Source organism: Pinus tabuliformis, chromosome J (assembly GCF_031772625.1).
Source record: "Pinus tabuliformis cultivar Carrire ecotype Pingquan chromosome J, CPIR1, whole genome shotgun sequence".
Lineage (NCBI taxonomy): Eukaryota > Viridiplantae > Streptophyta > Pinopsida > Pinales > Pinaceae > Pinus > Pinus tabuliformis.
Window position 1 is genome coordinate 1833798 of NC_142295.1, and position 144179 is coordinate 1977976.

At 38.4% G+C, this 144179-nt stretch overlaps 1 protein-coding gene across 2 annotated transcripts; it reads left to right on the forward strand.

Annotated features, from left to right (window-relative positions):
- The first annotated feature begins 25618 nt into the window (after window positions 1–25618).
- LOC149225123 (Acyl-CoA N-acyltransferases (NAT) superfamily protein) lies at window positions 25619–106874 on the forward strand. Of its 2 annotated transcripts, XM_089376924.1 has the most exons (4): window positions 25619–25842; window positions 72630–73026; window positions 106123–106393; window positions 106503–106874. In XM_089376924.1, exons 1-4 carry the CDS (start codon window positions 25710–25712, stop codon window positions 106503–106505), a joined length of 804 nt encoding a protein of 267 aa, XP_089233050.1. In that variant the 5' UTR covers window positions 25619–25709; the 3' UTR covers window positions 106506–106874. The 2 variants fall into 2 exon arrangements, with proteins under 2 accessions (XP_089233050.1, XP_089233049.1); XM_089376923.1 differs by having other exon boundaries at window positions 25620–25842; window positions 106123–106874.
- Window positions 106875–144179: the final 37305 nt, after the last annotated feature.

Consider the following 144179-nt stretch of genomic DNA (forward strand, 5'->3'; position numbering starts at 1 on the left):
TTGAGTTTTCTCCATCATCTCACCTTGTATCTGACAGGGGGGAAATGATGGTCATCTACAAGCTTCAAAGTCACATCAAGTGAGCCTGAGCCACAACCTGCCACACCAGTTCCAGAGTTGTAGCCAGAGACAAAGATGCCCCTGAACATGCCTTCAGTTGGAAATCTGGGACACTTTCTCTAGCAGAAGACTTCAGCTTCTTGCCAGTTTTGGAAGAATTCCAGGAACAAAATTGAGAACACTTCCTCTAGCAGAAGACTCCAGCTTCTTGCTAGTTTTGGAAGAGTTCCAGGAATTGCATTAAGCATTCTAGAGTTGTTGGTCATCCTTAAACCATCACAAGTTGAGACTTCCCTTTTCAGGTTGAAGTTCTCCCTTTTATGCGGGGTGAGACCTCCCTTTGATGGTTGAAGGTTTCCCTCTTTAAAACAATAGGATCACTTCCTCTAGCAGAAGACTTCAGCTTCTTGCCAGTTTTGGAAGAGTTCCGGGAACTGCACTAAGCGTTCCAGTGTTGGCGGTCATCCTTAAACCACTGCCCTTTATACCAACATTTCATAGAGCACATTCAGCCTAGTGTTGCCATGCATTTTTTGCACATTTTGTATTACAGCTCTCTTCTTGGACTCATACATAACCCTTCGGATTAAGGGGGGGAATGTTGGACACCTAATCCTAAATGGGTTAGTGTGGAAGCTGAATAGACTAAGTAGTCCAAGAGACCTTGGGATGTGAAACCCAACGATCACAACAATGTACTATAAAATGTATATCAGTTGTTAATAAAAATTGTACTGCATGTTTTATCTTTCATATTTTCTCTTGCTGCTCATGTGTGTTTAACAATTTTTAAGGAAAAATTGCTGAACAAACTTTATATTTATGTCGAACGCACCCCAGAAGAGAAAACCAAAGCATTTCACCCATGTCTGCGGTGTATGACTGCTTAGGTGCAACAGTTTTCGACCATTTGGGCCTGCGTTGGTCCTAGGGTGAAATTTTGGAACCCCAGAGCCTTCAAAAACTCATAAAATTTGCATGAAATCATAAAATGGAACCACAGAAAGAAAGATAAATGTTTTAGCTCCTACCTGGAAGCGACGATACTCGAAATCGTCCACTAGATTGGTCGCAATTAGTTGCAGAAGATCGAGGGAAAAAGTACTCAGAACTCTCACTATTGAAGGTAAATGTGAAATGGTATGAACAATCATTTTTGAGTATATATGGTCATATTTCTAATTATTTTATTCATATTTTATGTTGTAACCTAGTCGTGATTCATTTTTACTATGAAATAGGTATGTTTAATCCTTTCTGTGTTGTTATGAGTAGGTTGACAACTATTAATGGATTTTGTTGTGCTTTAAACAGGTTATTTTGACCAAAGAGTACACTTTTATCTCTTTTTCGGGCTCTTTAAAACTACGAAAAAGGAACCCCTTGGAGTCCTATTTTAGCTCTTTTTAGACTCCCAAAACATGAAAATATTGTTGAGCGCTTAACTTTTCGAATTTTTAAAAGTAAACGAAAATACGTTTACTCAGTATAAGTTTACCCCTTTTCCGGACTGAGATAGACTAACTACGAAAAATGAATACCTTAGTCGAGCATGGCTAAGAGGTTCTCTTGGGTATTGTTTTTTGCCTTTTTGGACCTAAGGGAATACCAACGAAAAGGAACATCTGGAGTTTTCTTTTTCGCCTCTTTTTCAAACTCTTTAAACATGAAAAAGAAGTCGAGTTTTCACCCTCGCTGGACTCATAAAAAAATCAAACAACAATGGACTTGTCGATCATGACGGGACTGAACCACTCCTTCTCTAGGTTCGTTAAATATTCTCATAGGGATTCATTTGAAGGATGGAGTTATCAAGCATATGTTATCCTCCTCAAGCTTTTAAAAAAATAAAGAGGTACTAACCAATATGGTTGGGGAAATTGGGAAAACAGGGTACTCCATTTGTTAATGGCAGTGAGTCGCTCTTGAACACGACATTCTTCCACTTCATCTCCGTGGCTGTTGGGTTGGGTAATCTGCTTGTCTTTCAGTTCATCATACCCTGACAGAACCCCCATTTCAGTTTTGGTTTTATTGTACCTTGGAAGATAACCTCTGGCTGAGGAGAGGTCAATGCCCAAAACATTTATTAAGAACAATGAGGAAATAAGTTTGTTGACCCATTGTTTAAAACCCCAGAAATTATAATTATATAGATAGTGTTTCTTAGTCTTCTATGGGAAAAACAATCTTTCAAAGTGGCCTTTTGATCTTGAATACAATTTTAATGGTAATATAGTGAGAAAAGATAATGGAAAGCTTTTAACAACAGGCTGCTTAGTGAAAAATCTTTTGTCATTAACCTCAGAAGAAATATGTAGTTAATATGGAATGAAATACAGAAAAGAGGAGCACATGATTAAGGTTCTTTTAACTTTAACTCACAAGAATTAAATTTTGAAGAACTGTAAAGTTAAAGGCCAACAACTTCATTACTCTCTTCAATAGAAAAAAACATAAGTTGAAAGATAACAAGAAACACATATCATACTCAATAGGTGTCTGGAATCACTTTGAAATCTTTATTCAAATCCACAAGAAGATTGAGAATACAAGTAGTTTATGTTTTTGAGGTCCAAAACTCTGAACCTCATTTCTCCTTCTGAATTGAATTTTATACAAAATTTAAAAAATGGACAGTTATGAAATTGTAAACTACCAAAACTTCTAACCTCCTAAATTACTTTGAAATTTCTTATTCTTTCGAACATTACATTCTTGAAAGAAGAAAACATAAATGCATCATTTCACAAATATTGAAAAAGATAGTTGCACGATAGGTGGCATCGATTAACTGAGTAAGCTGGTACTCTGGTGCAATTGAAGATCCAACTTATGCACTTGTTGCTGTTGGTGACATCCATTCTCTGCATTTTTTCCATAATTTGAAGAATAGGCCTGACCTCCTAAGAAAAAGTATCTAAAGGGAAATAAGTGGGTTCCAAAGGCAAATGCATCCCAACGGGCACTAAAAAGACAATTAATTGAGCATAATTTGACCTATATAGATTTTGAAAGGCAGACAACAGGATTTCCTTTGAGAAAGAAGTGTAGGAATTTGAAAAAGGAAAACACAATGCTTATTGAATCAAAAGGGAAGACACTTGGAAGATATTTTCTGTTAGGCCCCTATAATACTAGTGATTCCCCCATTACTGTTGTCATTGTATCCCTTATTGTTATTATTGTGCCCCTATTGTCCCCATATTGTTATTAGTATGCCCCATAGAAACCCACTATTGTTATTTTTGTGCCCTTATGTTATGTCGACTTGATTATATTGTGACCCCTTAGACTCCTATATATAGAAGGGAGGTTTAGTCATTTGTATCATCCAAGAATTGTTCATTTCTGTAATGTAAAGGAGGTTGACCCCTCAGAGAGGTTGAATTCTAAGGCTTTGATCTATCTTTTCTATCTTTTTGTGAGCTAGTTTCCTAACATTTGGCATCGGAGCTTTGAATTCTAGGGTTTCGCTGCTCCAAACATGCCATCGTGGAATTTTCACTATAACTTTTTTCTGCGATGTTTCAGAAGCTACAAAAAAAGCCCGTTTTACCCGAAATCGTTTTGAACTTCGGGTCCAAATTTCAGAGCTTGTCTCGTTATATTTACAAAGATATGATCTGAGGAAGTTAGGATTTTTGTAAACTCCCAAATTACATTTCAAATAGGTGACCTGGGGAAAATCGTCATAACTTTTGCTTTGAGCATTAGATTGAAATTTCAAAATAATTTTCAGAAAGAGGACGACCTGTAGTTTTCTGTGTGTTAGTTTCAGGTACTAAGGTCGAAATAGTGACACATGGCATGTTGTACAAGTTCGCTCTACCGAACTAGTCTATAATCAGGTCACCATGGGAGATTTGGCATAACTCTTCAATGGAGAATCCAATCTTGATTAGACTTGCAGGGTTAGAAAGAAGACTCAAAGGGTTACCGCAGGACATGGTTTCAGATATTCGAGATCCACAGTTATAGAGATACAACGGATTCAATATCGAGCTCTTACAAAGTGAAAAACAAAAGGTGTGTAGTTTTTTTAAATTTTGCATAAGATTGGTTTGAAAATTTAGTTTGAAGGAATTCAAAGGGAATAGTGAAGAATTATTAGCATTAATTAATGCCCTGAAGAAAGAAAATGGAAACACCTAGTAAGCAACCTGAAAGCTCTAGCATGACTCGTGAAGAAGAGGAAGAAATGCAACATGATATATCAAAATTACAAGACCAAGTACAACAAATTTCACTATCACTAAAGGTAAATGAAGCCAAGATGAATGACATGGAAGCTAATATGAATGTCATGCAAGTTAATATGGATGGCGTGGAAGCTAAGATGGATGGCATAGACGCTAAGATGAATGGCATGGACGCTAAGATGGAAGAATTGAAGATAAATTTGAATAACTTGCTACAAGAAATGGTCACTAATGGTGAAAGGGTAGTAAAGGAAACTCATGATGAGAACAAAAGAAATGTTAATCATGGTTTCATAGACTCTAATGTTGGATTGAAGACCCACCATGTTCTAAAAATCTATATGAGGAAGTTTGATGGTAAGGATCCCGGAACATGGATACTACAGATGAAACAATTTTTCGATCTCCATAATGTGCAAAACACACAAAAGGTACGTATTGAAACTTTATATTTGGAACCAAATCAGTTTGTATGGTATCGATGGCTTTGCTCTCATAAACAAATTGTCACTTGGGCAATTTTTACGAAAGAAATGATAGAACATTATGAGGATACAAAAAGCAACACCTTTTTTAGTTAATTGATAAATCTCAAACAAAAGGGTTCAATGATGGAGCACATTGAGGATTCCAAAAATTGAACATAAGGGTAAATGATATTCCAGAGGAGCATAGGATTGATGTGTTCATAGGGACTTTAAAGGATAATATCCAACATGAGGTTCGCCTTTGGGAACCTAATTCATTGGAGAAGGCATTCAGGTTATCAAGAAGAATGGAAAGCAAAATTATGGCAACCAGGAAGCCTATCACTCAAAACTATAAATATGGAAGTGTTGTTGCACCTAGCCTTCCACAACCTACAAGGTTGACACCACAACAATTGGAAGAAAAAAGAGAAAAAGGGCTTTGTTACAGTTGTGATAGCAAATACACTAAAGGTCATAAGTATGATGACAAGAAATTATTCTACATAGATTGTGAAGAGGAGGAAGAAAAGGAACAAGAAATGTCAAAAGAAGAGGATATACTCCAGGAACAAACCCTAGATAAAGAAGAAATGAATCCAACCATATCTTGTAATGCATTGGCTGGAATTACCGCTCCTCAAACTATCAAGATAGAAGGACATATCAAGAAGAAAATGGTAATAGTGTTGATTGATTCGGGAAGTACCCATAATTTTATTCATTGTAAGATAGTAAAGGAATTGAATTGCTTCCTATATCTAGCACCAAAGTGTCAAGTGATGGTTGCAAGTGGAGGAACCATAAATTTCTCTAGAAAGTGCCATAATATCAAGTTATCCATGGGAGAATATGTATTGAATAGCCCAATGCTTTCCATTCCAATGGGTGGTGTTGATGTTGTACTAGGAGTCCAATGGCTATAATCCTTGGGTACAATAGATTTTAATTGTCAAGAACTTTTCATGAAATTTTGTGCGGAAGGAAAGGAAGTTGAATTAAGGGGTATTGTAGGGAAACTGGGAAAGATAATTAGCTCTAACGGTATGACAAAGCTTCTAAAGAAGGAACAACAAGGTGTAAGTGCACAATTATGTTCGATAGACATTCCCACATCGAAATCATCTATTTCTCCATATCTCCAAAAATTCTTGGACAATCATTCCAAGGTATTTGAGACTCCCAAAGGTCTACCACCTATTCGTGATCATGATCATGCTATTCATTTGATTCCAGGAAGTGTTCCTCCAAACATCATGCCATACAGATATCCATATGCCCAAAAGAGTGAAATTGAACGTATGGTTGCAAAAATGCTAGAGGTTGGTATAATTCAACCTAGTCAAAGTTCTTTCTCTGCTCCAGTAGTATTGGTGCACAAGAAGGATGGATCATGGCACATGTGTTCGGATTATAGGGAGCTCAACAAGCTCACTATTAAAGATAAATTTCCCATTCCTATCATTGATGAATTAATGGATGAATTGCATGGATCAATTTACTTCACCAAGTTGGATCTTCGTTCAACATATCATCAAATCAGAATGAAGACTGAAGACATTCTGAAAACAACATTTAGAACTCATGAGGGTCATTATGAATTTTTGGTCATGCCTTTTGCCCTTACCAATGCACCTTCTACATTTCAAGGTTTGATGAATTCCATTTTCAAACCCTTCCTTAGAGAATTTTTGTTAGTATTTTTTGATGATATACTAATCTACAGCAAGTCTTGGAAGGATCATGTTGAACATGTTGACATGGTGCTCAAACTATTGGAGGAGAAACAATTATATGCAAAAATCTCCAAATGTTTCTTTAGGGTACAAGAGGTGGAATATCTGGGTCATATTGTATCTCATGGAGGTGTTAAGGTAGACCCTAGCAAAATTAAAGCCATTAAGGAATGGAAAATCCCCACATCCATAAAGCATCTGCGAGGACTTTTTATCGCAAGTTTGTTAAGAATTATGGGAGAATAGCAACACCTCTAACAACATTATTGAAGAAAGATGCATTTTAATGGACTCCAGAAGCAACAAAGGCCTTCGAACATCCTAAAGAGGCAATGTGCCAAGCACCGGTCTTAGCTACACTGGACTTCATAAAAACCTTTATTATGGAATGTGATGCTTTGGGAGATGGAATTGGTGTTGTTTTAATGCACGATGAAAGACCCATTGCTTTCTAAAGTCATCCAATCAAGGGAAAGTATTTACACAAAGCTATTTATGAGAAGAAAATGTTGGCAATACTACATGCACTCAAGAAAGGGAGACCCTACCTAATGGGAAGACACTTCAAGGTAAAAACGGATCATGATAGTCTTAAATACTTTTTAGAAAAAATATTATCCTCTGAACAGCAACAAAAATGGGTTACAAAGATGTTGGGTTATGACTTTGAAATCATCTACAAAAAAGGGAAGAAAAATGTTGTGGCAGATGCACTCTCAAGAAAGGATGAGGACGTGGAAGCATTGGTGTGTGCCATTTATATTATCCAACCAGATTGGATAAACGAAGCAAGGGAGGAATGGAAGAATGATGAAGAAGTGTGGGCACTCATTCGAAATTTACAACAAGATCCTAGCAAATCTAATACATTTAGCTGGAAAATGATTCGTTATGGTACAAAGATCGCTTATACCTATGTAAGAATTCCCAACTCAAACAAAAGATTCTTATGGAATTCCACACTTCTCCCTTAGGAGGGCACTCAGGATTTTTAAAAACTTACCACAGGGTTAAGAAGGAATTTTTTGGGATGAGCTTAAATCAGATATTCAAAAGTTTGCGTCAGAATGTTTGGTTTGCCAACAAAATAAAGTTGAAACAATTAAGACCCTAGGACTATTACAACCTTTATCCATTCCAAGCCAATGTTGGGAGGAGGTTTCAATGGATTTTATCACAGGTTTATCCAAGTCCGAAAGAAAGAGTGTCATCATGGTGGTAGTTGACAGACTTACTAAGTATGCACAATTTTGTGCATTATCACATATATTTATAGCCAATACAGTTTCTATTGCATTTATGGAAACAATTCAAAAGCTACATGGAAACCCAAAGATTATTGTAAGTGACAAAGATCCCATTTTCACTGGAAATTTTTGGACATAATTATTTTCTTGTCTCGGTACTCAGTTAGCTCATAGCTCATCTTATCATCCTCAATCTGATGGGCAAACTGAGATAGTAAACAAATGTTTGGAAGGATGTCTTCTTTGCTTTGTATTTGATAAACAGACACAATGGGTCAAATGGTTGCCTCTGGCTGAATGGTGGTATAACACTTCCTTCCATGTTGCAGCAAAAATGACCCATTTATGGCACTTTATGGATATCATCCACCATCCATCACATCATATTTAAAAGAAAATTCTAAGGTTCAAGCAGTGGAACATCACATCGAGCATCAACAACAAGTTCTCTGACTCTTAAAGGATAACCTCACGTTGGCGCAGAATAGAATGAAACAACAGGCAGATCAACATCACAGCAAAAGAAGTTTTGATGTAGGTGACTGGGTATTCCTATGACTACAGCCATATAAACAAATGTCCCTCAAGCAAGCTAAGAAGGATAATAAATTATCACCAAAGTATTATCGTCGATACAAGGTGTTGCAAAAGATTGGTACTATGGCATACAAATTGGAGCTTCCTGCAGCTTCCCGAGTGCACCCAGTTTTCCATGTTTCATGTGTAAAAAAGGTTATAGGTGACAAGCTCCCAATTGAAAAAATATTGCCAGAACTTAACGAGGAAGGAAAAATCATATTGGAACTGGAAGCAGTCACAGAAACAAGAACTCGATAGCTACGAAATCAATCAATTTCGGAGTATCTCATTAAGTTGAAGAACTTATCCGCTGAAGATTTCACATGGGAGGATGAGAATTTTATACAGAAGCATCCAAAACTACTCAAGTGTTGAGGACAATGTTTTTTGGAAGGAGAGGGGCATGTTAGGCCCCTATAATACTAGTGATTCCCCCATTACTATTGTCATTGTATCCCTTATTGTTATTATTGTGCCCCTATTGTCCCCATATTGTTATTAGTATGCCCCATATAAATCCGCTATTGTTATTTTTGTGCACTTATGTTATTGGATGGATTATATTGTGACCCCTTAGACTCCTATATATAGAAGGGAGGTTTAGTCATTTGTATCATCGAAGAATTGTTCATTTGTGTAATGTAAAGGAGGTTGCCCCCTCGAAGAGGTTGAATTCTAAGGCATTGATCTATCTTTTCTATCTTTTTGTGAGCTAGTTTCCTAACATTCTCCCCCAATTTGTTCATGACAAAGCATTTCAGGGGACACAGGGCATAGACTAGCTAATAGACGAATTATGGGAAAACATATGTTTGAGGAATCATTGCAACTTAAAAGCCAGACCTAACAGTAGTAGCATATACATGAGACTTTGCTTGGTTAAGTAGGACATGCTCATGAAATTCTATGAAATCAATGGAGCAAATTGGGTCAAATATGTCCCTTTCGGTGTACATTAATGGAATATGAGAAGAATAACCTGTTAGAATGGATTTCTTGGACATTTTGACAGCTAGGATGCAAGAGATGTCGTGCAAATACCTGATTAACGACGATTGATGCTAACTAGAGCTATAATTTGTACAATCTCAATCCACCAAAGCAGGAGCAAGGAATAATGATAAATGGATGGGCTGGAGTAATAGGATTTATGGGAAAAACATGAGGGAAAACGAAAATAAATGTTTATGTGGGGTGTTTGAATTGATGACATGGTGACAAGATGGATGAGGTGACGGGTGACGTGGTTGATGAGGTGTCAGAGGGATAATAGTGACAGGACGATGACAAAACAGTGACATAACAACTAGATAATAACCATGCTCAATTGCCGACGTATTACGAGCACACACTCCCATACAGAGGAAATCCAATGAAGTCCCCCCATAATGCATATAAACCATTGATCTGTCCCCAACGGAGATCTTTGAAAATCTTTACAGAGGCACTCAGTGGGCTAATTGTCGGGCATGTAGTGCCGTCGGGTTTGCTCCATCCAATGGGCCCCGCTTGTACTCTTCATCACGCCTAGCAAATCAAATGACATTTAAGCTCTGTCAAACTTTGGTGAATGGGGACCCATCGTAATTTATTTACTTTTAATTTTGCATTAGAACTTGATGAACGCCACTTAATCCACCATTAAAAATTAATTAAAATTCAAAATCAAAACCTTTGCTTTTGATTTTCTTCTCTTTTGTTTTTTTTTTTTAAGTATATGTATATATATATATATATATATATACATGGAGAAAAGTAAAACGAGCTACAAGAATTTCAATGTTGCCAACTCCATTCAGTGTCGCCGTTGTGTTCAAGGGAAGCCATTCAACTTATATTTGTTGCAATACTCTTAAGCCTTCATTATGTGTTTGCCTTTCCTGATCCAGTTTCATATCAACATCATTCCGTCTCAATCATGATACCCGTTTCATGTCGTTGATGGGGGATACGTCAAGGCCATCCTGCGACGGCTTACTTCCTATCGACATCAACACATTATACAGGAAGTTGACTTAGAAACACCCATCGGTACCTTGGTGCTTGCATACATCAATGGCTAGTTTCCTTGCTCTTGATGCCATGTTCACACCATTGGCCTTCGACTGAAAGATTCAGTGTAGTGTTCGACATCAACTCATTTATTCACACTAGACAGATTGTACTTGAGTACCTTGAGAGTCATTAACATCATCGGTGGTTTCTCTCGCATCTGTTAATGACTTACATCATTAGCCGGTAATTATATGGTGTCTACCATGTTCGACTTCAACTCCTTGATTCAAATGGTTTGACTCGTAAGTTGGTTGGTCGTGTGAACGAGGTAGAAGACCCCAGATCTAGTTTCTGCCATCTGGGATGCGATTTCAGGATTATACAAGCTCACTATGTATGATGACTATGATCATACTCACAATCATCTAGTCATGGGTCCACCATCAGTCATTAGTGGACATGTCTTTTGATCATTATACATGTAATGCTAGCTTATGTGTTAAGTATGGGTATGCCTGCCTCAGCAAAAGGATGTCATGATGTAAATGTATTGTAATAGAAAATGATCTCGTCGGTTGTTCTTGATCCCAACTTGTCACAAGGTAAAGCACTCCAGTCATCAGTCATCATCTCTAACTTTGCGCTTGAGGTTGCACTCTATTATAGGCAAATTTGTCACATTCGATCAATAGGCCTCCTAATGGGATCAATCAACATCCTATTCCCCCTTTACATCATCATTGCACAAAGCCCTATGGATGCCTCTCTCATTCCCCATAGTTTCTATTATATACCTAGGGGGGATAATATGGGGTACAAGGGGAAGTACCCAAGGGAATAATGTAATAATGGGATGGGCCATAGTAATAAATAAGGTGGTTAACCCGTATCATGTAAGGGACCACAAGTAGTTAGTAATAATGTAATGGGCCCATGGTATTAGTTCGATGGTATGAGGGAACCATGGTAATGACCCATGGTATTGTATGTATGAGGCCTATATAGAGGCTAGAGACTCCACATTGAGAGGTGTTGAGGATTATTGTATGAACATGCTTATGGCTTGTGGAGTGTTCTCCTTCCTTAAGGAGTGAATGTATGGTGTTGCCCTACCATAAGGGTTTGATCAATAAAACGAATCATTCTATCTGTTTCATTCTTGTTATTCTTGGGTTTATTTCTATTTGTCATATATTTTCAGGTCAGAGCTATAACAAGTGGTATCAGAGCACTTTCTTGGGCAAAAGTGGAGAATTTTTTTTAGGTTTTGCAGGATTTCTAGGGCGACGAGTTTGCAGATCAGATCTGTATATTTTGGGGAAAAATATGCAAAATGTAATTGTAGATCTAAATTCTTTGTGAAAAAATACCCGATTTCAAAAAAAAAAATCGGCCGAATCGGAGTCCGGATGAAGGAGATATCGCTAATCTAAAAATCAATGGTGTTGTAGACATTTTTTCAGGGCAACGAGTTTGCGGCGCAGATCTGTACATTTTGGGGAAAAACTACAAAATCTAATTGCAGATCTGAATTCTTTGTAAAAAATACCCGATTTCAAAAAAAAAATCAGTCGAATCGGAGTCCGGATGAGGGAGATATCGCTGATTTAAAATCAACTCTTTTTTCAGAAATTTTGGTGACGACGGGAGAGTTGCAGCGCAAATCTGAAATTCCAGTGCCTGGCTCAAGATTTCTATCACATGGGCAGATGCAAAATGGTTGTTCCATTTCTGAAAACAGGTCATAATAGAGATTCTGAGCAATATTGACGGAATTGTGACCATTTCAAATTTTCGCCAAGTAAGTGAATTTTTCTCAAACCCTCTTCATGGAAAATTTTACAGGAAAAGATGATAGCCCTACTATTGAAAGATTCATACAAAAACTAAAGAGCATATATGGGGTATTTTGGAAGTCTATAGTACCAATTGGTTTGAAAGAAGAGGCCGCCATATGGTGGAACTCACTTGGCATCAAAGACTTGTCCAAATTTTCGAATGAAGAATTGGAAAAACTCCTTATGGACAAATGGTCTCAGGCTAGAAAACAAGATAAGGGGAAACATGTGGGGTTATTTCCTACTGGTATATCCTTATTACAGGTTCATGGATTGATTCAAAAGGAGAAGATCATTGTTTCTATAAATCCTAGTTGCAAGCATAATGTTATCAATGTTAATTTGGCAAAAAAATTGCAAGTTCCAACAAAACACATTGAAAACACACAGGTGGATGATGAGGATGTTCAAGTGTATAAGGATTTGAAGATTTCTATGGATAAGTATGTGTTGCATGGTGATTTTTATACTTCAGAGATGGATAATATGGATGTTGTTTTGGGATATCCTTGGATGGAATCTGTGAGTACTATCAATATTAATGTGCAGAAGAAATTCTTGAAGCTTTGGTATAAAAAGAAGAAAATTACATTACAGGATATTTCCATCAATAAACAGGTAGAGTCCAAGGAGGCTGAAGCAGAAGATGTTCCAGGGACTGACATATCAGATGATGAGCCAGTGATGATCGACAATCAAACACAAACAGAGGCTGAAGCAGAAAAGGTTACAGGTGCTGATACATCAGATGAGGGCTCAGTGGTTGAAGTAATATTGGAAGATAAGACACCACAACAGGCACCACAACATGCACCAGATAACAGTCAGGCTCCAGTAAGGGGTGAATTAAAGAAAAAGACACCGTGGGTTAAAACTTCAACATATCATCACCCACATCACCCCGCAAGACAACCAACAAGATGGCAACCAATTAACCACAAGGACAACAACCCCCACATGATAGATAGAGAGGAGCGAAGATCCACCTACTACACATCAACACAGAAAAGCTGCCACGGTCAACTTCCATCTCAAGCGAGCGAGGCACTAGCGAGATTGAGGGTTCACTTTTCTCTTGGATGGCTAGATGCATGTGCATGGTACCAGTGGACTACTCTTTTGAGTAGATCTTATTATTTGTGTTCTTCCCATGTTTCTGGGACGAAACATGCTAAGGGGGGTGGAATGTTATATACCTAGGGGGGATAATATGGGGTACAAAGGGAGGTACCCAAGGGAATAATGTAATAATGGGATGGGCCATAGTAATAAATAAGGTGGTTAACCTATATCATGTAAGGGACAACAAGTAGTTAGTAATAATGTAATGGGCCCATGGTATTAGTTCGATGGTATGAGGGAACCATGGTAATGACCCATGGTATTGTATGGATGAGGCCTATATAGAGGCTAGAGACTCCACATTGAGAGGTGTCGAGGATTATTGTATGAGCAGGCATATGGCTTGTGGAGTGTTCTCTTTCCTTAAGGAGTGAATGTATGGTGTTGCCCTACCATAAGGTTTGATCAATAAAGTGAATCATTCTATCTATTTCATTCTTGTTATTCTTGGGTTTATTTCTATTTCTCATATATTTTCAGGTCAGATCTATAACAGTTTCTGCCCTTAACTACATCATCTGAGCCAGTTTTAGGACCAACGCTCCTTGACCTCTTGCTGGACTGCATTCACCTATATGTTGCTCCACTGTGGCCTGCGTTGATCACCTACAGGTTGCTCCCCTTTGCACCTGCGTTGGTTCTAGAAATTCAGGAAAAAGAGAGAGAATCCCGAAGCCTCCATTTCTAGAAGCTTCCAAGATTTGTTGTAACCATTTACCTCAAATAAAACTTTCGAATCCTATCCTATCCTACCTTGGAGTTTCCATCCCTTATCCTTAGATCTCATCCTCCCATCAAGAGTGGATCTCAATCCCAAGATTGGTAAAAGGATAAGAACTCCCAACTTACCTCACTCTTCTATATATTTACAACCTTCCATATGCAAGGGGTTGGCTTTTAGAGAGTGATTCTACCCTTATGTTGTTGTTGTGAGAGTTATTTTTTCATGCATTTAGGGTGATTGGAGGTACACTTTGTGACAAAGGAAGGACAAGTCAACAACTTGGAGGAGATCTTCTATAAGATCAACACCTATCTATGGTTGTAACTTACTCCATTTATATCAATACAAAGAATTATTTGTTTTCCAATATGTGATGTCGTTATTTCATGTATTTCAATACCATTTTGATATGTTGAATAAAGTAGATAGATGATGCTACATAGATCTCGTAGTTTCTTGGCTTGTGTTGTCTAGTTGTGCATGTTCTAATTTTGGCAGTTGGAGCTAGGATTGGAGCATTCAAGCCAAAGAAAGAGCGAAACATATGGCAAATTCCAAGTAGGTTTCATCCCTTCATCTACTTACTCTAAGGAAACCATTGGGTCCTTTGCCTTTCTGTTGTTCTAGGTTAGCCACCAAACCTAGGGGAGATACTTTTGTCCGCAATCGTAAATCTCGCATAACAGTGGAGATGCCAAGAACTTTAGATAGGAAATCATTTATGCACTGGCATGATTGACTAGCTAATTCATCACCTTGTAGGTAGTTCTTGTAACATTTTAGAAGAAATAGTTTTGATTCATTTTCTCATGTTGGTCACCTCTAATGTGGATTTTGGGTCTTTCCATTCCCAACATTGGTGATTTTTTGACAATGCCATTTGACGATGAGTTTGGTGGGGGTTTTTGAAGCTAAGCTAGAGGCTTTTTTTGATTTCTAAGACTAAGGCTTCCACTCAAACTTAGCTATTAATATGTCTATTTAAAAAGTGTATAGATACCATTGAGAAGTTACGTTCATGGTTAACTTAGTGGATTAAAATATTCACTCTTATTGTAAAGAGAATGACTTATTACAACAAAGTATTTATCCCAACCAACCTTACAAAGGGGCATTTTAATATAAATATTCTAAACCTAAATATTTATTTCAATATTTATTAAACAAAGTATTTATTCTTTATACCCAACGTACCTTTTCAAAGACATATACTTTCAACGCATTCGTTTTCTTTATTTTCTTATTATCCCTGCCGCCCACGACACGGTATAGCGCATTTGTTTTGTGTTAAATATTGAATTAATTTTGTAATTATTTTTCTGCATCGATGTGTTAAGTGAATACAATGTATGATCTGCCCTCGCATCAAATCAAATAAAAATGATAATATTTTGGTTAAGCCGCAAGTTGCAACCTTTTTACTGTTTTCTATCGAAATTGCTAAATCACAATTCAATAGGAGGTTAAGTATATAATTATTTTAAAATTAAACTACAATCTATTTACTCATAATTAAATAAACAACGCTTATGATAGTCTGAGAATGTTGACACTGCAATAATCTTGTCCCTCTGCAAATTTTAGATGGGTCGAATGAATTTATCTTGACGTTTTGCATTTGTGTTGTTTATCAGTTTGGTCCATTGACCAAGAAGTAATTATGTGCAAATTTAAACCAAGATTTGACAGTACAAAATTAAAAATTGCACTGTACATGTGAATGGTGAGATATATCTCATCTCTTATGCTAAATCTAACATTGTATTTATAGTAAAATGCGCGGATCTTAAACTTCCATGAAGATTAATATACTCAACAACGTATATATCTTTTATTTACATTTATGCACAATTCTTGGCAAGCTAATATCATTAATAGTAAAAGGCTTTGTACGATCCTCCCTTGAACATTACTAATACTAAACAACTTAAAAGGATGATCATAATCAAAATAAATATACTTCAAAAAGCAAAGCTTGACAAAATATTGAGAGAGATGATGCTTGTCCTTTATTACTCTCAAATTTAAACTAAATTATAATATATACATTGTTAGCAACTTTCAAGAATATTTGTTGCTTAGAAATATGGACATTACTCTTTATTTAATTTATTTCGAATTTTCTTTGGCTCATAAGCTATATATTCTTTAGCTATGTTTGTGGTCAATGATCTCAACATCTTAAACACTTCAATACTAAAACACATTTTAGTATCTTTCTCAATAAGCCTCCTTTATATTCCATCCAAGGAATTATAATGTATAAGTGCATCCAAGGAATTATAAAGTATAAGTGCATCCAAATATTTGTAATGATTTTTTATTTCTTCTTTGTTCTTCTACTCATTAATGCAAACAAATTTCATTAAATTTATAATGTAATGAATAAAAAAATTATAAATTTATTATCCTTTCATATTATTTTAGTCATTGTAGTTGGTGAACTTTATCATCAATCATATTATATTATAGTATTGAATTTATTATTAAAGCTTATGGTGATATATTTTTTTTTAATCATTGTAGTTGGTAAACTTTATCATCAATCATATTATTTTAATCATTGTAGTTGGTGAACTTTGTGAATTTTATCATCACTCATATTATAATATTGAAGTTATTATTAAAGCTTATGGTAATAAAGTTATTTTTAAGATTGAAAATTGACCTATGTTATAATGTAATATTAAAATTTATATTTTAAATATTTTATTTTTCATTTATTTTTTTTTCCAAGGAAAAAATACCACGCTTTTCTATTAATGAAGTAATAAAAAAGCTACAAAAAGGAATGCGTTAACATTCAGCCTCTGTTTGCAAGGTCCACAGAGAAATTTATCTCTGTTGAGTTATCATAGATGTCCATGTCTTTCTTGACCAAAGGACTTTTTGAGTCCTCCTAGATTTCAGCCTGAAACGGCCATATCAAAAATAGAAGTTCAGAAACATCCACTAGAGATCTTGGGCCTCCTTTTTTACGGGAACACAGCCCAATACAAAAAAAACTATGAGTTTTAAAAAAAAACTTAAAGCCGAAACTTTGAACCAAACAGTCGGTCCAAAACACAGTATCATCTATAAACGAAACATCACAAAGATGTATGAAATACAAAAAGACTAAGGAAAAGGTGGGTGATCCGACACACGGATCAGGTCCTGAGATTGCTCCGTTATCCTCCAAACTCCCAGAACTTGCTGCAGACCTGTTTTAGAATACCGGTCGGCTTCTTCATTATTTTCCCTGTAGATATGAGCAATGGAGAAGTTATTGAAATGAGACTTTAAACTTTTTACTTCTTCCAGCAGGGGGAACAACATATAATTTCTGCATATAAATTTCTCATTGACCCAATGAATCACATTTGCCGAGTCGCCAAAAATCTGAACAGTGAGGATGTTTCTATGGATGAGCCAGCACAGGAGAAGTTTTAAGGCAGATAATTCTGCGAAATTGTTTGTGCCCGACCCAAGTCCTACAGAGGCTTTTAAGGAATGTGAAGGAGAGAGATGTATAATGATTCCGGCCCCAGTGACATTATTTTGGGCAGCTCCGTCAAAAAAAGCATAGGGGATGCCCTCTCTGATATTAAAATCTGCCCGCCTGTTTGAAGAAGTAGAGGCCTCAGGTTCAGGGAGACTAGCATAAATAGCTGATGCTTGAAGAGCAATAACATGTGCAGGGGTGAGCTTCTCGTTGAAAATGCATCCATTTCGGGAGATCCAAATACCCCAACAAACAATGGGCGGAAGATTTCTCAAATTTTTATCGGGGTAGTGATCCCACCAATAATCCCAAGCAGCAGATAAAGTATTCCCTTCCCATCTCCCTGAGAATTTCAGAAGTTTGAAAATCTCCTCCCAAACTGCCCTGGAGAAAGGACACCTGACAAAAAGATGGTGAATCGATTCTGAGGCTTCCTTACAAAGGGGACATCTGCTTGGCCCCAATTGGAAACGGGCTTGTAGAATGTCCCAAGTGGGAATTTTATTTTTTAGCGCACACCAAAGAAATAATCTGGCTTTTTTAGGACATTTTAATTTGAAGAGGGGCTTTGCCCACCAAACCGGGGGTTCCCACCCTTTTCTACTCATCAAAAAACCATATCCGGCCTTTGGAGAGTAACGGCCTGTTTCTGCATGAGCCCAGACCAGTGAATCATGAACATCCTTTAATCTGAGATTCGATCGTTTAAGTTCTTGGATGAAAGCATTCCATTCTTCTTGCCAACGAAAATCCAGATCCAAGTCTTCAGCTGATTTCCATCCCTGTCCCCAAATTGAAGATAATCCCGGGTTTGCAATCTGAGAAAGCTGATTGATTCCTTTAGAGGCTAGGTGTTCCAGCAACCCAGGAGAAAGAGCAAATAATTCATTACACCCCACCCAAGGGTCCTTTCCAATTCGCACACATTCACCATTCCCCACCTGCCAAGCTAATCCTTGTTCAATGATTTTAAAGGCGTCCACTGTTGCCTTCCAAATGACCGAGCAATTTCTCCCTTTTTTGTTTGGGCTTCTTATCCAGTCTTCCAATGGGGTTGGATCAATATATTTCCTTTTAACAACCCTGGTCCAGAGGTTTTCAGCTACAACAATTCGCCAACCTGATTTTGCCGCCAAGGATTGGCAGAAATCCACCAGCTGTTTTACTCCCCATCCTCCCCACTCCTTCGGTCTAGCAATCTTGTCCCAGGCGACCCAGGGGAGCACAGCATTTTCCTTTGAGCCTGACCACAAAAATCTGCTACAAATCTGCCTGATTTTATGAATAATTCCTCTGGGAATCCATGTCAGAGCTGCCCAGAACACAGGGATGGCTTGAAGGACTGAATTGACCAAAGTCAGTCTGCCGGCTCGAGAGAGCCACTTATAGCTCCAATGCGAAATCCTCTGTTCAATCTTAGTCACTAACCAGAACCAATCTTGTTTGTGATAAGATGATGGTTTCAGCCAAAACCCCAGGTATTTGAAAGGCTCATCCATCGGACAGGTTTCAAATGGCATGATGGAAGTAATTGCACTTACCTCATGTCTATTGAAGCCCTCCAAAATGTAATGAGATTTTCTGTGATTAACTTGAAGTCCCGTAGCTTTCAGAAATAGGTCAATAATATCTTTAAGAACTTTTACCTCATCTAGGTTCCCATTTAAGAATAACAAAATATCATCAACAAACAATAGGTGAGAAATGAATAAATTTACAGCAACCTCCAAACCTGTAAACAAGCCCGCCTGTTTTGCTTTTAAGATCAGTCTGCTCAACCCCTCTGCAGCCAGGAGAAAGAGCAGAGGAGACAGCGGGCACCCTTGTCTCAGACCTCGCTGGCTTTTGAAAAACTGGGAGGCCGCCCCATTTATCAGTACCGCAAAATTGACATTTGAAATACACCCCATAATCCAATTTATAAACTCTACTTTGAACCCCAGGTGGGTCAGAAGTAATCTTAAATACGACCAGTCAATCCTGTCATAGGCCTTAGACAGGTCAATTTTTAGAACAGCCCCTTTCTTCTTTGCTTGTCTGATACTGTGGATGGTTTCCTGTGCAACTCCAATTGCTTCGTGAATTTGCCGACCATCCAGGAACCCGAACTGTTCACTTGAGATATACTCAGATAGATAGGGCTTCAGGCGTACTGCAATGATCTTTGCAATAATCTTATAAATAGTATTGCAGAGGGAGATAGGCTTGAAGTCTTCAAAAGAGGAGGGGTTCTCATTTTTTGGAATAAGTGCTATGAAGGTGGAATTGAAAGAGCTGAAGATTTCTCCTTTCATTCTAGACTCCTCCACCACCTCGGTAAGCTCATCACCAATAATATCAAAAAAATGAGTGAAAAGTTCTATCGTCCAGCCATCCGGTCCCGGGCTTTTATCCTTAGGCATTGTCTTTATAATACGCTCGACTTCCTCCTTGTCCACTTCCCTAAAGAGAAGCTCTGCATCTTCTTCATCCACCATCCTTGGAAATGCTTGAGCTGTTCTAATAATTTCCGCCAAGGAGATCCCCCCTGGATTTGAAAAGAGGGCTTGAAAATGATTCTTCCCTAAAGAAGAAATTGCTTCAAAAGAGGACACTTCCCTTCCATCTGGGTCTCTCATCTTCCAAATGGTGTTTGCTATTTTTCGCCCTCTTGCATAATTATGAAAAAACTTTGTATTTTCATCCCCTGCTTTTAGCCAAATGGCCCTACTTTTCAGCCTCCACTCCTCTTCTTTCTCCAACAAAATCTTTGCTTTACCTTTTTCTAAAGACAGAATTTTCTCTTTTGTTTCCTGGGACGCATAGGCATCTGAATCAGGGTCTTCAAGAACCCCAATAGCCTCCTCAATCTTTACCAGCTCCTCATTCTGTTTCCTTCTTCTCTCAGCAGCCCAATCAATGGTTGCTCTCTTAAGTCTCTTCAGATTTTCCATAAAATGACCTCCTTTGCTGACCTGAGAATTCGGCCCCAAATTTCTCCAGGTGCTTTTGAACAGTTGTTGGTAAGACTCCTCCTGAAGCCAGGAGGCATTAAATTTGAAAGGGGAAGCCGGCTTTGCAGGGGGCTTAGTGAGTTCGAGGTATATTGGAAAGTGATCCGAGTTTCCCCCCTCACCCACCCATTGACGGAACAAAGGGATAAAAGTCGCCATCGTTTCATTGATGAGGAAACGATCCAACCTCTTAGCTACCCTATCTTCGTCCGTTCTTCTGTTCCTCCAAGTCGGCTTTGTCTTTATAATATTTACATCAATCAGCTTTGCACTCTGAAGGGCCTTTGAGAAGAAATCTGATAATGGATCTTCCCTCACGGATGGTCCCCAAGCTTCCGCCAGTCCCAAGGAGAAATTTAAATCCCCCCCAATCACCAAATTTTTGTTCCTTAGGATCTCTTTTGCCAAAAAATTATTCCAAAAAGAAACTCTACCCTGGCAAGGACCATAGATGTTAATAAGCAGCAGTGGCTGGTCAAACTCAGACGATAGAGCCTCCAAACCCAAAACATGATCCGAGCCCCAAATGCTTTGGATCTTTAACCTCCCGGTTTTGAAACCTATAGCAAGTCCTCCAGAATGACCAGCAGCGTCGAGAGCAGTAAAGGACCAACCCGGTAAGAGGGAGCACATAGAAGATTCAACATCGATTCCCTTACCCAAGGTTTCCTGAAGAAAAACAACATCCGGATGATGACGAGAAATGAGGTCTTTCAGTGCTAGTTTTTTGGGCTTACTAGCTAAACCCCTACAATTCCAGGACATACAGATCATTTAAGAACCGCCTCAGGGGTTTTCGCTGCTCTAAGCGCCCCAGGAATCGTCATTTGCTTCCCATCAGCCACATCAAACTTTGCCTTGACTTGAGTCTTTGATAACAAAGATTTTCTACCTCTACCTTTCTTTGAAGGACCCCTAGAAGACTCAGGACTTAGACCACCCACAGATTCCTGAAAATCATTGGTGAGAGGAGAGGGCTTATGGAGGGACCTTAGGTTATAGGTACGAGAGACAGAAGGACAACCCTTTCCCATAATATTCTTTGGAAACACCTCACTGTTCAGATTTAAGGACGGGATGGCTTCCGACAGACACTCTATGTTATGTGAGAGATCTTCTGAGTTTTGTAACTTAAAAGAGGTTGCCACATAATCATCATTGCACGAAACAGAATTAACAGGGGACAAAAAAGAAGGGGGCTGCATACCGGGAGCTGGATCCTCCAAAGGACCAGCCTTCTCAGCCGCAGGGGTCTCCCGACCTGATTGATCATCCGGTCGATGGTTGAGGCACTCCTCCTTCTGCTGCACATCCTCTTCCCCTTGTGAGGAGGGAACTTCGAACTGGAGATTCTCCTCAGGGACTTCCTCATTTTTCTTTTGGGATTTGGGTGATCCCAGCAAGTCCGCCCATTCCTCCTCCTTCTGATGAAATCCCCTTCTTCTTTTCCCCAAAGGGCAGTCCCTCGCTAAATGCCCGTATTCATGGCAAACATGACATCTGAAAGGAAAGAGTTCATAATCCAGTAATTGTTCATAGACAAACTCCTTGTATTGCAGAGGAAAAGATTCCACTAGTCCTTCGGAGGGATTGAGTCTAACCAGGATCCTTGCAACTCCTCTTTCAAAAGTATGGAGATAGGATCTATCCACATCCAGAAAAGTACCCAAATGATTCCCTATCGATTTGAAGACTGAGTCCACCCATAAATGTGGCGGGAGATTTGGGGCCCGAACCCAAACAGGAATTTCATCAACTTTCTCCTTTGCTGCATCAAACATGGGGGTCCAGCGTTTGAAAAAGACCGGTCTGCTCCCGAACGCCCAATTCCGAGCTTCCACCCATTCCATGGCTTCCTTAGAATCGAATTTCACCCTGAACCATCCTTTAAGCAGCGTATCCGTTCTGAAAGACTTTGCTGGGGTCTCCAACCATTGGCTCTCAGCCCATTGTCTTAGGAATTTTCCAGATACGTACCTCCCTCTTGCTCTGCCCACAAGAGTGCACTCGGCAACCTCCAAAGCTTCTTCGACCTGGACATCCATGCCCAAAACCAGATTTGAAACCCGCTTCCTTTTCCACGCTTTCGCCTTCTTTCTCTTATCCTCTATTTTCTCGGATGCCGGCTCCGGGCTCTTTCTGACAGTAGGCGAAGGTAGATCGCCTTCCTCCTGCCCTAAGGTTTTCCCCTTGTCCTTAGGGTTTTGGAATTCATTGGCCAGTGAGGAATCAACCAGACCCTCCACAGGACTGCCCGCTTCTCCTAGGGCCGAGTGTCCCTCATGCAAAGAATTTTCGCACTGCTTATGGTTTAAGAAGACCCCCTCATGCATAGAATGGAACTGACCCGCATTACCCTCATCCCTTTCAAGAAGACCCGGCAGACGGTCCTTCGAAATCAGATTTCTTTTTACATTCTCCAGGGAGGGCTGTTCTCCCCCAACTTTCCCCACACTCTGAACGCCACCCACCGATCTCCATACTCCATGAAGTTGGGGCGAGTTGATTATATCCTCGAGACCGCCCGATGAAACAAAATTTTTTGACGGAGAGGAGGACTTACCAACGGGGGAGGTGCCGACCTTCTCCTTCTGTATGCCGAGGTAATGGTGAGGGCTTAAAGGCTCCGTGAGTCTTCCTCCACCCCCATAGCTGCTTGAGAGTTCCAAGCTCTCTTCCAGAAGCCCCTTCACCGGGTTATGCCGCCACGAGACACCTGCCGGAAAAAACACACCAGGGAAACTGTTCGGTTGCCCAATAATTTCATTAATACTCTTCTCCGTGACTTCCTTGCCCCAAACAGTGAGAATATCTTCAGGAGCCGGGTCCAGTGCAACCGCATCATTTGAATTTACCATGGTTAAAAACGCTCCGTAAAAAACTGTAACCGACCTACGCTCGAAGCCCGAAGAGGAAACTGTCCAAAACCGCCACCGGGTGCCGTTTCAGGGTAATACCACCAAGTTTGAAGACCTTCACGAGATTGAAACCGTGACCAAACCGTCGTGTTCAGGAAACCGGAAGAGCAGCTGCAGGGCAGGGAAAACTCCGTTTGTCGCTGTCGTAGAGACCACTTTCCAACCTGCTCCCAGCTGTCACTAACTGCCGAAACCTGCCTTTGCCGTCCTTGATGGAGATGCCAGCTAGCCCGTAGCCTGTACTCTCTCTGTCCTCTCTGCGCCATCTGCTTCAGCTAGACCCTAGGCCTAGGGTTCCTGGATCAAACCCTAGCGGCGCCATCCGACCATGTCCGATCAATCGGCTCATGATGCATTTTGTTGATGGGAATGAGATTAATTTGCCTTACTTTCTACTTCAAAGTCTTAAGAAAATGTCATTTAGCATACAGAGAGAGTCTAGGTCCATTGATAACTCTCTTTATCATCACAGACTCATCAAAATCTTTGTAGAAGCACATTTGGAATCCAAAGGAGATAGTTGGCCTATTTTTCATTTATAAAATTAAAATATTTTTATTTTATTAAAATTGTGTTTTAAATAAATAAATTTAAAAAAATTAAAAGTATTTAATTTATAATTTTAATCATTTTTAACCAAATTTTAAATAAAATTAATAAAAAATGTATGTGGAAAAATCTAAAATTTAAATTTAAATTATATTTTCAACTCTTTTTTTAAATGATTTTTTTTCAAATTCAATACAATAAAAAAATTAACTGCAATTAAAATTTACTATATATAGTTGTCAAGATTTATTTAAAAACATTATTTATTTATGAGTGGAGATTTGCATAGTTATTCATATTGTCAAAATCTTTCTACAGAGTTCACATCCAAAAGATTCTGACACTTATTTATTTATTTTTCAATGGCTTCATGCAAAAAGTGAATCAAATGATTTTTTTTTAGCTATAGAAAGAAGAAAGAAGAAATAAATTATTTTAACTCTAGGAGGCTAAAGATAGCCTGTGGGACAGATTGCTTCTTCATCTGCTTGATGTATTAGGCCCTTTTCCTGTAAAGCTTCACAATAAATGCTCCTAGTTTCTCGATAAACCCCTCGGCTAAAGAGATTATCTCAAGAGCTAGCTGCAAGCATATCTGCATAACTTTCCCTGTTGTCTTGGAAGGCCTCACATTCTAAAATGAAATGATTTTCTGTTTCCACTTTTCCGGAAGAATAAAAAATGCATACTCTTTCCTAAATGCATACTCTTTCCTCCCACACTTCTTTTGGCCTTTTCCAGTGCCCTGTTTCACAACAGAGTTCATGAGAATTAGTCCTTAACTGAGCAATAAGAATTTTGGCTCTCCAAAAGATATTGACCTCTATGTATGCTTTTGGTTGATAACTATATCTAAACTAAGCAACATAGAACACTAGCTATGCGACCTTGTTATTCTCACATACATAATCCATTCAAAAAAGAAAAATACAAAACAAAACAAAACAAATAAATATAATTACTTTGTACCAAAAGACAAAGCAAATAAGCATAATCACTTTCTCTAATACAACATTATATTCTTGTATTATAAACCAAGCAAATAAACATAATCACTTTCTCTATACACCATTATATTCTTGTATTATAAACCAAGCAAATAAACATAATCACTTTCTCTAATACACCATTATATTCTTGTATTATATTCTTTCTCTAATACACCATTATATTCTTATGAATAGTATTACTTCTTTAAATGTCCCATTAACATAAAGATCATATATTATATTGAATTTTATATATTATTTATATTATTAAATATTACTGTAATTTAACAAAATGGTTTTTTTTTTTAACACACAATTTTTGATAAAATTATAATGTTTCTCTATTTAATTTTTGTTTTTACCTGAAAAATAAATTTAACATCTTTAAAATTTTCAATCACTCAAATCAGGTAAACTTATTAACTTAAAACTACATTTTCAATATTCCTAAGGAAATTTGAGATAAAAATAAAAAACAAAAAATTGGAAAAAAGAGGAAGTAATGTCATTAAATTTGCAAAAACGAAAAGCAAAATACACAAACATAATTACTCGACAATCAAACCATCAACAAATTTCAACTGAGGCTATACCAGTCACGTAAAATGTAATACCAAAATGCATGTACGCACAAAACATGACTTTAATACCCTGATGGTTTTGTGGCCCAAATGGCACATGGTAATAAGCTAGTAGAGTACTCCAGAATATCCCATTTCAGCTAAAAACAAAAGCTGCAGCGCATTATGTATGGAGTGAGCGAAGAACTCCAGCAGCAGCACAATAAAATCTCGCATTAATACGCAATGCAAACCGTCCTTTCATTGTCTGTAAGCCTATGCGTACCCCATGCTCATCTGCCATATGTTCATCCAAAGCCTCCAGCACATAAATCTCCATGGAATACATCGAACCTCTGGCACCGGTCACCTGTAGAAGGTAAGCAAAGATGAACTTGTCTGTTTTATTACATCAATTGGGTTTTCTAGCCAGCTTCGAATACCTATCCTTGACGCAGTCAATCCAGAGATCTGTAATAGTTTAAGTTTGTTATGTTGGCACCACTTTCGTTTTAAGTGTAATTGGATTTCTGGGAAGGTCAAATTTTTCATTTTTAATTCACGCAGTGGAGAGATCTGCGAATAAAACATGTAGTTGCCGGTGATCTTATCCTATAATTGGGCTCCGAACATCCCATATTCGTTGCACCCAATATTCATGTCTCTGCTGTCAACAATTTTTCTGTGAAGTGCTCCGACAGAGGAACATGCCCGGTCCTCAGCGAGCTTGTGGGGCGTACCACAGTGAGAATGTAATCAAAACCAATGAGGACTCGCATCTGGTATCATCCTTTTGAAACTTATGTCACACTCAGGTGGGGCGTATCACAGTGAGAATGGAACCTGGTGGATTGCTTAAAAACACACACACTGTCAACCCCGGCTTATGAACCAAAACCCTATTTGTATTCATTTAGGTTTGGCAACTGTCTTTAGGTTTTCTTGAAATGCTTCCTTTTTAGCTCTATCAGCATTACAATTGACCCAATATCAGGCACCACACTTGATCTGTTTACATTGGCAAGACAACTTTAAAATGATAAATTGATCACGGGCACTTTCTGGCTAAACTGTTAAAGGCAGGGCTTACTCTCCCGCCAAATTTACTCAGTACTTGTGCCCGACCCCAACCTGTTATTCTTGATGGGCGCCCTAACATGCCACTGCTTTTATCACTAAGCTTTGTTTCTGTTACCCACCAAAGTGGGTAACCCCTAGGAGAAATTCCTTCTCCCCATTGGCTAGCGAGCCAGCTAGCAAGCGTATGATGATCCACAGATAACTTTACTTTAAAGCTCCCTACATATGCTCTGGTCAACGCGTTCTCCCATCTAGCATACTTTTTGAAGGTGGGTCATTTGTTGGAAGGTACGATAACCATTTTTGTAATCATGTGCTGTCATTTAATGTTTGGGGCATACTAATATGGATAACAGGCCAAGCTGGATGATTGACCACTCTTGATTGTACCCTTGTTACCATACTTGAGAGATTATCCTTTGACCCTAGTCCATTGTGACCTACCCTGAGGCCCTTTTTCTTCCACAGCTAAGAGGGGCACTAATAGGAGGCACCGATTGATATAGTGTCCCCAAGGTAATCCATCCTTACCACCTTTCAAGTTTCCCTTATGTTCACTTCCATTCTTTGGGTTGATTGTCATGGTCATAGGAATTGAACCTTATGTCCTCATATCTGAGTTAGGGCTCTAAAATTTGCCCTAAGAGGTTGATGCAACTGAAAGAAAGATAAAAGCATATGAAGCTACAAATTAAAGAAAATGAAAAATGCAAAACATGGTTGGGACATTGAATGAGTGCATGGGAAAAAGTCTAGCATGAGCTCTACCCACCTCATTGGCCATCACCCAGTTCCTAAGCATTCCATGCTTTATCTAAATAAAAGAACTTATGGATGTTTCAAGTTTCAACCCCGATGAACGATGCTACATCCTTAAGGGCTATTAAAAAAACATAAAGCGAACTAGTGCACCTAAGCAATGCAAGAAAGAAGGACAAATCCTTAAAGTAAAAGGCATACCAAATGGGTGGAAACAATAGGTTGACGAAAGGGATAGCTCATGCCTCCACAATTGCTCCCTCTTATCATCATTATACTTAAGATGTTGAACCTCCTTCAGCTGGTACCATGGCTAAGGCCATCATCCTTGAAGTCTTTCCCATTCCATGACCACAACTATCACATGCATCTATAGGTTGATGGGTCTACCTATGAAATGTCCTTCCCCTTGGGGGTTGGAAGCACCCGTAATAGGGCTATTTGCATGATCACCCCTGACATAAGTGTGGTAACTTGCTTACAAATCTGGAGCTAAAAAAGACAAGGTTTATGTGAGGTATTTTTGTGCCCCTAACATTGAATATGGTCCACTATGATACTGTAATGTTTTTTTTTTCTCTTAATGCTATTGATCTCACTTGATCTTGAGAGTATGTTTTAGGTGGTTCATCACACATGCAACAAAGATCCCTGGAGGGATGGCTTGGCACCTCTCTAACACAATAAAGAGGACGTCTACCCTAGCTTGGAGAGTACATATGGCACTGTAGCCCCAACCTTTCCCTCTTGAGATGAGCATTGAGCTTTGAGGAGAGTCCACATGGTTGTATGCCCCTTGCTACACTTCCGGATGCTGAAATGTTAAGCTAAGAAGCCAAGGCGTTGGCTTGATTGATGATGTGCCCAGATGGACCCAAAATGTCCCCAGGCTAGCCTTGTACTTATTTGATGGATGTCGCCCTATTCCAAAGCCCAGATGATGAGGGAGACCACTTGAGATGGCTTGGGAGGGCTAGCACACCATGTTTTGATGACAACGCTTGATTCTAGGGCTGCCATGTCACCCATGCATGCCTTAGGAAGGTGACATGAGCCTTCTTGAGAATGGCGGCTTGGTGGAGGAGATGTTACTTGGATATGTACCCATGCATTTTAATGATGTCCCTTGGAGTGAGGAGCACTCTTGGACCCACTTTGTCACTTGCTTGATGGAGATGCCCATTTTTGGAGGATGATGTCATGTTGGAAAGTCTCTCCTCCCACACGTGTGGATGATTTATGATTTATGATATATTTATTATGTTTTATCATTTTGTAAAGCTATCTTGAGGTTGGCTTGTGACCTCGTAGCGTAGTTGAACACTTAAAGCAAATTTTTAGGGCTTTTTGTTGTAAATTAGTGAAAAATGACTTGGTTGCCTCATATAAATAGAGGGAAGTCATTTTCACTTATTCATCATCACATTCTCTTGTCTCTTCTCTTGAGTGCACACTAGTCTTGTCTCTTTTTCTCTCGGACGCAATGGATGAATAGTCATGTGAATTGTTTTGGAGAGCATATTTTTGCATGGAAATACTATCTTTGGATTGATGACGTTATTATTGATCAAATGGTCTAAGTTTATTGTCATTTACTTCCATTTTGCATGCTATTTTTTGAATTAGGGTTTCTATTGCGCCATATTAAAAAGTGCAAAATCTTTCATGAAATCTTGTTTCTACATGTGATGTAAAATTTGTCATTCAAGAATCCATCAAAGGAACTTGTTGCATGCATCCTTTGATTTTAAATCTCCTACTAAAAGAAGTTGTTAGGGTTTCTAAGAGAAGCTATTTAGTCTTCCACCCTCTTCATCCAAGTCTTTCTATCATTGACCTTGCCCTTTTTGATTCCATTGTCCAATTGAATAGAGGCAATAGTCTAGTTGTGGGATCGCATTTTAAAATTTCTCTCTTTTATTGTCTGGTAACTAGGGTTAGGGTTTGGTCTAAATCTACATTTTATAGCAATTTTATATCTGTATGTTATTGTTCTATTGGTAGGAATTGCATTTTAATAAATTTGAGAGGTAAAATATACCATTAATTGCATGTTTTTACCCCAAATCTAGGGCTGCTGTCTTGATATTTATTGCTGTTCTATGCATTTTTTAACTGCTGAAAACTTATAGCTGACCTGTTCCTTGCTTACCTCTTTAATAACTTTCACTCCTTTGTTGATTTCATCATTTATAGACTATTCCTTTGCTGTTATATGTTTTTGCACGCTGTATAGCTCTTATCTTGGCCTCCAAAGTTTTGCCGATACATTCTCCTATAACCATCAGAATTTAATCACCGTTTAACTCTCACTCCTTTGTTGATTTCATCATTTATAGACTATTCCTTTGCTGTTATATGTTTTTGCACGCTGTATAGCTCTTATCTTGGCCTCCAAAGTTTTGCCGATACATTCTACTATAACCATCAGAATTTAATCACCCTTGAACCCTCCTTTATTGAAGACATTTCTAGGTGATTTATCTGCTAACTCCTTAACGAGTCATTTGGCTTGGAACCATAGTCATTTAACCTTTAAGTCTTGTCAGGGAGACTTCCTTTGTGGGGACAACCATAGAACAATAGGAGAGTGGCCACTGAGGTGACAATGGTGGCTATTCTCTTTGTTGCCATAAGACCTAGATTGCCAATTGAGGTTTTGCACTAGGCATGCTAGATTTTGTAGTAATAGTTTTCTTTGACTAAAGATATAATCTTTAAAACCGGTCTCCCTAATCCTCTTATTTTCTAAGTCAATTTGTGTTTTTACCATGCTCCAAATTCCAATATCTGATACACCAATACAGATATCTTAAAAGGCCAAATTCCAATATTTGATAAACCCGGTACATAGTTACAAGATACGGTTGTATTGGTCATTTCGGTGTGAGAATTCAGCTCCAAGTTGGTGTGGCCATATAATGGGAAAAATTCGACTTGATTCGATTCATGAACATCAAATTTTTACAATCTGATTGGGCATACGTTTGACTGAAGAGCAAGAGTAGGGTTGAAATTCTGCAGTGGTTCAGCTCAATTAAAAAAAAAAACTTATTTAAAAATAAAAATAAAAAAACCAAAACATTATGCATTTTTTTGCCGACTTGTAACTCTTGTGTTGCTCGCTCGTTCGAGCCATTAATTTGTCTACTTGCTCAAGTGTTTTTTGTCAGGTGTATATTAGGTTAATGAATGGAGCATATGTCATCAATGTTTCCGTGGTTTTTACTTTTTAAATTGTGAGGAATTTGCATTTCTTTTCAGATTGATAGGATGCATACTCATTTTTTTCATGCTGGAATTTTCCCTTCGAATTTTTTTAATCTTTATTGAATTCAAATTGGTATCCGTATTTTTATATGCTAACTATGATATAGAGAGTGTATAGTTGTCTTTTGAACCATGTTCAAAGGGTAATCCATTTGAATTTACCAATATTATTTTCTATTATTTCATTCTCGGAGCCTGGTCTGTTGAAGTTAGTTTTAAAGTTGCTCATTAGTAAGTTGCTGCACTGTTATTGGAGTTATTACTTTTTATCTCCTATCACGGAGAACCAATCTAGTTGGCTATTTTAGTTGTGTTCTTAGAATTGCCTTCATTGCAATTCGTAGGTCTTCAATATGGTGAAGAAGCATTCATAATCATCCTCTTGAAAATTGTATTTGATGTTAAAAGCCCTAATTCACAAGGCACAACTCGAGGTCTTCAATATGGTGACAAAGCATTCATAATCATCCTCTTGAAAATTGTATTGGATGTTAAAAGCCCTAATTCACAAGGCACAACTCAAGAGGGACTACTAGGACAGTCATTATTGTTATCTAAGCAACTCATCCTCTTCACTTTAAGTTGGCTTAAGGGGTATCCATAGTAGCATTACTAAATCTAATCAACGAGGCACAAGGTGAAGTGAGAGTAGTTTTAGGAAAACAATTTTTTTGGTTTTTTTAGAATATAAAATAGGTGATGGAAGGAAGTAGAGATTGGAGTCAATGTGAATGGAAGGGGGCTTATGGGGTATGGGGTCGAGAAGAAAACCTCTCTTTAAAATTGATCTATTTTATAAGGATTATGATGAAGAGACTAGAGCCAAAGGACAAAATAGTTTCCTATCTAATCAAGATAAACAATGAAGACCAAGGCCCTACAAGAAGGGTTCCTCAAGGGAGCATCTCCACCAACATGATCAACTATAGCTTGATAAGCATACTCAATACCCTTTGTAGGGTTCCTAAATGGATAGACGACAAATAATCAGATAATTACCAAACTGAAGGAGAGGAGTTACCCAAAAATTGTCTTCCTTCCAAGTCGTAAAGTTTAAGGGATGGATCTTTTTAGCTTGTAGAAGGTTTGAGCATTCACAATCAATATCTATGCACCAAATAGAAACTAAGATAGAAGAGCTACATGAATTGACACCAAATCTCACAAAGAAATAACCTTGATACATCATATATGCTCCAAGAAATATATCTCAATTAAGCTCCAAGGAGTGAAAGTTCCAACATTCCAACCATGACTACAAATGAAGGAGGGCCACTCTTTATATAGAGTCTAGCTCAACTTCCTTTACACTAAAATAATAGTTTTTCATGTGAGAACCCTACATCTAGCATAGGAAGGAGGAAATAATCATTTCCTCCAACTAATTATTTGACAATACATAAAATAATGGAGTCAATGCCACATGTACAAGTCTTCAACAAACATATACCCAAGAGAGTGGAATGTCCCCATCGAAAAAGGAAGAAGATGAGTCAAAGGTTCAACATTTAACCTCCAAAGGCTTCCAAGTGGATAGATCCACAACGAACTGTTGGTGTTATTGCTCTAGTGTTGTCCTTGGAAACCTACACTAATATCAACCTATCTATGACCATCACAGTTTGCTCGCTAGTGCAGTGTGCAGGGAGAGAGTACAGGATGATTATGGTAGTGTAAGAAGAGGCAGAAACGGATTAGGCTTGGATGGGGCTCACACAAGTATACTGAGATATTGCAGATGATGCACATGAGTTGCAGAGGTTAAAATCTGTTGAATAGGTGTTGAACAACATAAGGACGAAGCCTGCTAAGGTCTGGCATGAGAAGAGCAATGTTTTTCCTATATTAAGCCCCAACCGCACGAAGGAAGGCCTATCAGGGTGGATAGAAGCCTTCAACTGTATAGATTGAAGCCTATCAGGGCAACTGCAACTGAGATCTCTCTGTTTTGTTAGTGCGGCCACGTTTGTAGGTAAAGAAAAATAAAAACCAAGCACGAATCCATGGTTTCGTCGACAAGAATTTGTGCGTGCAAGAGGAATTGACATAGTCAACAATTACTTTGGTTTATTTACTTGTGGTATCTTGAAAACATTGGTTTTGGCCCGAGGTATTGGGAGGATCGAATGGCTATAAAAGGAAGAATGAGATAGACATTTTAAAGTATGCCTTCGATAAGTTCTTTTGTGAATTGCCTTCCGCAGGTGCGCACATTAGAGAAATTTTGAGGTCTAAAAATGGGCCTCCTAAGGAATATTATAAAATAATAGTGGAAATAATAAAACAAGATTAGATTACATCATCAAATTTTAAAGGGATTAAAGAAAAAAAACTATTTTTTCAACTCATATTTTCAACTTATCTCCCTACGCGTTTACTCAAATCTCGAGCGAGAGCACTCGTTGGATGCAAAATTTAATTCTTCAACTAAGGAGTACCCATGTTGCATATTTTTGATGGACCTTGCTACACAAAAAATGAGAAATACGTAAAAAAATGTGATTGCAATCACGTTTTTCATGTATTTCTTATTTTTCGTGTAGCAGGGTCCACCAAAAGTATGCAACATGGGTACTCCTTGGATGGGAATCAAATTCTGCATCCAGTGAGTACTCCTGCTCGAAATTTGAGTAAAACTGTAGGGAGATAAGTTTAAACACGAGTTGAAAAGTAGTTTTTTTTTATCCTTTTACTTTTTTATTCCAAAAATTGTGAATCATCCCCCATGGTTGACATCAACATCTTGAATCTTATTGGTTATGATAAAGTTGATTTTGGTTGTACATTTTTGTTTTGGGGCCATTTTTGACCTCAAATTTTCTCTAATGAGTAGAAGCATGAAGGAGATTTAGATCTCTTATTGGTTATTATAAAGTTGATTTTGGTTGTACATTTTTGTTTTGAGGCCCATTTTTGACCTCAAAATTTCTCTAATGAGTGGAAGCATGAAGGAGATTTAGATTTCAAGAGATCTGAAGGTATGGAGGAAATGGTAGAGAGTCCAATGGTTGAAGGTATGGAGCAAATGGTAGAGAGTCCAATGGTTAATTGCTTGTGTGCTTATTTGTTTGATTGCAGGTTGAGTAAGTGTCTAATGTAGATCGAACTGATCTAAGAACTATGCATGGTAAAGTTTTTATAATTATGCAGTGACTAATGAATGCTTTGCAGGACTGATTTAGTACAAGGCAAAAATTTATGTGTTTTGGAATGAATGGGAAAATGTTTATAGATGCACTGTTCTTTATGTTTACAGGATAAAGAAGATGTATTGAGATTATGACAATGGATATGTGGCTCAAATAACTTGCTCCTTTTGTAAATTGTCGAAGGTTATGATAGAAAATCAATGAGATTGTCCTTGTATGAATATGCAGAGATAGATGACAGAGGGTATGCAGCTTTGATGTTAGAATGCAGACTTGACTAAATAGACAGAGGGATTTTTCAGTAACTAGTTCTGTCCCTATGCAGAGATCTCTTAGTATCTTGGACAGTTTGATAGTATGTGACTCTTCTCTCAATTATAGTGACAGTGAGACCTTTGATTTGCACTTGTTTTTGAGAATTTGATGCAGAGATCCATAGAGACTTGAATTCGCATGCAGAGAGAGAGGGTTTTGGCAGAATGTCTTTTATGGGCACTTGTTGAACTGTTGACAAAATGATTGTATATTCTCTTGTTGAAACTAGTGAAGCTTTGTTTGACCTCCTAGATTGAGTTTGTTGCTCGAAGACCTATGTGGCAAATGCTTGACTATGGACAGAGTTTTGAGAACATGACTTGAAGAAATGTTTATTTGATGATTGCAAGGTCTAGATCTGTTTTGGTTGCAGAGACCGTTATTTACAGAGACTATATATTGCTGTATGACTTGTTGCAAAGTTTTGATGACTTGTGAAGAGCTAATGTCATAGTTGGTAGTCACATTCTTGATCTATGGTTAACTGAAATAATGACTCATAGATTGTAGAGGCCTGGCAGTATTGCTGTGCTACAATGATTTGCTTATTGGGGCAGAGATAATTTATATTTCGTATGTACTGTTGTTTGTTCTCTTCCTTATGTTGCTGCCTGTATTTTATTTGAAGATAATTGTCCTTTAGGCTTATGAGCATGGCGATGATACTTTGAGAGACTTGATGCTGCATCTTTACAACTTCTTGGTATATGACAATATTTGGTTTTGTATGGTAAAAGTTGCAAGGGTTTGACAGGATTTGCATCTTTACAACTGCTTGGTATATGACAATATTTGGTTTTGTATGGTAAAAGTTGCAAGGGTTTGACAGGATTTGGCTTGACAATTGCCTTGGTATTTAGATTGATGATTTGATGAAGATATAAATGACCAGTATTGGCTTAGATGATTAATATTGTGTATTTTAGAGATGATTCTTGACATGAATTGGCATGGTATGATTAAGCAGTTTTATGGCTTGGTTGATTTGGTATTGATAGTGGTGATTTGACTTAGTATGGCATGACAAAATTGTTGGGAGGGTTTGCTTCAGTGATTCAGTGGTTGCTATTCAGTGATTGGCACTTTGGTATTCAGTATTGGTATTGGCAGTTGTGCATTGGTATATTGGTTTGATCTGGTTGCAGTGGTTTAATTGATGATTGGTCTTTAGGGATTCAGTCTTTGGTATCTTGGTATATGGTTAGTGTGGGTGGTGGCCTGCATGTTTTTTTGATGGTTGATTGAGACAAGTGGATCCAGTGTGAAATATTTTGAAACGTGGTGCACGGAGCTGCTGAGGGTTGGAACCTTCAGTGAGGGAGTCGGAGCTTCCTTTTGGTAGGAGCCAGTAAACTGGGTTGTAGCTCCCTTCTAGTAGGAGCTAGAGAATGAATGGAGGTTGTAGCCTCTTGCAGGTAGGAGCCTGGTTGTTGGCAAGAGTCTGTGCTACTACAAAATGTAAGAAGATTTCTCTTTATAGCGAGTCAGTTATTGATGATATATGATCTATTTATGAGTTGTTGACTCACCCTTGTGCTTTGAAGAATCTAGGATTTACCTTGGGTAACATACTTGGAATGAGGGGAATTGCTTGGTGCTTTCCCTCATGATACATTACTTGGAAAAAAACCGTTCTTTTGAAAAATTAAATAACTAAAAATTGACCTGTGGCCCTAAAAAAAATCCCCAACTGAATCTAGTGATGCAAGAGCATCTATGGGTTTTGGCAAACTTGTGTGGATCAGTAAACACTAAGTTCTTTTTAGTCTTGTGGATTTTTTCTTGGTTTCCATACCCTAATTTTTAGCAACGATAGGGTTCTAGTATTTAGGTCAATGTGTTTTTATCTCTTTGAGTTCGTATTGGAGGTTTGGATATGATGTAAAGAACATCTTTCTTTACCTTACCACCAAATTTCATTTGAAAATATTGAATGTAAGTACCACATATAAATTGAAAACCAATGCATAAGAGTTTCTTGTTTTTGGCGTTGTCTAACTATTATATGTTTTGGAGTTTTTGTTGGAATCCGATGAAATTTTTTTTTGGTCGAATCTTCATTTGTGTTGTTTAAATTGGGTTTTTGACTGCATATATGAATTCAACACCTTTAAAAACCCTTGGGGCACTCGGATTGTGGAGAGTTCACAACTCAAACTTGTGATTCCAACAAATCCTTGCCAAATTCTAGGCAAATTTGACCAAAAAATATGTTGAAAAACCCTCCAAAACACCTAACAGATAGACTAAGGCCTTGCTTTTTCATTAACATGGGTTTAGTATTTTCAACAACACATTTTCAATTCTTGGATTAAAAGTATAAAATTTGGATATGTTGTAAAGGAGATATTCGTCTCTACTTGCGCACAAAACTTCATAAAAAATTTATGGAGTTTAAGGGGCACACCTAAACCCTACATAGAGCATGGAAAAAACTCACGTTATCTTCTCTATGTTTTCTTTTCCAATTTAACTTTGAATATTTGAATCCCGAAGATTGTGTTACATTTGGCATCTTGGGAGGTGATTAATAACTATGTAAAGGTAGGATTAATTAAATAAATGTTTGGGTTACCCCAAGAAATGATGTGACTTAGGAATTGAATAGGTATGGCCTCGTGGTATAACTATTTGAGAACTTAATGTAATTGATCCTTTTCACTCTGAGTCTGGCTTATTTGAGAACTTAATGTAATTGATCCTTTTCACTCTTTGAGTCTGGCTTTTGTAGTATTTGGTTAGTGTGTAGAATCTAGAGTTCTTGAGAGTTGGCTCTATAATGTAATAAGGCTCGAGAGTAGTGGTCTTTGGTTTTAATAAAAATCTATAAAATTAGTTGTTGTTTTGTTGAGTATTGAATTTTTTTTTCGTGTTGGGTGTGTGTTATGGTGCTTATATTGTGTAATTTTGATTTGTAGGGTTTGTGATTGCATTAAGTGTTATTAGAGGAGGATTTTAGTTCCTGCGTTTAGAGTTCTTCCAACATTGTGGTGCTTGCCTTTTGCATTGGTGAAGGTGATTTCAACAGTTGGACATTGTTGAAGAAAGTGACCGGTGGAGGATAGTTCTAGTGAAGGTGAATTTTATGAATGGTAATTGGAGTGAGAATGACTAGGTAAGTCAAAGCAATGCCATCATGAAGAGGTGCAAGCAATTAAGAAATTGAAGACATATGAAGAAGACTAGAAGAATTACAGGCTAGACAACCAACATATGCTAATGAACAATCAAAACCCAAGGTCAAAGCAACATAAAAAAAGAATGGCGGATAACAAAATGACCTAAGAGCACAATTGATTAGACTCCTAATAGATAGAGCTAATGCCAAAATTGAAATTTGTAATTATGATGGTAGTCTTAAGTTTGAGACTCTAATTGACTGGTTAAGTGAAATTGAGAAGTACTTTGAATTTGAGAAAATAAAGGATCCAAATAATGTTAGATTTGTGTTGACAAAGTTGAAAGGTCATGTTGCAGTATGTGGTGGGAATCCTTGTAAAATGATGAGATTAATAATCAGAAAGAATGATTAAAGAAAAGTCTTTTACCTATTCTGTATTAGCAAGTGTTGTATAGACATGCTCAAAATATAAGACAAAGGGACGCATATGTTAGAGAATAATTTGAAGAGTCTTCCAAGATCTCCATAAAATCAGGCATCAAGGAACCAAAATTTCAAAGTTTGGCAAAACATGTTAATGGTTTAAGGTTTCAGATTCAAAGATGAAATGAGCACTCATTATTTTCATATCTTTGATGAAGCATACTAGATTGCATTGAAAGTGGAAGAGAAATTGGTTTGAAGGAAACAAAGTTCTAGAGGAAGAGGCCCTAGATATAGAAGAAAAGTAAATGTTGTATGAGTTTAGTCAAGCCAACACTAGAAAAGACGATGAAGCAAGTAGTAGTTAGAGTTTTTGAGGAGATAGCAATGCTAAAATAGGTAGAGGATTTGACAAGGTAGAGGCACATTATTATGTTCTAAAAATATGGAGTGCAAGGACCCAAGGCATTAGAATGTCCATGGAATTAGAATGAAGGTAGAAAAGGAGAGGCAAGGACACGTGACATAAGCAGATGAATCATTAGTTGTTGGTGATAATGTTGCAGAGATACAGCAAGGGCAAGGAGAAAATCTCATGTTTTGAAGGATTCTACTCAAGCTTGAGAAGAAGATTGTTGAAGAACTTGACCAAAGAAGAGTTTTAAGACAAAGTGAAAAATCCAAGATAAACATTTTGACCTAATTAATAATGGTAGGAGGATTGAAAACTTAGTCTCCAAAGTAGTTATTGAGAATTTGAAATTGTAATGCATTCCTCATCCTAGTACATATAGGGGCATATCGGGGCATCATGGATGTAGAAGGTTCATGAATTTACTTGTCTAGGGCAATGCATATTTAATTTCCAAATGGGTGATTACAAAGACTAGGTACTCTATGATGTTGTTGAAATGGTTGCTTACCATGTGTTACTTTGTAGGCACTTCATAGTGATTAATAATAAAATGATCAATTATAGGTTTCCATTGCCTAGTATGGATGACCTCATATATTGTTTGAGTGGAGCAAATTATTTGCAAGATAGATTTGAAAAGAGGATATCATCAATTAGGATAATGAGAAGAGATGAGTGGAAAACAACATTTAAAACAAAGAATGCTTATATGAGTGTTTGGTTATGGCTTTTGGTTTAACTAATACACCTAACACATTAATGAGACTAATGAATGGAGTTTTGAAACCTTTTTTTGAAACTCTTGTTGTTGTGTATCTTGTTGATATTTTTGATCCTTATAGGGTTTAGAGAAGAGCATTTGTTTCACTTAGATAAAATGTTAGAAAGATTGAAGAGGAAAGGTTGTTGATCAACTTGAATAATTGTTCTTTTTAATAGGAAGAGCTGGTTTATCAAGGTTTTTGGTTTAACACAAGAAAGATAGAAAATGGATGTCAAATGGCCTATTCCTAAGTGCTCTTTTGATGTTAGAAGTTTTCATGGCTTGGTAGGTTCATTTATAAAGTTCCTTTGCGACTTTATAGGGATTTGTGCACCACTAACTAAATGCGTGAAAAAGGGAGTTTTTCAGTGGACAACAATTGCAGAGAAGAGATATGAAATATTGAAGAAGAAAGCGATTGAACAACTAGTGCTAGCGCTTCCTTTCACTAAAGTGTTTCAAGTTCATTATGATGTAAGTGGTTTAATAATTGGAGCAATTTTAAGTCAGTAAGGTAAGTCTCTAGTATTATTTAGGGAAAAAAATAAATGAAGCTAAAAGGAAGTACTTTGTTTATGATAAAAAATCATATGCAATCTTTCAAGCTTTTGAAGAAATGGGGCCACTACGTATTTGTTAGACACATGAAAACGGAAGAGATAGATTAATAAGCATTCGATGCATTTCATTATAATGATGCACATGTAAGTATGGTATTTTGACCCTTGGATTCGTCTTCCAACTTCCAAGAGGCCTTTTAGACTCCCGACACCTATTCATATTCCCTTGCGATTCTTCATATTCCTTCTCAAGTGAATATGACAACTTACCATAACCCTTCAAAGATTAGGTTTCTAACATTCTATTGATTTTTGTAACTATGGTCGGTCTTCATAATGCATATTTTAGCCTCAATGTATTTGTAAGCATGTCCTTCATGCTAGAGACAAAAAGAAAATTATTAAGACATGTTCTTCATGTTTGCCGCAAAAGGAAGAAATTTGAAATTGTAAAAATTGAATTTTTAGGCTCCAAAATGATGAAGTCGGCCTCCTCCTAGTCGAGTCGGCCTAGCCTCTAAAAGGCATCTATTCAGCCCCTCAAGAAGCATATATATAAGTGGCTCGACCTCCTCTTATTGGGCAGTTCACACATCACACATATCTTCTGTTTAACCATGTGAAAGGGATAGGAAAAGAGGAGGAATTAGGAGGTTAAGTGAAGGATGCATTTCTCTCTCAAATGCTGGACCAAACATTTGTTTTTCTCTTAGTGATGAAGTTTGGATCATTGTGGAAACCCTTTGTTGAAGGGTGAAGTTTTGTCTCTATGATAACTGAATTTCTGAAGGGGAATCTATGTGGAAGGATTGATCTCTGTGGATGATAGAAGGCAAACCTAATCTATTCTGTGGGCAGATGACCTGACTAGGAGGATGGACCAGGTTTGACCTAGTTATTGACTAAGATGTATCTTTGTTGAATTGAAGATTTCTCTATTGAAAAGGTTGTTGGGTTTTCCCCATGTGGGTTTTCTTAGGGGATATGTCATCCTTGTTTCTAGCAAACCCTAGTTCATGAAATACATTTCATAATGAACTATGTCCTTGTTTGAAATGAATACTGAGCTATCTGTCTCTATAGGCCTAAAGCCCTAGACCTTTAAAAAGCCGAAATCAATTGCAAAAAGGAACTTCAAAATGAAGGAGCCTTAGAATGCTGAAAATCTTAGAGAGATTCATTAAGGTTTGAAGCCTTAATCCCCCAAAACAAATTCAGAACTTGTCATGGTAGGCTGAGAATCTCAGTCATAGCCTTAGAGGTTTGAAAAATATTTCCAAGTATAAGTTGGTTGCAGGAGGAGCCTATCCCAAGGAATCTGAAGTTCAGAATTAAAAACAATAATCTCTGTCACAACATTGAAGACATAGAAATCTATTGGATTACTTCAGTATATCTGAAATACCTAAGACAATGGAAGAAGCCTGCCTACAATTTTTGTTTGATCTATTCAACCAAGTCTTAATATGTTGCAGTAAGCCGAGGATCTTTAGAAGAACCAAGAGGACTCAGTCATATATCTGAATCCTTAGAGAATAGATTGAGTTGCAGAAGGTCAGATATGTTCAGTGTTTGAGATACCTGGAATAAAAGGGTTGTTCTTCTGTCTTTAAATAATACCACTCTTTGTTTCAATAAATGTTGGAGCTGAATTCTCTTTTGAAGGAGCAACCAAAGGAGGTTTGAAAATCCTCCTTGTTCAAACAATTGAAGTATTGAGGACCAGAAGTCAAGGTATGTATTATTAGTTTTTGGTAGCTTAGACAAGTGTTCTAGTCTCTATTGGTGTTTAAGAGGCTAAGGAACATAGGAGTATAATTATCTCCAAGACCAGAAAAAGTTTCTAAGGAAAATGTCTTAATTAGATTAATTAGTCAATTATTAATTAATTTCCTAAGTCTAACTTAGGAAAAGTGGTTAATTAAATCAAATTAATTGAGACAAATCGATTTTGCTCTAGTTACTTCTAGAAAAGTCATGAGAAGGGGTCAAGATGATCTTAGCCATCGATTGAAGTTAGATTGTGGCCATTGATTCGTTAACGAGAGATTATAAAGAGCAAATCGATGGGGCTTTGGAGATCAATTAGAAGCAGCGAATTGCAGTGAGGGCAAGGGCGCAGTTTGAGCAAGGGAGACACCAACATAAGGGTTTCCATAGAGAAGATTGAGAAGAAAATTTCGGGAGAAATTTTCTCAGTTGATTTCCAGTTTCCAGTGAGAGGAAGGAGGTCGAATTCATCAGCAGAAGAAAGGACGAATCTGGTAGTGTGAGTAGCCAGTTTTCAAGTGCATGTGACAAAGGGGCTCGATTTAGTTTCCAGTTGCCGGATCATTTTCCCGGTACGAGTGCGAGTTGGTTAGATGAGTTGCTAGAGGCAAATTTGCTTGCAGAATCATTTTTCCGGAGGAAGTGCGAGTTATTGGAGCAACTAGTGCTAGTTGCAGGCAACGAGTGCAAGTTGCTGGGTAGGATTGGCAATGACACAAAGAGGCCGAGATTTTCCGCAAAGGGATACTTTGTGGTTCCCAGGTTGATTTGGCCATGAGAAGATAATTTGTTGGAGATTTGCTAGTGAGAGGCAAGTAGTTGTTGTAATTCTCAATTTGCTGAAGATTTAATAATACTAAAACCCTCATCCGCAGAACTAGTTTTCCCCACACTAGGGTTTTTCCAAGGACTATTGTCCAAAAATATCAATGTCTAAATTTTATGTGTGGATTATTTTCTCAATTCCTGTTATTATTTGTGAAAATTGCAGTAGTGATTTTATTCGTTATTTGTCGTGGTTAATTTTTGAAGACAAATAATCTGCAATAGATAGGAGAACCATTTCAAGTTGCTATAATTAAGAAAATTTTGCATGGTATCAGAGCAAATCTAAAGCATAGGGGTTTGCAGGAGTAAATAAACACAGGGCACAAGAAGAGAAAGTCGAGGGTTAAATACCCAGATTGAACCTCTCCAGATTTAGTTGGTTATTGTTGTCCAGTTTTCGAAGAATTCAAAGAGATAGCCTCAACAGGTTTGAGAGATTAGGACAGGTTAGATGGAGCCTCTAATTTTGGCATCTGGAAAGCCAAAATTTTCTTGTTGTTGGAGGAGAATGGTCTCAAGGAGTATGCGACCAGTGTGATAGTTGTTCCTACGAATGCACAACAACTTTCAATGTATAAAAAGAAGGATGCCAAAGCCGGGAGGATTATCCTTGATGGAATCAAGGACCATATAGTTCCTCATATCGCAAAGTTAGACACAACGAAGAAAATGTGGGACACAGTTATGAACTTGTACTAGAATGCTACTACCAACAGGAAGCTGATCCTTAGGGAAAAGCTGAGAAACATGAAGATGAACAAAAAGGGAAGCATTGTGAGTTATCTCACTAGAATCAGCGCAGTCAGAGATGAGTTAGCAACTGTTGGTGATAAATTGGATGATGATGAGCTTGTGAGGACCGCATTGAACAAATTCTCAAAGAAGTGGGATGTATTCATCCAAGTTATCAATGGACGAGACCAGTTACCAGGTTGGGATCGCCTATGGAGTGATTTCACTCAAGAAGAGCTTAGGTTGAGCCTCGTTAGTGGTAGCAGTAGTGTAAAAACTCAGAAGCGTGAAGATGATGAGAATGTTGCCCTTGCAGGAAAGGGCAAGGCCAAGAAAATATCGAATAAAGGGTCCAAGGGAGAGAAGATGAAAAAGGACTTGAGTAAAATCAAGTGTTTTGGTCGCGGTCAGAATGGTCACTATGTCAGCCAATGCCCTAACTAGAAGAAGGGAGAAAAGAAGAAGGGGAAGCAATAAATAACAACTTCAACCAACATTGAGGATTTGTCTTCAAGACTAGAGGATGAGTTCGCTCTCATAGCTTGCCTCTCTAACTCTACATCTACAGGTGTCTGGTATATTGATAGTGGAGCATCAGTGCATATGAGGGGAGTTAGAGAATTCTTTTCCAATTATTAGGAAGAGGAGATGGGATTCCAGATACAAATGTGGAACAGGTCCAAGTGTACTCCAGTTGGGAGAGGGACTGTCAACATTCAGAGGGAGTCATGCAAAAACACTAATGTTACATATGTGCTGCATGTGCCAGGTTTAGGAATGAACTTGATTTCAGTTTTTGTACTTCAGGACAAGCTAAGTAGCACGAAATGCCGAAATGTTTAGGAGCTTTCGAAACGGGTATGTTTAGAAACGTCACCTCCCAAAAATGGAAACGCCGGCTGAAATGTCATATATGTAAATATAAATATATATATATATATATATATATATATATATATATATAAGTGAATAACACATTATCTTGCAAGAAAAAGGGGAATAAGACCCATAGAGGACAATTTAAAAGGAAAAACAAGTCTATATTAACTCTAATAGATGATTACATGATGGTCGAGTTTCAGTCGAGTTTCGGCCAAGTTTCGGAGTTCCGGGTACGGGTATGGCCCAAAACGCTGGGTTCTTTGAAGTTTCGTGCAACATAGAGGACAAGGGATACACTGTCTATTTTGTTGGGCAAAAGGTGTACATTAAACACTAGAGTTGGAAGAAGGTGAAAAATATTGGAGTAAGGAGGAACAAGTTATACAAGTTGTAGTTCGACACTCGAAAGGCACTGATTAGCAGCGGTAGCAAGGACGTGGGAGAACTATGGCATAGGAGGATATGACACATACACTATGGAGTACTCAGGTTGCTTAGGGAGATTATGACGAGATTTCCAGAAATCAACACGAAACACGATGATGTGTGCAGAGGGTGCATGCTTGGAAATTGGCGAAAGCAACATTCCCAAGGAGTGATAGTAGAGCCAATGGTGTGCTTGAGCTAACACTCGATACATTTTGATATATGTGGTTCGTTGTCTAAAAGAATTCTTAGGGGTTATCAATATTTTGCAACCTTCATTGATGGCTTCTCGAGGAAAACCTGGATCTATTTCTTGAAGACAAAGGACAAAGTCTTTAGTCGCTTCCAAGAGTTTAAGGCTCATGTGGATAACATGACAAGAAGAAAGATCAAGGTGCTTTGTACAAATAATGGAGGCAAGTACACAAATAAGGCCTTCACGGGGGTTCTATGCGAAGGAGGGCATCAGGAGAGAATGGACAACTCCATACAACCCACAACAGAATAAGGTCGCAAAATGGAAGAACATGATGATAGTTGGAGCAGCTAGGGCGATGTTATATGACCAAGATTTGCCTAAGTCTCTATGGGTAGAGGCGTTTAGTACAATAGTATATATTCAGAACAAAGTTTCTCAACGGGCACTGGGGATGTTGACATCCAAGGAGGCTTTTATAGGAAAGAAGCCAGAGGTTGGACACTTCACAATCTTTGACAGCATAGCTTATTGTCATGTGCCAGATGACAAACACACCAAGTTGGATTAGACTACGGAGAAGGGATTTTTCGTTGTATACAATGAAACGTCCAAGACATACAGGATCTACATTCCTAGTAGTAGGAAGATCATCGTGAGACGAGATGTCAATTTCCAAGAGGAGAAAGCCTTCAGACGATCTCACGTGTTGCCAACAGATGATTAGAGTGGGTTAGCAGAAGCTCCAAGAGTTGAATAGGGATATTAGTCTCAAGGCACTAGTACGTGTATCGTGACGAGTATAGGCACAGGTACAGGTCCCGAGGAGAGTTCACAACAGATGGAGCAATAGGGGCAGGGTGAGGAGCATGAAGCTCCACTCACCACTAGGAGAAGAAGAAACAGGGAGGTGCTTCAAACATTGAAGGATGCAGAGGAGTTCGCGGGAGCTCCTAGAGTGAGCACCAGAGAGCGCAAATAGCTAGACAGGTATAAGGCGTTGGTGACAGAGAGCTTTCTAGCTATCAGGAGGCTGCACAACATCAGGTGTGGCAAGATGCAATCGTGGAGGAGTACAACTCCATCATGGTGAATGATGTATGGGAGGTCGTGCCTAGACCAGTGGACAGGGTAGTGGTTGGCTCTCAATGGATCTACAGGATCAACTATGCTGTAGATGGCAACGTGGAGTAATATACAGCTAGGTTCGTGGCCAATGGTTATGTGCAAAAGGAAGGCATAGACTATGAGGAGACATTCGCTCCAATGGCTAGATACACTTCTATCAGGGTCGTGATATCTCTAGTAACACAGATGTAATGGCAGATTCACCAGAGGGACGTCAAGACAACTTTCCTAAACGGGGTGATAGAAGAGTAGATGTATATCAAACAACCAAAAGGATTTGAGACGCATGGGAGAAATACTCATGTTTACAGGGTGAAGAGGGCGCTATACGGACTCAAGCAAGCTCCCAAAGCATGGTATAGTCAGATCGATATTTACTTGCAGTAGATGGGCTTCGTGAAAACTGAGGTAGATTCTAACCTCTATTATTTGATGGTAGGACTTAAGAGGTGAGCCGCTCATTCTCGTACTGTATGTGGATGATATATTTTTGACAAGGTCATTAGGGCTCGTAAAGGACTACAAGAGGGACTTAGCAGTAGAGTTTTGAGATGGAGGATTTGGGACTGATGCATTATTTCCTAGGATTGGAGGTATGGTAGACAGATGGGGAGATATTCCTTAGGCAAGGGAGATATACTATGGAGATCTTGAAGAGATTCATGATTGTAGATCCATGTCTACGCCCATGATTACCAACTAGAGGAAGATAGATACATTAGAGGATGCAACAATGGACCCAACCTTGTATAGGCAACTTATAGGCTCTCTCATGTATCCAGTCAATACAAGACCATGCATTTGTTTCGCTGTCAACACTCTCAGTCAGTTCATGGTGGAACCGAAGAGAGTACATTGGACAACAACGAGACACATGCTATGGTATCTACGAGGTACAGTCGAGTATGGTTTGAGATATACTCGAGGTGATGGTGTCAAATTGATGGGATACACAAATGCAGACTATGCAGGTTGTGCAATGGATTGGAAAAGCACTTTAGGGTGTTGCTTTAGTATTGGATTTGGGGTTGTCTCTTGTAGCAGTAGGAAGCAGAAGTTCGTGGCACTGAGTTCTGCAGAGGCAGAATACATGGTAGCAAGCATGGCCACATGTGAAGCTATTTGGCTTCAAAAGTTGCTAGTGGCACTATTTGGTCAGAGGATGGATTTGACCAGTATCTACTGTGATAATCAGAGTTGCATCAAGCTCTTTGAGAATCTAGTGTTCCATGATAGGTTGAAACACATTGACATCAGATACCACTTCATCAGAGATTGTGTACAACGTGGATCAGTTCGACTATAGTATGTTTCCACAAATCAACAGGTTGCAGATATTCTAACGAAGGCCTTTGGTAAGAAAAAGTTTGTCTTCTTTAGGGATAAGTTGGGAGTAGTGGAGAAGACCTTCCTCTCTGAGAGGGAGTGTTAGGTTTTGGTAGATCGGACAGGTGTTCTAGTCTCTATTGGTGTCTAAGAGGATAAGGAACATAGGAGTATAATTATCTCCAAGACCCAGAAAAAGTTTCTAAGGAAAATGTCTTAATTAGATTAATTAGCCAATTATCAATTATTTTCCTAAGTCTAACTTAGGAAAAGTGGTTAATTAAATCAGATTAATTGAGCAAATTGATTTTGCTCTAAGCACTTCTAGAAAAGTCATGAGAAGGGGGTCAAGATGATCTTAGCCATAGATTGGAGTTAGATCGTGGTCATTGATTTGTCAACGAGAGATTATAAAGAGCAAATCGATGGGGCTTTGGATATCAATTAGAAGCAGCGAATTGTAGTGAGAGAAAGGGCATAGTTTAAGCAAGGGACACCAATAGAAGGGTTTCAATAGAGAATATTGAGAAGAAAATTTATGGAGAATTTTTCTCAGTTGATTTTGAGTTTCCAATGAGAGGAAGGAGGTAAAATTCATCAATAGAAGAAAGGTCGAATTTGGTAGTGTGAGTAGCCAGTGTGCCAGTGCGTGTGATAGAGGGGCTCGATTTATTTTCCAGCTGCCATATCATTTTCCTGGAGGGAGTGCGAGTTGGTCAGACAAGTTGTCGGAGGTAGATTTGCTAGTAGAATGATTTTCTTGGAGGTAGTGCGACTTACTGGAGTAGCTAGTGCGAGTTGCTGGGTAGGAGTGCAAATAACACAAAGAGGTTGAGATTTTTTGCAGAGGCAGACTTTGTGGTTTCTAGGTCGATTTGGCCCAAGAGAAGATAATTTGCCAGAGCTTTTCTAATGAGAGGCAAACGATTGTTGTAATTCTTAATTTGTTGAAGATTTAATAATAAAAAAACCCTCATCTGCAAAACTAGATTTCTCCACACTAGGGTTCTTCTAGGGACTATTGTCCAAAAATATCGGCGTCTAAATTTTATGTGTGTGGATTATTTTCTTAGTTCTTGTTATTATTTGTGAAAATTGCAGTAGTGATTTTATTCATTATTTGCCGTGGTTAATTTCTGAAAACATAATCTGTAATAGATAGGAGAATAATTTCCAATTGCTACGATTAAGGAAATTTCACATGTATCTTCTCTCTGTAATTTTGACTATATCTTCAAGCTTAGTTGGAAGTCTGTGGTTAAACTTGTATCAAAGTCTCTACTTGCTTTCCAATTCAAATATAGTAAGATCAAATCTCACTAAGGACGAATCTCAGAGGAAATGCAAAATGTCATTTATGTGTAAAGTCACTGAAGTTCGTTTGAAATATTGGTGAAGACTTTAGAATTTTTGCACACAAAGCATAGTACAATCTAAGAGTGATGCCTCCTAAACCCTTTGGAATGTGAATTCAGTAACCTTTGCAAAGTCTGGTAGAATGTTGAATCTACAAAGTCACTTGTTTTGATTACACATACTGAAGATAAGACTATAAGGTCAAGTTCCTCCTCAAGATTAAAGGCTTTAAGAGAGCTTGGGATCGAACCTTGCAAGAATGTGTAAAACATTAAGATACATTGTATATGGTGAGGCTAATCTCACAGTAAAGAAGAGGCCTAGTCCTCTTTCTAGGTTGAAAGTACTCTCAAGAAAATTAAGTGATCTGCAGAACTCGGCATAGGCTACTTGGGTTGAAAGGCTTGAAAAACAATAATGCTCAAATATGAAAGGAGAAATTAAACAGTGAATTGTGTTTTTACAAAGTTCTAGCACTTGGAAGATGTACCTTAATGGAGGATGTGCACTAGATATGACTAGCTCACTATCACTAGCCAAGCACATAAGTACTTGAAGGCATATTCTTGAATGGATATGAATTAATGTCATATGCAATGCTCTGGGAAATCTTGAGTACTAAGATTGCATGCTCAAATGCAGAATGGTGGAGTCCATTAAAATAAAATTTAAGTATCTAAGGACAAAAACATTGTTGTTGCTACAACGATTTTGAGAAAGTAGAGCTCTTAGTTTGAAGAAACTAGGGATAATTATTGATCAAGTCATCTTGTAATTGATTGATGAGAATAGTGAAGTTCATCTCACTCACAAAGAGCAGACTCTAGGGTTTTGTCATTTAGACATCAATCTAGGGTTTAAAAACCCTAGATGGCATAAAGGGCTTGGAGAAGAAAGCTTAGGGTTCATGGACAAAACCCTAGTATTGTATGTTTACACTAAAAGAAGAAACCCTAACCCTAGTAAGGAGGGAATGACATCATGATGAGGATGAGGATGATAAGGTGGCAATGGATGCAAGGAAGCTAAGATCAAGAGGGAGTTGATGTACCAGTAAAATCCTCAAAAGATAAGTATTTTATATCTCCCTTGTTTGATTATTACCATTGTTGTTATTTTACTATTAGTTAGTCTCTTGTCTTTGAGTTCTTTCCTTGGTTTTACAATAATGCTCAAATATGAAAGGAGAAATTAAAAAGTGTATTGTATTTTTACAAAGTTCCAGCACTTGGAAGATGTACCTTAATGGAGGATGTGCACTAGATATGACTAGATCACTATCACTAGCCAAAGACATAAGTACTTGAAGACATATTCTTGAATGGATATGAATTAATGTCATATGCATTGCTCTAGGAAATCTTGAGGACCAAGATCACATGCTCAAATGCAGAATGGTGGAGTCCATTAAAATAAAATTTAAGTATCTAGGGACAAAAACATTTTTGCTGCTACAACGATTTTGAGAAAGTAGAGCTCTTAGTTTGAAGAAACTAACAATAATTATTGATCAAGTCATCTTGTAATTGATTGATGAGAATAGTGAAGTTCATCTCACTTGCAAAGATGAGACTCTAGGGTTTTGTCATTTAGACATCGATCTAGGGTTTAAAAAACCCTAGATGGCATTAAGGGTTTGGAGAAGAAAGCATAGGGTTCATGGGCAAAACCCTGGGATTGTATGTTTACGCTGAAAGAAGAAACCCTAATCGGAGCAAGGAGGGAATGACATCATGAAGAAGATGAGGATGATATGGTGGCAATGGATATAAGGAAGCTAAGATCAAGAGGGCGCTGACATACCAGTATAATCCTCAAAAGATAAGTATTTTATATCTCTCTTGTTTGATTATTACCATTGTTGTTATTTTACTATTAGTTAGTCTCTTGTCTTTGAGTTCTTTGCTTGGTTGTAATGTTCTTCCATGGCCTCCTAGTGAGGATTGTAGGTACATAGTAAAGGCTACCAAGGCTTTGACAAGCAGATGGAAGAAGTGCAAGAACGAAGCAAAGCAAGAGGACTTTCCCATAATCATGACTTGTGTTGAGAGATATTATACCAGATGAGATCTGAACTTAGAGGGAGTGATTAGATCAACAAGCTTGAAGTATGCTTTGATCATGGTGTCTACAAGATCTAGTAATAGAAGGTTCTCCTAGTAAGAGGGAGAGGATCGTGACAAGACATTTGTCCCAATTGTGAGGTGCACTTCTATTATCGTTGCTTTGAAGATTGCACCGGGTTGATGCAGAATGTGCTTTCTTCAATAATTGAGGAGGAAGAAGTGTACATATGAGCTACCTCAAGCTTCTAAGTAGAAGAACTCATTGAAGGAGAAGTTAAGACTTCCTCATGAACCTTGTTTTAACTTTAGAGGGCGCTGACCTCTGAGTTCAAGATGATGGATTGTCATCTAGATAACCGGATTCGTCCTATAGGCCCCACGAATCTCGAATCCATCGTGTTCGACACGATTCTCTCGAGATTCGTGTCCAAAAACCATGACACATCGAATCTGACTGCGTGCCACGATTTTGGCAGCGTGTCCTGTTTTCCAGGACTCGTTAGGCGACAAAAGTGACCTGCACGGGTATGAAAAGGCAGCATTTGGTCATTACAGCCACGCATATTTTCATTTGGCAAGCATTTTGGCAGCGTAATGATCAAGTCTAGGCCCTAGTATTGATATGCTATTCATGGTAATGTTAAATTCTTAAAGTAAAAGTGACATTCTTCTTAATCTTCATTTTCATCCTTTTACTTAAATTTTTAACATTACCATGAAATGACTTAGGATGTTTGAGAGTGGTTCCGGCCTCATTGGATTTCATATGGAGAAAGTAGAATTTTAGATTTCATTCAAAATCCAGTAGACTTATTAGTTTTTCAAGATTTTAGGATGCAATGTTTCCATTGAATTTTGTCATGTATTAGGGTATGGAACTCGTATTTAATCAAGAGCACCAATCCCTCTATGTACCTTGATGTTAGTGACATTGGTTGTCGAACTCCTGTATCATGACCCTCCTAAAAATGTACGCATCACTCAAACAAAATCTTGACTTGATATGTTATGCTTGTTCTATCTTATGTTAATGCTTAAAGGGTGATATTAATGACAAAGATCCCTATACAGATACAGAGGTAATGACAAAGATACCTCTGGATATTAATGCTTAGAGGGTGATATTAATGACAAAGATCCTGATTTTCCAACAAGACTAAAAAATTAGACATTTCTCGTGGTGGCAAGAGGGCCAAGCATAAGAAATAGATAATAGATTGACATGTATTTGAATTTTGTATGTACTATGCATGCTGATAGCTATAGATGAAGATCTATATTTGAAATCAATAAATTTGTATCATTAATTAAAATTTGTGTAAGAAATATATATTTTTAAATATATATATATATATATATATATATATATATATTAATAAAATAATATATAACGAATCCTACGTGTCCTATTCTGGGAGGTCAACATGTCCGAATCCGACACCACGAATCCCGAATCCTACGAATCCCGAATTCCCGTGTCAGGTGACTTAGATTGTCATTGATAGCTGATATACTGAAAGACAACAGTGGCAGAGGGAGCAACTTGAATTACCACAGAAGGATATGTCTCAGTCTAAGAGGGAGCACCTAGTTTGGGTGACTTGAAAGCATCTGTGATCCAGTGAAGGGAGTAGAATAGTTTATGGTTGAGCCAAGATATGTTGCTCAACATGTATTGGAGTACCAACATGGTACAATTGGTCATGGATGATTTGAGAAGAACAACTGCAAATTCTGAGTGCTGAAGACAGAAAGAGTTTATGAGGATATTGCTTCAGTTTGGGCTCTATTATTATTTCGTTGGATGGGTTGGAAGCAGAGTATATTGTAATTGATTTGGAAAGTTGAGAAGCGGTATGGATTCTGAGACTACTTGTACGATTATCTTGATTAGGTGCAGGTGATGACCATGATGACAGGTCAAGGCACATCGAGATCAAGTACCACTACATTCGTGACGTAGTGCAGAAGGGAGTAGTGACGCTCCGATATATTCCTAGTACCTACTAATGAGAAAATAGTTGATATCCTGACGAAGCCTCTGTCCTAGGTGAAGTTTGTGTACTTAAGGGAAAAGTTGGGACTTGTTGATACCTCTCTTAGTGAGAGGGAGTGATGGTGATGTGACAGAGGATAGTCATTCTTCCTAGGTCAAGTGTGTTGACTCGGATTAGGAAGAATGGTCCTCAAGGCCTAGTCACTTTGAAAGAGTGGGTAACTTTCAGTGCTTTGGGCCGATCACTGACCTCAAGACTTTGAGCTTACTTCTTGTCTAGTTCTTCGCGACAACCTTGAACTCCTGAAACCAACTAGAGACCTCATCCTTTGTCTTCATGAAGTAGATCGATGAAGACTCCTAAAGTAATTATCAATGAACGTCGTATAATATAATGCTCCCTGCACAGATGTCACCGACATCAGTCCACACACATTTAAATGTTTAAGATCCAAGATCCCCTTGGACTTGCTCTTGTTGCTTGGAAATGCATCCTTAGTATTCTTTCCAAGTGCACACCCTCTACACATGCCATGCTGCTCAATACTGAAATTTGGGAGACCAATGACAATATTCCTTATAATTTATAGCACCCTATAGTGCAGGTGTCCCATCCTCTTGTGCCATAACTCACACAAGTTTCACTAGCATGTACCACGGCCTGAACTAGCTTACCCTACAACCTATATAAATTGCCCTCTCTAACACCAATGATCACTATTGTGTCATGGCTAGATCTCTCTAGACGAATGAGTACTTGCCCTTTCTTAAACATGACAACAAAACCCCTGTCCTCCATGATTGACACTAAGAGCCAATTCTTATTCACACTAGGTACACATACATGCATGTTCTTGGCTTCCAATGATCCTTCTGACTCAAGTTGGAACAAGATAGTTCCCTCTCCCCTCGTTGCACACTTGGTATCATCATCAAGCTCCACATAAACTCCTGAGTCTTTCTTTGTGAGGCTATTAAATAGCTCTTGTGCTTTTGTCATGTGATGAGATGTACCACTGTCCAAGTACCATGCACTCCTGGTGATTGTGCTGGTAGAAAGGTAGGAAACTAGTGAGAAGTCTTTTTCAAGCTTCGCAACAAAGATCCAACTAAGTTTTTGTTGACCTTGCTACTTGTCGCGACTTTCCCTTACCCTTCTTCTTTTCTGGACACTGAGATGGATAATGTCCATTCTTGTGGCACATGAAACACTACATCATCCACCTTCTCTCCAATTGCTACAAGCTGGTCACGTACCTAGGTGATCCTCATGAGGTTCGCTGGTAACATTGTTAGATCTTGCGTTTGACATTGCACAAATTTGAACTTGTTGTTCAAAATAATCTTCCCGTTCATGTTATCACTATGGAATAAATTCACTAGAGCTTTGAACATTTCTCTGGGCGATTTCTTCTCAGATAAGTTAGGGATGAAATGATTCTTCATTGCATCCATGATTGCCCGTTGGGCTCTGATGTCCTCATGAGCTGCTAAATGTTGCAGACCTGTTGACGTAGGAAATCACCTTGTCAACTATTTCCCAAAGATCTTTTTCCTTTAAAAGCAAGGTGACTCTTGCCTTCCAAGCAATGTTGCAGGAACTGTCCCCCGCCCAATTCTGAGGGTGGACTCATGGTTCTGCCCAAAATTCACGCTTCCTGGACATATGGAACTATGACGGTTTTGAACGACAGTTCCACAGGCCCAAACCACAGTTCCAGAAACCACTCACACGGTTCTAGAAACCGCTTGCACAGTTCCGAGGGGATTTTTTTCTGGAATTTTCGAACTGCTATGTGATGAACCATGCTTCCCAGACACTCCCAAGGTGCTCCCTTGATGCCTTAGATGCTTCCTAGATGCTCCCCAATGGTAATGTTAAATTCTTAAAGTAAAATGATGAAAATGAAAGATAAAGAGAATGTCACTTTTACCTTTACCTTTACCTTTATCTTTCATTTTCAACCTTTTACTTAAATTTTTAACATTACCATGAAAAGATTTCAAGATCAATGGGATTGTGGCATTATTAGATTATATCATGTATGAGGGTATGTGATTGTCATTTAATCAAGAGCACCAAGCCCTCTATGTAACCCAGTGTTGATGGCGTTGATTGTTTAACTCCTTTGTCATGGCCTTAGCAAAAATGTACCTTTCACTCAAGTCAAAATCATTGATTAGACATGCTAAGCTTTTTCTACCATATTATAAGGCTTGGATTAGGCAGTTTGATCAAAATTGGGCAATGTTGATTAATATCCCTAGAGAATCAAAGTAGAGGCAAAAGGCTAGACAAGAGGAGAGGAATCTAGATTCTAGATGTTTGATGCTCGAATAATTAATCATTAATGTACTATGGATGCCATTTCTATCTTGATTTGTGTACAATATGCATGCTTTGATATATTCTGCAACTAATTTGGCATTATGGATGTTTTTTTGAATATAAATGCAATGATATATATATACACTTTCGGGATGCTTTGCTTTTGAGAATTTTTGGAAAATGATGCTTTTGATGCTTAGCTTCCAAAAACACACCCGCTTCGTGTAACATTGCCTCCAAGCCAGGAATCTAGAAGCTCCATCCAACCTGTCTTCAAACCTTAGACTTGCTACTGCCATTTCTGATATAAACAAATTATTGTGTGCTTGTTCCTTCAAACACATGCAAGAATTTTACTGTTGGTTTATAGATTTGCTGAGATATCCTTGCAAATCTAGTAGATCTGGTGCAAACAATGTTTTAAAACTCCGACTCCGACTCCGACTCTGCCGAGGGTCGACTTCGACTCGGTATCGACTCGGCCGACTTGTTTTCAATGACTCGGTCGTTGTAAAAAATACATTAAATATTTATTTTTTATAAGAACACATAATTTTAAAGATTTTCGTTCATGTTTCCAAACACACAGCATTAGAATATAGATAGAAGACAACATATGATCAAAGTAGGCTCATGAATATATCCATTATATCAAAATGGCACCCAGTGCACTGTCCAATACATACACGATGATGATATAGAGATCAAAACAAAAACACATATCCAAGGAGGCTAGAAATGGCCTCTACAACAAAAGTCTATGACCAGTACTACGGGCTACTGCTAGAGTTGTCAACATCATCTGGCTCAGTGTTACTTGGGAGCAGGAGTGAAAGCAGGGAGCGAGAGCGAAAAAGGGAGTGGGAGCGACATTTTCAGAAGCTCCTGGTTTGGGAGCGAATCCTGGAGGAGTTCGACAACCAATGTCGCTAACATCAAGGTACATAGAGGGATTGGTGCTCTTGATTAAATACGAGTTCCATACCCTAATGCATAACAAAATTCATTGGAAACATTGCAATCCCCCAATCCTGAAATCCTGAAAAACTGATAAGTCTGCTGGATTTTGAATGAAATCTAAAATTCTACTTTCTCCATATGAAATCCAATGAGGTCGGAACCACTCTCAAACATCCTGAGTCATTTCATGGTAATGTTAAAAATTTAAGTAAAAGGATGAATACTTTAAGAATTTAACATTACCATGAATAGCATATCAATACTAGGGATCAGAGTCAGACAAGGAAACCCATGAGTCAGACAGGGAAGCCCAGGGAGTCCCCAAAAATTAAAAAAAAAAAAGCCTCTTTTTTGGGTTCACTGGCCGCTGTACGTAACCCGGCCGGGTTGATAAGGACTCGGCCGCGCCGGACGGGTTAATACCGAGCTGGCTGAACCAGTGCAATGGCCGAGTCACAAAATCCAAGGCTGGCTCGGACCAACTTGGCCGAGTCGGTTCCGAGCCAGCCGTTTTTTAAAACAGTGGGTGCAAATTGCTAGATCCTTTGCCAATCAACTTGACTGGTATGGTCTCCCTCCGGAGTGTATGGCCTCTAATAATCTTATTGTTCACTGATCTGCTGTGCAAACTTGAAATCAGCCTCCCTCTCATAGTGCAAGCTCTGATACCATGTTAAATTTCCTAACCCTAGCACTTACGCAAATTACTTCCTAGTAATTTCCATGATAAGTATTAAGTTTGGAATATTGAATAAAAATGCACCCACTGGGATTTTTAACTGGCAAATAAAATTTGGTAGAAGCAAATTAACCGATTTCCACACATGCACACAAAATATTTCTGCCCTTCAAATCTGCTTTTCATTAAAGTAATATCAAAGCATGTTGGGGCTTCTTTCTTGGGAAAATGACCCACAAAGAAAATACTGGAAAAAATTACAACAATTAAAAACTTGGCTTATCAGCCCCTGAAGAAAACCGGTCCACACTTTTGCTGGCTATAAGGCCTAGCCTTCACCTGTACAGCCTCCTGCTGCTCTGCTGCTGTTGTACCCACACAACACGTGCATCCTGCTCACACTCAATGCTGCTGTACCTGTGCCGTATGGCCTTATGTACAACCTGCATTGTGTTGTACCTGCATTTATGGCCTGTGTACAACCTCCTAGCTGCCTGCTGTTGTTGCTGCTTGTATGGCCCTGCAATTTGGTGCCCAGAAAACCTGTACGACCTCCACACAATTTTTTGGTGTTGGGTTTTCTTCACCAATGAACTATTTCCTTTCCTCCTCACCCTGAACATTGGCTGGAGATCCTTTATCACCCTTGTTGTGTTCTACATGAATAATGTCCTTTGTGATTCAATCACTCAATGTCTCTTGCGCGTTTTTATTCTTCACCTAGCCTTACTTTTATAATCTTGAGTTATTGATTTAATCTTCAAAGTGATCGATGGTTGAGATTAGATCTCACCTTACTTGAGATTAAGGGTTAAGGTTCATTTAATTCACTATTGTAAAAAACTTTACATTTCATTAGATTAAACTTACCTTTTATAAAAACACTTTAATAATCCCTTTAATTAAAGTGAATTTGCCAAGGTTGAAGGCTTTGGACGACTTCCACATGTCTTGACACTTCGACTTGTGTAAAAGTACCTGTTCGAGCTACAAACATCAACAATTCCAACAGCTGATGCAGATGCTTGAAATCAAGCAAACATTTTTGAACTTGGGCCTAAATATGCATAGAAAGATTTACCATCACAGAAACTTTGTCAAACCAAGAGAATAGTAAGTCTTGCTCCTTATTCTTAAATTTTATTCTGTAACTAGCTTTCTAGAGATGGAAGAGAAGTTTTACTCTAAATACATGCTGCTGAGCCAGGCTGCTGCAAAATCAATGAACTTGATGGTGGGAGACCTGAGGAATGGTTGCTGTCAAACATTAGAACAAGATTGGCTAATCAGCCCTCGCAGGATTAAATTGGAAACCAGCCACAAACAACTGTTTTGTACAAGCTAAGCTATGCTGGTAGAATTTATTCTCGCTGAATGCTTTGTAGGGGTTATCATATATTTTAATTTTTACATTGTTTTCTTCCTATATCAACAATTTGATCATTGCATACTTCTTTTACAGCATATCTGTAGTATAACAAGACCATTTCATTCCCAAGCTATAGCTTTGCAGCAAAAGGGATTGATAGAAAATAGAAACACCTGCATGATCTGTTGATGGTTGTAGCCCTGACAACCATTTCCACCTGTCCAAGTTATGGGAATCATCATTAAATGACTCTTAGACTTAGGAGTTCACTTTATTAATTAATTAATAAAGTGAATGTCTTTTTATAAAGTGAGTTTAATTTAATAAAGTGCCTAAGTTTGGGTACTAGTGATTTAAGTTGAATTTTGGACCATTGATCTCAACTCAAGATTAGATTTAATCTTGACTGTTGATATTAGGGATTTGGCCCAACTCAAAATTATAAAAGAAAGCCAAGTGAAAGAGAGGACACATCAATTATTTTTGTAAGAAGGATTTTGAGAAAGAGAGAGAAAATCAGGACTTTTTAATTTTTCGGGCAAGGACAATAATTGCAGCAGCAGCAAAGGAGAGGGTAGCCATTAATTTGTAGGCTGTAGAGACCGTATGGTCCAACATAGAGGTGATCCGGGGCAGATTTCCGAGAGCTGGAAATTTAGGTTTGTTGGGTTTCATCTGTGTTTTTTCTTTTCTTAGAACCATTTTCCCAGTGTGGGAGCTCTTGTAAGTTTGGAAGTTATTTGAATGATGAAACACTGTTAAAGAGCAAAAAAAATTGTGCATGCACGAGATTTGTTTTTTCTTGCTTTTCGAAGTTTTTCCATTGCTTTACTTTGTTAAATAATTCCAATAGCGTAAATCTAGATCTGATCTATTTACCTAGGCATTGTTTTTCGGAAATTAACATGTTATTAGAGCTTAGGCTTGGAAGAGAAAAGTAGATCCAAAGTTGTTGAGTGCAGATCTATCAAATCCGTAGGTCTCAACATCAAATCTACAAAGTGTTTGAAGGATTAAGCACAAGATAGCCATGGTAGGAAGCAGTCTCAAGCTTGAAGACAAACTAGATGGGGTTTCAAATTTCTTGTCTTGGAAGGCAAGAGTCGCATTGTTCTTGAAAGAGCAAGTCTTGTGGGCAAATGTGGAGAAGGTCCTTCCAGTGCAAGCAGATCCTGCAGATTAGGCAAGATAGGACAGGAAGGATGTTAAAGCACAAAGGGTGATATTATTCTTTGTGAAAGATCACCTGATCCAGCATGTGGCAGAAAGGGCCACAACCAAGAACATGTTTGATGCTCTTGTTGATCTCTTCTAGAGTGACAATCTAAACAGGAAGATGGTTCTAAGAGTAAGCTGAAGAGTGTCTGATGACTAGATCCGACAATGTTACCAATTACCTTATGAGGATCACACAAATCCATGATCAACTTGCAGCAATTGGAGAAAAAAATCATGGATGCAGAGCTAGTGAATGTAGCTCTAAATGGGTTTGCCAAACCTTGGGAACTGTTTGTGAAGGGCATACATGCCCGAGAGAACATTCTACACTGGCATAGACTATGCGATGGTTGCATTCAGGAGGAGACTTGAGAGGAGTCCAAAGCCAACAAATAGGGAGGTGGTGATGAAAACCTGACCCTCATTAGCAAGATGAAGAAGGGAAAATGGAAATTTTTTAGTGTTCACCAAGAAATGTAACAATGACAAAGATGAACATCAACCTAGAAAGAAGAAAGACATGAGCAAGATCAAGTGCTTTGTTTGCCATAAGCAAGGTCACTATGCTACTCAGTGTCTGGAGAAGAAGAAAGACCAAAGGAAAAACACAACAGGTAGCAGTAGCAACAACAAAGACCCAACTCAGAGAATTTGCAACAAAGTTCGAGAATGATTTTTCCCTTTTTTCTTGCCTTTCTACCAACACTATTGTTAGGAATGCTTGGTCCGTGGTGTTGAAGAATGTAACTAGTGTTGGTCTTCATAATTGTATTTGAGTCATGATGTAATGTATTTGTCAAAAGAAAGAAAAATAATTTTTATTATAAAAGAAATTGACTTATTAAAGCATGAGTTTTATGCTTGAGTCAATGGTTCTTAGGTCAAAGCCTCCATTGTAGGCTTCTAGCGTTTATGTCAAGTGTCCTTGCCCATGTCATAATGTGAAAGACCCTTCTTGGGCTTCATCTATCAAGAAATACTTTTATTTTAATGTAAAATAGGTATTTTAGGTCTCCTCCACCAAGTTGGCCTCAAGAAGGACAAGTTGGCCTCATCAAGGGAATTCGACCTCATACAAACACTATATAAAGGCAATAATTCGACTCATTTGGAGCACACTCACTCAACAAGTTCGATCTATAGTTGCTAGAGGCAGAAAAAGATAGTGAAGTTGTTGGAGAAGGATTGAAGTAGTTGGAAGACCAAAATCGATTTCTTGGGCAACTCACACGTGCGAAGTTTCTAGATTATAGCTGGGCCGAAATTCTGAAGTTGTTGGGGTCAAACTTTTGGATTGTAGCTGGGCTGAAATTTTGGGTTGTAGTTGTTGGACAAGAAGAGACTACTGAAGTTTGCTAAATCATATTGGAACGTTGACTTGGTGGAGGAGGAAGGTCTTTTAGGTCTAAGGTCTTGGTCTATCATAATTTGATTTACTAGTGGAAGTGTTTGACTGGGTTTTCCCCTATAGAGGGGTTTTAGCACTAGTTGAGTGCCTACATTTGGTGTTGTTGATCTTCATGCGTTGTTTTGATGATTACTTGATGAAGCTAAAATAAAAGAGGCACATAAGAGAAGATAACAAAACTACAAGAATATCACAAGTAATTATCAACATAAGAAAATCTTTTTGCCATTTCGATTTTTTAACATGGTACCTGAGCTAGGGGGAAGAAGAAGGAAAAAGGTAGACTAAAGATCTATTGAAAAAGAGAGACATAAGGAAAGGGTTTCAAGGAAGGTCACAAGGATTAGAAGGTAGCAATATGACAAACTCAAAGAGGGGAGAAAACAAACTAGAAGGACCCTCCAACTACATGGCATGGAAAAAGAGGACAAATCTTATCCTCGCTAAGCACAAATTTTTGGACCTTGTTCAAGGAAAAGTCAAGAAGCCTACAGGTGAAACAAAGAAGGAGAAGTTCAGAGAAACCAAAATCTTGGCCATGAATCTAATAGAAGATGGAGTAAAGGACAATCTAATTCCATACATATCCAACAGATTCCGTTCAAGAAATCTGTGAGTCTCTCTCCAAATTATTCACCATCAAGAACATTGGTCAAATAGCAAGCCTCAAGAATGAACTAAGGAAAATAAGGATGACAAGAGACGATACTGTATCATCATACTTTGTAAGGATATCTAGAATAAGAGATGAAATCCAAGCAATAAATGAAGTTGTACTAAAAAAAGAGCGCGTAATTGCTGCTCTTTTTGGACTACCAAAATCTTGGAGTGCTTTTGCATCAAGAATTAGTAGTTGGAAGGATACTCCAACATTCGAACAAATTTGGAATGCATGTAGTCAAGAAGAAGCCCGAATATCATTAGTAAACAACAAGGAGGATGAAGAAGAAAATACCTCTAATGCCTATTTTGCTCATCACAAGAAGGGAATCTTCAAAAAGGTCAAAGGACCAAAGAAGAAAGTTGACCTATCCAAGGTTGAATGCTACAACTGTCATAAGATGGGTCACTACAAAATTCATTGTCCTGAAGATCCAAGGAATAAGAAGAGAGAAAGAGAACATGTGAATGTTGCTGATAAAGCTCCACCTAAGAGAAACAAGACTGAGGAATCCAAATCAAAGATCTATTTGCCAAAGACTGTCAGGGAATACTATCCCTCACATATCCTTCTATCTTAAGTTTTGCATTATTTTCCATTATGTTTGGATTTCTAAAGTTTGTAGGTCTAACATATCTTGTTAGAACATTCTTGAATTATTTTGATAAGTTGTAGGTATCCCTCAAAAGGATTGGATTAAGAGGGAGCCTTCGCCATTTTACCAGAAGACAAGTATTTTGTTCTTTGTTTCATCTTTTCATGTTTGGTTTCCTCCTCACATTAAGATTTGTTTGAATTGTATGCTAATAACCTTTTCTTTATATTTTCCTTGGCAGGAAAGATTGCAAAATACACAAAGGTTATGGAGGAAACTTCAAAGGATAGACTTGAAGCATGGAAGAAGTTCTATTGCAAAGGAAGCTCGTCAAGAGTTGATATCTTACAAGTTTTGTTAAATAACAATTTAAGGTATGTCTTAAACTACAAGCTTTGTTACAAAAAAAGGTATGTTCATTCTCTTTTGAAATTTGCTTTACATTACTGACATCATTATGTCTAGGATTTTGAATCTTAAAGATTTTTGTTAGGGTGATTAAACAGTAGACTGAAAGTACCCTTGTCATCCTATCATTTTGATGATTCTTGTGAAACCCTAACTTTTAAGGGTTCACTACAAAACCCTAGCCTCTGGTTGCTAAGGGTATGCTAATGTTGATTATAAAACCCTAGTCTGCTTAGGGTTGTTGATAAAGTATAAAAATCCTATTCTTTTGAAGTTTAGGGTTTTGATAATGTCATAATAAAACCCTAGTTCTTTAGGGTTTGCTGTTAATGTCTAAGTTATATATTGAAACCCTAGATCTTTAGGGTTTGGTGAATTAGGGTTTATGAACAAAACCTTTGTAATAGTTATAGTAAGATCCTAGGAATAAAGCCCTAGGTGTATGTTCGTATGTTTGATCGAAACCCTAGCCTGGTGAAAATTGTTGTATATCTAACTTCGATGTATTGATGTTTGTGTCTTGGGTTTACCTAATTGATATTAATGTGAAATGCTAGTGCATCCTAGATATGTATATGCGAGTATGCTGACTTAATGATTTAGTTTGTGAAATCTAGGGTTTGTAACAAAACCCTAATAGAAATTGATATTCTAGGATATGATGATATTGTTTTTGATATGATTTAGTTTTGATGATAAAATCTAGGGTTTGCAACAAACCCTAGTAGAGTCTGACATGTAATTCTAAAAGTTTATTGTTGAGGCCTTAAATATATTGTACTATGATTGGATTGTTATTGAATCGCTGATATCTAAGGCTTTATGTCTCGAAGATGAAGTCTAGGGTTTATGACAAAACCCTAGCAAGAAGTTGAAGTCTAGCGTATAAAAATATGTGTCTCTTGCTGATTATGAAAATAACTAGGTTTAGATAATTGATGTCTAAAGCTTGAATGTTTTGATGCTTCCAATATAATGACCTGATTTTGATATAGTTAACTTCATGCTTCTGTATATTTGTATTTGGTTGTACTCGCTATTAAAGATCTGCAGGTACATAATCTTCAAGGTGTTGGAGATGTTCGTAATTGAAGATGATAATGAGCATGATGTAGGAAGTTATAAGAATGATGAAGATCAAGATGACCTTGATGTCATAAGAAAGAAATGAAGCCTTGAAAGAATGAAGTTTCTCCAATGTTATGAAGTTGTTGATCTCCCCAAGTTGAGAGGGAGCCTGGATAGAAGAAAAGATATATTTCTCCAGTTGAGAGGGAGGACATATTATGACAATCATAATGAATACCTTGAAGTAAGAATGAAACTGAATAAATGAAAGTACTATAGATGAATGTTCGTGATTCATGAAGTTATAAACAAAAGAATTGAGAAGTGCTGAGATTGTATTTGGTGTTGCTGAAGAAATGGAAAAGGAAAACCTATGATAAGATTGAAGATGATATAATAAATGATGTGAAAATTGTGATTTAATCGCGATTTAATCGGATTTCCGCGATTTTTATTTTTTTTCCGATATAATCGTCCGATTATTAAACCAACGCAAAAAATCGCAATTCAATTAGTAAAAATCGCTGGGCCAGCAGATAGCGGGTTTATATTAGCGAAAAACGAATTTTTTTGATTCATTTCGACAGATAGGGGCAGCGGTGGATTGGGAGTGACCTAGGAGAAAAAACTTGTCGATTGGGAGCTGATTAGAGGAGAAAAACGACTCAAAAACCCTGGTGGATTGAGAGCTGAGGAGGAGAGGATCAATTTTCTCCTGCAAACCGGTATGGGCATCAAATTTATGTGTTTTGTTTTGTTTTTATTTTTATTTTTTTGGTTGGGTTTGGATAACCCATTGTTTATCAAATATTTTTGAATTGATTTGATGGGGTTTTTGTTTGTTAAATTTTCAAAAATTCCATGTGTTTTGTCATGTTACTCATATATGTAATTTTTTTAAATTTTTGTAACTTGCAATCATTATTTTGCCATAGGTTCACCATTCAATTTCAAAGTTCAAAGTTGAAAGTTCATCTTACAAATTTAAAACTCAAGAGTCAATAGTTCAACCAAGTTACAAACATGCCAAGGAAATTGGACCCTTTGTGGGAATTTGGTGAACCTGATGGAGGGTTTGATAGAATGAACTTGAGTTGCAAGTTGTGTGGGCATCATATGTTAGGGGGGGTTTATAGATTGAAGTATCACCTTGCACAAATCCCTGGATTTGATGTAGGGCCTTGCACAAATACAAATACGGAAATCATCCGAAGAGCCATGAGATCATTGGAAGAATTAGAGCATGACAGAGAGGCCAAAGCAGAAATGAAGCGGCAACTAGCAAAGAGGGTGTTAGGCTCAGGTGAAGGAAGTGGCACTGGTTCTACTTCAGCATCAATATCTATAACCAACCCGGTAGTCGCCTCATCATTTTTTGTTCCTAGAACTACGCCTGGTTCACAACCATCTATCACTTCAATGCTTAAAAAAACTGAGAAAGAACAAGCTGACAAGTTGTTGCCAAATTTCTCCTTTGGAATGATATTCCTTTCAACGTTGCAAGGAATAATCCATTTTTACAGCCTGCTGTTGATGCTATTGCAACTGTTGGCCCAGGTTACAAAATGCCTTCTTATGATGACTTTAGAGGCCGAATTCTTCAAAATGAAAAGGTTGACTGCACCAAAAGATTGGAGGAGTTTAGGGCATCATGGGCACAAACAAGATGCACTGTGATGTCAGATGGTTGGATCGACCAAAAGGGGAGAACCGTTATAAACTTCTTGGTTAGTTGTCCCAAGGGGACAATGTTTATGAAATCTATTGATGCATCTTCACATATCAAAGATGCAAAAACTTTATGTGATTTGCTGGATGTGTTTATTTTGGAGGTGGGTGCAGAACATGTTGTCCAAGTCATAACGGACAATGCTGCAAATTATGTTGCTGCTGGCAGGATGCTTATGGAGAGGCATCCTACTTTTTTTGAAAACCTTGTGCTGCACATTGTATTGATTTGATGTTGGAGGACATAGTAAAAATTTCCTTTGTCAAAGATATTGTTGAGTCATAAAAAAGAATTACAAAATTTATATATAATCATACATTTGTGCTTAGCTTGATGAGAAAATTCACCAACAATAAAGAGTTGGTGCGCCCCGCCATTACACGGTTTTCCACCAGTTTCATATCTCTTCAATCCCTCTTGAATTCTATGTGGGATGTGAAGAGAATGTTTTTTTCAGAGGAGTGGCGTGCTTTGACAATGAGCCGCAAACTAGAGGGAGAGGCCATATGCAGATTAGTTTCATACCAGGAAGACTTTTGGGCGGGAGTGCAGGAGGTGTGCACCATTACTGAACCTTTGGTAAAGGTTCTTCGATTAGTTGATGGTGAGAAGCCCGCAATGCGCTATTTGTACGAGGTCATGGACAGGGCCAAAGAATCCATTCGGGCCTACTATGATGATAAGGGAGATGAGGGGTTTTAGAAACAACTCCTACTATGGGAAGTAATTGATGAACGATGGAACAACACACTCCATCGTCCCATTCATGCTGCAGGGATCTACCTGAACCCCGCATTTTCTTACCCATGTGGGTTCATATTTGATGCTGAGATCATGGATGGATTCTTAACCTATGTTCAGAGGATGGTGCGATCTCCAGCAGAACGTACAGAAATCTCCAAAGAAATGGAGACATACAGGATGGCAGGTGGCACATTTGGCTTTGAGATGGCTGTGACTGATAGGACGACTAAAATGCCAGGTATTTTTTAGTTTGTTTCAAATTTCATTGTCTCTTCAAGTTCATAACTTCATACTTTGCTTCAACTTTCAAATTTCATTTTTTTCTTATGTTTATTTAAAATTTTATTTGTAATTTTGTTGTAGATGCATGGTGGAGAATGTATGGTGCCAGGGTACCCCTTCTGCAAAAGCTTGCCATTCAAATCCTTAGCCAAACATGTAGCTCCTCAGGATGCGAGCGCAACTGGAGTGTATTTGAAAATTTACATAACAATAAGCGCAGCAAGTTAAACTTAAAACTTAAAATATTGCAAATTTCCAAATAATTTTTTGAATTCATTAAACAATAATTTTTTTATAATTATTATTTCATGATCTTTGTAAAGGTTGGAGTCCCAGCGACTTAATGACATGGTCTACGTCTACTACAATCTTCGATTGTGGGTGAGGCAACTTGAGAGGACACCTGATATGGAGGTCATCTCCTTGGATGGGATTGACACCATTGCTGCATGGAGGGTTGAGGCCGAGAGGCCTCTCATGGAGTTTGCTGATGATTGGTTAGAGCAAGAGGTAGAGGAGGAGGAGGAGGAGGAGGAGGAGGAGGAGGAGGTGACACCACCTACCTGGGCTACCCCTGCCACCAGTAAAGGACGTGGTATACCTCCTATAGCTCCTAGTTCTTCAACTTCTAGAGCATAGCAGAGTCCACTGCCAACTCCACCGGCATCTACATCTAGAGGGAAAGGGAAAGAAATTGCATTTTCTCGCAAGAGGGGCAGAGGAAATCAACAGTATTAGTCTATTAGACTTTAGTTATTTTGTTCATTTCATTGTGTATGACATTATGACTCATGATATGAGATACATTATTATATTTTTTGTTGATATTTTGAAGCTGAGTTGGAACTTAGGAGTTAGGACATGATTCACTATTATGTGTGATGTAGCACTAGAAATGATATTACACATCTTATATATTAGTTCTTTTATCGTATTTATGTGTCAATGTAATTATTTTATGTTGTAGATGCTTTAGATATTAAAAAAATTGAAAAAAAAATGAATATTTTTGTATTTGACGATTTTTTCCCAATTATTTCCCGATTTTTACGATTTTTTCCGATTTTTCCCGATTTTGTCCCTTGCCGATAATATCCTGATAACAATAACTGCAACATTGGATATAAGCAACATCAGAATGATTGAGGACCCCAAAGGTTTGTGTTTACTTGTATATATACATTTGAAAGTTTATTACTAATTGTGGTTGTGATTGTGCAAGATCTCTCCATAAAAGATTGAACATTTTAAGCATGCTTGGATTGGTGGATATATCCGATTTAGTTGATTAAGAGAGATAAAGCATCTTATGGCAAGATGCTTGGCAGGACATCTGGCTGGCCTATGTGTTGATGTCTATATCCCGAAGTAAGGAGGGTGGCATTGGTCATGGAGCTCCGACCTTGGATATGTGCCTAGATTCTTGGGTTAGTGGTAGAGCTTAAAAACCTAATGGTACCTAGAGTGGCTAAAGCTTGAGTCCATCTTAGTCCCACCTGATTAGAGTACCTTAGTCAGGTATCTAATCTGTAGCACTGTGTTTGCTGTGACTCCTCATAGTGTATATCATTTGAGATCTTCCATGTACCTTTGTATATATGTAATTATGAATACCCCCCTAGTTAAGAGGGAGTGTTGAAGAATGTAACTAGTGTCGACCTTCATAATTGTACTTGAGTCATGATGTAATGTATTTGTCAAAAGAAAGAAAAATAATTTTTATTATAAAAGAAATTGACTTATTAAAGAATGGGTTTCATGCTTGGGTCAATGGTTTATAAGTCAAAGCCTCCATTGTAGGCTTCTAGGGTTTATGTCAAGTGTCCTTGTCCATGTCATAATGTAAAAGACCCTTCTTGGGCTTCATCTGTCAAGAAAGAAATTTATTTTAATGTAAAATAGGTATTTTAGGTCTCCTCCACCAAGTTGGCCTCAAGAAGGACAAGTCAGCCTCATCAAGGGAATTTGACCTCACGCAAACACTATATAAAGGCAACAATTTGACTCATTTGTAGCACACTCACTCAACAAGTTCGATCTGTATTTGTTGGAGGCAAAAGAAATAGCGAAGTTGCTAGAGAAGGATTGAAGTAGCTGGAGGACCAAAATCAAGTTCTTGGGCAATCTATCTCTCACACGTGCAAAGTCTCTGGATTATAGCTGGGCCAAAATTTTAAAGTTGTTGGGGTTGAATTTCTAGATTGTAGTTGGGCCAAAATTCTAAAGTTGTTGAGGGTCGAAATTCTGGGTTGTTGTTGGGTTGTAGCTGCTGGACAAGAAGAGACTACTGAAGTTTGATGAATCATATTGGAAGGCGGACTTGGTGGAGGAGGAAGGTCTTTTAAGTGTAAGGTCTTGGACCTTGGTCTATCTCAATTTGATTTATTAGTGGAAGAGTTTGACTGGGTTTTCCCCTATAGAGGGGTGTTAACCTGGGTTGAGTGCCTACATTTGGTGTCGTTGATTTTCATGCTTTATTTTGATGATTGCTTGATGAAGCTAAAATAAAAGAACATAAGAGAAGATAATAAAACTACAAGAATATCACAAGTAATTATCAACATAAGAAAATCTTTCTGCCTTTTTGTTTTTCTAACACTTGGGTAGTGGTGCCTCTTTTTACATGACTGAAGCACGAGAGTTGTTCAATCAACTTTCAAAGGATGACTCAGGGATCAATGTGGAGCTTGGCGATGATGCCAAGTATGTAGTGAGGTGACAGGGGATGGTGCAGTTCCAGCTTGAGTCAAGAGGGTTGTTTGATGCTGAAGAGGTGTTGTATGTGCCTATTTTGAAGAAGAAATTGTTGTATCTTAGTCATGGAGGACAAAGGTTATGCAATTACCTTCCAAAAATGGCAAGTGTTCATATGCCCAGAGGGAGCCAGTTCAGACATAGTTGTGAGGATTGGAGTCAAGGAAGGCAACTTATATAGGCTACAGGGCAAGTTTGTTCAGGAATTGGTGCATGACAGTGAGAGCACGTGTGAGATTTGGCACATGAGGATGCGACATCTGCATCACAGGGCACAGTGAGAGAGAGTCACTGGACTTCTAGAGTTTAGTCTGGATTATCAGGGGGTGTGTAGAGGTTGTGTGCTTGGCAAGTTTGTCATTGCTTCGTTTCCTAGCAGTGAGACTCGATCCAAAGCAATTTGGATTTGATACATTGCGATGTTTGTGGGCCTATGTTAGTGGCATTAGTGAAGGGTGCATCTTATTACGTCAACTTCATTGATTATTTCTCCAGAAAGACCCACATCTACTTCACGAAGACCAAAGATGAGGTATTTAGTCAGTTCGATGAGTTCAAAGTTTAGTTAGAGAACTTGACAGGGAAGAAGATCAAAGTGCTAAGATTTGACAACGAGGGTGAGTATACCTCTAATGAGTTCAAAGGTTTTTGCAAGGATGCAAGAATCAAGAAGGAGAAGACAATTGCCCGCAACCTGCAGCAGAAGGGGGTTGCAGAGAGGAAGAACAAATCCATTATCAATTTTGTGAAAGCCATGATCCATGATCAAAGATTGCCGATGTTTCTATGGGTAGAGGCATGCAACACAATTGTGAACTTGCAGAATAGGAGTCCTCACAAGTTTTTGGAGGACAAGACCCCAGAGGAAGCGTTCAGATTTTTGGTTGTCTAGTCTATATCCATGTGCCTGTGGAGAAGGGGACTAAGCTGGAGCCCTCAGATGAGAAGGGCATTATGGCTTGATACAGTGAGTAGTCGAAAGCATACATGAGCTTTATACCAACACAATAGAGGATAATTGTGTGCAGGGATTTCAAGTTCGATGAGAACTTGGCCTCCAAGAAATCTCATGATCTACCTACAGTTGCAGAGGATATCCAGTAGGTGAATCCAAAGGGTGAGCAGAGTTCACAAACTTCTAGTGTAGAGGGCTAGTGTTTAGGGGAGGAGGGGTAGTTATCCCCCTCTAAATCAGCCAGGAGGCCCAGATGGTTTGAGCAGACCTTGAGAGATTCTTGGGATCATGTGGAGGCTCCCAAAACCACATTTAGGGAGAGCAAGCCTCCACGAAAGTTTCCAACATATATGGCTTTGATGACCAACATCATAGACTCAAAGCCTTCCAACTTTGAGGAAGTAGCCAACCAGTAGGTATGGAGAGATGCTATGGTGGAGGAGCACAACTCTATCATGAAGAATGATGTTTGGGAGATTGTGCCAAGGCCAGTAGGAAGTCATTGGTGATTTCTAAGTGGTTATTCAAAATTAAGCATGTAGCAGATGGTTGTGTGGAGAAGTACAATGTGAGATTTGTAGCCTAAGGATTCTCCCAGACTAAGAGTAGACTACAAAGAGACTTTTACTTATGTTCCCAGATACACTTCTATCAAAGCAGTGATATCTATTGCTTTAGAGATGGGGTGGAAGATTCACTAGATGGATGTGAAGACAACATTCCTTAATGGAGTTATTGAGGAAGAGGTATATGTAGAGCAACCATAGGGGTTTGAGGTACATGACAGAGAGTCACATGTATGTAGGCTTAAGAAAGCCTTGTATGGACTCAAATAGGTGCCGAGGGCATGGTACTCTAGGATAGACAACTATTTGCAGAGCATGGGCTTCACCAAGAGTGAGGTAGATTCCAACCTATACTTCATACTGGTTGGATCTGAGCCCCTCATCTTGGTGCTCTATGTGGATGATTTGATTCTTTTTGGCGTAGAGAAGTTGATTGTTGTGTGCAAGTCAGTATTAGCAACAAACTTTGAGATGAAGGAGGCTGATGCATTACTTTTTGGGGCTTGAGGTTTGGTAGAGATCGAGAGAGATCTTCCTTGGACAAGGGAAGTATATGGTGGAGATCTTGAAGAGATTCAAGATGGAGGACAATAGATTTATGGCTACTCCAATGGTGACCAACCTAAAGAAGGTGGATTCTTCGGAGTCAAAGTTGGTAGATTCTAGACAATATAGGCAGTTGATTGGCTCATTGATGTATCTGGTCAACATTTGACTAGGCATTTGTTATGCTGTGAACATCTTGAGTCAATACATGGTGGAGCTAAGGCAGGTACAATGGATTGCAACAAAGCATGTGCTCAGATACTTGTAGGGCATAATGGAGTATGGCTTGAGGTACCATAGTGGAGATGGGGCGAAGTTGCAGGGCTATTCATATTCATATTGGGTAGGGAGTGATATAGATCAAAAGAACACCTCTAGATGTTGTTTCAGTTTGGGGTCTGTAGTGATTTCTTGGTTCAACAAGAAGCAGTCTTCAATAGCACTTAGTCTGCAGGAATTGAGTATATGGTAGCCAATTTGGCTAGTTGTGAAGCAGTTTGGCTTCGCAAGCTGCTTACAGGATTGTTTGATCAAGAGCTGGAGCCTACAATGATTCATTGTGACAATCAGAGTTGCATGAAACTCTCAGAGAATCTAGTATTTCATGATAAATTGAAGCACATTGAGATTGGATGCCATTTCATCAAAGATAGGGTCCTGAAGGGAGCAGTCAAGCTCTAGTATATTCTGATAGGTGAGCAGGTTGCAGACATACTCACCAAACCTTTGGTGAAAGGAAAGTTTGTCTTCTCTCAAGATAAGCTTGGAGTGGTGGAGAATACCTTCTTTGCTAAGATAAAGTGTTGATGATTGTAGCTTTGATAGCTATTTCTGCGAAAGTAAAGTGTGCAAGTTGTGGGAATCATCATTAGATGTCTCTTAGACTTAAGAGTTCACTTTATTAATTATTTGTTGTTGTTAGGTAATGTGAGTCCTGAGATGACTAGTACGCCTAACCTGTGGCTTGAGTAATCGTGACCTAGGGGCATCTAAGCTGTCAAAATCACCCAGGATCGCACCCAGCTTGGGCCATACCAACCCTTAGCATGGCTAGATTTTTGCCCACGGGGTTCCAAACCGGTGATCGTTTCGCCACGGAGTGCATTAACAAAACACCTTGTCACCATCCATTCTACACCCTATGGGCTCACTTTATTAATTAATTAATAAAGTGGATATCTTCTTATAAAATGAGTTTAATTTAATTAAGTGCCTAAGTTTGGGTACTAGTGATTTAAATTGAATTTTGGACCATTGATATCAACTCAAGATTAGATTTAATCTTGACCATTGAGATTAGGGATTTGGACCAACTCAAAATTATAAAAGAAAGCCAAGTGAAAGAGAGGACAAATCAATTATTTTCTGAACAAGGATTTTGAGAAAGATAGAGAATCAAAAGGACTTTTCGATTTTCCAGGAAAGAAGAAGAATTGCTCAGCGAAGGAGAGGCCAGCCATTAATTTGCAGGTTGCACAGACCATACGATCCAGCATAAGGTGATCTGGGCAGATTTCTGAGAGTTGGAAATTCAGGTTTGCTGGGTTTCATTTGTAGTTTTTTTCCTCTCAGCCATTTTCCCAGTATGGGAGCTCTTGTAAGTTCAGAAGTTATTTGAATGATGAACTAATGTTGAAGAGCAGAAAAAAAATTGTGCATGCACGAGATTTGCTTTTTCTTGCTTTTCTAAGTTTTCCGCTGCTTTATTTGGTTAAAGAATTCTAGTAGTGTAAATCTAGATCTGATCTATTTACCTAGGTACTAGTTTTCAGAAATTAACATGATCTTGAAGGTCTTTGCATGTTAATTAAACTTTTTTCGTGTGTGTGATAATGTTTGCAAAACTTGTATTCTTCAGTCTTTTCTCTGCTTCATCATCTGAAAGTGATGCTGTAGACTCATTTTCTGAGACTTCTGAAAACTTTTCTGATCAACAATGAAAAATATGGTTGTAAAAGTTATATTTTACTGTTAATATTGGAAAAAGAATAGCTACATGAACACTCAATATCCTTATTAATTCTACAGTGCTATTAATTCAGGGGGTTTCTGTGAGCGTGCTATGTCAGCATTCGTTCAAGCCTTCTCTGCTTTGTGTTAAACAATTCCATTTGGTTCTCTTTTGGGATATGGAAACTTTATGTTTGAGCTCTCATAATTTATTTTTTTGTAGAATCCACTTGGATTTTATTCACTTTATATGCCAAGTAGTCAATTTATGTCATTACATAGTCTATATATCCAAATAGCTCTGTTTCTGAACTTTCAATTTCAGCAACTATTGAATACCAGAATAATCTATTTGGGTGCTGCTAACTTTTTTCTGTTATATAGGAAGAAGAAAGAGCAGCAGTGAAGCAGTTCACTATCTTCCAGCAATCTGTCCAGATATTATTATTCGAGAGGCACGACCAGAGGATTACTGGGAAGTGGCAGAAACACACTGCAGTGCCTTTTTTCCTGATCATGGCTTTCCAATGGATTTGGTTCTAAGAGCAGATAGGTTGGTGGCTATGTTTTCTGGGTTCTCCATACCTCCAGGTTGCAGAAAAAAATGTCTAGTTGCTAGAAATGGCAACTTTGAAGAAAATCATTCTCTTGAATCTGAGAATTATGAAAATGTAGAGGCCGGATTGAAACTGCCTCTGAATGGTGGAAAGGTTTCTGGAATTTTGACAATAGATACAATAGCTGAATTTTTACCAAGAAGAGGACCACTCGGGAAAAGGAGGTGAGCCCCCAAGTCAAAATTATTTTTCCCAATATGAGAAGCGTTTGTGATATTAATATGATAAGTATAGGGGAAATGGTCATTCACCAACTTAATATAAGAAACAAATGAAAAATGGCAAATGCTTAGTACACTATGTTTAAACTCATGGGTAATCATTTAAGAGAATAACAATAATCAATATATTCACATGAGAATCATATAGAATGGTACGTGTAAGATGATTTAAGTGGAAAAGCTTTTGTTCCTATTAAATCAAATTGAGAAGTATTTGAGAAAAATGAGATACAACAATGCTATACGAAACATGTTTTGAAGATTGGTGGGTAGTCTTGTAAAGGCTGAGTATGTGAGAAAAAATCAATATTAATCATTTGGCAGACTACTAGTACAACGTAGATTGGCACAGGCAACTTTCAGAATCCACTGTAATTGCTGATATATGTCCTTGTTGTTTTTCTCTAGGCTTCAGCAAATACCTAAGTTGGGTCACAAATTAGAGACACTGGCTTGTGTCAAGGTAACGAAGTTAAAATATGGTAAAAGGAAGACAAGGGAAGTGGAGAATGATAGATAAGATAACATGAGATCCCAGGGCTGAAATGCAAAGAAAATAATCGCTTTTAGCAGAACATGCTAAGAATTTTTTTCAGTCACTTGGGTATTGTACTATTGTAGCTGAGACAAAGCACCCACTTTAAATCATTTGAATTTTTAATGATATATTCAATGAGTGTGCTTGCTAGGGTTTTGACCTTTGAGTATAGTGCTCATAATTTTAACATTTAATTGCTCAGTTTTAAATCCTTTAGGTCAGAAGACAACTCTATTGCCATCATCTATGTTCATGTTCTTTGGATGGCATCTATAGTTTTTTTGGAAACGCTACTTATATCTTTCCATAAGTTAAGTATCCATGCTGTTGTAACATGCATTCTTATTGTTTATAATATTCATTTTTCATTCAAGAATCACTTGAAAATACTTCAAAAAAAAAGAGATAAAAGCAAGATGAAGAAGTGATAATGGCATAGCGGAATTGCTAAAAGATTTGTAAAAGAATCGCCCCGGAGTAGCCAAGGTTGCTATACAAATCACTATATAAATGGCTATATGGAGCTAGACCTGATATATATATATATATATATATATTGAAACAAGAAAGAAACAAAGTAATATGTTGGATTCGCAAAGGAAACAAGTGTTAAAAGGTTAAAGCCGGACCTGAGATACTATAAGTTGTGTTTTATAAAGATCAGCGGGTCCGCAATGATATGTATGATTGGTTCCGCTGATAGCACTGATTGCGATTTGCGATCGCGGGCCAGACCTGAAACATATATACACTGTGTTTAAAAGTCCCGTCGGGTCTGCCACACCCCAGGGCTATAGAGGTTGGTTCTGTCGATTGCGACTTGCTATGGCGGACCCGAAAATATATATATTGCAGTTATAATGCCGGCGGGTCCGAAATCACACAGAGCGTTTATTATATATGTATGTGATCCCGCCGATTGCGATCCACGATAAGGGCCAGACTCGAAATATATATATATATATATATATATATATATATATTTTGTTGTAAAGTCTTGGCGGGTCCGCTATATCGAAAAGCCCTGCATTTTTATATGTATTTTTATTATAAAGGATTATAATAGAAATAAGCGCTGAACAGGCCAGACCCGAGGTGTATATATATTATGTTTTAAAAGTCCCGGTGGGTCTGCGAGGCATATGAAAAGGCGGATTTAAAGTTACAAGTGGGATTTCAGGCGGAGCAAAATTGGTAAGTGGTTTTTATTGCAGCTCACCCGATCCCACTTATCATTCGACACATAGTAGCCGGGTGGAGAGAGAAAACTGCCCATTTTGGGCCTGTATTCTCTAGGCTTATGTCCCACCCGAAATCTTTATAGACCGTCTGATCCGAAAAGCGCAGATCTATGGTGGGGATATATCAGCGGAAAAGGTATGCCTCGATAGTTGTGCGGAGCCCGTATTGAAAGCGGAAAAGGCATGTTTTATGGCATATTTCTATTATAAAGGGTATATAATGGAAAAAGCGCAAATATGAAGGATTCATGCATAAGTCCAATATCACCATAGTATGTGGCTTAAGGGTGTGTAAAGTTAAGTTTTGCAGTGATATATCTGGTCGATTGCGATTTGCGATGGAATTCAACGGAGCGCTGAATGGGCGGATTTGACAGATTTATAAAGCAAGATTAGCTCTTTTGAGTTCTGTATTAATCAAAGGTTCGCGTTAACTCGCTGTGTAAAGAGGAAAATCAGGGTTAGAGCCGAATCTGAAGAGGAAGACAATCGGGTATGTTTTCTTTGTATTTTTGGCCAATCAAAATGCCCATGTAAGCCAGGATTACACAAGCTAAACACATTTAATTACGGCTAAAACGAATTAAGCATCATTAGGGCATTTACATAGGAATTCGACAACGGATTAACATAGCAAGCGAGCAATTATCGTCCCCTTCTGAATTCAGTTATGTTCCTGCTATTTCATGTTCTTTGAGGTGTCTTTTACCATCTGTAAAATTCTGTAATAGTTTTTACTTCATATAGTTAGAGAAGCAGTTAAATAATTTGGGCAGTTTCAGAAATCAACAACTGTTCCATAATGTATAAAAAGAGGAAAATTTACAAAGAAAGGGTTGGAATTTTGGAGAGCCCGGAGACTAGGCCACTGTATTCCTGCTATCATCGTTGATTAATGAAAGAATCAGAGGTTTCCATGAGTTGTTGGGTATAATTTTGAAACTTTCTCTGTCATGTTTCATGTTATGTTTTCTTCTTTCAAGTATAATAATGAAGCTGCAGGTCTTTATTTCCTTATGTAGATAAAGTTAAAATTCCTTAAAAGAGTGCTCCTATATTCGAAGTTTCCACCTTCCTTTCTAAGTTATAGATAATAGTTTCTGTGAAAGACTAGCATATTATCTTTAACTTCTCCAAGAGTCACAGATAGTAGTTTCTGTGTTAAGCAACATATTGTTTATGATTCAGTTCTCATTTTCATAATTCTTCTAAGTTACAGATATTGGTTTCTGTAAAAAACCAACATATTATCTTTAACTTCTCCTTCAAGTTTTCTTCACTCATCATTTATATCTAGCAACAAATGGCATTCTGAAATGTTCCGGTCATATATGTATTAAGGGTTAAAGACCAAGTTTTCCAGGTCCTTCATCTGAGAACACAACAAACAATAAGTGACAATAAATAATATTTATTAATGTCTTAAGCACAATTTCTCTACAGCTAGGAAATTGGTTTCTTAAGGTACAACATTAATTGGTGCCGTTGCCGGGGAGAGAAGACAAGAACACTTTTCCCTGGGTTTTCAATATTTTCCTCTGGTTGTTCAGTGAGGAGGAAATATTTGGCTGTTTTGAATCAAAGCAATAACTCTGGCTTCAAGGAGACCCCATACAAGATCAGACACTTCACAACAGAAGGTTCAAGCTCTTTCAGATCCTGAAAGGCTATTTTCTAAGAGGGTTGGAAGGTCTAAGATTCCAATTACACCAATTCCTACATTGTCTGCATTAGGCAGCAATTCACTTGAACATTCATTTGATAAAGAGTCATCTTTTTCATCATCTTCATTTCAGGAACCTAACTATCAAGAGCAATCTTTAGAATCTGTTACTTTTCATTTATTTGCTATAATCATTCAACCTCAACCAATAGCTACATTACCACCTCTGCACATTCCATCTACCTCTCAGTCAGGTTCCACATCTGTTGGTAATCAAAGTTCAATAAACATGGCAGTACCTGCATTCGTGATGAATAGGTATGCACCCCTTCAACTGCCACAACCGTTTAATCAAATGCCACAGGATTACCTCAAAATTCTTCCTCGTTTTACAGGGGAAGATGAACAAACTGCAGAGAATCATGTGTCAGTATTTTGCAATTTTGCAGATAGCCTAAACGTTGAACATTTAGATGTTATTCTAAGACTTTTTGTTCAGTCCTTGGATGGAGAAGCAAGGAAATGGTTTAAAGGACTTCCTAATAATTCTATTCCTTCTTGGGAAGAGATGGAACGTTTATTCATCCAGAAATGGGGAGAAAAAAGAGACCATGGGTATTCATTAACAGAGTTTAATGCCATAAAGAAGAAGTTTGATGAAACTGTGGCTGAATTTGTCAGAAGATTTAACAAATTGTACAATAGACTCCCAGTGGAGATTAAGCCTCCTCCTGCTGGTGCAAAAATAACTTTTGTAGGGGCTTTTGAATCAAATTTTGGATTCACATTAAGGGAAAGAAGATCTCCAACCCTTGATCAGATCCAAATAGATGCATTAGAGATAGAAGCAAATCTGGTGGCTACAGGAAAAGCACCAGAGACACAACCTACTGAAAACAAGGGAAAGGCAAAGATAGAATCCTCTCAAAGTCAAGCATTGGAGGATATGTTTAAAACTTTGTCAGATAAGTTAAATAAATTAGAGTTAGAAAATAAGAATTTGCAGAAGCAAACACAGTATAATAAGAACTTTAATCCCCAATACAAAAGACAACCTTTGCAAATCCTACAAAGGGAAAGAAAAGATCAAAATCAGATTCAAGCACCATTATATATAGAAGCAGATCCTGGTGAAGAACAACCTGAAGATCAAATTTCTACGTTATATGCAGTAGATGAAGATGAACTTGGTATCGAAGGAGAAGAATATGTATATGATGAAACATATGCCATTCATGATGAAAATGAAATTGATGAATATTGGAAACAATTTTCTGATTTTATGCAGGCTGAACTACATAAGAAGTATGACTTGAGATCGAGGAAAAGATCAAGAAATCAAGAAAATGAAAGTGAGCAGCAAGTTTCAACTTCCTCACCAAAGGCGACTCCACAAGAATCTCAGCCTGCAAAACAAGTAAATAAAGGAAAGCAACAACAAAACACAAATGGCAAGACACAGATACTTCAAGGTGAGTCTTCTCAAGATCAAACTGAAAAAATTCCTTTGGAGAAACTTGTTTCAATTCCTCAAGTAATTCCAGTCATGAAGAAAGGTGAAGATGAGAACGAAAGGACTGCTAAACAGGGTCACTTGTTTAGTCTTACTAAGGAGTTGGAAAAGGTAAGAATACAAGTTCCCCTTACAGAGTTGGCAAAAACACCTATTTATCAAAAGGAGATTGTTGAGTTTATTAATTTAAAAGAAAATGAGAGTATAAATGACATTGTAAATTTGCAAGAGGATAAACCAGTAGTGGTTTTTGGTCCACATGTAGAGGAAGTAGATTCTTCAATACCTCCTTTTTATATTTCCTTATTGGTTCATGATTTCCTCCTACATAATTGTATGTTTGATTCGGGAGCTTCACATAATCTTATGCCTTTGTTAGTGATGAAGCAACTAAATCTACAAGTGACCAAACCTTATAGGGATTTGTATTCTTTTGATTCGAACAAAGTCAAGTGTCTGAGGGTTATTAAGGATCTGGCAGTGTCACTATCCCAAATTCCAACTAGAAGCTTGGTCATGGATGTTGTAGTAGCAGATATCCCTGCTAGATTTGGAATGCTTCTATCTAGGTCCTGGGGGGCTAAATTGGGACGTGTTTTGAAGCTAGATTTTACATATGCTGTTATACCAATTTTTGGTGGGGAGGAGAGGAGATTGTACAGAGAAACTAGGTTTGTAAAAACAATTACAAAAAATGGAGCAAGCAATTCACCTGTATATAGTTAGGAGACGGATGACTTTGCTTATTTCACACTGCATGATAATGCAGAGTCGGCTAAAGATAATCAGGAGTAGCTTGCTTCAGCCAATGTAATTACAGAGCTACAAACTGAAGAAGTGTGGAAATGTTTCTTTGATGGAGCTTATTCCAAGGAAGGAACAGGGGTTGGTTTTCTTCTAATTGCACCTGGAGGTAATATGTTCCCTTTTTCTTTCAAAGTAGAGTTTGAGGCAACAAACAATGTGGCAGAGTATGAGTCCTTGATTATTGCTCTACAAACAGCTAAACAGATGGGAGTTAAGTCAATTTCTGCTTTTTCGGAGCTGATTATTAAGCAAATAAAAGATCACTGCCAAACAAAGCATTCTCGGCTCAGGGCATACAGAAATGAGGTATGGGATTTGATTGAGAACTTTTTTGAAGCTTTTATCATTCAATTCATTCCAAGAGATTAGAATAGATTAGCAGATTCATTGGCTGTGGCTGCTAGTACTTTCAAGTCTCCTATTAATCCAAGACTAAGATATGAGGTAAAAATGAGACATAGACCTTCTGTTCCTGATAATGTTAAGAACTGGCAAGTTTTTGAGGATGACCAGCAGATTAAGGAATTTTTGACTATGGTTGAAGAGTTCCAGGGCATAGAAATTGATTAGGATGAAGAAGAGACAACAGAAATTGCAAAAGTCAATGGTTTAAAAGATTCAATAGCAAATCGGAAGATCTTTCAATTGAGAGATAATATTCTGCCAAAGGGACTTGTTCCTCTTGAAAGGCTTTTTAATTACAATGATGTGGCTGTGGACTCGGGGAAAATTTCACAGGATGAACATATTTAGGATCACAACATTGGAACTCAGGAGAATCCCAGGTTATGTTGATGTCTTTGCATGGTCCTATGAAGATCTCAAAACCTATGATGTAAATATTATTCAGCATAAGATTCCTTTGAAGGAGGGAATTAAACCCTACAAACAGAAGCTTAGACAGATAAATCCTCTGCTTCTACCATCAATTGAAAAGGAGGTCAAGAAGTTGCTTGATGCCAAAATAATAGTCCCACTTAGGTATTCTGATTGGGTGGCTAATTTAGTACCTGTGAGAAAGAAAAATGGAGAAATAAGGTTATGTGTGGACTTCAGAAATCTCAACAGGGCTTCTTTGAAAGATAACTATCCATTGCCTAAGATGGATCATGTACTGCAAAAGGTAACATGATCTTTTAGAATGTCAATGCTAGATGGATTTTCTGGTTATAACCAGGTGGCTGTGGATAAGGAGGATTGGAAGAAAAGAACGTTCACAACTCCTTGGGGAACATTTATGTATGCCAAAATTCCTTTTGGATTAATGAATGCAGGTGCTACATTTCAAAGGGCTATGGACATTGCTTTTGTTGGAGATAAGTTTGTAGTAATATATTTGGATGATATTACTGTTTTCTCAAAGTCTGATGAAGAACATTTGGACCATTTGAAAAGGACTTTTGATAAATGTAGAAGATTTGGACTTTCCTTAAATCCCAAGAAATCCATTTTTGCTCTGGAGGAAGGAAAACTATTGGGACACATTGTTTCCAGAGATGGAGTGAAGATAGATCCAGCCAGAGTACAAGCTGTGCAAAAAATACCATTGCCTAGGAGTAAAAAGGATATTCAAAAGTTTCTGGGAAAGATAAACTTCCTGAGAAGATTTGTATCCAACTATGCAGAAATTGTAAAAGAAATTACTAATATGCTAAAGAAGGAGAATGAAGTGAATTGGACCAAAGAAGCTAGAGAATCATTTTCCAGGATTAAAGAGGCATTACAGGCAGCTCCAGTCTTAATCAACCCTGATTACCAAAAGCCTTTCCAAGTTTTTTCATTCACATCATCAAGTTCAATAGTTGCTGTCTTACTGCAGAAGAATGATGAAGAGAAAGAGCAGCTAGTTGCATTCTTCAGTAAGATTCTTAGGGATTCTGAGCTGAAATATAATATTCTTGAGAAACAGGTGTATGCTTTGGTAAAAGCCCTGAAAGCTTTTAGAACTTATGTGCTACAGTCACAAATCATTGCTTATGTGCCAAATGCTGCAGTGAAAGATGTATTACTACAGGGAGATGTAGAAGGCAGAAGAGGAAAGTGGATAGCCAAGATCCAAGAATATGATTTGGACATAAAACCTACAAAGTTGGTGAAAGGACAAGGATTGGCAAAAATGTTGACAAAATCAAACTTTCAGGCATTGGGAATTAACTTGTTGGCACCTGTGGATGAAAAAGCAGCTGAAGAAAATGAAGGAGAGCAAGATCCAGGTATGAAGATCAGGTATAAATTTTTGTGTTCAGAATGGTATAAGCATATAATTCATTATTTGTGCTTTCTTTCTTGTCCCCAATCCTTAGATAGAACAAAGTATAGGGCACTAAAGATCAAGGCACAACCATATGTGATTGTGGAAGGCAGATTGTACTGGAAGGATCCTGCTGGAATTTTATTGCTATGTTTAACAGAAGATGAATTTACAGAAACAATCAAAGATTATCATGAGGGGTTTTGTGGAGGACATTACAGTTGGAAAGTAACTGCACATAAGATCCTTCAGGCAAGATTTTATTGGCCTACTTTATTTGGTGATACATATAAGTTTGTTAGAAGTTGTCAGAAGTGTTAGCTTTTTGCTGAGAAAAAGAGATTAGCCCCTTTACCTTTGATTCTAGTTTTCATAGAGGAGCCATTTAGACAATGGGGATTGGACTTTGTTGGAGAAATCAATCCACCTTCAAGTAGACAACACAGGTGGGTTCTCACAGCAACTGATTACTTCACCAAATGGGTAGAGGCAATTCCTACTAAGAGAGCAAATGATTAGATAGTAATGAAGTTCCTGGAGGAGAATATTTTCAGCAGATTTGGATGCCCCATTAAAATTATAACAGACAATGCTCAAGTCTTCAATTCAAGTAAGTTCATTACTTTTTGTCACAAGTATAATGTTATTTTGTCCCATTCAACAACTTACCATCTTCAGGGAAATGGATTAGCTGAATCTACTAACAAAACTTTGATGAAGATCCTTAAGAAAACCATTGCAGAAAATCAAAGAGATTGGGATTCTAAGTTAAAGTTTGCTTTGTGGGCTGCTAGAGTAACTACAAGAAGATTTATAGGGAAATCACCTTTTGAAGTAGTATATGGAACTCAGGCTTTGTTTCCAAGTCAACTTGTGAAGCTGGTGATTGCAATGATTTAGGAGGCAAAAGAAGAACCAAATGCTTTGATAAGAAGAATGAATAAAGTGGTGGAGCTAAGCGAGAACAGGGACAAGGTAAGAGACAACTTGATTATGTATCAATCCAAGATGAAAAGTATTTTTGACAGAAAAGCCAAGGAAATTGACTTTAAAGTTGCAGATTTAGTGTTAAGTTGGGATACCAGGAGGGAAGATAAGGGTAACCATGGAAAGTTTGATCCTCTCTGGTATGGCCCTTTTAGAATTTCTGAAGTAAGATCCAATAATACCTTCATTCTTGAGAATCTTGATGGTGAGACTCTACAGCTGCCTGTCAATGGGCAATACTTAAAGCATTACTTCCAGTTTTGAAGAATAAGCATCATTTCATTGTAAATACCAGAGTGAAATCAGTGTACAAATGCCATAGCATTTCAATTTATGCAAAGCAATATATGACTCCATGCCCGAGGTGAAGGCACTAATCTGTGGTTCTTAGTGCTTCTATGGCAAAAGCACTATCCCCAGGTGGAGCCAGATGTTGTAACATGCATTTTTATTGTTTATAATATTCATTTTTCATTCAAGAATCACTTGAAAATACTTCAAAAAGAAGGGATAAAAGCAAGATGAAGAAGTGATAATGGCATAGTGGAATCACTAAAAGATTTGTAAAAGAATAGACCCCGGAGTAGCCAAGGTTGCTATACAAATCACAATATAAATGGTTATATGGAGCTAGACCCGATATATATATATATATATATGCATATTGAAATCACAATATAAATGGTTATATGGAGCTAGACCCGATATATATATATATATATATATATATATATATATGCATATTGAAACAAGAAAGAAACAAAGTAATATGTCGGATTCGCAAAGGAAACAAGTGTTAAAGGGTTAAAGCCGGACCTGAGATACTATAGGTTGTGTTTTATAAAGATTGGCGGGTCCGCAATGATATGTATGATTGGTTCCACTGATAGCGCCGATTGCGATTTGCGATCGTGGGCCGGACCCGAAACATATATACATTGTGTTTAAAAGTCCTGTCGGGTCTGCCACACCGCAGGGCTATAGAGGTTGGTTCCGCCGATTGCGACTTGCGATGGCGGACCCGAAAAGATATATATTGCGTTTATAATGCCGACGGGTCTGAAATCACACAGAGCGATTATTATATATGTATGTGATCCCGCCGATTGCGATACGCGATAAGGGCCGGACCCGAAATATATATATATATATATATATATATATATATATATATATATATATATATATATATATATATATATTGTTGTAAAGTCTTGGTGGGTCTGCTATATCAAAAAGCCCTGCATTTTTATATGTATTTCTATTATAAAGGATTATAATAGAAATAAGCGTTGAAAAGGCCGGACTCGAGGTGTATATATTGTTGACCTAGATTGTCATTGATGTCAATATGGCAATATTCTGGATGAGTAAACAATGATGTGAGGCCAAGGAGAAGGAGAAGCAAATCCATGAAGAAACAGGGGCAGCCAAAGAAAAGCTAGAGAAAGAAGTTCAACGGAAGAAGCAAAGAGGAACACACAGTGGAAAAAAGGCAAGAACTAAGAATCAGAAGAGGAACATGCATCAGGAGGAGAAGCCAGCAGAAGAGCAGTTAACAGAGGAGCCATATCATGCGATATCAGAGGAATAACAGAGCAGAGCTATCAAAGCAGAGAAGAGGTAGTGGAGCGGTATCGGAAGCCACAGGAAAGCCAAGTAAGTGTAAGAGCGGAGGAGTAGAGCTATTAGAAGCCAAAGGAAGAACTATCGGGAGTATCGCATATGCCAAGAGTATAACGGAGGAGTACAAAGAGCGGAGGAGTATATATATATATATATATATATGCGATATAATAACACGGACCCGAACAGGTTATAGCAACAATCCTTAATATGACATCGTATCCGCGTTCAACAGTTAACTGGCGGGTTTGTAACAGTGGCAGTGGTTTTCGGGCGGACTCAAGGTTGTAAGTGGTATTTAGGGCTGATCACCCGATACCATTCATCGACCAATGCGTGGTAGGAGAAGGAGAGAGGAAACTGCCTTATCGGGCGGGTAATCCTCGTGCATGTAGCTCACCCGATATCGTTGTCGAGCATTGGATCAAATGCGGTTTTGATCTATGGTGCAGGATCATCGAGTAGCTTTGTTGGTCGGGTGTAATATCAACCATCGGATGGGATGGTAGGATCTACGGTGGAGGATTGATTCGGAAAAAGGCAAACATCGGAAAATGTGCAAAGGTCGTAAAAAGGTGGAAAAGGTAAGTTACGCATGATTATTGTGTATTTCTATTATATAAACATTATAATAGAAATAGTGCAGATATAAGGTTTTTTGTGTATTTCATATGTATCCTTGTATTCCGGCTTTAAGCCTTGCCACATTAAAATATGCAATTGCAATATATATATACATACATACATACATACATATATATATATATATATATATATATGGACCCACATGACCATTACAATATGATGGATTGTTATATCGCATCCGCCTGTCGGAACTCTCATATCGCAAGTTATGAAGGGCTGTCACCTCCGAAACCTCCGACTGCGATATACAGTTGCGGACCCGATGGTCTTATTATATTGCGCCCTAATGGTATATCGCGTTCGTCATATCGGGAGTTATGTATCGCAGCGTCAAAGCCCTTGTCACGTTAAAATTGCGATTGCGATAATAACACGGACATGACTACACCATTGCGATATGATTTAATATATTATCACATTTGTCGCATATCGCATATATTGTAAAGCCTTGCCACACTATAAAGCGCCAATTGCGATATATACATATGGACCCGATGCATTCATTAAAAAACAGTTCATTGAATGTTGCATCCGTCCCGTCAGCAGAAGGGGAATTGGCCATGTTGTGTGCAAATCTGCCGATTGCGATAAAGTTGTGGAGGAGCGGACCCGATGAAGTTATAGATGCGGGCGTAATGCATTTGAAGTCCGACCTTATGTGTTCGGAGGGTGTTTCCGTGTATTTCCTGTGCATCCTTGTATTCCAATATACTGAATGGTCCCGGGTTTAAAAGCTTAAGGCCTTGTCATATTAAAGCGGCGATTGCAGTAAAAGGATGACGTGGCATGTGGGACCTCTATATGGCTATAGTCTCTCTTATATGGTTTCTATGAACAATTAATGTATATTGTATGAATATTAAAAAAGGCTGCTCTGATATTTTTTAATATGCAACACTTCTTTGTAATTCGGCCTCTCTTATGAATTTACGTGTCCTGTGAGTATTGGAACACTCGAATAGATAGAGGAAGCCATGGACCGGGAAGCCGAAGAATCAAGTGAGCGTAGATGGACGAGTGAGTGCAGAGGAAGCTGAAAGATCAAGCGAGCGTTGAGGAAGCCGAAGAGCCAGCGGAGAAAGGAAGCCAAAGGTCAGGGGTATCAGGAATATAAAACAGAGAACAAGGAAAGTTTAGAGGTTGGAAAAACTGGAAGAAATAGAGGCAGCGGTAGGTCCAGCAGGACATGAGGAAGCCAAAGGTCCAGCAGGACAAGAGGAAGCCGAAGGTCCAACAGGACAGGAGGAAGCCGATGGACGAGCAACTCTGTTGATCGGGCTAACCTGTGAAAGGCTCAGACCAGCGATGAATTAATCAGAGCTTAGTGCAGCTAATAGTAGACTCACTAAAGCTGTGTGGAGACATTATTAGAGATCATGAGGGCTATTGCAGACTCTGTGTGGACAGTATGAAGATTTGTATAGACTTCTTCATATGAAGACTGATTGCCATTGACGCTGTAGCATGGAGACTACAGTGAAGCTGTAAACAGACAAAACTCAATAAATAAGAGTTCTGAGAGCAGAACATTACTATCAAACATGCCTTGACAAGAGGGTTGGAGCCGTTGGGGTTGGTGCCTCAGAAGTTTGAAGGATTGGTGTCCTTGGAGTTGGTGCTCCTATATCCAAGGTTGGTGCATTGACAAATCAGATTCAGACAGTTTGCAGCAGAGGGTTGGAGCCCTTGAGGTTGGTGCCTCAGAATTAAAAGGATTGGTGTCCTGGGAGTTGGTGCTCCTAAGTCCAAGGTTGGTGCTTTGACAAAACAAAGTTGGCGCTCTGGAGGTTGGAGCCTTACAAAAGTCCAAGTTGGTGCTTGGCAACAGATTGGAATCATATATATACTGTATCTATTTTATTACAAAGATTATATTAATAAAAGCATTTATTCTTGTTGTTCATCTTGTGTTCTGAATATAAATGTTTTAACTGGTAAAATAACAATTGAAAAGAAATACTGATTCACCCCCCCTCTCAATATTTCCAACAAATGGTATCAGAGCCAGTTCCTTCACTCAAAGCCTAACAGCTTGAGGGTTGATCTTTAGAACACAAATGGCGAAGCCAAGGAAGAAAGCCTCCAATCCTCCTAAAGATGTGTATCCCTCTACCACTGAAATAGAAGAAAATCAATTTGAGAAGGCTCCATGGTTCAATGGAAACTTTGATGCGTGGGAAGCAAGAATGAGGAATTTCTTAAAGACTCAAGGCATTGAAATCTGGAAATCAGTGATTGTTGATAGCATGATGGATGGAGAATCTAAGGAGTACAATGCAAAAGCACTAAAGGCAATCTTGAATGGGCTACCTGATTCTATAAAGAACAATTTAGGGAAATGTTCGTCAGCAAAGGGTACATGGGACAAACTTCATGACCTTCACTCAAAAGGAGCATTAACCATGACCATCAGTGAAGAAGATGATGGAAATCAAGAAGGAAATCCAAAACCCATCACAGAAGCTGAAAATGAGAATGATGCTATCAAGGCTAAAGAAGATCTAGAAGATGAAGAGAATGAACAAGATTTTGTAGAAGATCTCCTCGCTCAACTTATGGCTGCCATGGAAGAGATTATCAATTTGAAAAAGGAAAACGAGGAACTCAAGAAGAAAGCACTAACTGGTGACCAAGACCAAACAAGGAAGAAAGGTGACCTTGTTAAGCTTCAAGTACAAGAAAGGGATGAAGAGCTTGCCAAGCTTAAGAAGGAATTTCATCAAAACAAAAGAAAGTAGCATGAAGAAATCATATCCATGACAAATCAATTGGATAAAGCAAAGAAACGGGAAGATACCTTGTCAAGTCAACTTGAACAAAGGCACAAGAGCTTGAACAAACTTGAAGAAGAGATTGGTCAGTACAAGGTAGAGGTCTCCTCTCTCAAATCTCAACTACAAGAAGTAAGAAAGTTAGCACAAGGAGCTGAGAAGACAATGGAAGCATTGAAAATCATAGAATAACAAGTTGATGAAGCAGAAAAGGAGAGAAACACCATGATATGTCAACTAAAAGCAAAGGATGAAGAAATTTTCAAATTAAAATCTAACATCAAACTTCTCAAGGCCGAAACTTGTAAAGCTACAAGGATCAAGGAAGAAATGGAAAGCAGTTTAGCAAAGGAAAATGAAGAAATCTTCAAAATGAAGTTAGATATCATCTCCCTTAAAATAGAAGCAAATGAAGCTGCTCATATCAAGGAAGAAACTAAGAAACAACTTGCTAAGAAGAATAATGAGTGTGAAAGATTGGAAGAAGAGATTGTCTTCCTCAGGAAAAAGGTTGAAGGGATGAACAAAACCTTGAAGAGTTCTCAAGCCTTCGATGACATGCTTAGCCATCAAAGATGTCCATTTGATAAATCAGGTCTTGGGTATGCAGGTGAACCCTCAAACAAGAATGATAATGCTTCAAACAAAAAGGATGTGAAGAAGCTAGAAAGAAATGGTGATGCTCCCAGTTCCAGCAAAGGCAAGGAGAAAAATCAAGGCAACAATGGAAGAAATCCTACTCCAAGAAGAAATGTAGATAATGTCAAGGATGCTAGAAGCAATGTTTATCATCAAAGGATCTCAAGACAGAAAGACTTCATAAGTACATCAAGGAAATATCCATCTCCCAGGTACCAAAGTTTATTTCTTGGTTATTGTTATTCTTGTACAAACTTTGGTCACATGACAAAATATTGTAAAGCATATCATAAAGATAGATGTTATGGTCCCCAACCATATCATAAAGATAGATATTATGGTCCCCAACAATCTCCAAGGAACAATTTTGCAGGAAGAAATCATGAATTCTTATTAATGAACAATGTAGAATGCTTCAAGTGTCATAACATTGGTCGTATGGCACGTGCTTGTAACTTAACTTGGGCCCTTACACAAGCTAGAACCCTGCAAAAGAAGAAAGTTACACAAGTATGGAGAAAGAAGGAAATACAATCCGAAAGTCCCTTGAACTCTCCAGCCAACAACACATGTTATTGGCCTGATTTTTGACAATCTAAGCATTTGATGGGAAGACTCTGCCAAAAGAGATGATGCATACAGTTAGGGGGAGCCTGTGATTCTTGATCATTATTGCAGAAGCTATTCGTGAAATGGTCCTTATAAAATCCTTGTTGATCTATTTTAACAATCATTCTTTGATAAAGATCATTTCTCAGGAGTACTCCATTGAAGAACATGATCCTGTAACCATTCTTTGGACTGTTGTTAAAGATGCTTTCCACTTGATCACTAAGCAAAAATTGGAGCAGCAGAGAAGGCCATCCAATGCTAGAGAAATAGGGCAAATAACTATGTTGTTGATATTACAGATGTTAAATGTTTTGACTCAGGGATTTGATGTGAGAACAGGTAAATTATGGACACAAATAGAGGCAATCTTCAAACAAACAGATACATCTGAAATGGAGCATGAAGCAAGAGCAGTTGGCAGCATCTAACCAAAACTGAAGCATTGCAAAAAGATGCAAATCAGTAAAAAGAATTTGAAAGACTGTCATAGATTGGATATAAAAATCAACTAGTGGAGATAACTTGCAGAAACCTTTACAAGAACACAAGGAAAAGATGGCTCATCAAAAAGACTATAGAAAGGAGAATGTTGTGTAGTGGAATATAGCTCAGTAACTTAAGGAGAAGCACAAAAATACAAAGGAACTCTGATCTAAAGAGAGACAACGAGAAAGACAATTTCAGTGGCATTTTATTGATCGGACTATGAAGGCCCCTTAATTCTGACCGTTGAGACAACAAAATATGGATTGAAGCAGAAAACTTGGACTTGGACACTTGGTGTGTGGCTATTTGCAATCTGTTTGAAAGCGTTGAAGTGGAGCATCTTTAAGCATTGTTGAAGCCATGATAAAGTAGTTCTAAGACATGAAGAGGGGATAATGTGCTAGTTGCAACAATCCTTCTATCTTGAGTAAAAAGAAGAGCACTATGACAGGGGGAGTAATAGACCCATGAAGATCTACTATTCATGAAGAAGAGTAGCAGTTCGACAGGGGGAGTCCTTGAGCACTCCTTTGCCATTGATGTCAAAGGGGGAGAGAGGAAGAATATTGCCATCAATAACAAAGGGGGAGATTGTTGACCTAGATTGTCATTGATGTCAATATGGCAATATTCTGGATGAGTAAACAATGATGTGAGGCCAAGGAGAAGGAGAAGCAGATCCATGAAGAAACAGGAGCAGCCAAAGAAAAGCCAGAGGAAGAAGTTCAATGGAAGAAGCAAAGAGGAACACACAGTGGAAAAAGGCAAGAACTAAGAATCAGAAGAGGAACACGCATCAGGAGGAGAAGCCAGCGGAAGAGCAGTTAATAGAGGAGCCATATCATGCGATGTCGGAGGAATAATAGTGCAGAACTATCAAAGCAGAGAAGAGGTAGTGGAGCAGTATCGAAAGCCACAGGAAAGCCAAGTAAGTGTAAGAGCGGAGGAGTATATATATATAGATGCGATATAATAACACGGACCCGAACAGGTTATAGCAACAATCCTTAATATGACATCGTATCTGCGTTCAACAGTTAACTGGCGGGTTTGTAACAGTGGCAACGGTTTTCGGGCGGACTCAAGGCTGTAAGTGGTATTTAGGGCTGATCACCCGATACCATTCATTGACCGACACGTGGCAAGAGAAGGAGAGAGGAAACCGCCTTATCGGGCGATTAATCCTCGTGCATGTAGCTCACACAATATCATTGTCGAGCGTTGGATCAATGCGGTTTTGATCTATGGTGTAGGATCACTGAGCAACTTTGTTGGTCAGGTGTAATATCAACCGTTGGATGGGATGGTAGGATCTACGGTGGAGGATTGATTCGGAAAAAGGCAAACATCGGAAAATGTGCAAAGGTTGTAAAAAGGCAGAAAAGGTAAGTTACCCATGATTATTGTGTATTTCTATTATATAAACATTATAATAGAAATAGCGTGGATATAAGGTTTTTTGTGTATTTCATATGTATCCTTGTATTCTGGCTTTAAACCTTGCCACATTAAAATATGCGATTGTGATATATATGTATATATATATGGACCCACGGGACCATTACAATATGATGTATTGTTATATCGCATCCACCTATCGGAACTCTCATATCGCAAGTTATGAAGGGTTGTCACCCCCGAAACCCCCGACTGCGATATACAGTTGCGGACTCGATGGTCTTATTATATCACGCCTTAATGGTATATCGCGTCTATCATATCGGGAGTTATGTATCGCAGTGTTTAAAGCCCTTGTCACGTTAAAACTGCGACTGTGATAATAACGCGGACCCGACTACACCATTGCAATATGATTTAATATATTATCGCATCCATCGCATATCGCATATATTGTAAAGCCTTGCCACACTATAAAGCGCCAATTGCGATATATACATATGGCCCCGATGGATTCATTAAAAAACAGTTCATTGAATGTCGCATCCATCCCGTCGGCAGAAGGGGAATTGGCCATGTTGTATGCAAATCTGCCAATTGCGATAAAGTTGTGGAGGAGCGACCTGATGAAGTTATAGATGTGGGCGTAATGCATTTGAAGTCCGACCTTATGTGTTCGGAGGGTGTTTTTCGTGTATTTCCTGTGCATCCTTGTATTCCGATATATTGAATGGTCCCGGGTTTAAAGGCTTAAGGCCTTGTCATATTAAAGCGGCGATTGCGATAAAAGGATGACATGGCATGTGGGACTTCTATATATGGCTAGTCTCTCTTATATGGTTTCCGTGCACAATTAATGTATATTGTATGAATATTAAAAAAGGCTGCTTTGATATTTTTTTAATATGCAACACTTCTTTGTAATTCAGCCTCTCTTCTGAATTTACGTGTCCTGTGAGTATTGAAACACTCGAATAGATAGAGGAAGCCATGGACCAGGAAGCCAAAGAATCAAGCGAGCGTAGATGGACGAGTGAGCGCAGAGGAAGCTGAAAGATCAAGCGAGTGTTGAGGAAGCCGAAGAGCCAACGAAGAAAGGAAGCCAAAGGTCAGGGGTATTAGGAATATAAAACAGAGAACAAGGAAAGTTTAGAGGTTGGAAAAACTGGAAGAAGCAGAGGCAACGGTAGGTCCAGCAGGACAAGAGGAAGCCAAAGGTTCAACAGGACAAGAGGAAGCCGAAGGTCCAGTAGGACAGGAGGAAGCCGACAGACGAGAAACTCTGTTGATCGGGCTAACCTATGAAAGGCTCAAACCAACAATGAATTAATCAAAGCTTAGTGCAACTAATAGTAGACTCACTAAAGCTGTGTGGAGACATTATTAGAGATCATGAGGGCTATTGCAGACTCTATGTGGACAGTATGAAGAGTTGTATAGAATTCTTCATATGAAGACTGATTGCCATTGATGTTGTAGCATGGAGACTACAGTGAAGCTGTAAACAAACAAAACTCAGTAAAGAAGAGTTCTGAGAGCAGAACATTACTATCAAACATGCCTTGACAAGGGTTGGAGCCCTTGGGGTTGGTGCCTCAGAAGTTTGAAGGATTGGTGTCCTTGGAGTTGGTGCTCCTATATCCAAGGTTGGTGCCTCAAAACTGGAAGGATTGGTGTCCTGGGAGTTGGGGCTCCTAAGTCCAAGGTTGGTACCTTGACAAAACAGAGTTGGTGCTCCGGAGGTTGGAGCCTCACAAAAGTCCAAGTTGGTGCTTGGCAATAGATTGGAATCATATATATATTGTATCTATTTTATTGCAAAGATTATATTAATAAAAGAATTTATTCTTGTTGTTCATCTTGTGTTCTGAATATAAATGTTTTAACTGGTAAAATAACAATTGAAAAGAAATACTGATTCACCCCCCCTAGTATTTCCAACATATATATTATGTTTTAAAAGTCTCGGCAGGTCCGCGAGGCGTACGAAAAGGCGAATTTAAAGTTACAAGTGGGATTTCGGGCGAAGCAAAAATGGTAAGTGGTTTTTATTGGAGCTCCCCTGATCCCACTTATGATTCGACATGTAGCAGCCGGGTGGAGAGAGAAAACTGCCCATTTCGGGCAGGTATTATCCGGGCGTATGTCCCACTTGAAATCTTTATAGATCGTCTGATCCGAAAAGCGCAGATCTACGGTGGGGATATATCGGCGGAAAAGGTATGCCTCGATAGTTGTGCAGAGCCCGTATTGAAAGCGGAAAAGGCATGTTTTATGGCATATTTCTATTATAAGGGGTATATAATGGAAAAAACGCAAATATGAAGGATTCATGCATAAGTCCAATATTACCATAGTAAGCGGCTTAAGGGTGCGTAAAGTTAAGTTTTGCAGTGATATATCGGGCCGATTGCGATTTGCGATGGAAGTCAATGGAGCACTAAATGGGCGGATTTGATAGATTTATAAAGCAAGATTAACTCTTTTGAGTTCCGTATTAATCAAAGGTTTGCGTTAATTTCGCTGTGTAAAGTGGAAAATTAGGGTTAGAGCCGAATCTGAAGAGGAAGACAATCGGGTATGTTTTCTTTGTATTTTGGCCAATCAAAATGCCCATGTAAGCCCAGGATTACACAAGCTAAACGCATTTCATTACAGCTAAAACAAATTAAGCATCATTAGGGCATTTACAGAGGAATTCGGCAGCGGATTAACAGAGCAAGCCAGCAGTTATCGTCCCCTTTTGAATTCAGTTATGTTCCTGTTATTTCATGTTCTTTGAGGTGTCTTTTACCCTCTGTAAAATTCTGTAATAGTTTTTACTTCATATAGTTAGAGAAGCAGTTAAATAATTTGGGCAGTTTCAGAAATCAACGACTGTTCCATGTATAAAAAGAGGAAAATTTACAAAGAAAGGGATGGAATTTTGGAAAACTCGGAGACTAGGCCACTGTATTCTTGATATCATCATTGATTAATGAAAGAATCAGAAGTTTCCTCGAGTTGTTGGGTATAATTTTGTAACCTTCTCTGTCATGTGTCATGTTATGTTTTCTTCTTTCAAGTATAATAATGAAGCTGCAGGGCTTTATTTGCTTATGTAGATAAAGTTAAAATTCCTTAAAAGAGCGCTTCTATACTCGAAGTTTCCACCTTCCTTTCTAAGTTATAGATAATAGTTTTTGTGAAAGAACAACATATTATCTTTAACTTCTCCAAGAGTCACAGATAGTAGTTTCTGTGTTAAGCAGCATATTGTCTATGGTTCAGTTCTCATTTTCATAATTCTTCTAAGTTACAGATAGTAGTTTCTGTGAATAACGAACATATTACCTTTAACTTCTCCTTCAAGCTTTCTTCACTCATCATTTATATCTAGCAACAAATGGCATTCTGAAATGTTCTGGTCATATATGTATTAAGGGTTAAATACCAAGTTTTCCAGGTCCTTCATTTGAGAACACAACAAACAATAAGTGACAGTAAATAATATTTATTAATGTCTTAAGCACAATTTCTCTACATCCAGGAAATTGGTTTCTTAAGGTCTAACACATGCCATGAGGAGCATTTCTATGCCATCAAAATCACCTAGGACTTGCACTTGACCTCGACATTAGTCAAAGTTTGATCACCTTACAACTTGCCACTGGACCACACACCTGTTGCAGATTGCATTTGTATCAATATTGTTGTTGCCTGTTATCTGTAACAAATATCGTGCCTATGTTGCCGTGCTAAGTGGCGCATCACATAGTCAAATAGTTTTTTGACCTCCCGCAATCACACTTCCAAGTCCAAGTATGTAAAATCAACTACCTCTTGGTTACACTTTTGGTTGTGGACTAGATACTCGTCCAGTAACACTCAAGCTTTTCTACATTTTGATGATTTGTTTTGATTTTATGATCTGTCAATGAGTTAATATTAAACCATTCCCACACTTTCCAATAGCTTTAGTTTGTGAATGGATACATTGCTCATTTCTGTGTAGAATAATTGCACAACCTGTATGCGTAATCTGAAGTGAGTATGTGATGAAGATTGCTTACGTATTTAGTCATCTAAACCAACAAAGGTGATTATATGAGAAACCAAATACTTTTATCTACTGTAACCATTTTGCTTTCACTGCTTTTAAAGAAAAACTCAGATGATCTACCAGGAACTTTCTAAAACATCTCTAAGTTTTGATATAAGCCTTCGAATCTTTTTCTTATATAATCCGTGTAAGCACCTTTAACCTCTATGTATACATTAAAATTAGACTGCCAAACTCCCATTTACCTAACAGTTAAATGCATGTACGCACAGAGAATCCAAACGCAAAGTTTCTTTCATAAGTATATGCTATATACATTTGGTCCCAAAAGACAAGTCTCTTTTATACATCTAGGAGTTTTCACTTGTTTTTCAGTATCTTCTGCAATGATCCCTAACTTATAGAATTTGTAATTGCACCTCATCTTGTATGAAAGTAAATGTACCACAGTTGTGAATTAATAGGTTTAGCTACGAGAATGAATTTTCGCTATTAAGAAATAGCAGGCAAAAATAAAGTCATGATTTGCTTTTCACTAATCAAGAGAGAGATTAGTAAGAAGCCTATCTGTTAAAATTGGTAACTAGGGCCAAACACCACATGGGTCATCTTATATATGACCGCTGATATTTTTCTTGGATTCCTCTCTTTGAGAGGTGGGATTGATCTAAAGATCGTCCTATTTCGACATGTACAAATGAAGTTATGAATTTATTTTTATTATGGACAAATTGTCAAGGTCGGCTAACAAACTTATGTAGGCTCAGAAGCCCAATAGTCATGTCTATTCATCCTCAACATTTGCTATAAATACATGATGCTTTAGCCTAATTTGGACACATTCATCTTCACACTTCTCTCTCTCTCCTCATTGATTGGGTACGGATTTCTAGCCCCCTCTCTCTCCACACGTTCGAAATTTCAGGAGAGTGAAATTTCAAGAGGCCGAAATTTCAATAGACCGAATTTCTGGACAATTTGACCAAGCGTTGACCAACATGCGTTCACCTCCTTTGACTGCGTTTTTGTGGGGGCTATCTCTGTTTGGGTAGTCCGCATTTATGGGCACATAAATCGAGGCCAAACGCTGACTTTGACCAACGTTGACTGCAGCTAGGGCTGACCGCAGGTTGGCTGTTTGACTAGATTTGACTGGGTTGATTTTGGGTTCTTTTGAGGGCTGATTCATCTTGTTGTTTGGAGGCCGAAGTTGATTGAAGTTGACCAATTTATTGAGGGTCAAATCTGCCATGTTGACTGGCATTGACTTTTCTGGTTAGGGCTCTTTTGCTGCTGTCATAAATTATCAGGTTTGTAATTGTGTTGGAAATAATACTGAGAGGGGGGGGGGTGAATCAGTATTATTAAATCAATAATAACTTTTCATTTCCATATTCATATTCATATAGGCTAGTTCAGTTAAGGATATCCGCGTATATACGCAACTGTGTTTAATGCAACTAGCTTATATCCAGTGAACTTATGATTCAATTAGTTGATCTTCAATGAGTGCATCAGAACATTATTAACCATATTAACAGTAAACAGGTGCAGTAAAACAGAACAGATCATCACACATAAGGAGCACACATGAACACCATGATATAAGGTGGAAACCCAATGTGGGTGAAAACCACCTGCTGCAATTCGTCTCTATCTTCTTTTAATAAGAAACTTCTTTTTACAATATTTATGTACTGGTGCAGTCTTATACCAGTACGCAGGCTTCTACCTGCAGAAGGCTACAACCTTCTCTCATTCTCCAGACTCTCCTGGAAGGGAGCTACAACCCCCTTAGCTCTTGTACTAGCTGAAGTACTAGTACCAAGGTTGCACGAAACGGGGAAACGGGTACGAGTTTCCAAAACGGGAAGCGATACGAAACGCGACCTCCCCAAATTTTGGAAACGGGGAAACGCGGATATATATATATATATATATATATATATATATATTAGGAATTTAAGAAATATGTGCAATCATAAAGCATATATGATACATTCTAATTTATTACATTATGATAAAATTGTCAATTGTCAATGCATAGACTATAAGTATCTAAATTTACATCACATTTACTCATGAATAATCACATAATGAAAATAGAAATATCCAAAATCAGCCACGAGAAATTTCTAATTTTTTGTCTCGTGGTTGATTGGGAGTCTCCTCCTACATAGTCGAATGACCTTAGTGCTCTTGATTAAATACAAGTTTCATACCCTAGTACCCTACATTCTCTTGATTATTGGGAGTCTCCCCTGCATAGAGGGCTTTGTTCTCTCGATTAAATACAAGTTCCATACCCTAGTACATGATAAAATCCAATGGAAACATTGAAATCCCCCCAATCCTGAAATCCTGAAAAACAGATAAGTTTGCTGGATTTTGAGTAAGATCTAAAATTTTACTTTCTCCATATGAAATCCAATGACGGGGAAACCACTCTCAAACATCCTGAGTCATTTCATGGTAATGTTAAAAATTTAAGTAAAAGGATGAAAATGAAAAATAAAGGAGAATATCACTTTTACTTTAAGAATTTAACATTACCATGAACTGCATATCAACACTAGGGCAAACAAATGTAAGAGATCTACATTAGAAAAAAAAAATTAAAAAACAAATGTTTTTTTGGGGGAAACGTGGCCTGTACGGCCTGGAAACGCGTTTCCAGCCGTACGGCCACGTTTCTGTTTCGGGAAACGTGGCCGTACGGCCGGAAACGCGTTTCCAGGCCGTACGGTACGGGGAAACGCGTTTCGTTTCGTTTCCCCTGGCGAAACGCCCCCCAGGGCCACGTTTCCTGCAACTTAGACTAGTACGTATGTGCTGGCCTACAGAAGGCTACAACCTTCTCTTTTCTTCCAGGGACCACGTTTCATAAATTTTTAGACTGGATCCATAAATACAAAACAATCACCACTGTAAGACAATCATCAACTATACCTGCATCATCAATCTCTAAATCACCCAATACTGAATCACTGAAACCCTGTCATCAAAACACAGTTACCAGAACACAAACCAGAGCCCAGAACTCTGCAACAATCACTAGGACCAACAACAACTTGAAACATCAAATCTCATAATGCATACGCTACTTGACTGTGTCAAAACCGCGGGTACACGCGCTTTCACCAGAGAGAACCTGCGTGTACACGTGCTTTCACCAGAGAGAACCCGCGTACAGATCTAAAGATAATTACTTATACCTTCGCTGCCATTTCCAACTTGATTCAGATCGAGCCAAGCATCACATACCCATAACCAGCATACTGGATCTCCACACTTCATCAGACATTCATTACTTCCACACCTCCCTTGGCCTAATGATCTTCTCCTTATATAGGTTTAGGCTTCTCTCAATACCATGGTCCAAAACCATGTAGAAACAATACCTTGGACCCAATACCTGGGGTCAACACTTCGGACCAAATACCACGGACCAATACCGAAATACCATGGACCAAATACCACGGACCAATACTTAGTTTTCCAACATGTACGCGCCTTTCCTTCTGTGAACCTGCGTGTGTACGCATACACGCCTTTTGTTCTTCTCACCCACGTGTATACGCGCTTTCATCAAGGTTAACCTGCGTATATCTCTCTCTTGACTTGTTGTACTAAGATCTTTCCTCTGATTGAGTCGCCATCACCTGTATCATACCTCTAAGTGAGTTGCCATCAAGGACAACGCTTGTATCATAATGCCAACAATCTCCCCCTTTGGACTTGATGGCAACCACCACACCAAGTCACTCTCCCCCTTTGACATCAAGGGCAAAGGGTTATGCTCCCCCTGAATACATGCTGAATCCTCTGCTCTGCTGTGTTGTCCATGCTCCCCCTGACTGTAGGCAAGCTCTGCAAGAAGATGATCTACACAAGAAACATGACTTTATACATTATAAAAGACCTTCCTATCACCAAAGACTTATACATACATCCATCTCCCAACCAAGTGGGGATACACCAGAAGTTTACACATGAAAAATAAGCACATTACATCATTCATCCCAGGCATAGTGGGGAAACCAAAATAGGCCGTTACATGACCTTGATAATAAAAGATATACATGACATAGAGATGAAATATCTATGACAATTCTATGAAAGTCATCAACAGCATCTGTCAATCATCATTCAGATCAACAACCATAATCTCCCTCTCCGCCTGAAACCAAAACAGCTGTGAATGCAAACCAAGATCTTCTAAGATAATGCCAACAATGTATTATTAGAAGAATATATGCTCCCCCTGAACCTGTGCCAGATAGTCTCTGCCAGACCCACATCAGACTCTTCCCAACCTGAGTCTGACCACACTGCTGCCTTTTTCTTCTGAGCTCCATATACGCGACTCTGCAGCCTCTAGATCGCGTATATACGCGACTTATCTTTATTATATAAGTGTATACAAAATGGAATACTGAAGGTCTTCACTTTCAGTTTCCCCTGTGTCTGTTATGTCAGCTAACTGAGTTATGTCACACCTTTCTGTCTCTAATTTTGTCTTCTTCAATACCTGGAATTGTGATGATGTATAATCCTCTTGCTTTGGAGTTTGAATTCTGCTCCTGCACCATTTGACGAACTCTGAAGGCACATTCCAGCTGAGATTTTAAGCTGATAATTTCTTCTTTAAGGGCACTCTCCCTTTTGCAAGGTAGATCTTGTTGATCTATGAGTTTATCTGATGCTTCATTTGCTTGTCCATCTTCAATCTGAGGTGATTCAGGATCTGAATACTTGCTTCCACTCAACGACAGGCTACCATTGTTCCTTTGAGCTGTCTTCTTCTTTTGAAGCGCTTTCTTTCCCATTGTTCTATGGATCTCCTTTAAGCGATCAAGCTTCTACCAAAGGACCTGCTCTAATACCAATTGTTTGAAATAATACTGAGGGGGGGGGGGGTGAATCAGTATTATTAAATCAATAATAACTTTTCATTTCCATATTCAGATTCATATATGCTACTTCAGTTAAGGATATCCGCGTATATACGCAACTGTGTTTAATGCAACTAGCGTATATCCAGTAAACTTATGATTCAATTAGTTGATTTTCAATGAGTGCATCAGAACATTATTAACCATATTAACAGTAAACAGGTGCAGTAAAACAGAACAGATCATCACACATAAGGAGCACACATGAACACCATGATATAAGGTGGAAACCCAATGTGGGTGAAAACCACCTGCTGCAATTCGTCTCTATCTTCTTTTAATAAGAAACTTCTTTTTACAATATTTATGTACTGGTGCAGTCTTATACCAGTACGCAGGTTTCTACCTGCAGAAGACTACAACTTTCTCTCGTTCTCCAGAATCTCCTGGAAGGGAGCTACAACCCCCTTAGCTCTTGTACTAGCTGAAGTACTAGTACGTAGGTGCTGGCCTACAGAAGGCTACAACCTTCTCTTTTCTTCCAGGGACCACGTTTCATAAATTTTCAGACTGGATCCATAAATACAAAACAATCACCACTGTAAGACAATCATCAACTATACCTGCATCATCAATCTCTAAATCACCCAATACTGAATCACTGAAACCCTGTCATCAAAACACAGTTACTAGAACACAGACCAGAGCCCAGAACTCTGCAACAACCACTAGGACCAACAGCAACTTGAAACATCAAATCTCATAATGCATACGCTACTTGACTGTGTCAAAACCGCGTGTACACGCGCTTTCACCAGAGAGAACCCGCGTACAGATCTAAAGATAATTACTTATACCTTCGCTACCATTTCCAACTTGATTCAGATCGAGCCAAGCATCACATACCCATAACCAACATACTGGATCTCCACACTTCATCAAACATTCATTACTTCCACACCTCCCTTGGCCTAATGATCTTCTCCTTATATAGGTTTAGGCTTCTCTCAATACCATGGTCCAAAACCATGTAGAAACAATACCTTGGACCCAATACTTGGGGTCAACACTTTGGACCAAATACCACAGACCAATATCGAAATATCATGGACCAAATACCACGGACCAATACTTAGTTTTCCAACATGTACGCGCCTTTCCTTCTATGAACCTGCGTGTGTACGCATACGCAACTTTTGTTCTTCTCACCCGCGTGTATACGCGCTTTCATCAAGGTTAACCTGCGTATATCTCTCTCTTGACCTGTTGTACTAAGATCTGTGCTCTGATTGAGTCGCCATCACCTGTATCATACCTCTGAGTGAGTTGCCATTAAGGACAACACTTGTATCATAATGCCAACAAATTGTACTATCTCTCTCTCTGCTGAACTATTGAAGAATATAAGAAGAATTGATCAAGGGTTTCCCCACATTGGGGTTTGTCTCTGGCTGGTGCCACATCTTATGTCCTCTGTCTTGACTTGTCTTCTACTGTTTATGTTTATGTTGTATCTGCATTTTACTATCATGTTGATGTGATTGCTAATCTGGATATTGATATTGGGCTAATAAAGAAATTGAAGTATAATTGCTCTAAAGCATAGAACATACCATTGTTGCCTAAAATTAACATGGTATCAGAGCTGAGCTGAAGACAAAGCCCAAGCAAGAGTGAAAGAGCAATCACCAAAGACAGTTGGACAAGGACAAAAGGCTCAATCGGTTCCTCATCCTACTTACTGGCTGAAGACAAGCTCCATGATAAATCTAACTATCATGGATGGAAGAAGTCTCCTAATTTGACCTTGGAAGAAAAAGAAGTGATGGATTATGTGCAGGGTAAAATCCCTAAGCCTCCTTCAAATGCACCCGCTGCTAGGAAGACCAAGTACAATAGGGCTGAAGTCAAAGCGAAGAAGATTATCAGGGATTCCATTGACAAGCATCTGGTGGCCTATATCTTCGAATTGAAGACCACCAAAGAGATCTACGACAAGTTGGTCGGCATGTTCAAGGTTAGTAATGCTAATCAAATTCTATTTCTCAAGAATAAGTTGAAGGATATTAAGAAGGGCAAGGACGAGGACATTCAATCCTATTTCTTGAGGATTACTGAGATCAAGAATGATCTACTCTTGATTGGAGAGGTCATTCCTGACAGGGAACTTATACTCACCACCCTAGAGGACTCCCACCTGAGTGGTATGTATTTAGAACCACCATACTCAACAATGATCGAATTCCAGGGTTCGAAGAATTGATGTCGAGATGCATTCAAGAAGAAACAAGAATGGTGGAGCAAGAAATGCCTTATAATAGAAGCAACCCCGCTGCATTCTCCACTCATGCCAAGAGGAAGAACAATGCAGGTTCAAAGAAGCAAAGTCAAGGAAGACTGGGATTCAAAAATGGAAGGAAGGGAAGATGCTTTGTTTGCAATAAGTTTGACCACTATGCAAGGGAGTGTCCAAATAGAAGGGACACATCGCATGATGATGATCACAATCATTCTAGGGGCAACTTCAACAACAACGATCAAAGGAATGGCAGGTCCAATGGCAAAGGAAAAAGGAATGCGGGACATCAAGGAAATGGTGGACCCTCCATGAAATCAAGGAATTCCAGGTATGAAGAATCCAATGTTGTTAACAATAAGCGAAAAGAGTACTATCTTATATCGGCCCTCTCCACTGCCTCTCCTCCGGACACTTTGGGAAATTCGCTGATTGATAGTGGTGCCTCAAGTAACTTCACCGGATACAAGGAAGCCCTCTCTAATTTGATAGAAAAGGAGACAAACTTGGAGATCATCCTTGGAGGCGATGCCACCTATCCTGTGAAGGGAGTAGGGAATGTGACCCTTCAATTGAATCAAGATAACACTATTCATTTGCAAGAAAAACTATATGTACCTGATCTCAAGAAGAACCTGGTGTCCATTTCAGCCATGGAGGACAAAGGATTCAAGGTGGCATTCATCGATGGAAAGGTACATGTTTGGAAAATAAATTTTAAAGATGCTTTTACTCTTGGGTTAAGGGTTGACACTTTGTATCAAGTTGGAGGAAGTCCATTGGGACCCATGTCTTGCGACACATCTCTATAATCTGAACCATGGCACTTGAGGTTTGCGCATCTTCATTATAAGGCCCTACTCGATGTGAGATAGATGGTGACAGGTATGCGTGAGTTCAAAGTAGAGCATGAAGGTTTATGTCCGGGATGTGCCGAAGGAAAACTTATAAGGGGACCATTTCCCTCAAGTATGATGCCCGTAAACTCTTTGGGAAGATACTTATATTATATCACTTTTACGGATGATTATTCTCACAAGACCTGGATCTACTTCTTGAAGAAGAAGGATGAAGTGTTCACCTGGTTCCGAGACTTCAAATCCTTGATCGAAAACCAATCCGAGAAGAAAATCAAGATATTGAGGACTAATCATGGGACCGAGTATGAATCTATTGAATTGCAAGATTATTGTAGAGAAGCTGGCATTAAGAGGGAGTCTACAACGCCATACACTCCTGAGCAGAGTGGTGTGGCTCAAAGGAAGAATCGCTCTATTGTAGAAGCAGTTCGTGCCATGCTTCATGATTAAGGCCTTTCGAAGTTCCTATGGGTTGAAGCTGCAAATACCGTCGTGTATGTTCAAAATCGATGCCCTCATCAAGCATTGGACTCCAAGACTCCCGAAGAAATGTTCACTGGTAAGAAACCCGATGTTTGTCATTTTAGAATTTTTGGAAGTCCCGTATATTTTCATGTGTCGAAAGAGAAAAGAAGCAAATTGGATGCATCTGGGAAGAAATGAATTTTTATGGACTATAGTGAAAATTCTAATGGATATAGAATTTATGTGGCTGGTCAAAAGGAAGTTGAGATAAGTCATGATGTCACCTTCGACGAAGATCTGGCCCTTAGGAAGATCAACAACCCTCCTATCCTAAGGAAGGACAAAGAATTTGACACCGAAAATCAGGGTGCAAAAGAAGACGAAACGATGACTGATGTTGATGAACCTATGGATCCTATTTATCCTCCTCCTCATGAACCCTCCTCCTCCAAAAGGAGACACTCATGGCTTAGGGAGACTCTCGAAGATGTTGAGAGACACATTGCAACAAGGGGGACTTTCCGTGAAAGCAAGAATCCAAAGAGGTATCAAGGATATTTGACCACCATGAGCACTATCATTCAAAATGAGCCTTCATCATTCGAAGAAGCCGTGAAGCATCAAGTATGGAAGGATGCTATGAATGAAGAATACGAGTCAATTATGAAGAATGATGTATGGGATGTGGTCCCTAGACCCCAGGACAAATCGGTTGTCATCTCTAAGTGGCTCTATCAAGCATGGAGCTGATGGAAGTGCAGACCCTCTCATTCACAAATGTAAGAGTGAGTTGGCTTCTGAATTTGAGATGAAGGACCTAGGACCGATGCATTATTTCCTAGGGTTGGAGGTTTGGCAAAAGCCAGGTGAAATTTTCCTCTCTCAAGGAAAATATGCTGTGAAGATATTGGAAAGATTTGGGATGGTGGACTGCAAGCTTGTGACTACTCCGATGGAACTTAACTTTAATAAGTTATGTGGTACTGTTGCTGGACCTGAATTGGGAAATGCTTCTGAGTATCGTCAACTCATAGGAGCACTGATGTTCTTGGTGATCTCCCATCCGGACATATGTTTTGCAGTTAACACATTGAGCCAATATATGGTTGAGCCTCATCATATACATTAGATTGGTGCCAAGAATCTTCTGAGATATCTTTGGGCACAATCACTCATGGACTGAGATACACTGCTGGAGATGTGAGGCTGCGTGGTTATTCTGATGTTGATTGGGCTGGCAGTGTGGTGGATCGCAAGAGCACTTTTGGATGCTATTTTTCTTTGGGTTCTACTTCAATATCTTGGATGAGTAGGAAGTAGAAATCGATTGCCTTGAGCACTGCCGAGGTCGAATACATAGTTGCTAGTATGGCCTCCTGTGAAGCTGTCTGGTTGAGGAAGCTCTTTAGTGAGCTATTTGGACACATGCTGGATACCACCGTGATCCTCTGCGACAACTAGAGTGGGATCTGATTATCAGAGAATCCCGTGTTTCATGATTGCTCCAAGCATATAGATATAAGGTACCACTTTATCCGGGATATGGTACAACGGGGAGCAAGAAGGCTCCATCACATTGGGATTGATGAGCAAGTCGCTGATATTCTGACAAAGCCCTTGGGGAGAGTCAAGTTCTTGGCCGTCCGAGAACGACTTGGAGTCATGGAGAGACCCTCTTATGAGGGTCTTGTATGAGATGGACATTAAGCTCTGGGAGCTCTAGGGGGCTTGGGGTACTTCTGGGAGTGATGAACAACCATAGGGTGAGTGGTTCAACCTTCCCCTAGTGGTTTGTTGTGTACAAGGTGAGTGGTTCAGCCTTCCCCCGCGATACTCCTTGGCAACATGTAGACAGGATGAGTGGTTCATCCTTCTCCTGTTGAGACATCCTACCCATGCAGTTTGGGACTCATGGGAAGTACCTTTCATCTGGCTAATGAGTAGGGAAATGAAGATAGGGACCATAGTACTACCAATGGATGCATCGTGTACTACCGTACTCCCTATACTAGGATGACTAATATTGATCTGAGATCAATTGGAACTGACTTCGGGTCAGTGAGAGTGGTATGAGACACTCTCTTTTGATTGAAACTGACTTCAGGTTAGTAAGATTGGTATGACACTCTCCTTTGATTGAGACCGACTTTAGGTCAGTAGAGAATGGTATGATACATTCTCAATCACTTTTTCTTCTTCATAGTTCAGCAGAGTAGTGCATTGATGGCAGAGATAGTACAGATTGGCAGATGGATTAGCAGATGGAGTTCTCCCTAGTTGAGAGGGAGTGTTAAAATTGGCAACCAGGGCCAAACTCCACATGGGTCATCTTATTTATGACAACGGCTATTTTTCTTGGATACGTCCCTTCGGGAGGTGTAGGATTGATCTAAAGATCATCCGATTCTGACATGTACAAATGAAGTTATGAATTTATTTTGATTATGGACAAAATGTCAAGGTCGGCCAACGAACTTATGTAGACTCAGAAACCCAACAGTCATGTCTATTCATCCTCAACGTTTGCTATAAATACATGATGCCTTAGCCTCATTTGGAGTCTGGACACACTCATCTTCACACTTCTTTCTCTCTCCTCATTGATTGGGTACAGATTTCTAGGCCTCTCTCCACATGTCTGAAATTTCAGGAGAGCGAAATTTCAGGAGACCGAATTTCTGGACAGTTTGACCAAGCATTGACCTCCTTTGACTGCGTTTTTGTGGGGGCTATCTTTGTTTGGGCAGGCTGCATTTATGGGCACAGAAATCAAGGCCAAATGTTGACTTTGACCAGCGTTGACTGCAGCTAGGGCTGACCACAGGTTGGCTGTTTGACCAGATTTGACTGGGCTGATTTTGGGTTCTTTTGAGGGCTGATTCATCTTGTTGTTTGGAGGCCGAAGTTGACTGAAGTTGACCAATTTATTGAGGGTCAAATCTGCCATGTTGACCAGCATTGACTTTTCTGGTTAGGGCTCTTTTGCTGCTGTCATAAATTATCAGATTTGTAAATTGTACTCTCTCTCTGCTAAACTATTGAAGAATATAAGAAGAATTGATCAAGGGTTTCCCCACATTGGGGTTTGTCCCTCGCTGGTGCCACATCTTGTGTCCTCTTGTCTTGGCTTGTCTTCTATTGTTTATGTTTATGTTCTATCTGCATTTTACTGTCATGTTGATGTCAATGCTAATCTGGATATTGATATTGAGCTAATAAAGAAGTTGAAGTAAAATTGCTCTAAAGCATAGAACATACCATTGTTGCCTAAAATTAACACTATCACGTGGTTTTTTCTCTGCAGGACAGGTATTGCTTACATTTCGAACGTAGCTGTTCGTCAAAGAAGGCGGAGAAGAGGTGTCGCTCGAAGATTAGTCATAGAAGCAGAAGCTTTAGCGAAGAGTTGGGGCTGCCGCTCCATTGCTTTGCATTGTGATGTTAACAATTCAGCAGCAGTAGCATTATACAAGAGCCAGGGCTTCAGATGTGTTAAGGTTCCTGAAGGAGCCAAGTGGCCTCACCCAAAGACACTACCTGGTTCTACCTTCCACTTCATGATGAAACTCCTCCATGTACAATATTCTTAACTTTGATCTTATTGATCGGCCCTTAACTTCTTTCTTTCATGCGTTGAAGATCAGCATGCTAATTATCTCTACCATTGCTGCTGCAATTTCATAGTGAAAGCAGGCTTACTGTACAGAAGATATGAAAGTAGGACATTTTCACTGTAACATAACGTTGACAGCCATGCTGCTGATTGTTTCCAGCTTCCACTCCCTAATGTTTCTTGAACTGGTCTTTTGGACAACTCTAAGCGGTCTCTATATTGTCTTTTCGTAAAGCCTTATTGCTGGCATTCATAAAAGAATGGTAACTGCAAGGAGGATCATCCCCTATAGGGAAATGTAAGCAGGGTTGTCTAAAAGATGCAAAGAAAACTGTACTGTACCCTATTCGTATATATGAAGAAATATAGCATATTTAGAATACCGAGAATACTTGTCCAGGTAAGGTTGATGATGTGGGCTTAATCGAATATATGGATTTCAAGACTCTGTCTATAACTTTAATACTATGTTTGCCCATTTAGGCTTGTTAATGTTGGCAAGCTGTTGGTTAGGGTTAGGTCTTTCTCTATGACAAACTTATGCAACCTGCAAAGAATAGGAGGATTCTGCGTAGTCTTTTTCCATTATGGTGCTCCACTTTATGGCATTGATTTAATTGATACAAATGTTCCGTATGATGAATTATAAATATTATCATTTTAGCTTCTGGGATTCAGGAGTTTTATAGTTGCCTAAACACTTATATTGAATTATGTTTGAAGCCTGAGAAATAATAGGCAGAAAAGAATGATCATTACCTTATAATACATGAAGATTTATCGTGATTCTTTTTTGTTTGATCCAGATGCAACCAATCACAGAAGCGTCTAAAAAAGGAACACTTGTTAACAACATAAAATTGAGAATCTCCCATTGTTTGAAAAAAGTTGTGAACTGTTAACAACATAAAATTGAGAATTTCGGATTGTTTGAAATTTTTTTGCAAAAGAATGCACAACATTATGAATTATCAGAACCATAACTGTCAGTGTTAGAAGCTTACAGCTATTGTGTCAGTAGCGGCTACTCTCATATTGCTTTTCTGCTTGACCATTATTCTAATGCTCTGATAGGACCCCTTCTAGTATTTATCTGGCCTGTTGAAGAGATGGAGACGGTATATACATCATGCCTCTTTTCTGAAGGGGGTACATCTGTTAAAAAAATGGGAGGACTTGTCAGAACTTTGGATAGAATAATGGTTGACTATGTTTTTAACATGGACGAAAACACCCTAACAGGGAGGTATTTTGGCCTTTTCCTGAGCCCTAGAGCATTACAAGATTGAGTAAGCACACATGGGAAGTCGAATTTTGGCATTTTCCTGAGCCCTAGAGCATTACAAGATTGAGTAAGCACACATGGGAAGTCGAAGCTCAAGGGCTTGCTCCTACATGCTTGATGGCTAGTTTCCGACCACATCCTTCTCTGAAAAATACAGGGAGAGATTATAATCCTTTATAAATGAACTTGATTAAGACATTGATGGTGAACTTGCCACACAAGCACGTACATTAGCACACGACATATGTGAAACATGCAAGCAAGTAATGTGTGTGTTCAAACACAATTGTGTGGATGCATGGCAGTTAAGTAATTTTAGAGTAAAATTGAAGGTGAAATAATTACATTATAAAATCCAATCCAAAAATTGGAAAAAGCTGCATGTCCGTTTAAGTAATTCAGACTAAAATTTAAGGTGAAAAAATTATATATATATAAAGCTGCATGTCCGTTTAAGTAATTCAGAGTCAAATTTAAGGTGAAAAAATTATATATATATAAAGCTGCATGTCCGTTTAAGTAATTCAGAGTAAAATTTAAAGTGAAAAAATTATATATATATAAAGTTGCATGTTCGTTTAAGTAAATCAGAGTAAAATTTAAGGTGGAAAAATTATATATATATATAAACACATACATAGTAGATGGTTCTTATCATGATGCAATAAGTAAAGCCTTCATCCATATGGGAATATTACGATGAAGTATGGCCAACATACAACACTGGAAGAAGGTTTCTTTGGCTGCAAAGTTACAAATGGGGTATCTATTGCAGTAAAGTCCCTCTAGAGTTCCAAGTGGGCTCAACTACTTAATGGTTTGCTTAGTAGGGTGAGATGGCTCAAAAAGGGTAAAACAGGTTGGTGGGGATTTAAGACTTGGTAAGGGACGCTATTGAATTTTAGATGATTTTTTTTCCTTAATTATTAATAAGATGAAAACATGTGAATTGTTGAGTATGTGTTATATTTTTTGCACAACTTATATGTACCATAAAGAAAAATAGTTTTTTTGGTTCCACTCCTTGCAATTTTTTTTGTGCAGTGTTTGCATTTGTTTTTGGCAGCTTTTCGCCCACAGTTTGGCTAAAAGTGATTTTGTGGCGCAAGGTGGTTTTGTAGTTTTGGTTATGGAACTACACTTGGATTGACGGTTCATGTGTATGCTACAAAATATATATTGTATTGTAATACTGTACAGAAAATATAATGAAAAATGCTTGCATTTTTTCTCGGTTTTGGGTTTTTAAGATAAAATCTGTGTAAATTTGTGTGTTTCCATTGTATCTTTTCTGTTTATTAAGAATATGTTTGTAGCGATTAATTGAACAGGGTTAACCCTATAAATTGAGAGTATTTTATACAAAAAAATAAAAGATAAAAATAAAAAAAATAAAAAATTGGTCACTAGAAAAAAAAAAAAAAATTGGTCACTACAGCAACATCCACACCTTGAGTTATCTTAAAGACAAGTGCTCTAGTTCAAAATCAAAATTGTCGCAAGGGCTCATGATCCATATAATCATAGAACTTTAAACATAATAAATTTGTCCAACTAACATGCATAAAGAAATTAACAACGAACAAAGAGCATTGTCATGATGCAATAATGTTCATGCTTATACTGGGTGAAGGTCATCTTGGTCCTTGGGGGTGGTACCTAATCATCTTGAGTAAACTCCATATTTGTGATAAAGGGATCCCACACATCATTCTCTTAACTAGGCTTAGGTTGTTTTTTCAACTTCATAAATGATGAGCTAGTAGAGGACACTGCCATCTTAGGGTGGTAAATGTGGTTGAATGTGGCACCTTAAAACATATTGTCTTCTTTCACATATTACCCAACTTACATGGTCTTGTGCCTTGCTTTTAGGGTGTTGATATCACATGGAACATGTAAGAGATTAAGAGGCTCACTACTTATGGCATAGGGAGCAATCCATTAAAATTCCAATAGTTGGTGTAGGTGTGTCATCACCACTTTGATCTTGTTAACCTAAACAATGATCTATAGGTGAAGATGTGCACATATCAAAGTAGTGTCATACTCGATGAAGTATTTTTCATGTTGTGTTTTTATAAATAGAGTTGTGCTTTCTTTTCCATATATTCTAATGAGTTTCATCATTCTGTTCAACTAACAACTGTTGGGAGTGTTTCCCCTAATAATGTGGCTTTCCATGAAATAACAACATGGAGAATGTAATTACATGATTTGAATGGTCAATCCCAACTATATGTAGGATAAACACAAAACCAAAATAGGGATTTAAGGCTTCAATTTTCCACATATAGAACATTTCCCATGAGACACTCTTGCGGTGTTATTAATGTTAGGCCCAAGGCAATGTCATAAAAAATGATCAAGGAAACATGACTTTCTTAAGATATACATATGGGTTCCACATATTTTAAATTGTTTTTTGTTTGTACTTGGGCCTCCACATTAAGCATTATCTTTTAATAAAGCTATGTATATCCATTTTATGCCCTATTCCATCCAAAGTCCTTCCACCATGTAATGGGAGCTTGAAGGGCCAATGCAATCATAAAAGTCATGGATGAGCTCCCTAATGTGATTCAATACCAACATATCAAGATTGGCTAGGTAGAATTTAACTTTTACCTGTATCCATTACAACTAGCCCCTAGCTTGTATGTTAAAGACATTAGTGATCTTATTGATGACTCTTTTGAAAAATGAGATCATTAAGAACCAAGTAATTTTAACAAGAATTCTATCATTGTAGGTCAAGATAGTGGACCAAGATATGGACTCTAATTATTGAAAGATGAATCAGATATGAGAGAATCTTCTTTTTAGACAAGATAAAGATTAACTACCTCCCATGCTTCAGAGAGCCACAAAGGTGCCTTGATCTTGATGTACATCAGATTAGTGATAAGTTTCTGTAGGTTAAGGCCTTTGTGTTGTGTACCTAAACACAGTATACTTATTTATATGAATAATCTATGCGTATTTTGTATGTAAGCTTGTAATTTTGTAATAATGTTCTAGACTCTTGTAATTTTGTATTTTGTACAAAGATTCTTATGTTAAATAAGACCTCAAATAAAGAAATAATATACATAAGATAATCTCTTTTAAAGGTAACTTGGGACAAAAGTTAGAATTTTAATTCCTCTTTAGTTTAAAAATTTGTTTCCACTCTCTTTTGTATCATCATTATGAAATCAATCATTGAAATATTATTACTAATTTGAGTAGGACCATTTAGAGATGTCTTCCTCCATTTTTTAGGAGTTGTAGGGACACTCCAACTTGGGTGCACAAGTGCTATATCTTCTGTTATCATTGTTTTTTATTTATTTTTGTATGTGGTATTAATAATCTTTGGTGTAATGGTGGTTTCCATTTTGGTTCGAGGGACATATCAAGTGGTATCAAAGCAAGTTTTTAGTCTCTATGTTAGACAATATCCATGTTGCAAAAAAAAACTTTTATTAAAGAGTTATACTGAATTGCTTTTGATGTTTTATTAGACACTAGGCTTGGAGGCATTTCCAATGACTACTTACTTATAATTTTTGAAGTAATATCAAGGGATATATAGTGGCCACAATACGCCCCTCTTGCACAATGCAAAACATTATCCATTTTGGTAACTTGTCTTTGAAGAAGCGTGATTTTCAACTAGAGTGTTTATTGAGGTGTCATTTCTTTTTGTTAGAAAAATAAATTTTGCAGGTGATGATGGGTTATATAAGATATTTCATGAAGTGGAGACAAAGGCACACAATTTAGAAGTTGTTCATTTTCTTCTCAAAACTTTAGTTGAAAGGGTGAAATCACAAAAATATTAGTTTTAGAGTTGCACTAGGAAGAGAGTTATATTTAATGCAAATTGTCTTTTATTTATTTTTATATGAAACCCTTGCTTGAAAAAAAACTGGAAAAAAGTAACATGTATTCAACAAGGTTTCAATGGGAGTTTTGAATATATATATATATATATATATATATATATCCAATGGATTTATACATATCATATACAAAAAAGATGTGTGTTTGAATTTGGGCAAAACTTATGAACTTGTAAGCATCCCATCTTCCAACTATGTGAGGATAAGCCACAAATATAGATTTATCGAAAGTTAAAAATGACGTGTTAGTATAAAACATGTCTCAACCCTTTGGAAATTTTGTCTTCAAATAATAGTTCATACTAAACAATTCCCCAAACTCAACACTATACAAAATACATTTTTTGAGCAAAACTTTCTAATTTTCATTCCCTTAATTTCCAAATCATCCATATAACACAAAGGGATTGAGATTAGGTATGAATTTTGTTAATACCCATAACCCCTAGTTTCTTGGCAAGGAACATGGGCCCTAATTAACCTTGTATAAGCCTTTGCCCCCACCATTTTCACTTTATTTTTTTTAAAATGATTTTCCAATTTTAAATACACAATAACAAAAGGAACCCAATAAGTAGAATATTAAACAAGAGTGGCAACAAGGACTTTGGTGTAGTTTGGAATTTAGTTCTCTAAAGAATGGGCTTGTTTATCCATTTATCAATGTTTTTCCCCACCCTTTGGATAATCACCTTCTATATTTCCTTAGGAGTCTTGAAGTGTAAAGGAACCCTCAAAATTTGAAAACTTACATGATATATGACAAACCTTGGTTGGCTAACCAAAGGGAAACATCGTTTTGGCTTTATCTAAATTGATGAGTTTTGGCCCATTGGATCCTAGAGCTAGAGGCTTCAAAACTATCTAGAGATAGTGCATGGTGCCCAAAATTAAGAGAAGAGGCATTACTAAGCGAATAAATCTTTACAAAGGTTTTAGCACTAACATATACGCCAATTTTATTTGAAAAACCCTTTGCAAATGAAAGCAATTTTTTTTGCAAAATTTCTTTTTCCCATTGAGTAAGTTTTTTTTTTTTTAATTAGTGCCTTATGCAAACCCAATGATTTGCTATAGTTTTGACATGGGAACACCATTTTCACATGATAAATGCAACATATTTTGCATCCTTTTGTTCACTGTCAAGAGTACAAGGCACTTCAAAAAACACCGTTTCTCGCTTCTCTTTATTCTAATACCAAAAGATTTTCTCCTTATTTTATCCCTGACATTATATTTGGCCTAGAAATTGGCTTGACCCATTAGTCATTAACTATATACTAGAATCCATTTCTTGTCGACCACCTTTGGCTCAACCATCCATTGACTATATACACAGTTAATTGTTGTTAATTGTATAAATAGATTTGCTGTCTTCTGACCACCCGTCAACAATATGTGTGGGGTCACTATCCATCAACTATTGGTCGATTACATAAACGAGTTCTCTGCCCATTAGTTGCATACACAAATTTTATTGTCCATGGACAATATATATAGAGCACTATTGCATGATCATTTTGCCTTGCATATGATACAAACATGCAAACCAATGCCTGAGACACATAGGAAACATGTGCAACATATTCAATAAGTTAACAACAACAATAAACACATTTAAATATACATAATTAACATCACATGAAATACAAGGACACTTATCTTTTACGCTTGTCCACCCACTAGTTATAGACTTGAGACATTCCACCAAGTCATAAACTTCACTTGATTTGTAAATTTCCACGGATATTCCACGAATACTTTTCCACATCAGATCTAATAAAATATTATATTTACTATGCATGTTAATTTCCTTTAGATCTCAAGTTCCTTAATTATTGCTTTTATGCTTAAATGTATGAAATCAATGAAATGCGAAAAATAGAGAGAAGAATACTCACACACCATCCACAAATGAAACTTACCCTAGGAAACTTGTACAAGAGAAAACCCAACTAGAAGGTGAGGTAGCTTTGCTCTATGTTCTCTAGTATGGAAATATGCACTTCCAAATAAAGAGGTATTCTCTATGGATTTACATGAGACTTGTGGCTATAAGGTTGTTACAAAATATTATGCCCCTCTATTCTTCTCTCTAACTTCCCACTCCTATATTCTCTTCTCAACTATGGAACAAATACAATGACATAGAATGGTGGTTCAATATTTAACATTGCCCAATAGCCATCCAAGGTTAGATTTTTGACTTCCTCAATCCTTAATTAGAGGTTTTTTTTTTTGTAAGCTAAGGTGGAACCATTTCTATTATAACGGGTTAAAACCAGTGCATACATATGATGGCCTCAACCCGCCCCGTAGGGAAACCGGGTCTGTTGGCCATCTAAAGTTCTTAATAGCCATCCAAAAATAAAATTTAACTAGTCTGCTTGTCCATGCTATATAAACTATCCATTCAAAAAAACTACCACTGTTTACTAGCTGCATTATGAAAATTAAACAAAGGGTGGCGAGCTTTTCTACTTCCTAACTAAAGAAGAGATAGACATATCTTGACAAAGTCATTCTTCCATTGCGCTCGGCTGATGTTCCTCCTCTTTAACCTCCTGAGTGAGCTTCTTGAGCTGCTGCTGTATCTCGTCGAGCTTGCCATCTTGCATCATGATGGTTATCTGCAGTTTGTTTATCTCCTTCTTTAGATTAGGAATACCTTGGGCTAGTTCGGCCATCTCCATGGCTACCTGCTCCATAGCCTTAGCTAGCAGTCGCTTCATGACCCAATACACATGTAAGGCCTGTTTATACAGAGACATGCGACCTCTGGTATTGCCAGGGTCTGGTAACAGGTACTCCCAATCCTCCATCTCAGACTCGGACTGCTCCTGGGTCGCTTCCTCTTCCAGGTGTTGAATTATTCTCCTAATGTCTGCATTCGTGTCTTTGCAATATGCCCTCTCTGCATACTGCACTTGGCGGCTTATCGTTTTCCTTCCTCGTTTGGGTCCTACTGTCCTGGTTCGTCCCTGATCCTGTCGACCTGCTTGCCACCGTCCCCTTCTCCCCCTGCGGCCCCTTCCTCGTCCTGCTCTGCCTGCATTGTATTCCCTTGCTCCGCTGCCCTGACCTACTTCTTTGGCTGGTGCTCCCATGTCGGCTTCCTCTTCTTGGTCTCTGCCTTTCCTTTCTCCTATATCCTTCGCTGCCTGTCGTGTATTCTCCCTTTACCTCTATCACTTCTCCTTACCTGCTGTTGCCTATCCCGTTCCAGGTCAAGTGTTTCCTCTGTGTTTGCGTAGGTCTGTTCCTCTTCTTTCCATTGTTCTACCTTGGAACCTTCTGCTCGCGCAGGTCTGCCTCCCCTGTTTCCCTGCATTGCAGTCCTCATACCGTCCTCAATTTTCCTGCTCTGAGTTTTCCCCAGCTCCAGAGGTCGATCCTGAGTAATTACACCTGCTCCGTCTACCACCTTTCCTTTCCTTCCTCCGTTCACCTCGAGAGCGCTCCTTGCATGCTTCCCCTTATGCCTCCACCCGTATCTATTCCCGCTTACCTGCCACCCTCCTCTGATCTGCTGTACCACCTTTCTCTGCCGCCTGCATTCACCATAAGAGCCCACTCCTCCTCTGCCATCCCTTGTGCGTCCTGGTCCTTGTCCCATCACCGTTCCGCCGTCACCTCCACCACCTCCGTGTTTGAGTTTATTCCTCCATCTACAATTTAGCATGATGCCCAGTCCACCTACCTTGTCATCCACCTGCCGCGAGCTCCTGCTGTAAGGTGGCTCATAATTGCCACCCTGCGTCCCTGTGCTGCCTTCCCGTCTCATCATATTAACCACCTCGATCGGGGGAACCCTTAATTAGAGTTACTATTTTGGACCTTCTAGAATATTCTTGAAACTCCACACATGGCTAGCCTCATATGCATGAATAATGGGTGTCAATGTGGCATCCTCTCATACCATAGTGGTCAACATGGTAAGTGAACTTTCAAGAGGGATAACTTTTTCATATGAGCTCTAATTGATGTGATATTTATACCATTGGAAACTTATTTGAATGTCGATCAGAATCAAAGGGATTAGGCTAAAACCAAAAAGGTTTTGACATAAAAAAACTATGTATGATGCATCAAAATGGCTTCAGAAGGTTTCAAACCCTAATTTTCCAAACTAGGACCTATCATTAAAATGGCCCAACAAGCTGATTCCTCAAAGTTTTCCCAATCTGAATGTATCGAGATAGATGAAAAATAATATATGAACCAATTTGAATCATACCTCCCCATTTAAGGAAGAGTTTAGTCCCCAAAATATTTTACTGAATGAGGTGAGGAAATTTTTCCTCTTTCTTCTCCTTGGAGTACCATTTTGCTTTGCTTCGAAGTTCTCATTTCAAACCAATCTTCCAAAGGTCATGCTACCCTTGTCTTGTAATTCTGCAACTCTTCTAAAAAATTGTGTCCTTTGCTAACTTTACCTAAACATTTGGCGTAAGTCCTCTATGGAAGATGGGACTTTCTCCTCTTCCTGATCGAACATGGAGGGCTCTTAGGGTTTGAGATTCTCCACATTTACCACTAAGTAAATGTGCATGTATGGGGCTATACTGAGTTTGTAGGCGTTATCTCCCACCTTTTCCAATATCTTGAAACGAACATACCGCACAATATTGATCTTCTTACAAGGACCCTATAGTATTTCCTTATTCAGTTGTAGTGAAACTTTGTCTCCCACTTTGAATGTTTTTTTTTAATGGTGATCATGCCTAGCCTTATATTTTTCCTATGACTTCTTCAATGTCTCTTATACTTGCAAATGGATCTACCTAATCTTTTCAACAATTTTTTCTGCTCTGAATGCATCTCTTGTGAGGTCCTCCCTCACTCCTCCTTGTTTTCCATATACAACATCCAAGGGTGAAGGTGAAATATATCCAAAGTAAGTTTCAAAAGGTGACTTACCAATAGAAGTGTGTACTACTCTGTTATAAGAGTGTTGTATATAGATTAATTTTTCATCCCAAGTCTTCAAATACTTTTGATTGTAACCCCTCAAAAGCTACAAAAAATTCCTATTAACTACTTATGTTTTCCCATCTGTTTGTGGATGGAATGTTGTAGATCCCTTCAACTTAACGTCCATCTTCTCCAACAATGTAGTCCAAAATGCATTGAGAAATTTGGTATCCCTATTTGAGATGATGCACCTTGGTATCACAAAGTGCACCCAAACTTGTTCTAAAAACATGTTTGTCGCTTCTTGTATTTTGATGGTATTTTCGCAAGGCATCAGAATGCACATTTTGCTAAATTATCAACTACCACAAATAGATAGTCATGTCCCTTCCTGGTTCTTGGTAAACTTTCCACAAAATCCATGGAAATGATTTCCTAAGGTCTATTGTATACCGATAAGAGATGATATAGACCTTACTCCCTATTGTTGGGCTTGCTGGTATAACAAAGTATACATCCTTTAACATAGTGTGCTACATATTCTTGCATTCGGGGCCAATACACATCTTTGTAAGTTGGAAATTGTCTTCCAATACCAAAATTTCCTATAGTCTTGGAGGTCTGAGTGTGTCCAAAGTTGCGATTATTCACCTTTAGGAACACAAAGCTAGCTGCGGATAGTCAACCTTATTGTCACCTTATTCTATGTGAATTTGGCCTTGTAGCTATTGAATCACCTCCTTGAAGTCCTCATCTTATGTGTACACGTTTATGAATGCATCATGGGTAAAAGGTTCCATGTGAATCAAAGTTCCTGAAGCTATAATATTGGATGTGGGTGGCCTTGAAAGCATGTTTACAAACTTGATTGTGTTTCCCTTCTTACACTTAATGAATATATGAAACCGTTGTAAAATCCCCATCCATTTATAATGTTTGGTTTGTTGTAGCTTATTTTGGGCCTGCAAATATTGTAGTAGTTATTGATCTATGTGGATGATGATCTCCTTTCCCATCAAATAATGATTCCAGTTCTTGACCACTTGAACTACGGTATAGAGTTCCTTGTCATAGGAAGGGTAGTTGAGAAATGCCGTATGAAACATTTTAGAATGATAGCACATATGTATTCATCCTTGCATTAAGACTACTTAGGTGGTATCTCTGCATTTGTCTCCATTTCAAAAGGCTTTTGCAAGTTTGGTAATGCGAGAACTGGTGCTTGATTGATCTTTCTTTTGTTGATTCTTCCTTCACTAGAAACTCTTACCACTCATCGTTATGGTATGGAATGGTGCAAATATTGCTGCAAATTAAGTTATGAACTTCCACAAGTACTATGCTACCCCAAAAAAGCTGCTAACTTCTATGATATTTGATTGTCATTTCATGATGGCCTCCATATTTGTAGGATCTATCTTGAAGTCCCCTCCACTAATCACATAGCCCAAATAACCCAAAGGCCATTGAGTAAACTCACATTTATGAGGCTAGCTAGCAGCTATTGTTTCTTCAAAGTCCCTAACACCTACATAATATGTGAGGTGTGCTCCTCCTAAGTAGCACGATAAATAAATATATCATCTAAATAAACTATAACAAATGAATCTAGATATGGACATAATACATCATTCATCAAATTCATAAATGTAGTTAGTGCATTGCATAAATCAAATCCCATGAAAAATCATTCATACAAACCTTGTGTTGTCTTGAAGGAAATCTTCTATATGTTTTCATCTTTGAAACGTATCTGGTGGTATCTTGATTTTAGATCCAACTGTGTGAAGTACTTGCATCATGCAACTATTGCAATAGATCATTGATCCTGGGTAGAGGGTACCGATTATTAAGTGTAATATTATTCAAAGCCTTATAATCAATACACATTCTCCAAGTCCCATCCTTCTTGGATATGATGGTGATAGGTGATCCACAAGGTGAGGTGCTTGGTCAAGTCATTGCCTGCTCTTTTTGCCTAGAACCACTTGTCTACCCTTTCTTGTGGCCTATGCCCTCCAGATATGGTGACCCTACACATGCCTCATCCATTTTCCCGGGCTTAAAAGCATCACTTGCTTTTGTAGATGATTTTGTAGACTCCCCAGATACTTGAGGAGTGCATCTAGGTTCTGAGAGAGATACCTAGCATGATTTCTATATTTCTAAACACAATGGTTTACTCGTGTACACTCTACCCTTGCCTTTGCCTGAAGTAGTGGATCACCTCCAACTTAACTATTTTCGTATTGCTTTCCCACCATGTTAAAGCACGACCCTCTAACTTCAAAATTGCAAATGATATGTTATGTTCTTAATCCATATGGTGAATGCTAGAATAAAATTTTAGTTACTACAAACAAATAATTCTGTTTTAATGCATTGATCTCACCTTAGTATGACTTTCTGCCCATGCTTGCTTCCATATTGAATAAGGACTATGAAGCATTAATAAGACTCAAACTTAGTTTCTCTTTCTCAAGTTATTTCTTCAGCTCCTTTGTTGGTTCTTCCTTATCTCCTAATTTTCCCTTTGATCTGATCTGTAAGTTAGAACCTCCAACCTCTTCAAATAGTCAAACCTTGCTTGCTAGACTTGCCATAAGGATGTTCATATTGTGATTGATGTCAAAAAATTATGCTTTCAACCTCACAAATCCATCTTCTTTCATATCCTATGGGTTATTGTGAATAGATTAGTCAACCATGGCTAGGGCTCTCTGTTATCGGGAAAACTAGTGTCTATGCAGAGCTGCTAGTCCCACTAAGGCTGGTAGCTACCTTAGAAACAAACAAACTAAAACTACTTTCGTTTTCCTTTATGAAAAATAGATAAGAGGGGAATAAATGAGACCAACCTCTGTCTTGCGCTTGGTTCCTCACTCGATTCCTCTCCCTTCTGATAGATCTTTGCCACTCACTTCCCCATCTACCCAGCTTCAAAGAGCACCTGTAGAACCAAAGCAGCATAACACTATCCAAGAACATAGATCTATTATCATAAACAATATAGGACCAGATATATATTGACCACACAAATGCATATAACATCAATCATACAAGAATGTGGAGGAAAACTTGAATAGCTTTATTGATAATCAAGAAAGAGCAAAGATGATTACAACCAATTGTTCTGACCCAACATCATCCTCTCAGCAAGAAAGCCCTTCTTCACCTCATGAAAAGCTTAGATCACCCAACACTATGATATTGCACCAAGAAACCAGCAACACTTCCTTACAAGATACAAAATTCCAGCCTCTGGATCTCTGGGATGAGGGATCCATATATAGATGTTTGCAAGGGGGGTGAGTCAGCTTTTGAGATTTGATTAATGTCCTCTCTCTGATAGTTCTTGATTCCACTTGGAGATTGATGATCTCTTACTCATCCCTGGGCGAATGCAGAGAGACAAGTGTCATAGGAGAAGTTTCTAGAAGATTCCATGATCCTCCACCTTGTAGATTGACCCTGCCATTTGTCCACTCTCGCCCATCGCAGCCCATAGAAGGGATTTTAAAGATGCATCGCACCTCTCGAGTGTATTTAGGTGGGATGCAGCGCACTTTGACCATGGAGCAGGTGAGATGGTCCAGTTTTGACCAGTTCTGAGCAATTTTTCATGGAGAACTTCTGGGAGAAGATGTAATTAGTTGACCTTGTTCTTTTAGAGGTTGGAACAACACTTTTATGGACTTAAGAGCCCTTGGTTTACAAACATTTATGATTGGGGTTGCAGTGCCCAAAAATGTCTATAACAGTTGCCCCCTAAAGCATGAGGTCGTTAATCTGTTGATGTCGGGTGAAATGCTTTATCATGAGGATCTGAAGTTCTTTCAAGCTAGAAGGCGACCTGTAATAAGATACAATACAATACATTATCTTCATAATATTTTCATGATCTAGCTGAGGCGGGCATTCCCATGCTCAGCTTTATAAATTCATTTTCATGTACATAAGACAGACAATCTTCTGAGTGTAGAATGATGATTCTGGTAGAGCCATCATCCCTTAGGTTGGATGATTATCTGTGCAGTAATGATGTACATTTGATGTCTTTATTTTCTTGAATATATATCGCAGCTCGGATGGATGAAACTAGATCCAGGGTCTTCAATCTCGTTCGCTCTTCACTCAAAGTACAAGTCGATCCATGTGAGAGATGTTCTAGAGTCGAACATGGAAAGACATCGCCTGATTACCAGCCAATGATGTAAGCTGTTAACAGGCGCGAGAGTAATCACCGATAATGATGATGACCCTCAAGGTACTACAGTACAATTCGCGTGGTGTGAATAAGGGACTTGACGTCGGACACCACGCAAAAGCTTTCGGTCGGAGGCCATTGATATAAACCTGTCGCCGGAAGTGAGAAACTTGCCATTGAGGCATGCAAGCTTCAAAGTACTGAAAGGGTTGTTCTTAGATCGACTTCTTGGATAATGAGTTGACATCGACAAGAAGCGATCCGTCATAGGAGGGCCTTAGTGAATCCCACATCAATGACACGGAACGGAGAAAATGATTTTAATGGAGGTGAAAACGATCTGGTGATTTAAGGTTCAGGGTGGCGGTCATGAAAGAATGGAGCGCGAATGTATTGTAGTGGGTGAGACACAGGTGAATTCTCTGAGCGACTTCTCTTGAACATATCGGCGACACTGACATGATGGATTGGTAGCATTAACCCCAAATATGGATGGTGTGACGGAACCATGGTGATGTGACCAGTGAATGGAACAACCCAACCCGACTCGGATACGGAGTGAAAGTGTCATGTTCAAGAGCGACTTGCTACCAATAAAGTTTCTTCAAGTTTTCTTCCCAATTTTTCCCTAGTCATTGCTGACCAGTACCTCTTTATTTTTGTCAAGCTTGAGGAGGATAACATATGCTTGTTCTATAATTTGCCCTTGGGAAAACCCATCGCTATGTTTTAACGAATCTAGCGATAGTGAAACTCATTCTTGTCTGTATGAACAAGTTTGTCGCTATTTCTGTTTTAACGAGTTTAACGACAAGGACAACTCGGTCCTTTTCATTTTTAGAGAGTCTGAAAAAGGGACGTAAAGAAAACTCCAATAATCCTTTTCGTCATATAATCCCTTGATTCCGAAAAAGTATAAAACAATACAAAAGGGATGAATTTTTGATACTTTTAACGAGCCGAACAAAACAAGCGCTCGATCTTTTTGTGTAATAATCCCTCAAGTACAAAAGATTCAAATCTAAAGGAGGGATAACACTTCCGGTCCCTTTAATGAGCCGGAGAGGCCAATTGCTCGGCAATCTTTTCATATTTTACGAGTCAGTTGAAAAGAGCTTAAAGGAGACTCGTTTTTTGAAAAATGAGTGATAAATATGGGTAGCAGCTGATTCCAGGTAAGGTTTGGAATTTTCCAATCACGGCAGTGTCACAAGGAAGGCTAACAGGATCACTCTTCGCAGCTGTTCCTCAAAAAGGGTAAATAATCAAATGGAGGTGAATGATCGGCCAATACAGAGTGGAGGTGATGATGAGAACACGACCAAGGCTTCAAAGGTTGGTGATAATACATTCACGATGGTTATTTACCGAAAATTGGTTCATTTTTTAATGAGCTTAAACTTTGGGGGAACATTTGCTCATTGCTTATGTTTATTTTTTAACGAGCTTGAATTCCGCGTTAAAACTTCTCGATATAATGGTCATTGATTGTCTTGATTTTATCATTGACAAATTTTTTCTTTCAAAGGTTGTACTGCTTGATCAATTGCTTCATCAAACTAGTTAGAAACGAACAATATATGTTTGAAAAATGAGTTAAAACACTAATATTTTACTTGAATTACGTGAAAAGTAATATAAAAGTGTTTTTTACCTCTCATTTTACCATTTCATTTGAACTTTGGTTTGTTGGAGCTTTGGAGGTGCTTTCCCCCTTGATTTTCACTAGCTGATTCCGAGAGATTCTGTGGATGATTCTCGGCGCCGTCTGGACCAGGTAGGAGCTAAACCTGAGCTCTTTAATTTCATCCTTTCCTTTTTGCATTCTGAGCATGTTTTCTGGTTTTTCTGAGCCTTTGGGGTTTTAAAAACTTGCCCTGGCTCCATCGCACCTATTCTACATCGAAAGGTGCGATGCATGCTGGCTTGGCCATTGGCCAGTCAGCATGCATCCCACCTAGAACACTGCTGGGGGTGCGATGGGCGCAAAGAGGGCCATTTATGCACAGTTTTTTCATGGAAATTTTTGCCTGTTTTTCACCAAATCAGGATCTTGACTCTTCTCTTGTTTGTTTCAGAGATTCATTGGAGCAAAATGCTTGTTACATGGCGAGAACGTGAGCATGAAGAAGAGGACATGCTTGCTTTACATGATCTGGTTACGGTAAATGCACTGCGGAACTGTGGCTTGTTCAAGTTTTTCCGCATCTCTTGCATGAGGCAACAAATCAACTTGTTGCAATATTTTCTTGATGCATGGGATCCTACCACCCAGGTGTTCCAGATTAGGGGCAAGTCCATCCCCTTGACTGTCGTGGACATCTATTTTTTGACCGGCTTATCGAGGCGGGGTGCCCCTATCTCATTATCAGGTTCGGCCCGTGGGGGTGAATCTGTGAGAGATTACATTCGCAGGTATTGTAGAGAGGGATCTCAGCCGAGTAAGGATGGCAAGATCATTATCCGAGATGTCACTGACAGGTCCCTGAGGACCATTCTGTTCACTTTTGCTAGACTGGCTGGTAGTGCGGCACTTCACGTGGCCAACAGGTCTTATATGCAGTACGCCTTGGAATGCCTTGAACCAAAGGTGTTCAACTGGTGTGATGCAGTACTCTCTGTGATGAAAGAACAACTGACCAAGGTGAAAAATGGAAGATTGAAGAACTTTGGATATGGTTCTATTTTGAGAGCTTTCACCTTGGAAAAGATCCCGTTGATGCAGTCGCAGTATGTTTCACTTGGTTTACCTCCACCGACTGAGCCACGGATGTAGAGATGGGTCGACCTTATGGCCAGACATGCTGGTCAATCCCAGATTTCCTTCTCTGATACCTTTTTCGAGTGGTTCAACTGTCAGGAGATGGTTTTTTCCGAGTATCCATACGTTGGTATGGATTTCTGGGGTGATCCGAATTTGGTACTGCTTGCCGGCGAGCAGTGGGGTGTCATTGGGCGAGCAGTGGGGTGTCATCGGTAAATTCTCTGACCATATCCCTGTTTATCATTTCTATTTATAATGTTCTTTTGCTTTCTTCTATCAGGACTAATCAAAACTCATGTGCTCATGCAGATGTTGGACCAGTTTGACCAGTAGTACACCTGAGAGTGCCAGCTGTCGCTCCAGCAGGAGAGGGTGCGGGAAGGGCTATCCTTCGCGACCTTGATGTGGTCGAGACTCTTTCAGCATTGCAGGATCAGGTCAAGGGCCTTACTCTTGGTATTCCGGACGTGAGGACCGACGAGCTGCCCCTGAGGTTGCAGCGACATACTATTGGTGTGCCGAGTCGGTGGACTAGGCTTTTACGCATGATTGCACAGGCAATGACTTGTTATCACTATAATCATTAGACTAGGGTGCCCCCTAGCGTTTTGAGTTTTGGGTCATTTGACCAATTTTGTCTTGGTTACAAAACATTATGTGTAAACCATAAACAGTTATATATATTTTTGATTTTCGGAGTTTTATTTTGGTTAAGTTACATGATCCTGATGCAAATACTGATGAAATGCTTCTTTTTATAAATGTTGCAAATGTCTATCTAACACATAATTTGCCAATGAGTATGTTAATGTGTTTAAGTTTATGGAAATATGCTGATATGGAATAAAATCAAATTGTCTTTCCAAAATCTTGACCCTTAGGAACATACGATAGATAGCTGGATTTCGGACGGAGAGTGAGTTGTAGTATGACGAGCTGTGAGTCTAGCCTGACGGCAAGTCGGCTTATGCCATGTGTGATGGCATCAGAGAGAAGTTCTATCAACGCGCTATATTCAGCGATGTTATTTTTTGACCGACCAATACATACCCCTCTGAAACTTACTAACTCGCCGTTTGGATCAAAAATGACCCAGGCCGCAGAAGATAGGTTCTGCGAACTACGACTCGCTTCGTCGGCATATCCAATGAAAGATTCCAATGGGTCCGACATCTGCGACAAATGTAAAAAGTAGATTACTTGACCAAAACAATTACTCTTAGCGAAAACAAAAATGTAACAAAAGCATATAGGTTACCACACTGAATCATGTGTAGTAATGCTTAAGGTACAACCCGTTGTGGGGTTGCGCCAGTGGAATCCCGTCATAATCCATTAACTCGTAGGCTCCTTTTTCTAACACTCACTTAACAATATAGGGGCCCATCCATAAAGACTTGAACTTACCTGCTCCCAATTTATCAGATTCCTGGTCATAAAGTAAGACCAAGTCATCTTCTCAGAAGACACGGGGTTTGACATTCTTGTCGAACTGCGCCTTGACTCGTTTCTTATGGGCTTCGTTAGCCAAAGCGGCATCACGACAGGTTTCATCCAATTGGATTAGTTCCAAGAAACGAGCCTCCTCTTCTGAAGTTCCGGGGAGAAGGTCGACTGCGAGTTTGAGGGACGAGATTTCACACTGAACTGGTAAGATTGCTTCTAGGCCATACACCAGTTGAAAAGGTGTGAACCCGGTTGCATTCCTTACCAACGTTCGGTATGCCCACAAGGCTGAGTACAGGATTAGGTGCCAACTCCTTTTGTGGACTCCAATCATCCTTTGCAGCATCCGCTTCAGGACTTTGTTGATTGCTTCAACTTGTCCATTGGCCTGCGGGTAATATGGAGTAGAGCTGTCGTGGGACAACCCTAATTTGGCAGCCAATTCGACCATCATGTGATTGCGAAAATGCGATCCATGATCTGTGACTATAGCCTGTGGAACGCCAAATCTGGCGACTACATGATTGAAAAAGAAAAGGGCAGCTGTTTCACCAGTGTTATCTAATGTAGGCATCGCCTCGGCCCATTTGGTAAAATAGTCTACTGCGACTATGATATACCCATGCCCCCCGGTCGAGGTGGGGTTACATGTCATGAAATCAATGCCCCATTTGGCGAATGGCCCAATAGCAACTATCGGTTGCAGAGGTGCGGGTGGTTTTCTGGTTTTTCTATCGAAAATTTGACATGCATGGCAACTTCTGACTGCGGTTATGCAATCTTTGAACATTTTTGGCCAGAAGTATCCTGCTCGTAAAATTTTTTGCGCTGTAGCGTAACCATATTGATGCCCCCCACACGCGCCTGAATGGCAATCATTTAGGACTTTTTCGTCCTCCTCGTGGGTGAGGCACCTCCTCAGAACTGTATCGACACCACGACAGTAGAGTGTATCACCGACGATCATGTAGTCTTTTGATTGGTATCGAATACGTTTTTGTTCCGAGCGAGAGGTATTAGACCTATATTTTTGGTTTTGGAGATAGATGATTATATCTCCATACCATTGATTGCTTGAAGATATCAGAAACAAAGATTCATCCACGATGGTTTCTTCGGATGTTTCATCGTTGGATGACGATGGGAGATCGCATAGTAATTCCGCGAAGACTAGATATTTCTTTGATTTGGATTTTACGAATTCCAAATCAAACTCTTGAAGAATTGCTATCTATTTTGAATATTTTCCCCCCAGCAACTGTCGCGACAATATATAAGTCATGGGGTTTCCATCTGACAAAATGGTGTTTTTTCGAAAGAGGACATAGTGTCGAAATCTCTGTATCGCTTGAACAGCTGCGAGAGCCAGCTTTTCAACATAGGAATACTTGCTTTCTGTATCATTTAAGTTCCTACTCAAATAATATATAGGATGTTCAATTCCGTTGTCTTCTTGAACTAAAACCATTGCGATGGTTGTATCTGCTGCAACCAGATACAGGTTAAAGTCTTTTTGATAATCAGGAGCGTACATTAATGATGCTTTCATTAGGGATTCTTTTAAAGCATCAAAGGAAGCTTGCGCGACCTGATCCCAGACGAAGGGTACTTATTTTTTCAATAGACGTGTATAACCTTTAGCAAGTTCGACATAATTTGGAATGAACCTCCTTAGAAAGTTTGCTTTCCCTTGGAGTTTCTGAATCTGAAGCAAATTTGAAGGTGGAGGCAAATTTATGATTGCCTGAACCTTACATGGGTCGAGACGAATCCCATCTTTTGAGACTACAAAGCCAAGCAAATGACCAGAACTGACACAGAACACACATTTGTGTGGATTGAGTCGTATCTTGTAGTGTCGGCAACGTAGAAATATCGCTCTCAAATGCTGCGGATGATCGGTCCGCTTTCGCGAATGAGCCGGAAGGTCGTCGAGATATGGTTGAATGATGTTTTTGATGTCATGGAAGGCATAATTCATTGCCCTCTGAAATGTTGCCCCTGCGTTCTTTAAACCAAAGGGTAATTTGCGATATGAAAATGTGCCCCACGGACAAATAAATGTAGTCTTTGACTAGTCCTGTGGGCGGATATTTATTTGATTATACCCGGAGAAGCCATCCATAAATGAAAAGATTTCACATCCGGTGCATTCATCAATTATCTGGTTAATAAAGGGTGTAGGGTAGTTGTCTTTCAGACAAGCTTGATTTACATCCCTATAATTGACGCACACTCTAATTTTTCATTGTTTTTTCATCACAGGAACAATTTTTGATACCCAATCGGTTAGAGGAACCGGGTAAATAAAACCAGCATGGAGAAGTTTTTCAACTTCTGCCTTGATAGCAGCAGCTTTCTTGGGGTGCACCTGCCGTAGCCGTTGTCGTACCGGTTTGACATCTGGATACATCTTGATTTTGTGTTCAACTATAATCGAGCCAATGCCTGGCATTTCATCGTATGACCAAGCAAAGACATCTCTGAATTCACAAAAAAGAGCGTTATATATTTCCAGTTTTGAAGGAGAACAACATTTGCCAACATAAATATTTTCTACAACATCCGTTTTTGTCGAGATATTTATGGCGATAGTCTCTTCAATATTGGACAAGTTTCGCTCGGAATCCACCGTGTTTATAGTATTTGATAGGAAATCAAAAACTGAAGGATGATGAAGGTCATCAGGAGTATCTTCTTGACAATCCGGAAGATGGGAACGATGGTGGTAATCTTCCCATGGCGCCCCTTCAATTATCATTGACTGAATAATTCCTTCGTCGATGTAATGCACTTGCGACCAAGGATTTGAAGGGGTGCCATATTCCTTAGACCTATCTATCCAAACGCTTGATGAGCGTTGATTTGGGTCTGCCTCCCATGCCGAAAACATTGATTGCTACAATATTTCTATTGGGCTTGGAGGCAATACCTGCGGATGATCCATGTTAATATCATTTTCTAAGATCTTTTGAATTGAAGATATCATATTGCAGGTTCCTACCATCGCTACTTCCGCTAGATTGATTGGAGGCGGATGGGAAAAAGTCCCCATTAATATAGGGTCTTTTAGTAGGCGTACTCCGATATTTTGAAGCGAATGGGGGCTTCCATGGATCATCAGATTGCTTCCCGTAACTTGGGAACTGTTGGGGAGAAATGTTTGTTGGTCGACGATTGTGATTCCTCCTTGAAAAGGAAATGCAATCTTCCTAAAGTAGGTCGACACAACCGCAACCATAGCATATATCCATGGTCTTCCCAATAGGATGTTGTAATCAAGGTTTCCGTCGATTACTTCGACATCTATCTCTATTGTTTTCCCCCCTAGTTCGACTTGCAAGTTACTTATAATACCATATGGGGTATATGTTTGTCCATAAAATGCTTTTAATGTCGTCGAAGATCGTGACAAGGTTGGAGACCCTAAAGTTTTCTAGCAACTCATCGACATAATACATGTAGATGCCCCCTCATCAATAATTGTTCGATGAACAGTTTTGTTGAGGGCTTTCACTTGAATGAGGAAAGCTAGTTGAGCTGGTAACTGAGGATCATATCCTTTGTGATTAAAGGACACAAGATTAGAATCCTTTGGGTCTATCCCACCTATAGCTGATAATAAAGCCTGCTTTTGGGATGGGAAATTTTGTAGTACTTCAAGTGTCGACATAGTGGATGGCGATTGGGCCAGATCTTCCACTATGTTATAATGCTGTGCTACTCTGGCACGAGGATTAAATGTCGACTTGTGTACTACTCCCTTTGGCGGTTTTATTGTTAGCTCTGGAATGATGGGTGGCGCAACTTCCGTCGAATTCGTTGTCGAACTACTAGGTTGATCTTTATCCTCGTTGTTCGATAGCCGTGGATTCCCATAATCTTTATTCCTTGTCGATATCAAAGCATCATTTTGCTGTTTCGAAACCGACAACATCAGTACTTGGGACAGGGAAGCATTTTCACTAGCAACCAGATTTGTTCCTGGATTTGGAAACGGATCAGTCAATACCGCCGAGGTTTTTGAATTCTTGAAGAATCTTTTAAGCTCAGCTTTATGTGGACAATCTCTTGTCCAATGATCCTCATCACATATTAAGCATGGATTTTTTGGTTTCCTATCTCTAGGAGGGTTTGCAGAAGAATTTTCAGGTGATGATTCCTCTTGTTTCTTCTTCTTCCCTTTGTTTTTCTTCTTGCCTCCTGGTTGCTTGGTTTCTTTGCCTTTATCAGTCGAGACGACATTTACTTCCGAGGCGAGAAGTTCTTCTTTTTCATTTTGACTGGAAATCTTACAGGCCTTTTTAGATGTAGCCTTTGTCGATTTCGTGTCTGTCGTACCAATCACGCCATCGCCGGCATGAGAGTCATTGTTCGATTTAGGAGGAGGAGGAACGGAAAATTCCGGTCTGGGAGCGTCAGGGATTTTATCGTAGAGTGTGCCAAACTGGGTATAAATCAAGTCTAAATATTGCGCATGAGCAATAACTTGCTCTTCAGTGACGACTCCTCGTTTTGCCACATCTTCTGTAATGGAAGGTAATAATGACTTAATAAACCATTCAGCTAAAAGCTGATCAGGAACATACGTTTTTACCATCCTACGATGACGTAGCCACTCATGAATATGATCGGATATGTGAGTGGCCATCGTTTGCTTGAAATTGGTTGGAAGTTCTGTTCCCGTTTCGTACCTTATCGGTAACTGAAAATGGGTTAAAAAGGTTGTGGCTAGGGCATTGAAGTTGTCAAACGAAGCTCTGGGTAACTTGATATACCACTTTGCTGCCGGACCAGTTAACATCCTCTAAAAAGGTGAAGCCTAATCAAATCATCGTTTAGGGTGTTTGATGAACACCACAGATGAAAGGTCATCACATGATTCGACGGGTCTTCACCCGGATTTCCATTAAACTTAGGAATATCTGATGGAAGTTTATGCGGAATCGCTAGCCACCAAGGAGCGTAAGCAATTGGATCGTTCGTTAACCGATTTAGATCTGGTAACTCCAAAGTTGCCACGAAGGGTAACTGTTGATTCAAGTTTGGCGAAGCATACCCATGATATGATGGGATTTCCTGAGCAGTTGGTCTTTGCATACCAGCGTAATGCATTTGATGCTGGTAACTTTGGTAAGGTTGATGGGCATAACCATTGTAGAGTGGTTGATTTTGACCGTGTTGAATATACGGCTGCCCGCTATTTGCAAAGATTTGTTGCTCAGATCCTTGGTGCACTTGTTGGAATTGCGGTTGTTGATATTGCACCAGCCATGGTTGCGAAACCATGTGCTGTTGTCCAATACCGACCGTTTGACCAAGATGAGGGGTAATTGTACCCGTTTGGGCCTGTGTCATTCCACTAGTTGGCGATTGTGGTTGAGTCGCAGGGACAAGAGGCTGTTGCATTACAACCTGAGAAACCTGAGGTTGGCATACAACAGGCAACGCTTGTACTTGCGACACCGTCACAATAGTCGGCGTAGTTGGTATATTTGACATAGGTAAACGTTGTTGCATCGAATATACAACTCTTGGTTGTTGAGGCAGTATTGGCACCCAACCGCTAGACGTAATTCCAGCATAACCTGAATTTTGTTGTGAACTCTCGTATGGTTGTCCTCCCGGAGGAGACAATGAAAGGGTATACTGCCCCCCATACGGTGGTAATCTGGTACTCAAAGGAATTGTTTGTCCTTGAGAACCGGACTGCCCAAATTGACACCCTGAAGGATCAATTTGCTGAGACTCAACATAAGAGTTCCCGGATACTATTCCGGATGAACAAACAGGAACGGACCATACTGTCGAAATAGCCCCTAAGTGGGCCCCTTCTAACGATTGAGAGCTAGTCGGGACAGATGGTATGCCGACGAACATTGTTGGAGTGACGGCAGGAGGTTCTGCCATCGCTGCGTCGGATGACACAGTCCTAGATGTCGACGGTTGTTCAGACATTTCTAGTCTATCCAAAAGATTGCTTAGCGATTCTACAGGAGCTTCCGATGACGGTAGACTAATTTCTGTTGTAGAAGGATATAAAGTGATCCCAAATCCAAATCGTGATGGAGTAATAGATGGAGGATCCTCCACAATCTGTTCTATAGCAATCAGACCAGGTGGAAGAGGTAGACCGTCAGGTCTGTAAAATATTTCTGGTGCCGAAGAAGGTATAGAATCTGCAGCGACAAATGTTTGGGTAATAACACCTTCCGAATTAGCTATAGATGGAGCTGGTTCAGTTATACAAGTGTTTACCTTCACACTAGGATCAATTCTACTGTCCTTTGGTGGCTGCTGAACTTCTTCTGTAAAGGTAGGGATACCAGAAATGTTTGGAGTAACCAGAGTCTCTGATGGTGTTGGAACACTTGTTCTAACTTTACCAGGGGATTTGGAACCGGTTAAACGAGTTCGCTTTGTTCGTAACAGTTTCGACTATGGAGACAAAGACGGTTGACTCGTAAGCCTCCGCGAACGACGGGGTTTCAATTGACTTTCTTCCACGATTGCGGATTACTCGATCAACTAAAAATCAAAGGGGAAGTATGTTTCCAAATTAGATGAATTTTAGATGCTTTGACACAACTTGTTTTTTCAATTTTAAAGAGTCGAGAAAAAACAAAAGATGACTCTAGTCGCCTTCGATTTTTAATGAGCTTGAAGTGACAAGTGCTCAGATGGACATTTTCCTTTAAGGAGTCTGAAAAGGAACGAAAGAGACTGCTCTAGAAATATAGACAGAGGGATTACCAAACAAATCGCAAAACTGCAGAATACTTTTTACGGTACGGCAGTCAATCTTCTCGAATGCTGTGTTCAGTGCATTGCGATTGATAGGGCGGCAGACACGACTTCCTATGGATAAAGGATAAAGCCTATTGTGGTCTCCTAATATATACTCGACGGTACGTGGGAGCACAAGTTCGTACTTGCACTTATCGTCTCAAAGTGGAGGAATCACCCAACCAACAATGAAAACAACAGTTACCAGGCTTTACGACGCCATAATACGTCTCTAGCCTAGACTTCTAAATGTTGTGCGTTAGTTTCTAAAGCGTTTTTAGATTCATTAAATTTATTTTACAGTTGATCTTGCTTAAGAAATTTTCCTTTCAGGTTCATCGCGTGATGTAGATGTACAATTCCTAAAATGCAATCTAAGATGATAAACAATCGTTTAATCTTCTTTTTGCAATGAAAATCTTAGCTACTAAGGAAAGAGAGATGACGTTCTTTCAACATAGAGCAGAGAGCACACACTATATGCACTATCCTAAATCAAACCAACAAACAGTGTAAATGAAAATGCACATGAATGTATTTGTTTTCAGCCTTCTTAATGTGTGAATGATAAAAGGAAAGCTAAGCGCAAATCTGAATTATTTTTCAAAGCGACACTACTAGCAAGTTTCTTTTCAAGACAAAATGAGGACAATGACGAAACTTTGCGATTTGGAAATGAAAACTTGCTTTCGAAACTTGAAAAACTACTAATTCAAATCAAATACCAGAGTAACAGTGTAATCGACTATCAAGAACAATTAGATTCTCTTCTATGACTGAAAACGACACTTGCGACACTTTCAAATCAAGAAACGACAGTATGATTACGCTACTTCTTTGTAAAAGAGAACTGGAAATGGCTCAAAATACATAAAAACATTTACAGTCCTTTGCACAATGGAGGTGGAATAATGGCAAGGAAGGGGGTTTCAATAGAGGTGTACTGACTATAGGCAGCAAAACTCTTGAATAGAGCTGAAAAGAGTGAACACAGAAACCAAAATCTAGGAGCAGGAAAGGCCTTGTCTGATCAACGCACCTGTAACACAGTGAAAAAGAGATGCAACACACCTACACTCGGGAAGTGCGATGCATCTAGAATTCACAGAAGAGACAGTGCGCTGGACCAGGGACGAGACTTTAACTGGGTTCCGGGTCATAGTTTGCAGCTCAGTTCAGGGATTTAGGCCGAGCAAGTGGTAATCAGTAAATCAATCACAGGGGTAGATCTAAAGAGGTTACTAGAGCCACCACAAGGGCAATTAGAGAGCTTGTAAATCAATTGTTCAGTTCATAAACAAAACCCGAAGATAGACTGAAGCAACATTGATCTACTTTGCACTTGCATAGAAAATGCAGTTCGAAGGCTGGTTGGCTTGACTTCAGGCTCCGTCTGTAAGTTTATAAAGCAAATAAATGTAGATAAACAAACAATATATTCGCTCCGCAGTGGAGTCGCCATTTTGTTATTGGGAAAACTAGTGTCTATGCAGAGCTGCTAGTCCCACTAAGGCTGGTAGCTACCTTAGAAACAAACAAACTAAAACTACTTTCGTTTTCCTTTATGAAAAATAGATAAGAAGGGAATAAACGAGACCAACCTCTGTCTTACGCTTGGTTCCTCGCTCGATTCCTCTCCCTTCTGATAGATCTTTGCCACTCACTTCCTCGTATACCCAGCTTCAAAGAGCACCTGTAGAATCAAAGCAGCATAACACTATCCAAGAACATAGATCTATTATCATAAACAATATAGGACCATATATATATTGACCACACAAATGCATATAACATCAATCATACAAGAATGTGGAGGAAAAATTGAATAGCTTTAATGATAATCAAGAAAGAGCAAAGAGGATTACAACCAATTGTTCTGACCCAGCATCATCCTCTCAACAAGAAAGCCCTTCTTCACCTCATGAAAAGCTTAGATCACCCAACACTATGATATTGCACCAAGAAACCAGCAGCACTTCCTTACAAGATACAAAATTCCAGCCTCTGGATCTCTGGTATGAGGGATCCATATATAGATGTTTGCAAGGGGGGTGAGTCAGCTTTTGAGATTTGATTAGTGTCCTCTCTCTGATAGTTCTTGATTCCACTTGGAGATTGATGATCTCTTACTCATCCCTGGGCGAATGCAGAGAGGCAAGTGTCACAGGAGATGTTTCTAGAAGATTCCATGATCCTCCACTTTGCAGATTGACCCTGCCATTTGTCCACTCTCGCCCATTGCACCCCATAGAAGGGATTTTCAAGATGCATCGCACCTCCCGAGTGTATTTAGGTGGGATGCAGCGCACTTTGACCATGGAGCAGGTGAGATGGTCCAGTTTTGACCAGTTCTGAGCAGTTTTTCATGGAGAACTTCTGGGAGAAGATGTAATCAGTTGACCTTGTTCTTTTAGAGGTTGGAACAACACTTTTAGGGACTTAAGAGCCCTTGGTTTACGGACATTTATGATTGGGGTTGCAATGCCCAAAAATGTCTATAACACTCTCCGAATTTATTCTCAAACTAGTTCTTGGATCCATGCAACTTCCCAAAAATACCCCAAAGAAACTTGTTCTTGTACCAATGTGATCTATTACTAGAGTTCCATGAGATTTGTGGCCTATAAGGATGCTATGAATCTTATCCCCCTATATTCTATTCTTTAATTTACCACTCCTAGATGCTTTTCTCGACTATGGAACAAATACGATGACATAGAATGGAACCCCTTCTACTCATAACAACCCAATATTTAACATTGTTTGATAGGCCATCTAGAGGTAGGTTTTTTACTTTCTCAATTCTCAATTAGAGTTATAGTTTTGGAACTTCTAAAATCTTATCTTAACTCCACACTAGGATAGCCCCATATGCATGAGTAACATGGCTGACATGACACATTTTCTTACCACAGTGGTCAACACAGTAGGTGAACTTACATGTGGCATAACCTTTGCATACGAACTTCAATTGACACAATGTTTAAACTATTAGAAAGGTCTCTGAATGTGGATCAACATTAAGGAGTCTAAGATATAGTTGAAAAATAGTTGACCCCTAAAAATGCCATTTGATACCTCAAAATGACTTTGGAAGGTTTCAAATCCTAATTTTCCAAGATGGGACTTATCGCTAAAATGACCCCGCAAGTTGATTCCTCCAAATTTTTCCACTCTGAAAGTAATGAGATAGATGAAAAATAATATAACGATCCAATCTGGATGATCATTGCTTTACATCTATCAGCTATGGGTCGCCCTCAAGTTTAGGCTATGGCTCCACTAGGGCAAAGGCTCATCTAACGGAAACTATGGTCACACAATCAATACCAAATAAATACTAGGTTAGACACCAAATTTAGCTACCTCCCTAAGTACAGTCTTGCATCCCTCAACTTTCACAACCCAAAGTAATGCACCCATTTGTTTTCCTTTACCATCCTTTAGGTTATGCCACCACCCTTCTAGGGCTTCCAACATAGGACAACTAGGAAGTCTTATAATATTGTAGTTATAGGAGTTCCAACTACCATACAAAATCTTCTAGGTGCCCCTCAACCCTCACATTGGGAAATCTTTCCCAAATAATTCACTCTCCATCTCCAACCTTCCCCAAAGCAACCTGAGGAATATTGGCAATAAAATATCACTTAGGAATTCACAATGATTTACCAGGTCACATGGCTCAATGGTTGTCCAAGCACACTTACCGTCCAATGTCTAGCACAAACCAACAAGGAATTAGTGAAGTACCATTCATAATGATGTTCAAATGATGAGAAAGTAATGGAAAGAATCATCCATTACCATGGAAAATCTAACTTACATATGCATGCAATATTTCTGCCATGTATCGCCCGAGGAACTTACTCCCACAATATGGGAACTAAAATGGACTATTTATCCATCCACTTTTGGACTTGGGATAAAAAACCAAGGTAGGACCTAGGCTTATACATACCATTTTTTGGCTTTGGGTTATATTCCATTAAGTCACTTTTGGGATATTATATTGCTTATTTGGATCAGGAACCATCCCTTGGATTTGTCCCCTCATATTTGCAGCTTTTAACCCTGTATAATTAATCGCTGCAAACAAATTCTTAATAAAAAAATAGAAAAGCTACAATAGCGCACACACAAATTTACGTAGATATTTGATCCTGTAAACCCAAACCCAGGAAAACCAACAAGCTTTTTCTTCATTAAGTTATTTGTACAATATTACAATACAATATACATATTGCTAGGTACATGAACCCGACAATCCAATTTTAGCTCCCATAACTGAAACTACAAAACCATGGGAAAACCAACATGTGCCACAAAACCGATTTTAGCAAAACTGTGGGTTGAAAAGCACCAAAAAATGGACGAAAAAAACTGCCCAAAAAAATTATTTTGGGGCATTGCCTCGTGCAGGGAGCTCCCATTCCCTACATATCCCCCAACTAGGGAGAAATGACCCCCCCTCGCCCCCCCAAAAAAAAAACCCTTTGTTTTTGGTTTATATAAACCATGCAAAGAATATAATACATACATAACAACCTTTCCCTGTTGTGGAGTCCTAGCCACCCCATCTCTCATGTTTAATTCGATTTGCAACAATGGTGTATTTTATAAATATGATTGTGATTACATATTACATCTCTTGGATCATTGGCCTTTTAGAACATATGCTCTTTGGCCTTAATCACAAAGGTACCTTGGCCTCAAAACATATAACATAGGTATGCAGGGCTTGAATCACATATATACACATAAGCATGCAAGCCCCACACATCTTGTCTCACTAACTTAATAAAATATGCTCAATACGTACTAGGGGTAATTATGGGTGTGTTACATTCCCCCTCCCCTTATTATCCTTCCGCCCCACAGGATAACACATTAGGTACTTGGGCTGACCTCAATTAGTTCTATCAAACCTACGAATTTTTTTTGGATTTAATAAAGTTTAACTATATACTTAAAAAAAAATACAAAAAATAGTATTTATTTATATTATTATTGGCTGAGAATTTGAACATCTTATTGCAAAATACATTGTAAATTGTGATTTTACAATTAGTACCTTTTATTAATGCAATGTACTCCATTCTTGTCATATCAATACTTTTTATACACTAATAATTATATTAAAATTTTTTTATTGAATATTTTAATTCAAATTTTAATAAATAAAAGGTTAAAATCTAAATTCAAATTTTAATAAAATAAAAAAATGCATTTTATAAACTAAATAATAAATCAATATTATTATTATTTTTTTCAAATATAAATTAAAATTTTAAAAATAAAATCTATGTATTTTTATAAGCTAATAATTATATTAAAAGAATTTTTTATTGAATATTTTAGTTCAAATTTTAAGAAATAAAATATATAATTCTTGACTTGGATAGACAACCTTGATTTGGACGACTAATGTAGTTCAAATGTAAATGCAAGCATAACATATTATAGTTTTTTAAAACTATGTTTGCATAAGCATTGAAATTAGGGCCTTGCTCTTTAATTGCACAGATGAGGACTTTACCAATCAGTAAAATTCAAATTGATGGAATTCTAAACCTTAACACTAATTTGAATTCAATATTTTTATTGTAATTTAGCTATGTTTAAACTAAGCGACAAGAGTAGCTACTATGTAGTGCTTGTTTATATATTGCTCTTAGTGCAACATCCCAATTTTTCTCCTTAGAAAATTTGTAATTAAAATTGTTATAAACTAGGCACGGATATTTTTATTTGTGCTATACTAATCACCATGAGGTAGATATACCATGGTGTTGTAATGTTGTAAATATTTTTACTTTTTCAATTAATAAAATGATGATGACCAAGACTAACAGACATGAGTGCCTATAGGGGTATGATGCCAGAAGTGGGGAAAGTAAGGGGGTCTAAGAAATTTATTTATTATTCATTCTATCTAACCTACCTTATCAAATTCACTTTATTTAAGCTATGTGTAGTGGAGAAAACTTATTCCAATAATTAAGCCATCACTTCTACACTTTAAAAAAGTGTCTCCCCTACATTCTTGGAACAATAAGAAGTAGTTTGGGGAACTTCTTATTAGGGAATGCATGAGAAATTAGAATAGGAATAACGAATCTAGGAGAAAGGGAAGGAAATTGAAGTTTTAAAGATGGAAAGAGTATAAAAGAAAGTGCCATGAATATATAGTTAAGATCAACCATGAAAAATAACCATATTCTTGTTGAAGAGCCATGAAACCAAGAAATCTGCAAGGAATTTTTGTGACATTAGTTGAATTTTTCTATGTTCTCACTAAGAAGCACTTGAAGGAGAGATTTTTTAGGGACTAAGAAGCATAGAAGGGAGTCCTCTTTTGTTTTGTGAGGTAGATAATGTGGGTTTATGAAGATGCTTTATCTTTTGCAATTTTTAGTAGTGGGAATTCTTTGATTGAACTCCTTATAGTTTGAACCCAAAACAATTGATCCTACTTCTCCCTAGTGGTATCATAACCTAGCTATGGGGTGGAGTTCTATAGAAAACTACCTACAATTAGGTGTAAATCACTTAGTCTATTAGGTTTTTCTAGTCATCTTTGTTGTATTTTGATAAGCTTATACTTCTATCTATGTTAATTCTTTACATTATTTTGATTACAAAGTTTGAGTATGTTATGGGTAAGCAAATGGAAATGTTGCTATTTATTTTGAATTACTGAACATGTACAATTTAATGTAACTTTTTCAAAGCAATGCATATTGTACAAGTTTGTATTTTATTCTTTGTATTATCCGTGGAATGGAAGTAATAGAATCAAGATTTTAGTATACCATCACAAGTTTCTTTCCTTTCTAGTATTTATATTTCGTTTATGAATTTGACATTTTTATTCTTGGTAGTTGCTAGTGATTTATGTCTTCCTTCCTTGTGATATGAGGATAATACTTTTTGGATAATGAGTATTTGATTTCATGATTTTCTTTGATATGGAGTTTTTCCCTTAAAAAATGCAACCAACTTCGTTACAGTGTGAACTTATACATTAGCGAAAATAATTGAAAGTCCAAAACTCTGAAATTTGGGGATTGAATTTCTTAGTGGATATATGGAAAGTCAAATGTCCCAACTACCCTCCAACTCCTGGTCATATGCTTTGAAAAGAGCTATGAATGTCGGCCTAGCCAAAAGGGGATAAAAGGGGTGGAAATTTAGAAAAGTCATATGCTATGGATTTCGTCAAATGCAGAAGTCTGGGTGGGGAGGCATCCAAAATCTGTTAAGTGCCAAAGTCTATGAATTGATATTTGTCAAGTGTCGAAGTTCGAGCATCAAGAAAATATAATAAGTGGAATTTATGGACGAAGCTAAATCTAGATGTTAGGTAAGCAGTGTGCAAGGTGGACCTGTGGTATCTTGACATGGATGAATGATACGACAAGTTGATGTGTCACATTGACATTGCACAAAGGGTAGATTTGGATGATGTGGCCTGCTAATGTGGCATGTTGATGTGGCATGATGTGGAATTTTAGTGCAGAATAGTTGTTGTGGCAGTGGACGTGATGCTTGTCGTGGTTGGTGACATGGAATATGGAAATCCAAAAATCCAACTTTTTGTTAAATGGGACATTTAAGATTTACCCAAATCCGGATGTTGATTAGTTGACCGAGTGTTTCTCATAGATTTGAATGGATCTGGAACTTTTGGAAATTTCAAATGAATCCAGAAAGTTGGAAATTTGGAAAATTAGAGATCTGGACCTTTTATAAAGGGACGTTAAGAATTTTCTTGAATTTGGATGCTATCTAGCAGGCCAACGTGTATGTTCGTCGATGTGGACCTTTGCAGTGGTGGCATATGGGAAAAGGACTACGACGTGTCTGTCATGTATCAATTGTTGATGTTTGTAGCATTAGACAGGAAATTTCACACAGGTCTAGTGTCATATGTGTGGAAGTCATCCAGAAAGGTCCTTTTTATTTTGTAATTCACTTTAACTAAAGTTAATTATTAAAGGAAAGTGTATTCTATTAGTGAGTTTATTAATGTCTAAGAAAATGTGAATATTTACATTAATGATTTAGATGTAATTTGCATCATCAATTGGGATTTAATCTCAACTGTCAATATCATTGAGAGATCAGGGTTATGGAGACTCGGTCATCAACTCAATATTATAAAAGAAAGAAAAATTGAAAGGAAAAGACATATAGAATGTTAAAAAAACACAAGAGAGTGAGAAAATATTTTCACCTAGTGTGCAAGTTCAAAGGAAAAAAGAGAAAACAATTTAAGCAACAAAAGGAGATTAACCCAAGTCTAATAAATTGAATGGGAAGTACACATTAGGTGCAACGACAGTTTTAGGATGCCGTACAACGCGAAAAAGGAGAAGGGCAACCATACAAAATTTTGGGACACATTTGAACAAGAAGAGGGTTTTTACAATAGGATTTGACAAGGCCATGTAGGTTACATAGTGCATTAGAATAGTTAGCTTTGTTGTAATTGTTTCATGTTTTCTAATTGGGCTATTTTCCTAGTTTGAGAGCCCTTGTAAGGTTGGAGTAATTTGAATGAAAATTTGTAAGATACCCCTCTGGGAATATCTCAAGATACCCACTGAGTTTTCTGAGTTTAGTGAAATTTTTCGCTGTGTCATTTTGTCAAACAATTTGCATAACATTGGTTGTAGGTGCACTTTTCCTCAATTTAATTTCAAATGAACAAACACAAAGCTAGACAAATGTCCAAAAATGACTAATAAACACTTCAAATCAAAAACACATGAGTTATAATAAACCCATAAATACAAATACTAATGATATATATTGGCCACAACAATACAATTACCTTTCCTTCACTGAAAATAACTGATATCATAAAAACAATTGATTTAAATACACAACCATTTTATTGGCTAGATAATAGAGATTAAAGTGTTCAACATTAAAGAGGATCTTGGTATAAGCTTCAGTTGTACAATCCTTAGTATATCATCCACTTTGATGATGTAACTCAACCCCCCAAATAGTGAATGCAAACTCAAAATTTAAACCCTAGGAAAGCAACTCGACCTCAATTCTTTCATGAAGTAATAACCCAAAAAAATATGCACCATACTCATAGATTTGGGATAGACATTTTCCAACAAGAGGGGTATTGAAATATGAACTCAATTAGCCAGAATATGAGAGGGTTCAACCTTAGGAAAATAACAAAACATGACGTTTTTGAGTGGCCAAACTCATCCCTCTTAGAACAATGAACCAACCTCCACAAAATGATTATAACTTGTCCCTAAAATCAACTGATAACACCACTGACTTACTTCTTCCTTCCTCTATTTTCTTCCCTATGGAGCACAATGTTATAATCTTAGTGATTTCGCTCTAATACTAGCTAGGGTGTATAGTTTCAACACCAAAATTAGCAACTAGCATGAGGTTTTCCAAAAACCCTAACTCTCTCTCAAGAGCTCTCCAAAATTTTATTTTTCAAGTGAGCAAATGCAAGAATTAGGAGAGACTCCTCATTTCATTTTTTTATAACTAACTTTACCCTTGTGCCATTGTTTAACCTTTTTTTCCAATTAAACAATGAAAAACACTTTTCACCTCTTTTATTTAATAAAGTGGCTTTTTATTAACTAATTAAAGTCACTTTTAACTTCCAAAAAATGCTTAATTCGCCACCATGATCACATTGGCCATTAAAATCCTATTTTTATCATCCTATCTCGTAGATCTTTTCGTTTTTTTTTTTTTTTTGCCAACAAGCTATTACATTAACGTTTTCCTCCATATATTCAATCCAAAATCACACCTTAAGTGTAAATAATTTAAATATGCCTGATAATAAATTTGTTTTACAAAAATCTTCGGAATGCAATGGAACCAAGATCGAACTATGTGGAACCAATCCCAATGATGAAATAAGGCAAGCGATCTCATTCAGACCCATAAAAATTCTCCAAAACTGTTTGGGTCCATTAGTTGTGTAATATTACTACTATATCCTAACTAACATAGGTTGTCAGAATCCCCTCTAACCACATCATATGGAAATCCAAAAATTGGGGACATTACAGTCCTCCCTCCCCAAAATTGCTTGTCCTCAAGCAATGCCATCACAAGCTGACATAATATTGAACTAATACTAGGATCCCAAATATGCCACTGAGTCACTCCATGCCACTATACTACCCCAACGTAAATGAATCGCTTGATACCAAGGTACCAAACCATCCTAATCAATGTGAAGCATCCCTTTCTCCACTCTCTGTTCGACAAGGTATATGCACCAAATTTCCTTTGCACACTGCTAATAAGTAGCACATCTCGATAATGAAAAACATCGATCAATTCCTCGAGAAGCTTCCCTACTAGGAAACCAATCGCGTGTAACTCAAGAGTGAAATATTGAAGGTATGTTCCAACCCATGTAGAAAAAGATCCTCGTCGACATGACCTAACCACGACCTCCTCTTGCTGATCATATTTCCATACTAGTGAGGCATCCCATATCATCAACAAATCATTATGGGCTGAAATTCTCTCCGTAAAAACAAATTCCAATGGAAGACCTGAGTGATATTTCCCTATAAAGACCAACTCATCCCTAATGGTAGTTGAACTGCTAAGCCTTATAACCACGAGGTCCCACCAAAGTCTCCAAGAGGAACCACCATGTGGACACTATGTTACTCTGTTCATGATTGTCTGTCTACTGTGTCCATACTGAATCAAACTCTCCTATAACTCTTTGCCACCAAACCAATAAGGGTCGAATCCATGCCTATGGAGCCCATCCTGCCAAAGGCTCTCAACAATGTCAAAGCTTACCAATCCATGGCTAGCCTCTATCCTGAGCAACAATAAGGAAAATATTCCTTGCAATATGGGGTTAACCCAAGAATGAAATAGATCACTCGTTATCATAACCATACTCATCAAGAAGTGGAGTGATCCATCAATCAACTGGATCCATGAATCCCATAGCCAAATCATAAGCTCGCAACTCGTAATCCCTACTGACTACTACTGTGAAGTGATGTTAACTTCTGGAACTCATCTAGGCCTCATCTCTGATCCCTGCATGCAATATATGGACGCCAGGAATAAAGAATGAACCTAGTGCATGTTAAACCACCCTGCTCCATCCAGATCACATAATGAAACCTGTTATCATGTCTCCTGATGATGTGCATAGATACTACCTAGAGCCTAGGTACCTTCTTATAAAGTAGGTCTATCATCCATTGTACCTCATGCTCATACAATTCCTAAGAATGTTCAGAAAATGGTTTAGCATGTAGCTTCCTCATGATCATCTCCCTAAATATGAACTTAGTGGTAGAACATATGCTACCTCTACAGTAGATCATGCCATCCCTAAGCCTATATTTGTCAACACGTGCAAATACCATAAAACTTAACTAGGAAGTCTCTCTCCTATCCACGATGCATTGTGTCTCACCCAACTGTATTAGGTGAGCCTTCTATGGCTTACTGCTCATGATGAGAGCATCAAGGGGAAATAACAAAACCCTCTGTGATTGTAAGCAGTATTGGAGAGTGATAGGTGTGTGGGTCCCCAAGGGTATGATCAAGAGTCCATATGGATACCTAAGGGTAGTCCTTTGAATGCCCTTTCTCCACCTTTGATCTACTTATATCCCAATAGAAAACCACTCTTCTATGAACATGATTCTCCTAGATGCTTATTTGTCCCCCCCTTGATCTTGGGTAAACCAAAGCTAATTGTATGCTTGATGTCCTTGTTAGAAGGTATCCTCATAGGCAACACTCCAAGATTCCACTATGCAGCACCATACGCCACTGCATACATTAGAGGAAATTTCAGCCTAAAAGTGGCCTCCTATGGAAAATAATATAATAATAGGAAAGCAATAAAATAAGAGTTATGAATTTTGGAGGGAAAAGAAGAAAACTATTTTTATTTTTAATTGTATTTTTGGCTTATCTCCTTATAGGTTTACTCAAATTTCAAGTGTAGACACTCATTGGATGCATAATTAAATTCCACATCCAATGAGTACCTATTATGCTTACTTTTGAAAAGAACCACATTGATAAAAGTTGAAGATACATTAAGAAAGCATGTTGAACACACTTTTTAAATGTATCTTCATTTTTTTTATCAATGTGGGTCTTCTCAAAAGTATGCATAACGGGTACTCATTGGACATGGAATTTAATTCGTCATCCAACAAGTTTTGACACTTGAACTTTGAGTAACGACCTGCTATGGATGATGAAGAATGTCCAAAACTCAACCCCACATGTTAAATCTAATAAACCTACAACTATGATGCAGGAGCATTCAACCTAAGGAAAATCGTTGTAAATAGTAGACATAGGGGGTCACGCATTTTAGGAAATAGTTTTCCTAAGTCTCAAGTCAATGTAATATTTAGGCTTTTAAGTGATTTAATTAGATAATGGGAGAAT

Bases quoted from the DNA above. Each gene is read 5' to 3' on its own strand.
- LOC149225123 (XM_089376923.1), top strand. From the start codon at position 25,710: ATGCAAACCGTCCTTTCATTGTCTGTAAGCCTATGCGTACCCCATGCT. The intron at 25,843-72,629 runs GTAAGCAAAGAT...TCTGTTATATAG, and splicing joins GCACCGGTCACCTGTAGAAG to GAAGAAGAAAGAGCAGCAGT. The intron at 73,027-106,122 runs GTGAGCCCCCAA...TTTTCTCTGCAG, and splicing joins GGACCACTCGGGAAAAGGAG to GACAGGTATTGCTTACATTT.